The sequence below is a fragment of the Eubalaena glacialis genome, chromosome 9, assembly GCF_028564815.1.
Source record: "Eubalaena glacialis isolate mEubGla1 chromosome 9, mEubGla1.1.hap2.+ XY, whole genome shotgun sequence".
In the NCBI taxonomy this organism is placed as follows: Eukaryota; Metazoa; Chordata; class Mammalia; order Artiodactyla; family Balaenidae; genus Eubalaena; species Eubalaena glacialis.
The window spans coordinates 5,111,274-5,255,452 of record NC_083724.1 but is presented as its reverse complement, the minus strand read 5'-3'; the positions used below and the strand labels follow the sequence as shown (position 1 = coordinate 5,255,452).

At 45.4% G+C, this 144,179-nt stretch overlaps 2 protein-coding genes across 4 annotated transcripts in view; one reads left to right on the top strand and one right to left on the bottom strand.

The window, feature by feature from the left end:
* NTNG2 (netrin G2) overlaps window positions 1–46,225 on the top strand; it is a 72,408-nt gene extending 26,183 nt beyond the window's left edge. Inside the window, exons 3-8 of the mRNA XM_061200907.1 lie at window positions 5,346–5,989; window positions 33,391–33,563; window positions 36,077–36,103; window positions 43,556–43,723; window positions 45,135–45,269; window positions 45,990–46,225. Coding sequence (XP_061056890.1) covers window positions 5,346–5,989; window positions 33,391–33,563; window positions 36,077–36,103; window positions 43,556–43,723; window positions 45,135–45,269; window positions 45,990–46,225 — 1,383 coding nt within the window. The remainder of the gene's footprint in view (window positions 1–5,345; window positions 5,990–33,390; window positions 33,564–36,076; window positions 36,104–43,555; window positions 43,724–45,134; window positions 45,270–45,989) is intronic.
* Window positions 46,226–60,384: 14,159 nt separating this feature from the next.
* SETX (senataxin) lies at window positions 60,385–143,942 on the bottom strand. 3 transcript variants are annotated; one of them, XM_061199713.1, is made up of 26 exons: window positions 143,781–143,942; window positions 142,799–142,915; window positions 129,270–129,453; window positions 128,018–128,228; window positions 125,964–126,073; window positions 122,191–122,410; window positions 121,304–121,423; window positions 116,673–116,844; window positions 116,452–116,536; window positions 111,747–115,955; window positions 102,129–102,228; window positions 89,880–90,053; window positions 87,546–87,778; window positions 86,333–86,500; window positions 85,508–85,658; window positions 80,590–80,691; window positions 80,275–80,390; window positions 78,721–78,792; window positions 76,876–77,025; window positions 75,473–75,580; window positions 72,546–72,733; window positions 71,836–71,928; window positions 69,981–70,145; window positions 66,477–66,602; window positions 65,472–65,559; window positions 60,385–61,474 (listed from the first exon to the last, which is right to left on the bottom strand). In XM_061199713.1, exons 3-26 carry the CDS (start codon window positions 129,444–129,446, stop codon window positions 60,728–60,730), a joined length of 8,085 nt encoding a protein of 2,694 aa, XP_061055696.1. In that variant the 5' UTR covers window positions 129,447–129,453; window positions 142,799–142,915; window positions 143,781–143,942; the 3' UTR covers window positions 60,385–60,727. The 3 variants fall into 3 exon arrangements, with proteins under 3 accessions (XP_061055696.1, XP_061055698.1, XP_061055697.1); XM_061199715.1 differs by having other exon boundaries at window positions 66,477–66,575; XM_061199714.1 differs by having other exon boundaries at window positions 72,546–72,730.
* Between the last annotated feature and the right edge of the window lie 237 nt (window positions 143,943–144,179).

Genomic DNA, 144,179 nt, shown 5'->3' with positions numbered 1-144,179 from the left:
CAGCTGGGATGGATGTGCAGTGCCCAGCCCACCCTGGCCCATGGTTGGCATTCAGTGAATGTCATGATCGTCACACCCTTTCAAGCCAGCAGTCCCCACTGTGGTCAGTGTCGTGTGCGAAGTTCCTGGCTTCACCATGAACGGGCCAGGTGCCCTTCAGCCTTACTTCTTCCCCTGGAAGGTTGCTGGGAAAACCCTTGACCTAGTGTACGTGAAGCTGCTGTTTAATAATAATTGCTACCATTTGGGGACATTTCCTAGGCATTTCATACAGATTATCTCATATGATATTGGATGAGAAAATAAAGACTCAGAGAGGCAAAGCAACTTTCTCAAGGTCACACAGCCTCAAGGGGTTGAGCCAAGATTGAGCCTAAGGCTTTCAGACCCCAACACCAGTTTCCTTAACTGTTTGACCCCAGAACAGGGGTTCCTAACTGGGGAAATGGGACCCCATGAGTCCCCTAAGTGGAAAATGTGATGTGTTACATTTTTCCAGAGAACATCCTAAGGTTTTTAAACAGGGTATGATTTTTTGTTTTTGGTGATATTCATGAAATGTTTAAAGAAACAATGATGACTTTTGATAATATCAAAGTTTGGCTCTGCTGTCATCCTGAGAAGTTAGGGGTGTGCCCCAAACATCCCTGGCTCTTTCTCCCCGGTATTAGGCCACTTTATCTTGACGGTGATTAGTTAATCTGATCTCATAGAGATGAGTGGAAATGTGCAGACCTAGGAGGCCACCCAACGCTGGCCCCCCTGCCGGCCCCTCCCTCTCACACGCAGCGATCAGCTGTCAGATGCAGCAGTGCTCAGGGTGCGGGGCTCGGGGCGAACCGGCCTTCGCACCCCAGGCTTCCTCCTCGGAATCCTCCCTAGTGAAGAACAGGAGGAAAATGAGGGTATGAGCCAATGGTGCTTGGGAAGGACCATGGGCATGAAGCTGCCTTCAGTCGGGGGCACTCTGGCCCCTAAATGGTTAAATGGAATTCCGAGATCTTGGGGTGGGAGGGCGGTGGAAGAAAGAAGAGAAATAGGAGAGAGGGAATTGTGTTGGCGATGGCTTGGGATTTATTTATTGTGCTCGCTGTTGATTAAGCCCGCTCACTCCGCAGCAGGCACAGGGCTGGTAAATACACAGGCTGATTCATTAGTTTCTGACCATCTGCTTCCCGGGCTGAGGCCGGGGTGGGGGCGGGGGGGGGCAGTGAGCCCTGCAGGTTAGGGCAGCTTGGCTCTGGCAGCCAGGTTGGAGCCTCCCGTCCCTTGGCAGAGCCGGCTGTGTCAGTCTTCCTGATGACAGACAGGCCAGGTGCATCGGGGCGTGAGGGATCCAATGTCCCTCCATGGGGACCACAGGAGGCTGGGCAGGTGAGGGAACGTAGGCAGGGGGATGGAGAAGGACCAGGGGAGGGAATTCCCTGGAGGTCCAGTGGTTAGGACTCCGCGCTCTCACTGCGGAGAGCCCAGGTTCAATCCCTGGTCGGGGAACTAGGGCCCCACAAGCTACGCAGCATGGCCAAAAAAAAAAAAAAAAAAAGGACCAGGGGAGAGGTGAGGTGTTTCACAGCAGCTGGGGGTTGACAGGAATAATATCAACATTCCATATGAGGTCTATTACTATTAATCTAATTATCATTCTATTAATAACTAATTAATAGGATGACCGTAATAACTGTAACTTAGTGACTGGTTACTGAGGTCCAAGCCCTACAGGGAGGCTTCTCTACACTGTCCCAGATAAGCACACTAACAATCCTGTGATGAATGACGAGGGAACTGGGTTCAAAAATGAATCAGGCAAGGAGGGCTTCCTGGAGGAAGTACCTGGGGAAAGCTCTAAAAACCCAGACGAGGGAAAGCAGCTGCAGGGGCACAAGCTCAGAGGTGAGAGGGGATGAGACAGCCGGGGAAAAGGCCCAGCTTCAGTGCTGGGTGGATAGCTTTCCAGGTGGGCAGAGTAGCATGATGCCACCTGGTGCCAGCATATTGAGAAGCGAGCTGGTAGAGGAGGGCCCCAGAGAGAGCGTCTGGCCGCTCCTCCCACCCTGCCCCACGCTTTGCTCACTTGGGGTGAGGCATGTATTAGTTTGCTAGGGCCTGGCTGGCTTAAACCACAGAAATTTATTTTCTCAGGTTCTGGAGGCTGGAAGTCCAAGGTCAAGGTTTGACCCTTGAAGACCAAGGCAGGTTGGTTTCTTCTGAGGGGTCTCTCCATGACTTGCCGATGGGCCCCTCTTGCTGATTCTTCATACGGTCATCTCTGTGTGCACGTGCCCCAGGGGTCTCTCTGGGTATCCAAATTTTCCCTTCTTGTAAGGACACCAGTCAGATTGGATTTGGGCCCACCCTAAGGGCCTCATTTTAATGTAATCACCTTTAAAGGCCCCATTTTCAAATACAGTCACCTTCAGAGGTACTGGGGGTTAAGGCTTCAACATATGAATTTTTTGGGGGGGGACACAGTATACTCCATAACAAGGTGCCAGGGGCGGTAGAAGAAGGGAAGCTGTGGGAAGAGGATGATTGCTGGGTCGGGGGAGGGGAGGATGCCCACTTGGGTACAAACTGTGTCTTCCGGTCCCCAGTGTCCAGGTGTGAGCTCTGAGCCGGCTGAGGGCCTGGGGAGCGGGCTGTCCCCCACAGGCAGGCCTGCCCCCCTTTCATCACCAGGCCTGGACTCTACAAGCCATTAAGCCATCCCCATGGGGCCTTTCAGCCTCTCCCCATTCCGGGTGACATCACAAGATCACCAACTGGAGTGCAAGGAAGCTTGGACCCCCGTGGGCCGAGCCAGGCCCCTCTCCCTGCCATGTTGTGTGTGAGGTCCCGAGAGTTCCAGAACACCCCTGAGGTTGTCCAGGACAGAAGCAGGTTCATCCTCAAACCCCTCCCACCCTCAAGGAGGCCCGGGCCAGTCCTGCCCCACCCTGGGCCTCCGTTTCCCCATTTGCTCAGTGAGGGGGGTGGACTCAATGCTGTACCCCTTCCACCCCAAGTTTTCCGGGTCCTGGGAATCAGCAGGTCGGGCCAGGTGGGGTGGACAGTTGTACCACAGGGGACCCAGGACAGAGCTATTTTGGTGGAACCTGCCTCAGTAAACCCCAGAGCCAGCCTGCCCACTGAGGATCCCTGGGTGGCCTAGGAACTGGTCCTCCACTAACGGGCTTCAAAGGTGATGGCCCAAGGTCGCTGCAGTGATGCCGGCTCGGCCCCTCGGGAGACAAGGCGCCCACTGCCCCTGGGAGCCGAATGCCTCATTTTAGAATGTGAGGCTTTAACTCAGATCGAAGCCGCTTTGTTTCTGAGCAAACCAGGGACCTGAAATATTCATCAAAGGAGCTGCAATTGGTCTGGGGCACGTGCAGTTCTTAGTGACGGTGTTTCCTTTTAATTAATAGCCTTTATTTTTTAGAGCAGTCTTAGGTTTACTGAAAATGGAGCAGACAGTCCAGAGAGCTCCTAAGACCCGTTTCCCCACACAGTTGCCCCATTATTAGCAGCTTGCATTAGCGTGGTACCTTTGTTACATGGACAAAGGTGTTGTTATTAACGCAAGCCCACATTGACAGTAGGGTTCCCTCTTGGTGTTGCACAAATGTATCATGTCATTTATCCAGCATGACAGTGTCATACAAGATGGCTTCACTGCCCTAAATATTCCCTGGGCTCCCCCCTATTCATCCCTCCAACCCCCGGCAACCACCACGTTAGTGATATTTTCAGGCCTCTGGGTGAGTTCACACGGCAGACCAGACCCGGGGGATGGATTTGAACTGCGGAGGAGGGAAGCCCCGGCTGGAGCCCGCTGGGCCAGGGAGTGGGCTGCCAGCTTTCGGAGGCGGGGGTGAGGGGAGAGGAAGCACGTGGGGGCCGTGCCCTGCCTTCCGCAGCCGGTGTCCCCCACTGGGCCTGCCAGGCACGTGCCGAGGACCCGGAAAGGACTGCCACAAGACGCACCCGCTCGAGGGGAACCCGGGCTGTGCGTGAGGCAGACACGCGTGCTGTGGGGACAAAGAGCAGGCCCCAGTGACAGACAGGCCACAGTGTGGCCCCCAGCTCTTCCTAGCAGGGCCTCGGGCAAGGGCCACCACCTTCCAAAGCCCGGGTAGCTTCATCCCGAGCATGGAGCTGACACTCCCACACTGTGAGCATTGGCGGTGAGCTAGTTACTAAACAGGAGAGAAATGAGATAATGTGCTGGGCACCAGGTGGCTGTGACTTTGACTTCTTCCACCGCCCCTCCTGTTGCTACTAATTGTATTGTCTGAAGGGTCGAGAAGGTGTCTCTGTGTAGGAGATGTTTCAAGAGTCAAATGTCCATCAACAGATGAATGGATAAAGAAGATGTGGCACATATATACAATGGAACATTGCTCAGCCATAAAAAGAAACAAAATTGAGCTATTTGTAGTGAGGTGGATGGACCTAGAAACTGTCATACAGAGTGAAGTAAGTCAGAAAGAGAAAAACAAATACCGTACGCTAACACATATATATGGAATCTAAAAAATATGGTGCTGAAGAACCTAGGGGAAGGGCAGGAATAAAGACGCAGACGTAGAGAATGGACTTGAGGACACGGGGAGGGGGAAAGGTAAGCTGGGACGAAGTGAGAGAGTAGTGTTGACATATATGCACTACCAAATGTAAAACAGATAGCTAGTGGGAAGCAGCTGCATAGCACAGGGAGATCAGCTGGGTGCTTTGCAATGACCTAGAGGGGTGGGATGGGGAGGGTGGGAGGGAGGTTCAAGAGGGAGGGGATATGGGGATATATGAATGCATATGGCTGATTCACTTTGTTGTACGGCAGGGGCTGGCACAGCATTTTGAAGCAATTATCCTCCAATAAAGATGAAAAAAAAAAGTGTGAGTAGGAATTTGGAGGCAGACAGAGAGTGGAAGGGCATGTCGAGGAGAGGGAACGCCATCTGTAAAGGCTCAGAGGCACAGACAAGGGAGGCTTGGAGGACAGGAGTGCTCAGATGGGAGGCCAGGAACAGTGGCTCCAGATATGGTGGGAGGAGGTCAGAGTCAACGAGGTAAAGCGGTAGGGCTTTATCCTCCAGGCAGTGGGGAGCCATGGAGGGTCTTGGAGCAGTGACTAGCTCCCGCCCTTCCTGATTGTCTGAGCTTAGAGTAGGAACAAATCTGTTTTCCTGGGAGGCAATAGAGCTGCATGTCTTTGTGGGCTTCGGAATAGAGAGGCTTCCTGGTGCCCGGACGTCAGAGCACAGGCTCTGAGACCTCTGGGCAGACACCGGGGCTCGGCTGGGACAAGGCTCCCGGGCCCCCCCGAGCATCCAGCGTCCACCCTGGTCTTCTCCCCCCACCCGCAGGAGAACCCCTACCTGTGCAGCAACGAGTGTGACGCCTCCAACCCGGACCTGGCTCACCCGCCCCAGCTCATGTTCGACAGGGAGGATGAGGGCCTAGCCACCTACTGGCAGAGCGTCACGTGGAGCCGCTACCCCAGCCCGCTGGAGGCCAACATCACCCTCTCGTGGAACAAGAGCGTGGAGCTGACGGACGACGTGGTGGTGACCTTCGAGTACGGCCGGCCCACCGTCATGGTGCTGGAGAAGTCGCTGGACAACGGGCGCACGTGGCAGCCCTACCAGTTCTACGCAGAGGACTGCATGGAGGCCTTCGGCATGCCCGCCCGCCGGGCCCGCGACCTGTCGGCATCGGGTGCCCACCGGGTGCTGTGCACGGAGGAGTACTCGCGCTGGGCCGGCTCCAAGAAGGAGAAGCACGTGCGCTTCGAGGTGCGGGACCGCTTCGCCATCTTCGCCGGCCCCAACCTGCGCAACATGGACAACTTGTACACGCGGCTGGAGAGCGCCAAGGGCCTCAAGGAATTCTTCACCCTCACCGACCTGCGAGTGCGGCTGCTGCGCCCGGCGCTGGGCGGCACCTATGTGCAGCGGGAGAACCTCTACAAGTACTTCTACGCCATCTCCAACATCGAGGTCATGGGCAGGTAAGGCCCGGGGGCGACCTGGTACCCAGGATGTTACCTGCTTCCTGCGATATTACCAGATACCTGGAATGTTACCTGAGGCCTAGGATGTTACCTGTTTCCTGGCATGTTATCTGATACCTGGGATGTCACCTGGTACCTAGGACGTGACATGGTTCCTGGGATAGTACCTGGTTCCTGGGACGTTACCTGGTACCCAGGATGTTACCTGGTTCCTGGAATATTATCTTGTTCCCAGGATGTTACCTGTTTTCTGGGATATTACCTGATAACCTGGAATGTTACCTGGTACCTAGGATGTTACGTGATACCTGGGACATTACCTGGTACCTGGAATGTTACCTGGTGTTACATCAAAGGGGCTACCTGTGTTTTTCCATGGAGGGAGGTGAATGGTGGCTGATAAAAGTCCTCCGTAGGGCCCAGGCTACCTCTAGCCACAGGGCTGGGAGGTCTGGAGAGGATGGGCGGAGCTGAGCAGACCTGGGCAGTGTGGGTGGGGCTTGAGCTAAAGCCTGGTGCTCGGGAGGTACAATGTAACTGGCCACGGACTCAATAAATGGGCACTTGTGTCTGGGGGGTGCCCGAGACCGCCTTCAGGCTCCATGATTTGCTAGAAGGACTCACAGAGCCTAGCAAAGCTGTTATACCCACAGTTGCTGTTGTTACAATGAAAGGATACAGATTACAGTCAGCAACAGAGAAAGGCACAGAGGGCAGGCTCTGGGAGATAGCAGTGCGAACTTCCGGTCATCCTCTCCCAGTGCAGCAATGATGTGTGACAGCACGTGTGGAGTAGCGCCAGCCAGGGGAGCTTGCCCGAGCCTGGGTATCCAGGGGTTTTATTGGGAATTGGTTATGTAGGCATGGCTGACTGCCCACGTGGTTGACCTTGGTCCCCAATTCCTTGACCCACAGGTCATGCTGATACTACATGGCCCAAGGCCGCCATCATAAATCACATCATTAGCGTAGATAATCTGGAGTGGCCCAAGGCCCCAGGTAAACAAAGACACTCTTATTGGGCAGGACATTCCAAGGCTCATAAACTCCTCCCAGGAGCTAGTTAAGGGTCAGACTTTTCTTTGGACTATGTAGTGTGTGGACAACCCAACCCTGCCGAGTTAGTCCTTTACTCACAGCTTTGGAGAAGAAAATGTTTTGTGGACACTTTGCGGGGAGGCAAAAGACCATCATAGGAGGTAAAAACAGCCTTTGATTCCCAGGAACTCTTTAGATTGCAGATGATAAAATGGTCGCACGCTGTCCCAGATCATCTGTTCATTCGACAGATGACCTGCTGGTCAGTAGGGGCAAGGCCTTTATCCCAAGCCACGGGTATAACACCCTGGTCTGCACTCAAGAGCGAGGCTTGTGGGGGGCCCGTCACTGGTAACCAAGGGGTCAATCATAAGGGGCAGCAGCGTGTAACACAAGAGCTCTCTAAGTGTGGTTCCTGGGCCAGCAGCATTAGCGTCACTTGGAAACTTGTTAGAAATGCAAATTCTCGGGCCCCATGCCAGACCTGCTGTATTGTGAATTCCAGGGGTGAGGCCCAGCAATCTGTGTTTTAATAAGCTCTCCGGAGAATTCTGATACACACTCACATTTGAGAACCGCTGGTGTGACAGTTGGGAGTAGGCATTCTGGAGCCAGATGGCCTGGGTTGAATTCCCAGCTCTGCCATCGACTGGCATCGAGCCTCCGGACGAGGACCTCTCTGTGCCTCAGTTTCCCCATCCGTAGAACAGAGATGATAACAAGCATGCTTCTCTCATTGGATCGTGGTAAGCTAAATGAGTTAGAGTTAGAGTTGATGAAATACTCAGAACTAGTATGAGCTTGTGGTTATTACATCGTAGTTTAAACTACTGTGGGTTTAGCACGTCACACATGCTAAAAAAGTGTTTATTGAATAAAATAAATAGTGTTCAAAATAATGGCGTCAGAGAGCTGGGGCAGGTTGAGGAAGGACCAAGTTGAGACCCAAGGGTGTTGGGGCATAATTAGGGCCAGGAGCATGGCTTAGGCCAGTTTGGGCAGGGGCTGCACCAGAACCCAGCTGGGACAACATACCCTGGGCAGCTTTCCACAAAAGGCTCTACAGACTGCCCGAGTATATAATTACTGATGAGTGCAAAAACCAGTTTGCTGCATGGTGTGTATAGTATAATCCCATTTTTGTAAAATATATAATATGCCCGCACACATGATTTCTCTGTTGACATTGACATTGGAAAGAAGCCCGTTCGGGCCCGGGAGCATCGTGGATGTGGGGAAAGGCTAGAATCTCTTGTACTAACTTCTCACTGTGGTCACACCTGCGGAGTAGGGGTGGGCAGGGGCGGTGTGGGGTTTTGGTTTTCTGCTGTGTCTGCACTTTATTTTCCTTTGACTCTGTGTGTGGATTCCAGGTGGGCCAAGGCAAAGGCAAGCGATTCATGAGGTGGGGTCAAGTTCAAGGCCAGCAGGTGGCAGTGAGGCAGGTGCACATGCAGGGGCCTGTGGTTCTGACACCCGTGATTCCTAACCCGCCCGCACTTGGGGCAGGCTATTTTAAACCAGGAATGGCCTGGAAACCACCTGATATATGGCAGCTATTGTGGTAGCGGGGAGTCAAGCATCGAGCTCCTGCTCCTGTTTCTCGGATCTGTGTGCAGGCTTTGGGCCGTTGGTCATCTTGGTGACGTCTGCCAGCCCTGGGGATGCGATGGTCTGGTTCTTTTAAGACCCTCCCATCCACCGACCCAACAGCTTAGCAGTTCGGAGGTAGGAGCAAGATGCCCACCCCTTCTGGGGGCTGTGGCCCCTTTTCTGACCTCCTTGGGCTGCTACGGGGGTGTCCCTCATCTTCAGGAATCTAATCAAGGGCCTGCCTGCCACTTCATTAGGCGGCTCGTGCAGGGTCCTGAGGTCTGGGCCAGCTGCAGGGTCTGCGCTGGATGGTGACAGCCAGGACCTGTAGTGCCCCTTACACCTCAGCCAGGGGTGAAGGTCATTTTTCTCTTAGGAGGGACTCTGAGATGCAGAAGTGGGGCAGATCGTATTTGGGAAGGGACAGAGGGACAGAGCGGGGCAGGAAAGAGCCTCAGCTTTTCAGCCTCATCCAAATCAAGAGGGCTGTTCTGGTGCCAGGTGACCTGGGGGTCAGGTGAGCTGGGTTCCAGCCCCGCCTGCCTGCACCTCTCTCTGGACCTCAGTTTCCTGTCTGTAACCTGAGGACTGGGGCTGCCTGGAGCCCGTGCCTCCCTGGCAACGTGGCAGGGCGGTCCCTGCCCAGCAGCTCCCAGTTCCCGTTGGCACCCAGCCTCTGTGGGTGGTGCGGATTAGCTGTAGCGGTGGTGAAAGTACGCAATCAATTCACTGATAAAGTAAGTACTCTTCAGGCAGCTGGTTGGCAGGAAAGCGGCAGCTTGGCTAATCGATTAATTAGGTCTAGTTAGATGCTTCAGCAACGGGCTGTGACTTCCTCTACTTTTCCTTTTTAAATTCCAGGTGGGAAAGTCCAGCTGTGCCTGGGAGCCAGAGAGGCCAGAGAGGCAGGATGGGGTGGCAAAGGTGCCCGTGGGCCCACCCAGATGATGCCCTTGGTGTTCCTGAGTAGTGACCTGAGGATCCCGGGGCTCTCGGGTGCTGGGATTTCAGACTGAACCTGTTCTGGTATTTGCTCAGAATTTCATGACCCAGAGTTACACGGTGCCTCCCCCTGTGGCCTGCTAACAATAGTAGCTGATATTTATTGAGTGTTTGCTATGGGCTCCTTTCCTGTTGAGCAGTGAGCTAAGGGCTCACATACATCTTAGTTAATCAGTAGTCATTCACTTCCCACATGGTTATTAAATCTCTAAGACCCCACAAGCTGGAGCATTGAGCAAGCCGGACCTGATCTCCGCCCCATAGAGCCTTTCCCACAGGGACAGCATTCCCCTCCACCTCGTGTTTTTAGATAAGGAGGCCGAGGTCAGGGGACATAAGTAGATCACACAGCGAAACTGAACACCAAACAGCCAAGGTCCAACCCAAGTGTGCCCAAGCTCAAGTCCATCCCTCTATGGAATCCAAAGGTCTTTGATACCATGGATGCTTCCAGCCCTGTCACTCATGTCAGCTATTTCCAGCCAGCAAGCACCTGGCTCTGGGGGAGGAGGATGGAGCAGGTGGAGAAGCCCAGGCCCCTGGGGATGAGGACCTGGTACAAATCAGGGGGTGAGAGGAAGGAGGAGAGCGAACCGCAGCCCCACAGGGCAGCGGTGCAGGGAGCAAAGTAGCCTCCAGCACCTGGAGGTCTCGGCCCACCACCGGCCTCCCCTCCCTTCAGGACCAGGCCAAACAGCCTTGCCAGTCCTGCTTACTCTGGGTCTGAGATAAAGAGAAGAGGGGGGTCCCGCCCGTTAAGTTGCTCCCATTCCTGGAAGGCTGGGAGGGGGCGGGAGCGATTTTCTCCTTCCATACACAGGGAAACTCGGGTGTGGACTGGGAGAGCGGCTGGCTTTAACTGGGCAAGTCTGGGGTGGCACCGGATTTGAGGAGGAATGAGATGGTGCTTGGAGAAGAGACAAGGCCCCCACCTGCACCCCCGACACAGTGGTCAAGGGCAGCCAGGCCCACATCCAACCAGCTTCATACAGGAGAGTATTTTACTTTACTTATTTATTTTTTTAATATTTATTTATTTTATTTTTGGCTGCGTCGGGTCTTAGTTGCGGCACACGGGGTCCTTCGTTGCCGCATGCGGGATCTGGCATGCGGGCTCTTTCGTTGCAGCGCGTGGGCTTCTCTCTAGTTGCGGCATGCGGACTTGGTTGCCCCACGGCATGTGGGATCTTAGTTCCCCGACCAGGGATCGAACCCCCGTCCCCTGCATTGGAAGGTGGATTCTTAACCACTGGACCACCAGGGAAATCCTCAGGAGGGCATTTTAAAACAACGGGCTCCCCAGCCCCACTGCTAAGAGCTCTGGATCCCATAAGTTTGGGGCGAGGTCCAGAAGGCTTTATCTTTACAAATCTCCTCAAGGAAGTGGAGAGGTGGGAACCCCCAGGTACAAGATGGCATCATTAGACCAACCAGGGTTTGAATCCTGCCTCCATCACTGATTAGCTGGATCACCTTAACCTGTCTAAGCCTCAGTTTTCCCATCTGCAAAATGGAGATATGATAACGACCTCACCAGCTTGGGGTGAGGCTTCAGTGAAATGATGTATTTGAAGAGCTTACCCTAGTGTCCCATTCCTCCAGCTAGGTGGCCAGAGAGGTCAGGGAGAGAGGCAGACCAGATGTTGCCACATCTTCTGATGTAGTGAGAGAAGGCACATAGCAGATATATATGTGAAATCACTTGCTTTTTGAAATACTGGCACCTACTTCAAAGTTCTTTGAAAATCCTGTGCAGGTAAAACAAAACACACCTGCAGCCCAAGGCAGCTCACGAGCTGTCAGTGTGCCCCCTCTGCTCTGAGACCTGCCTGTCTTCTCACAGCTGTGACAGCATAGCCGCTACACTCAGTATTCTGCAGGCTCCTGGCAGGGCGGGCACCTGGGATCTGAAGTGTGGACAAACTCTGGGTAAACAGCCTGCTGACTCTGGGTCTGGGGCAGAGGGCAGGGGAAATGGTCATCCTATTCTCACCCACAGGCCCTGCCCCAGGGCAAAGTCCTCCACCCAGAAAACTCTTGGAGGCTCCAGGGAACCAGTCCAGCTGGGCCTTAGCCAGCCAAGGACAGGAAAGGAAGAGTGAGTTCCCCATTCTTGGAGGTATTCAAGCCAAGCAGGGTGGTGTTGGTGGGAGATGATGGAGAGAGGTCCCATGCATCAGATGAAGGTCCTGTGCACCCGATCTGTACACCATTGATTAAGTGAACAGGAACTATAGATGCCATTTTAAAATTTGGTCGGTGTGAGAATCCACCGGCTTTCACAGATGCTGCTGGGGTCTGGCTTCTCATCCAAGGCCCTGGGCCAGCCAGCACCCTCCTGGTTTTCTCCTCCCTTGACCCCCTGCCCCTTTCTTGCCTTCTTGTCTTCTTCCATAAACGTCCTGTCCGTATTGATCACCCAGTAACTGGAGATAGATGGAACTTAGGACGAGAATAGAAACCGCAGGAGGGAAGAAGGCTTTGTGCATGTGTGTGTGTGTGTGTGTGTGTGTGTGTGGAGGGCAGTGGGAGGGGGAGGGGATCAGAGAGAGCAGAGACCTTTCCACTTACTGCACGTACTTGCCCCGCCCTCCGTCTAGTCTCTTCCGTCGCTGGTCCACAGGGAACATGGGCGAGAAGGGAAGCGTGTGATTTTATTCTGCCTGCACTGACCCTCGTAGCTCTGTGACCCCCACCCGGGGTTGGGGGGTGGGGCTCCCCCCTTCAGTAACATTAGCTGTCATTGCTGAGCAGTTCTTACGGGCCGTGTGGTATTCTAAGTCCCGTATGTGTGGTATTCTAAGTCCCGTATGTGTGTTTCCTCATTGAGTCCTGCCCCTTGAGGGTCCTTGTCCCCAGTACGCGGATGAGGAAACTGAGGCTTGGAGGTTAAGAAATAGATGGAGGTGCCCCCTTAGGATGACTACTGTCAGAAAAACAGAAAACAACGAGTGTTGGCGAGGATGTGGACAAATATGAACCCTTGTGCACTATTGGTAGGAATGTAAAATGGTGCAGCTGCTGTGGAAAACAGTTTTTTGGTTCCTCAAAAAAATTAAACATAGAATTCCCATATGATCCAGCAGTTCCACTCCTGGGTATATACCCAAAAGAACTGAAAGCAGAGACTTGAATAGATATTTGTGCATCCATGTTCCTAGCAGCATTATTCGCATGGTGGAAAGGTGGAAATAACCCAAGTGTCCATCAACTGATGATGGATTAACAAAATGTGGTCTGTACATACCATGGAATATTATTCAGTCTTGAAAAGGAAGGAAATCCTGACACCTGCTACAACATGGATGATATAAACCAGACACAGAACGACAAATACCGTGTGAGTCCACATCTGTAAGGCACCAGGAATAGGCAAATTCATAGAGATGGAAAATAGGATAAGGTTGCCAGGGGCTGGAGGGAGGGGGGAATGGAGAGTTATTTAGAGGGTATAGAGTTTCTGTTTGGGATGATATAAGTGTTCTGGAAAAGGATATTTTTTAAAGGTAATTGCCTTTATTTGTTTGTATGTTAATTTTATTTTATTTTTGGCTGCGCCACACAGCTTGCAGGATCTTAGTTCCCTGACTAGGGATTGAACCCTGGCCACGGTGGTGAAAGCACTGAGTCCTAACCACTAGACCACCAGGGAAGTCCCTAGAAAAGGATATTGATGGTAGTTGCACAATAATGTGAATGTACTTAATGTCACTGAACTATACACTTTAAAACGGCAAAATATTAAGTTTTATGTTATGTATATTTTAACACACACACACACACACACACACAAGAAGAAAAATAAATAGGTGGATGGCTTCCATGTCAGACTGTCCAGGTGCAAATCCTGGCTCAGGTGTGACCCAGGGCAAGTTTCTTAACTTGTCTGTGGCTCCTTTCCCACCTCCATAAAATGGAGATAATAACCATGGAGTTTTTTTGTTTGCTTGTTTGTTTCATTTTTGGCTGCGTTGGGTCTTCGTTGCTGTGCACGGGCTTTCTCTAGTTGCGGCGAGCAGGGGCTACTCTTCGTTGTGGTGCACGGGCTTCTCATTACGGTGGCTTCTCTTGTTGCGGAGCACAGGCTCTAGGCACACAGGCTTCAGCAGTTGTGGCATGCAGGCTCAGTAGCTGTGGCTCATGGGCTTAGTTGCTCCGCGGCACGTGGGATCTTCCCGGACCAGGGCTCGAACCCGTGTCCCCTGCATTGGCAGGCGGATTCTCAACCACTGCGCCACGAGGGAAGTCCCATAACCATGGAGTTTAAATCAGACAACCCATGAAGAGGCTCAGAGCCGTGGCCAGGCCGTGGTAAACGTGCAGTAAGTGCTAGGGTCACCACTATGTCAATAAAACACCAGGTTCACAGGGCACAGCCTGGAGGTCCTTCTACGGGGCCCGTGGGCTTTCAGGAGAGTGGGCTTTAATGGTCCTGGCCTCCCAGAAATACATGCTAAGCATTGTGTGGGTGTGAGGTCGGCCCGAGTGAGGGCCTTAGTTTTTATTCCATTGCCAAAGGGGTCCATGATCCCAAAACGTTTGGAGAGTCAGTTTCGTGTTCCATTTTTTATTTTTTCAACCCAACATATATGTTCCCAGCTCATTAAGGACAGAGATTTGTTGGGTGCAGTTTACACCCTTTAACCGACTCTGCCAAGCTTCCTGAGCCACTTCCTCCCACCGAAGATGGGACATGCACAATATTGTCGTCTGCTGAGGAATGGGGCGGGGGCAGAGCTGTGCTGAGGATATGGGGGGTGTCCAGTGCCAAATGTGGCAGGGGGACCCATGGGGCATTTATCCAGGCTCCTTTGGGTACCTCTGGGCTGCTCACCTACCAGGTGTGGCCCCAGCCCTGGTGGTAGGGGGCAGGAGAGGAGTCCTGGGTTTGGCTGGGGTCTCAGAAGATATGGGGCCCCGGTGGGTGAGTTAGGGATGGAATCCCTGACAGTAATGCCTTCCAACAGTGCTGGGGAGAACGAGCGCCCCCCTTTCTCTCTCTGAGTGGGGAGGATTTCCTTCTGAGAGTTTTGTCACTGTCGTATTAATTCATTCAACGGATATTTTTAATGGGCACTTGTATTAGTTAGTTTCCTAGGGCTGCCATCACCAAGTACCACAGATCAGGTGGGCTTAAAACAACAGAAATGTATTGTCTTACAGTTCTGGGGGCTTGAAGTCTGAAATCAAGGTGGTGGCAGGGCCATGCTCTCTCCAAAACCTGTCAGGGAGAATCCGTTCTCCTAGCTGCTGGGGGAAGCCAGCATCTTTGGCATCCCCTGGCTGTAGATGCATCATCCCATCCCTTCGTCTGTCTTCTCGTGGCCGTCTTCTCTCTGTGCCTCTGTCTCGATAGAGTGTTCTCCCCATATCTCTTCTTCTTAGAAGGACAGCAGTCATACTGGACTAAGGACTCACCCTACTTCAGTATCACTTCATCTTAATTTATATCTTAATCACATCTGCAAAGACCCTGTTTCCATATCAGGTCACAATCACAGGCACCAGCATAGATAGAACTTCAATCTGTCTTTTTGGGGGACACAATTTAATCCATAACAGGTACCTACTATGTGTCCAACACAGCCAGGTGCTTCAGATCCAAGAGCCCCACGGGGTTTACAGTCTAGTAGGGAGATAGGAATAAACAAAACAAACCACCACAGGTGACTAAAGGTGCTGGGAAGGTAACAAACCGACGGGACTATAGGGAGGGTGGCTGGGAGGGCCGACCTGGCACCGGGGCCCAGGTGGTGGGGGAAGCCCCCCGAGGAGGAAGCTTTGAAGGTGGAAGGGTGAGCGAGAGCAGGTGGAGGTGCATTCCCGGCAGGGGAACAGCAGGTGCAAAGGCCCTGCCTTCAACTCACGGGTGATGCCTTCTAAGAACTTAACGTGACGTGGCTAGAGTGTGTGAGCGCCATGAGAGCAGAGGGGACAGGGCCAGGTGGTGCTAGCCCTGCAGCCTCGGGAGGGAGTTGGTTTTGTTCTAAGTTCAGGGAAAGCCATTGCAGGATCTTAGGCAGGGAGGTAACACTATCTGATTTCTGATGCTTGGCTGCTTGAGTTGGGAGGGGCATCCGGAGGGAGACCAGGCCGTTTCCGCCGAGACAAACCACAGCCTGGATCGGGTTCTGGACGTGGAGATGGGAGCCGAGGGCTGCCTGGGGATGGAGTTGACGGAGTGGTTGGTGGGAGCGGGAGGCATCCAGGGGAGCCCCGGATTCTGGCTGGAGACCCTGGGTGGATGGAGATTGTACCTAGTCAAGTGGGGACAGCCGGTGGAGGAAGAAGTTTCTGGAAGAAATTTTTAAATATGTTTACATTTTGTTTTGTATATTATCATACAGTAACATTGACCTTTGGGGGTGCAGTTCTATGAATTTTAACCCATGTAGATTCATATGACCACCAGCACAATCAAGACACAGAACAGCCCATCTCCGCAGAGAGCTCCCTCGAGCTGCCCCCTTGTTGCCTCACCCTCCTCTCCCATCCCCCAGCCCTCAGCAAACACTGAGCTCTGTCACTACAGTTTTGTCTTTTTGAAAACGTCTTGTAAATGGGGTCGCACAGCATGTAAGACGCTTCCTTCGCTCAGCACGGTGCCCTCAAGGTGCTTGGGTTGTTGCCATCAAGCGTGGTCCTTTTTATTGCTGGGGAGCATCCCGCCCAGGGGCTGGGTGCACTGCAGTTCCGTCCATTTGTTGCAGGAAGGGGGACCCCTTCCAGGGCCCAAGTGGGCCCTTGTCTAACACTTGGAAATGAATCGTCCGAGGAGACACACGTGCTGACAAAACAAGAGACTTTATTGGGAAGGGGTGCCCGGGGCGGAGAGCAGCAGGGTAAGGGAGCCCAGGAGACCTGCTCTGCCACGTGGCTCGCAGTCTCGGGGTTTATGGTAATTGGGTTAGTTTCTGGGTTGTCTCTGGCCAATCATCTTGCTTCACCCATATTTCTTCTGACTCAGGGTCCTTCCTGGTGGCGCGCGCATCTCTCAGCCAAGATGGATTCCAGCGCGAGGGTTTCTGGGAGGTTGGTAGGACATATTATGGGCTGGCGTCTCCTCCCTCTTTTTGGCCCCTCCCAAATTCTTCTGGCTAGTTTTTGGCTGCAGCACCGTGTTCCTTATCGGGACCTCCTGTTGTGAGACAACTCAGGCAAGCAGTCATCATCGTGCCTGGCCAAGGCGAGCGGTTTCAGTCGACGGTTCCCTAACACATTCACTCAGAGAAGGGAATTTCAGTTGCTTCCAGTTTGGGGCAGCCATGAATAGAGCTGCTCTGAACATTCGTGTAAAGGTTTGGGTATGAGCATAGGCTTTCATTTCTCTTGAGTGAATCCCTGGGTGTGGGATTGTAGGGTCACATGATAAATGTGTGTTTAACTTTATAAGAAACTGCAGAACGGTTTTCCCAAGTGGCTGTGCCCCCAGAGGAAGACAGAGTTCTGTTTTGACCTGTTGCTGTGAGGTGCCCTTGAGGCATGGGAGCATTTGGACGTCCAAGTCTGAAGGGCAGGCAACCCAGGAGTCCTGGGCTTAGAGATGACCCCCGACGCCATGGGAGCGTGTGAGGCTCTGAGAACGAGGAGGGAGATGAGGGCTGGCCTGGGATGGAGCCCTGGGAAGTTGGACAGTGAAGGCAGGACACGGAGAACAAGGAGCCATAGAGGGGAGAAAATTGGGAAGGATGGTGCCCCAAAGCCCAGCGGGAGGAGCATGTCCAGGGGCATGGGCGTCAGTGTCCAGTGCCACTGAGGGGTCCAGACAGAGGACAGCCAGGTGGGTCTGTGGACTTAGTAACATGGAGGTCAAAGGTGACCTTGGGAGAGTAGATTTGGGGGAGTCGGGGACAAAGCCCATCTTGGGTGGATTCCAGGGTGAATGCAGAAAATTTTAAAAGAATGAATGAGGGGTAAAAAAACCAAAAGTGGTGTTGGTAAGGCTTTCAAGAGGTTTGATCATGAAAGGGAGCAGGGAAATGGAGTACAAGCTGGTGGGGAGTTTGAGGGAAGGAAAGGGTTCTTCCTGAAAAGAGGGAGGGACCGCAGCACCCTGGGGTTCTGGTGATGATGCAGAGATAACAGAAAGGAACAGCAGGGGAAAGTGCTGGAGAAAGCCATCAGCGCAGGGTGGAGGGCCTGAGAGGATGGGGTGGGGGGGTGGGGCGGTTTTCCACGATGTACAAGGAGAAGAGAACAGGTGCGGGCTGACAGACAATATTTAGGCCAGAAACCCCGCTTCTCACACTTCTAAAGACCCCATATCGTCCCGGCAACCAAGGGCAGCCATCCTCCGGGCTCCGAGGTCTCTTTGTAATGAGTCGATAGTGGCACATCTTGGTGTCAAAGAGAAGACTGCGTTTGAATTCAGACTCTTTCATTTGTTAGTTTATGGTCCAGGGTAAGTCTCTTCAATTTTCCCGAGCCTCAGTTTCCCCATCTGTGAAATGGGATCCTACTGTTTTGAGGACTGTCTGAGAACTTGTAGGTCAGCTCAAGGCCCGACGTGCAGTAGGTGCTTGGGAAATGGGAGCCCTTGTTATTTGTAAGGAGTCAGTAGTTAGTTACCTGAACAAAACCCCATTTCCACGGGTACATCGCTCACCTGGGGGACCCTCTCCAGCCAAGCTGAATCCCTGGATCTCTGCTCCTGTCTGGCTCTCTGCCCCGCCCCCAGCTTGGCGATTGGAGGGACCTTATTAGCTGTAACTGAGGCTAATGAGGCATGGGCAGGACAGACAGGGCTGGAGAGGGGGCTCCTGCCCCGGCTGGGCCGCTTCTCTACCCCGCAACAGAGGAAGCCTGGAGTGGGTCATTTTGAAGGCTTGCTGGCACGCCACCCATATCACGCATGTTTTATTTATTTATTTTTAATTAATTAATTTATTTGGTCACGTCGGGTCTTAGTCGAGGCACGCGGGATCTTCATTGCGGCGTGCGGAATATAGTTCCCTGGCCAGGGATTGAACCCGGGCCCCCTGCATTGGAAGCGCGGAGTCTTAACCACTGGACCACCAGGGAAGTCCCTCAAGCACGTTTTAGATTTACAGGCGCTCCCTTATATGTACACACGTACCTGCCCCACCTACACGCGTGAATCCACTTCCACAAGCACCGGTCACATACACATCACACGCTCCACCGCCTTCGTGCACCCCAGCTCACAGAGGCTGACCCGTAGGACAAGCCGAGGCTTCTGCGGGAGCCCAGGGTCAACGAGGGGCCTTGTCTGGGCTTCCCTGGCCTCGGGGAGTCCGGGTGCCTCTCCCCCATTTGGAGTTGCCTCTTTCCACTCTGTGGGGAAATGCCTACCTCTGGGTTCCTATTTTTTTAATATCTTTTTTTAAATTGAAGTATAGTTGATTTGCAATGTTGTGTTAATTTCTGGTGTACAACAAAGTGACTCAGTTATACATATATATATACATTCTTTTTTATATATTCTTTTCCATTATAGTTTAATCATAGGATAACTATATCATATTGAATATAGTTCCTTGTGCTATACAGGAGGGCCTTGTTGTTTATCCATTCTGTATATACAAGCTGACATCTGCTGACCCCAACCTCCCACTACACCCCTCCCCCAACCCTCTCCCCCTTGGCAACCACAAGTCTGTTCTGTACGTCTGTGAATCTGTTTCTGTTTCATAGTTAGGTTCATTTGTGTTGTATTTTAGATTCCACATATAAGTGATATCACATAGTATTTGTCTTTCTCTTTCTGACTTCACTTAGTATGATCATCTCTAGGTCCATCCATGTTGCTGCAAATGGCATTATTTCATTCTTTTTTATGGCTGAGTAGTATTCCATTGTATGTATGTACCACATCTTCTTTAAAAATTTATCTGTCGATGGACATTTACGTTGTTCCATGTCTTGGCTGTTGTGAATAGTGCTGCTATGAACATAGGGGTGCATGTAACTTTTTGAATTAGAGTTTCGTCTGGATATATACCCAGCAGTTCGATTGCTGGATCATATGGTAATTCTGTTTTTAGTTTCTGAGGAACCACCATACTGTCCTCCATAGTAGCAGCACCAACATACATTCCCGCCAACAGTGTAGGAGGGTTCCCTTTTCTCCACACCGTCTCCAGCATTTGTTATTTGTAGACTTTTTAATGATGGCCATTCTGACCAGTGTGACCGTCTCGTCTCTGGATTCCTACCCACCTCTCCCATCCCACTCTGTCAACCTGAGCAGTTTCCTACATGGACCCCATCCCCACCCCTGCCCCACGGAGAGGGGCACACGCCGCATCAGGACTTTGTCTGGGGAGAGGACTGGCCTTGCCCCCTTCAGCCTTGCCCCTTCCACGCGGAGGTTTTTCCCCAAACCCAAACCCAAACCCAGTCACATCACTTCCCTGAACAACACCCTTCAGCGGCTTCCCGTTGACCTTAGAAACTCCGTTCCCGTGGACCACAGATCCTTTCTCTCACCTCCCTGGGCAGCCTGGGCCCTGAGTCCTCACAGATCAGCCCCCTGCCCGGAGCACAACCCACCCCATCCACCCCTCCTGTCTGGCAAACTCCTCATTCCTCAGGGCTTGGCTCGGAGAGCGCCTCTCCGGGGTCCCCGCAGGCTGGAGATCTGGGCGGCCAGCCCTTGCCTCCCCTCCTCTGGCCTTCAAAGAGCACAGCAATCCCACTGCATTGTCACAGGTGCGTTGCTGCACACACACTCCTGTACCCAGCTGCCCTCCCCCCCGCCCCCGACCGGCTCCAGGCTCCGAGCGCTGAGAGAACAGGGTCTGGGTCTGTGTTCATGACCCTGTGAGGCCAGCACTGAGAACCAGGCAGGAATGCTGTGCATTCGTTGAAATCATTCGCTCATTCATTCATGAACAAATGAACTCACTTACATGAACAAATGGGTCTTAATATCCGTAACTCTTTCGGAGGAGAAGGGGTCTGGAATCTGGGAGCCAGGAGGTGGGTACACAAAACCAACGGGCTGGCTGACCCCCACCCCATTGCTGCCCCTCCACCATCACGCCCAGCACTCCGCACATTCCCCCCCCCTCCCCCGACCGAGGCCTGGCCCTTCCCTCCAGGGTGTTGAGCCCTCCCACAGGGGAAGAGGTGATCTTGCTTTTGTCAACCAGCCTGGTCATACCCACCGTGTCTCCCCCAAACCACACGCCTGAGCCCCCCAGCACCCCTCCATCAGCCTCTCTCCTGTTGGCTGGGAAGCTGCCTCTGGCTTCATAATGGGTAATAGGATTTATCAATAGACTGGAGGAGGTGATGTACGTTAAAGCACTTAATATAAAAGGACTTCGCACAGAAGCCCAAATCTGATTTGGCAATGAACTCAATTGCCAGCCTGACTGCGTTCCAGGAGATGCAGCAGCCGGCATTTATCCACATTACCCTGAGAGAGCCAGGTCACGCCAGGTGGCCGAGGCCTTGCACACCCGCTCCCTGCAGCTCGGCTTTCAGTGCCCCCTCTTCTCGGGGTCTCAGGCCTTGACTTGAAGCCTTTTGACCCAGACGGTTCAAGTTCTCCAGCATCCAGGAGCCCTCTTCCCACTAGTACGCTAGCCCTGCCCCTATTCCACTCATTAGCTATGAGTCCAATATTTTACAGGCTTCCCTTAGCAAGATCCCCAACTATGTCCTTCTCATTACTGCTCACCTCTTGATCCAGCCTCTCTAGGATTAAGAGAGGTTCTCCTGACCATTGCTTGCTTCCTTGAAGGCTGCCAATCTCTCCATGTTGCTGTGCACCAGCCAAGGACACGGTCTCTCCCTTAATCCCCCAAAGAAGATCTAACACCCCCAGGCCACAGTGATCCATCACACGTGGACTCACAGGCTGGGGCGAGCCAAGGGGAATGATCACATACAAAGAGAACACGTCAAAGGATGGCCATCAGCCAGCACTGACCTGGAGACCCAGCCATGGGCCGTGGCCACCTGCTGCCTGGGAGGGGCAGCCCCTGGACCACCTCTCTCATGAGCCCCCAGCCCCCTCTCATGGCTGCATCCTTCCTCCCTGGAGTCCAGGCCTCCAACCCCAGATGCATGAGCCCCTCCACAAGGGAAGTGCCCTTCTCGAGGTCAGCCTTCTCCCACATGTGTCCACCCTCACGTGCTAACATCTCCAGGCCAGCATAGGCTTGGGGTTTGCTTCCCTATAAACCCAACAGCCCACTGAACTGTTTTTCCCCAAACAAAAGAACAGTCTTTCCCCAGAAATAAATGCTGTCTCTGACAAGGGAAATGGGAAGACACTGCTGGCGGCTTTAAAATAGAAGTTTGTTTCAAGCGACTCTGGCCTTCAAGGTGTCAGAAATACACCCGTCCACTCCCAGAAGGCTCCATATGCAATGATGTTTGGACAAGTGGTAAAAGAAGTGGGGGAGACACCAGGAAGAGGTGATCAATTACCAAGAACCCCCCCGGGGTCCTGCGCTCTCCCAGGCGCCCCACCTGTGCTCACCAAGGGGCCCCTGTGACTGCCCTGAAATCCTGGCAGGTTTGACCATTGCGGGGAACCAGCCCCGACCCCCTCCTCCCTGCCCGGCTCCGGCACCCGGCTCTCTCGCTCGCCTAAACTTACCACTTCCCCATGTTTCCCCCAGGAGCCGATGACATCGCTCTTTCCGGCAGCCAGGAGTTGACCTACATTCCTCCACCCTGCTGTCTGGGAGGCGCTCCAAACACCCCGCTTCTCTCACCCTGAGGAGGGGAGGGCCCGGCTCACGATTTCCGATTTTCGTGGCGCACTGGTGCCAGGCCCGTGTCCAGATGGCGCTCCTGCCAGCAGCTCCCAGGCGCTGCCCGCCCCTCCCTGCGGGGCAGGGCACGCTGGCACCTGGCACGGGCTGGTGCCCCTGCCGTCCTGACGACTGCTTCGTGCTTCGTGCGGCTGTGAGGCCCCCGGCCGGGCCCGGCAGGTGGACGGGAGCGGGTGAAGTCAGCATGTCAGTCTCCTGGCAGGAGCAGGGCACATTTCCCTGAGAACTCGGGTTGTCTGGGATGGCCGTCCCATGCAGGTGAGGCTCGGTCCTGCCTCCGGACAGTCATGGTCCCCTGGGGCTCGTTAGGGACTCGTCAACTAGAGAAAAAGAAACGACTTAGCGACTTAGAGAAGAAGGCAGCCAGTGACCTCGTCTCTGGAGGGCAGGCAGCCCGGCCAGCTTCTGATGGGTGGGTGGGGACACCCACGCCAGGCCTTGAGAGGGGTCAGGGGTCGGGCCAGAGGGCCATGGCTCACCATGTGGGTGAGCAGGGGTGGCAGGGAGGGCTGCCAGATAAAATGCAGGATGCCAGCTAAATCTGAATTTCCGATGAACCACAAACAATTTTTTTAGTGTAAGCGTGTCCCAGGTATTTCATAGGACATACAGGCAAACCTTGTTTTATTGCTCTCACTTTATTGAACTTCACAGATAATGTGTTTTCTTACAAATTGAAGGTTTGTGGCAACCCTGCATCGAGCAAGTCAATCGGTGCTGTTTTCCCAACAGTGTTTGCTCACTTCAGGTCTCTGTGTCACATTTTGGTAATTCTCGCACTACTTCAAACTTTTTTTCATTATTATTACATTGGTTGTGGTGGTCAGTGATCTGTGATGTTACTCCTACAACTCACCAAAGGCTCAGGTGATGGTTAACATTTTTCGCAATATAATATTTTTTTAGTCAAGGTATGTACATTTCTTTAGACATAATACTATTGCACACTTAATAGACTACAGTATAGTTTAAACATAACTTTTATATGCACTGGAAAACCAAAAAAATTCATGTGACTCGCTTTATTGCGATATTTGCTTTATTGGTCTGGAACTGAACCCTCAATATCTCCGAGACACGCCTGTACTTATACTAAAAAACTTTTCAGTGTTTACCTGAAATTCAAAGTTAACCAGGCATGCTATATTTTTATTTGCTAAATCTGGCAATTGTAGTGACAGGAGGCCCTTCATGGAAACGACTCTTAAGAGGACAGTGGGCGTGTCCCAAGGGGCCTGGAGAACAGGCCAGCTGATCTCAGCGGGGGGGCTCTGGGGTAGGGTGTTGGCAGGACAGCGTGGATAAGGGGACCTGTCCCTTGTTGCTGGGCACCTGGGGGCTGCCGAATAAGGACGATCTTTGTTCCTGGGGATCCCCCCAGATTCCCACCGATGTCACTTGTTGGCCATTAGCAATGGCAAAGCAGCTGGTATTTATGGAGGGCTCCCTATGTGCCCAACCCTGTGCTGAGCACGCCCCATGAGCCAGCCCGTCCTCATCCTCTCAATAGCCCTGTCTCGTGGAAACCGTCAAGTCCCCAGTTTTATGGACCCGGAGACTAAGACCCTGCGGTCACCTGCCACCACACTGCTCCAGCTGTGATACTGCCTGGCTTTCACTGAGCCATTAGGGCTCATCCGTGCCAGATGCTATGCAAAGAGCTTCTGTGCATTGTCTCCTCCCTCCCTTCCTTTCCTCCTTCATTCATTCAGCCGCTATCGATTGAGAGCCCACTGCATGCCAAACAGTATATTAGGCACCCGTGAACAACTAAATAGAAAAGTTGAAAAGCTAAGATGTAATTCAACCCTTCCAAATTGCAAACGAAAGGTCTGAGATCCGGAGAAGTGACTCGCTCAAGGTCACCCAGGCAAATCAGGAGCAGGGAATCTGCTCTGACTCTGGCTGCTGACTCAGTGTCTCTGTTCCTCCCTTACCCCCCATTCTTACGGAGCCACTCCTGCTGCCATCCAAAGGGTCAAAGCCCCGGGATTCTGTGATGGGGCAGGCAGCAGATCCTGATGGGCTGGGAGTGGACTGCTGGCCAGTGGCAGGCCCCGTGGGCTGGCCGGCCTTGCCCTGTCCCTCTTTCATTATTAAATAATGTTCCCTGATGGATGAGCCGAAAAGTGCTGTGTAGCGGGGTCAGGTGGCTCAGGTGATGGCTTTCTGGTGAGATGGATGGTTCTCAAAGGTCAAATTCAGAAAGTAATTCCCTAGGAAAATTGATCACATGGATGCAGGAGAAATACTCGGGCCAGCGGTAGAGCCAGGAGTCTGGACCACCCGCCTACGTCTAGACGCAGGCTGCAGTTGGTGTTAGAAAGAAAGTTAGGAAAGGGAGCTTCTTTCTCCTGCATTTCCTTGGCTGAGGCTGGGCCTCGGAATTGGTAGTGGGCTTGGGAGTATCTGTCCGGTGGCCCTCCCCACTGGCCTTCATTATCCAAGTGGAATCAACATAAGGCAAGTGCCGGGAGAGACAGGCCAATAGAATGGTGATGAAGTCCAAGTCTGGCACCGACAGTTCTGGGTTCAAATCCAGCCTCTTCCACCCAGAGACCTGGGGTGAGTTCGTGACACTTGACCTACTACAATCTTATATCCTTACCTATAAAATGGGAAGAGTGATGCCTTCTGGGTTTTCACAAGGATTCAGTTAATAACGCACGTCACCTATGAGTGCTCTATAGAGTATTTATATATGCTTGCTTATTTATTTTAATTTCATCTCCCGAGGGCCTTCTGGAATAGGGAAGAGAAACCTCAGGACGGCAGCCTGAGGGAGGGGGGAAGGACATGACTGTGTCCTTTGGGGGAATTGTGGGCAGGTTGGATTTCTCTGAGCCTATATCTGTCTGAGAACCAGCACTGGAGACCCTCCAGGCCGCCACCCCCTTCTTAAAGTGGGGCTCACCAGCTGTGTGGCCTTGGGCAACTTGCTGAACTTCTCTGTGCCTCATTTCCTTGTCTGTAAAATAGAAATAATAGCAATAAACCTTTCATGAGGTTCTTGTGAAGAACTGACACATTCATTCAAGGAAAGCTCTCAGGACCCTGTCTCTAGACACTCATAAATATAAGAAATGAGAAAACCAACAAGACACTAGCATTTGCCAAGCACTTATATGCATGTCTTCAGGGCCATGTCTCAGTTACTCCTTATGACAACCATATGAGGTAGGTGCCACTGCCATCCCTATTTTACAGATGAGAAAACAGAGGCCGAGGAACTTCAGCAACTCTCCTAAGGTCACACAGGAAGTGGCAGAACGTCCCAGGCTAGGGCGACCAGGGGCCAGGGCTACCATCTTACAATCAGCAGGAAAGGCAAGAGGAGAAGTATTAACCCCAAATGAACACCTGTGTGCGAGGCTGGGTGACATGGCAGGTGCATTACTTATGTCCATTCGCTCATCCCCTATTCAGGAATGACCGAGGTCACCGATCCTCACGACAGCCCGTGGTGTGACCAGGGTTGTTGCTCCCCATTCTCCAGGTGAGAAAACTAGGACTCAGATTAGTGAAGAATTTGTGCAGGGCCACCCAGCATGTGCACTGGGAGCGGGTCGAAGCCCTGCCCGCTGATCCCAGGATCCCAGTGCCCGCCACACTGGGCCACCACGGCATATGGACATTCAGTGTGGGCTCTGGCGTCAGGCTGCCCGGATTCAAGTCGTGAGTCTGCCCCTTACCAGCTGGGGGGCCTCAGGCAGCTCACTTCACCGCTCCAGGCCTCAGTTTCCCCGTCTGCATAATGCAGATAATAATAGTATGTCATTCATAGGATGGTTGGTAAAGGCTGAGGTGTTTATCCGTGAGGAGTTCTCAGAATGATGCCTTGTATCAGCTATGTTCACCCAGCAAGACTTTCTTTAAGGTGCAATGGTGCTAGGTTGATACAAATAGTAAAACAAACCTTTGAAGTTTTGCAGGAGAGAGATTGCACTAAAACCCTGGTTCCCAGGCTTTAGTCACTCAGGTAATGACTTCACTATTTCCCATATATTCCAATTAGTTATTCATTTGTTTGTTTAGCAACAGCTTTACTGAAATGTAATTTACACACCATAACATATCCATTTAAAGTGTACAATTCAGTGGCTTTTGGTATATTCACAGAGTTGTGCAACCATCCCTATAGTCAACTTTAGAACATTTTCGTTTCCCCAAAAAGAAACCCTGTACCATCTAGCGGTCACTCCCATTCTCCCCTCTCCCCAGCCCCTGGCAACCACGAGTCTACTTTCTGTCTGTTCTGGACATTTCATATAAGTGGAATCATACAATATGTGGCCTTTTGTGTCTGGCTCCTTCGTGTAGCATGATGTCTTCCAGGTTCACCCACACTGTAGCAGGTGTCGTGCTTTGTTCCTTTTTACGGGTGAACAATATTCCATGGTGTATATACACCACATTTGGTTTTTCTGTTGATGGACATATGAGTTGTTTCTATCTTGTGACTATTATGAATAACACTTCAGTGAACATTCATGTACATGTTTTTGTGCAGATGTGTTTTCGTTTCTCTTGGGTATAAACTTAGGAGGGGAATTGCTGGGTCATATGGTGAGTCAGTTTCACTTTTGAGGCAAGTTTTCCAAAGTCACTCACAACACTTTACATCCCCACCGGCAGTGTACGCGGCTTCCATTTCCTCCAGATTCTCACAATCATTTTCTTGTTATTATCTGCAGTTTTGACACTAGCCATTCTAAGGATGTGAGGTGGTAACCCTTGTAATTTGCTTGCATTTCTGTGATGGTTAGTGATGTGAGCATGTGCTTGTTGGCCATTTGTGTATCTTCTTGGAAGAAATACCTATTCAAATCCTTTCCTCATTTGAAAAATTGAGTTGTCTTTTTATTATTGAGTTGTAAGGGTTCATTATATATTCTTAGATATAAGTCTCTTACCAGAGATAAGATTTTTCTCCCATTCTGTGGGTTATCTGTTCACTTTCCTGATGGCGTCCTCTGAAACACAAAAGTATTTAATTTTGATGAAGTCCAATGTATCTATTTTTTCTTCTGTTACTTGTACTTTTGGTGTCATGTGTAAGAAATCACTGTTTAATCCAAAGTCGTGAAGATTTACCCCAGTGTTTCCTTTTCAGAGTTATCTAGTTTTAGCTCTTACATATAGGTTTTTGATCCATTTTGAGTTAACTTTTGTTTATGGCGTGAGGTTGAGTTCTAATGTCAGTCTTTTGCGTAAGGATATTGCACATGATTTATTTATTTACTTAATAATTTCTTTAAATGAATATGCTTTTAAACTTTGACCTCACCTAGGCCAAATAATATTTTTGAGATTCCCAGGCTTGGTGAGTTTGTCACTTAAAAAAAAAATACTGTGTAATCAAAAACAAACAAAAACGATTAAACTCTTTTATAGTTGAGCCCGCATCTCCCCCAGTCATGTCGTAGGCTCCACTTTGGGAGATGATGCTTATTACAAAGAGCATTGGACGAGGGAAGGTATAGCAGGGGCTGATGGGAGGCCCTCCCTGCAGAAGTGACATTTGGCCTTGAACCTGCCACGCCCACTAGGTGTTAGCTTTAGGAGAAAGGGGCGGAGCCTGGCAGCTCGATCCAAGCGGAGGGAACTGCATTGCGCAGAGGTCTAGAGGAAAGCAGGATCAGAACACATGCTGGACAGAGATGGGAAGAGACACAGAGACATGGAGAGACATAGAGGGACACAAAGAGAGAGCCAGAAAGGTGAAGCCCCATGCATGGGCGTGCGCACACACACACACACACACACGCACACACACGCACACACACGCACACAGCGCATTACTCCCTGCAATGCGCTCCCTGCAAAAGTCAGGAAGTCTGAGAAGCAGCTCCATTGACTGGGTTCTGTTTCTGTGCCAGCCCTGGCGAGGCTTCCCCCACACTGTGTGGGCTCCTCCTGGCAGCCCTGCCCAGCAGGGAACTTCTTCTCTCCCCGATAGAGGAGGCACTGTGCTCATTCCAGGGCTCAACCAGGGAGGGCAGGGAAGCCAAGACACCCTCTGGGAGATGAAGATGGTGGGAGGGGTTGGCCAGCATGGGGCAGGGCAGAGCCAGGGTCAGGGAAGGACGTCTGGATTTGGATCCAGAGTAACCTTTAAACTGCACGACCTTGGGCAGGCTTCTCCCCAGCTCTACCCCGAGCCCCCGCCAGGCCTGTCGAGCTCTCACATTCCGTGACTCCCTACTATCATCATTATAACACGCTACTCAGATTCAGCTGCCCTTTTACAAATTTTTAACAAGCCAAGGTCAGTGTTAACACCCAAAGTTGAGATGGCAATCTTTGTTTTCTGTAGCTGATATCTGAAAATATCTGATCCTCGGGCCAGAGGCATGGGGTACATTCCTGGTTCCACCCAGCTGGGGTGTTCCTCTCCAGCTAGCTCAGTGGTACGTTAAATAGGAATTCAGATGAAAAAAATTAAAACCTTCTGAGGTCAAATACCAGAAGGTTGGTTTTGCAAACAAACTTTTGTTAGACAAAGTCAGCAGGTTTCTTTCCTGCAGGACTTGTCAGAGCCTTTAATATGCTAATGTGCACTGGGACCCTGGGTGGAGGGTGGCAGTCAGGGAGCAGGATGTGAGGGCATTAGGAGAGCATCATATGTGTTGACCAATAAGGTTTAAACACAGAACCTTTCTTTGCCATGGACCATCCTTGGGGTCTAGTGTTCCCAGGAAGAAGGGTCCCCAGTGCCAGCGGGTGCCTGCCCATCCCTCTCTGTGCCTTTCCCAGAGCTGAGCACATAGTAGGCCCACAGTACATATGTGGTAATAGATTGGAACTCCAGGGAAAGAGTGAACAGGCTTTCTCATGCTCTGTTTCTTTCAGCTCTGTGCTACAGTAAAACCTTGGCAGGGCTAAGTGTCCAGGGAAGATGGAGTTAAAATAGCACAGACTTTAGCACTGGCTAATTCCCTTGGACAGGGCCTTCACTCTACATCAGAATTCTATTCCAGAGAGTTCAAAAAACATCCTTGAACCTGGGACTTGAGAGTCACAAACAGTGCGTGGTGTGTAACATGGAGCGATGGTTTCCCAAACAGGACCCTGACGGACCTGCTTCTCCTCCTGAGAGGAAAGGCCTGTGTGAGCTCAAGAACCAGCCTCCTTCCCCGCCTGGCCTGACTTCCAGTTTTCAAAAACCATTTGTTATCTACTTATAAAAGTAACACCTGTTCACTATAGAGAATGTAGGAAACGTGCAAAGTGACAAAGAAGGAAATAGAAATAATAACTATAATCATTTATAATCCCACCCCTCCCTCAGGACAAGTACAGGAATACCTAGAAGTATTGTCTACTGGTGTTTCGGGTATGGATATATGTACTTAAACATAATCAGAAGCTGCATGTACTAGTCTGCTTGGGCTGCCATAATGGAGTGCCACGGACTGGGGGGCTTTAACAACAGACATTTCTTTATTTTCTCACAATTTTGGAAGTTAGAAGTCCAAGATCAAGATGCTGCCAGGGTTGGTTTCTGGTGAGACCCCTCTTTCTGGCTTGCAGATGGCCAATTTCTCACTGTGTCCTCACATGGTGGAGAGAGAACTCTGGGGGGTCTCTTCCTCCTCTTGTAAGGGCACCAACCCTATGGGATTAGGGCCCCACCCTTCCGACCTCCTTGAACTTTAATTACCTCTCTAAGGGGTCTCTCTCCAAATACAGTTGCATTGGGGCATTAGGGCTTCAACATATGAATTTGAGGGGGGACACAATTCAGTCCATAACACTATAATACCTACAGTTTGGTATCTTACATTTTTACAATCCATATTCTAACCCATGTTAGCCTCTTGGACTCCGGAGTTGGATATCTCTGCGTTCCGGTTTCAGTCACAGTTCTGGACAGCCCTGTGACCCTGGGCAAGATACTTAACCTCTCTGAGCCTCCATTTCCTCATCTGTAAAATGAAGGTGACAATAGTACCAGCGTTTGTGGTCATTCAAGGGTCGGATGAGATACCCATCGGCACACAGTAAACACTTGCTGAGTATGGTCTTTTCATTTCCATTTGGAACATTCCCCAAGGCTTGAAGTAGCCTTTGACAACATAATATTTAATGGCTTTATAATACTCCATAGCGTGGATGTGCCCAATTTCCCGTAACCATTCCTCAAGATGATATGAAGGCAGAGAGAAGCTATGAGAAGGAAGGCAGCCCCGGCACTTCTGAAGCCAGCAGGCAGCAGGGTAACTCCTAGCTGCAGGGCTGCTAGGAACCTGGCAACCAGTTTTCCCCATTTGGGATCCTTGCCCTGGAAGGCCGGCCTCACAGCAGTGCTCCAGTCAGATGGAGACAAAGAGGGCAGGAGGGGAGGCAGGACTGATGTATGAAGCGGGAAGATGCAGGGAGTTAAATATTCATCGTGTGGATAAGCAGAGGCTAAGGGGAGACGCTCTGTCCCAGAGGAGCGTCACTCAGTGGAAGGTGGGGTATGAAGAGAAGGGGGAAATTACGAGCTGGAGAAGAAATGCTGGTTTAGCATTCGGGCAACAATCTTTGAGATGATGAGATCCAGCGAGGGGGAATGTTGCACACGCCGGGTGCCACTGGTGGGACGTAGGCGCCTCCACCCTAGTCCATGCCACTGTCCTCTGTTGCCAGCCGGGCACAGCTTCCTCCCCGCTCTCCATACCCTGGCTCTGGTCCCCCTGACAAAGCATCCTCCATGGAGCGACCACGGTGATATATAAAATAGGAGCCAGAGCAGGACACCTCCAACCTTCCAATGGCTTCCAGAACACAATCCAGCCTCCGAATCACGGTCTGGCCTCCTCCTCCCCTTTACCTCATCTTAGACCTTACAGATTGAGCTCTTCTCGGCCCTAGGGTCTTCCCCGATGCTCTTGTCTCCTTCCAGAAGGTTCTCCCCTCCTTGCCTGAGTAACTCTTGATGTTCCTTCAGGTCTCAGATTTAAATTGTTCTTCCTGGAAGCCTATCCTGCTCCCCCCAGACTAAGTTAAGACCCACCCATGATCCCCTCTCCTTTGTAGAACACGTGGGCACCTATAACAATTGACATTAATGAAAGATTTGCATGATTATTACTTTAAAATTAAGTCTATATTAAATTTTAGGTTTTAGGTTTACAGAAAATTGAGCAGATCATGCAAAGAGTTCCTAATACCTGGGCTCCCCACCCAGTTCCACCTGTTATTAACATCTTGCATTAGTGTGACACATTTGTTATAGTTGATGAACCAACATTGATACAGTATTGTCAACTCAAGTCCACAGTTGACATTAGGGCTCTGTCTTGCTGCTGTGTGCTTCTATGGGTTTTGACAAATGTGTAATGTCGTGTGTCCACCATGACAGTGTCATACAGAATCGCTTTCCTGCCCTAAAAATCCCCTGGGCTCCACCTATTCATCCTCCCCACCCCTCCCCCAATCACTGATCTTTTCATTGTCTCCCCGCTGGACCCTATCCTCCATCAGAGTAGGGACCCCATCTGCTTTTTCGACCATTATACTCACCATTCCCAGCTCAGAGCCTGGCACATAACAGGTGCCCTATAAATATTTTTCTTTGTGTATTTTCATAAAAAGAAAATCCTACCAAACACATTATTCTGCAAGTTGCTTTTTACAAATATTGACAATATATCTTGGAAATCTTCCCATATGAGAATATAGAGCACTCTCTCTCTCTAACTTTTTATTATGGAGGATTTCCAACATGCGTACAAAAATAGAATCTACTATAATGAACTGCCGTATACCTGTCACCCAACTTCAGCAATTAACTCATAGCCTTTCTTGTTTCATCTGTATCTCTACCCATGTTTTCCCTTTCTGTGTTATTCTGAAGCAGATCCCAGACATCCGATACTTTCGTCTGTAAATACTTGTGTGTGTCCCTAAAGCCAAGGACTTGTAAAGATGTAACCACAATACCATCATTGCATTTAATAAACATTAATTTAATATCACCAAATGTAGTCAGTGTTCAAATTTCCAGTTGTCTCACAAATGTACATTGTTTATCTGAGTTTAGAGGTTGTTTGACCAAGATCCAGATGAGGTCCACGATCTGCACTTGGTTGCTTTGCCTTTGAGGTTTCTCTTGATCTGGGTCCCTCCTCCCTCCATTTCAAGTTTTGCCCCTTGCAATTCATCTGTCCTATAAACTATATCATCACTTCTGGATTTTGCTGATTGCGTCCCCCTGGTGTTGTTTAGTATGTTTCTCTGTCCTCTGTATTTCCTATCAATTCGTAGCTGGATCCGGAGTGTTGATCAGATTCAAGTTCAATTTGTCTTGACGAGACTTCTTCTTTGGTTGTCTCTCTCTATTGATGCTCTGTGCCTACAGCTATCCATTCGGTAGGGGATGCTACACGGTGACTTTCAAATTCTGTCCTTCCTTCTTCAATTACCAGCTGGAATGCTTCTATAAAAAGAAACATCCCCTCATCAACTATTGGTTACCTGGAGGTACCCTTTTTATAGGACAGGCGAGACAAATGCTTGATTCTTTCCCTTTATTTACTGGTTTCAGAATGATGAGTTGCCTATAAATATTTGAATGAATGAATGAATAATACATGTGTGGATGAATTGACAGGCTTTTTGGAGGTGGGGCTTCTTTCTGCCCTCAAGGGCATGGGTGTGGGCCGCGGCTGAGAGCAGAGGTGCAGCCTGGGGCCAGGTCCACGTCTCCACAACCAGGGACAGGTAACTCTTGCGACCTGTCAACCCTCCATGGTTGAGAGCAAAGGTGATCAGAAGCTGCGTTACTAAAAATTCAGCACCTGGGACAAGGGCATCTCATCACCCCACCCTCACCGAGAGGTAGGAGCCAGGGGCACCTCATGCTGGGGAAGGACTCAAAATGGTGAGTCGGGGAGTATTTGTCCCGAAGGAGAGTCGTGGCAGGTTGGACAGACGGCCTCAGGAGTCCCTTCCAGGCCACCCTCCAAGCCCCTCCAGAGAGCTGGACACGCTCACCGACGCCTTGCCCCCTCCGTGTCCCCCCAGGTGCAAGTGCAACCTGCACGCCAACCTGTGCTCCGTGCGCGAGGGCAGCCTGCAGTGCGAGTGCGAGCACAACACCACCGGCCCCGACTGCGGCAGGTGCAAGAGGAGCTTCCGCACACGGTCCTGGCGGGCGGGCTCCTACCTGCCGCTGCCCCACGGCTCTCCCAACGCGTGTGCGTACGCAGAGCGCCCGCTGCGCCCGGGCCCCCCAGCCCCCTCCCCCCTCGCACCAGTGAGGCCACGGTCTCCCCCCAGCCTTCAACCTCAGGAGCTGTGGATCTCATCACGCACACACATGCACACACACGTCCTCCCTACAGAGGTGTGCACACAGAAGCATGCACGCATGCACACCTGGACACACGTGCGCACACACACACATATGCACACACAGGCACACCCCTTGTTGCCAAGCTCCTAAGCGCCAGGCCTTGTCGTCAAGAACCTCTAGCACACCTGCATCCTGCTGGAAACCTGAGACGAGCTTCCTCAGCAACCTTCCGCTGACCTTCCCCTTCTTGCCCCCTGGGCAGGAGAGAAGGCCCAGAGGGTGTCAGGGAGGAGGGGGTGGGGACCCCTCACTCCGGGTTAACCGTGAGGAGCAGCGCCATCCCTCGTAACCAGTGTTTATGGGGCATTTACATAGCCAAGTGCTATGGGGTCCCCACTCCCTCAACCCTTCGGGTGGCCCCAGGAAGCGGGTCTCCTATTATCCCATTTTACAGAGGGGTCCTCCGAGGCCCTGACCCGTGCCCTCTGCATGATCCTCTCCTCTCCCGGCTCAGCCTTCCTGTGCCAGAGGTCACCCTCGGGGTGCGCCCACACATGCCTGCACTATGAACACCCTTTGGGGGCCCCCATCACTGGCCCCCAACATAGTCCCTGGGTATCTCCATGAAACCAAGAGTCCCAGGGAGCCCCCAGCTGCCATGGGTAAGGGGGCCTGGGCTGGTCCCAGAGTGGGATCTCCCCAGCTGCCCCCGCCCCAGTGATTTGCTGACGCTGGTCAAGTGCTTTGACAAGGAGGCTGCACCGGGCACGTTCTGTACACAGCTTCTCAGCCCTCACAGTAACCCCTCGGGTGCTATTTTTATTATTATCCCACTCTCCAGATGAACGAACGGAGCCCCAGTGACCCTCAGTGCCCTCCTAGTTTAGCAGCAAGTTAGATGCCACCACTGGACCCAGCTCCAAAGCCAGGCTGGGCTGCCGGCAGCGCTCAGCTCGCCCCTCCTGGGCACGCTCCCAGGAGCCCCTCCATCGGCACCCCCGCGACCAAGCGGTGAAAGATTTATGCAACTTCAGGCTGACAAAGCCGGGAGCCTCGCAACGAGGCTGTGACAGTCATGTTGGGCATGTGCGGGCGCCGCTCAAGAAGCCTTTGAAGGGTGACCTCCCAGAGTCACGGCACCTGCTGGCCTGCCAAGGCACGGAGAGCGCTCTGGGCGACAGCCCAGCCCCACCTGCTCCCTCCTCGCCGCGTGCCCAGCCCACCTCTTTGTTGCCAGGACCGTTTCTTGAACACTTTCCTTAGTCGCTGTCACCTCCCTCTGGCTCGCAGGCTCATCCCTTCATCTGTCCTGCTGGCCCCCCCACCTCCCCGCTTCCTCTCTGGACCCTGTTCTCCTCCTGGGAGGATCCCCCCAAGGTCCCCCGGCACCCACAGACTAAGACCCTTACCTGCAGGTCATGCACTGTGGGCCCCCAGGTGCATCCTCCCAGGCCTCCCTCACTGTCCCGCCACCAGGGTCACCAGGGGAGGTCCTCACGCCACAAGTCCCCCTGCCCACACCCCGGCGTCCACCCCAGGGCTCCCGGGGCACGGAGGGGTGTCCTCACGCTCCGTCCTTTGTCAGGACCGCCTGGAGGGGAAGCTGTGGCCCCGGCTCCTTCCTTCTGAGACTGACGATTCCCGCCCTGGTACCCAAAGTCCCAGGTCAGACCGTGGCCTTGGGCCCCTCTCATCCCCAGGGCACAGACAGAAAGGCCCGGGTCGGAGTCAGGCCTCTGCCGCTCGCAGCTGTGTGGCCTTGGACAAGCCATTTCTCCGCCTGAGCCCTGTTTTCTCAGCTGTAGAATCAGGACCCTAATAAACCCCCCTGCGGGGCTGTTGTGAGGACTGAATGGCCCAGGTGGAGACAGCGCTCAGCCCGTGCCCACGTGCAGAAAGCTCTCAACACGTGGCAGGCGCTGCGATCATCTTCCAATCAGTCGTTCAGCCGTCCCTGCGTTTCCTCAGATGGGAGCATGCACCATGGTTTCCCTCTGGTGGTAACTTCCATCAGTAAACCAGTCTGTCCCCGTGGCTGGGGACCCTCATGTTCTCTGAAATCCCATCACTCCTGAGAGAACGGCCACCCGCCTCCTTGTCCTGCACTGGAGGACCCGAGAGTCTAAAATCAAATGAGAAGGGTACATGTGAAGCCCCCAGCGGAGGCTTATCAGCAGGTCCCCTGATAGGGTAAGTCACAGCTCTGAGACTCAGTTTCTCCTTCTGCAAAATGGGCTAATAGGGGCTCCTCCCTCTCAGGGCACCGGTGAGGATGGAATGGATGATCTGACCCAATCCCTGCACGGTGAGGTGCCCAGGCCCCCTGATTTCCTTTCCCCAGCCCTGCCACCCCCTCCTCTGCAGGGAGGAGGTGGCCGGGCCCCTTACTCTGCTGTGACCCTTCTCTTTCCGCAGGTGCCGCCGCAGGCTCCGCCGTTGGCAGTAAGTACACACCTGGGTCACCACCACCCTGGGAAGGCGACTGGGGCCCTCAGTGCACGAGCCTTTTTGCATGTCCAGGGAAGAGCAGGAGGGGAAAGACAGGGCTTTCCTGTCGCCCTGGATCCACAGGCCTCACCACCCGCTCCTCTAATCCATTTGCTTCTTCCCCCTCCTCACCCCCTCCTTCGTGTCTCACAGTTCCTCCCCTCTAGCTTCTCAGCTGGTGCTGCTTTGGAAAGGTCCCCGGGGGAACTCTCTGCTCCTCCCTCTCCTGCCAGGCAAGAGTGGGGGTCACCTTCCCCGACCAGAACCCCCCCAAGTCTGACCATGGGGTTTGGCCTCCCTCCGGGCAGCCCGCAGCTGTCACCTCTGCAGCCGCTCGCCCGCGGGGAGGCTGAGGGAAGTGAGCCCGGATCCCGACGCATCCAGGTCAGCTCAGGCCCCAGAGCAGCCAGACCATCTGAAGGAGGGTCAGGGGAGTCCCGAGAACTCAACAGGGAAGGTGAGGGAGGGCGGTAGGGGGTGACCAACTATCACGAAGTCCTCATCAAGCACGCGCAGTGCCAGGCATCGGCTAAGCAGGATACTCGTACTATCTCATTTCATCCTTGAAGCCACCGCCCCCCCTAGGTGGGTATTGCCATCTGCTCTCAGATTCAGCAGGAGAGAACTTGTCAAACGGCCAGCCAGTGCAGACCCCAAGTCTCAGAAAGGCTTCCAGGGGCGCCGCCTCCCTCCGCCAGGGCTCTTTGGGGCCACACTCAGCCCCGGGGCTGCTCCCTGTGGGACACCAGTGGGCGGAGAGGGGGCCAGAGGAAGCTGGACCTGGAGGGGACGCTGGTCCACTCAGGGGGGTCTTAAGTTGCTCCTCTGCGTTGCTCCACACCCACCAACTCCCCCACCCTCTCTTGCTTTTCTCATCTCTTGCCAGGCATCAGCAGGTCTCGGAAAGACCCCGTCCCCAAAGCCCCTGTGGCCGCTGTGGCCGTGAGGGGGGACCCCACCACTCCTGCCCCTTCCACATCCACTGCTTGGGCCCCCATGGCCCCCAGCACCCCACAGCCCACAGGTGGGTGCCCAGCTACAGCCCCAGCTGCCCTGCCCTTTCCCACTTCTGGCCCGAGTCCCTGCCTCTCTCTGTGATGTGCGATGATGTGGGAGCATCAGCCCTGGGGAGGGCAGGGGCTTGGCTTTTAGAGTAGAGAATGCTAGATCCCAGAGCCGCAAGAGCATGGCGCCAAGAAGCCTCCGGGCTGTCTGGACCCACCTGTCACTGGGCCCAGCCAGGGCATCCAGGACTCGCGTGAAAGTCCTGCATCCTCTTCCTCCTGCCCACCCCCACCAGGGCACTGCTTGGTGACCAAAAGGCGGGGTGACCTAGCAGGGGCGGCCCAGGGGAGCCGGCCCAGGCCCCGCCCCCACCAGCCATCCTAGCCCCGGCTCTGCCCCCTGCCCACGAGCAGCTGACCCCCCGGGAACGGACAGTGCAGGGTTAGCCAAGAAGGTAGTCTCCTCGGATCAGCAAGGCGGAAGGGAGCCTCTGAGCTGGCGTTTTCACACTCTGGACGGCTGGGCCCTTCGGGGCAGGGCCAGGCCAGGGGTGTGTTCAAGGCTTGGGGTGCTGGGGTGGCCCCCTGGTCTCACCCGGTCTCACTTGGGGCATCCCACCAGCTCCTGCCTACTGCGAGTGCCAGGAGTCTGAGAGGACTCATCCTTCCCAGAGGATGCCAGGAAGATGTGGCCAAGGTCCCTGGTCCCCAGCAGTGTGCCCCGCCTCTGCCCCACCCCCTCTGCAGGGAGGAGGTGGCAGGGTAGGGGGCTCCTTACTCCTTGGGCAGTGCCGTGCCCCTTCCTCTCTCTGACGCTCATGGACCCTTGGAAGGGTGGCATTTCCAATGGGCAGAGAGCCCTCCGTCAGCTGGGGAGGGATCCCCGACACTGCGGCTTCGGCCTGTTGGGGGTTGGTGCTCAGCACGCCCCCAGCCAGTGAATGCCGTGGAAAAGTCCCCCTCGCCCAGCTCCTCCGCTGGACCAGAGGGCGACACATCACACTTCCTTTCTTTCTACCTCCTTCCCTTCTCCACGGGAGACATTTGCAGGGCGCAGGGGGCTAGCCGGGAGATTCGAGGATTTCAGGATGGCCTCTTGGCCCAGGAATCCTCTTTGGGGTGGAGGACATGCGTCACTCTGGAAATCCGGGCTCCGGACACAAGTTGGTCCAGCCGCCTGAGACTTGCGCTTTTTTTGCTGAGCTTGTGATGGGCAGACGGGACCAAAAATAGTCGTGGTAGGTCCCGTGTCTGCCTGCAAACGGTGATCTGTCTGGGTGGGAGGCCAGACGCTCACTCACACACATTGAGGAAGCCAGACCCCGTTTTTGGAGCTGCTTCTGACGTGGTACGAAGGGTGCAAACTGCAAAGCTAGGAGTTAAGGAAAGCATCAGAGTCAGGGCGGTGAGCCTGGATGAGAGAAGGTTTGAATCGTGAGGGTCCCCAGGACTCAGGTGGTGAGAAGGACGTACCGCTCCCTCCAGGGAGGACTATCATTCAGCGGGGTCATGGTCCACTTTGCATCCTGAGTCCAGTGCCGGGCTGCAGGCATTGAGAGAAAAAGGCGGCTGCGGTGTGACAGCCGGTGACCTGAGTGTCCCAAGTCTTAGGGGTCATCAGTCCTCTTTAGCAACTGAAGCCTATGCCTGGGCCCCCATGATGCCCATTTCCCCCACCCCACGAATCATGACTCTCAGTGCAGCTAGTGGAGCTCGGACGTCTTCTGGGCCAGGAGCTTGTACTCTATTCCTTGCTCACAGCCCCACGAGATGGGGCTCTTATCTTCCTAGTCCCATAGGTGAGGATATGAAGGCTTAGGAAGAGCAGCTGGATTTTTATGGTATGTAAATTATACTTAATAAAGCTGTTTAAAAAAAAGAAAAAAGAAGCAGTTGCTCAAGGTAACAGGCAGGACCTGAACTCGGGGCTCACTGACTCCTGATGTTTCCTGCCCACTCAGCCACCCCGTGCCACGGCCCCGAGGCCTCTGGGGTCTGTGAGGTGGTGCCGCCTTTAAGACCTGGCTTGCACAGCTCCCCAGTTCCAAAGGAACAGACGGGGCCTCCATCTGGCCTTGGCAAGTGACACGGGCCATTGAGAGAAGGCTCCTCCTGCATACCTGAGCGTGTCCCTGGAGAGCCCAGTCTTTTCCACCCCCAGGCCCCCATGAAGATCCTGATTCTCTCCAGGTACCTCCCAAGAAGTGCTTCAGGCTCTCTGGCCCAAGTCCACCTGGGCCCTTGAACCCCTGGCCCAGATGTTTCTCCCTTCTGCCAGTGTCAAGCTGTCCAGAGGGCAGGGGCTGCCGGCAGAAAGGCTGTTCAAGACCACTAACCCTCTCCCCAGCTTGGCCGCTGAGGGTGGTGGGAGAGAGGCTGCAAAGCACAATGCCTTCAGGGCGGGTTTATCGCGGCCCTAATTAAGCCCTTGCCAATTTGAGCACCCGCATTCTCTTCCCATTGAACATCCCATAAATGTCAATTTCATGTCCAGAGGCTCTTGGCTCCCAGCTGGAAAGTCTCCCACACTTCTTAGCTGGTAGATTTTCTTTTTCTTTCCCCACCAACCGGCATCGTGCGTAATCCCTTTAAGAAGCGGAAAAAATCCGATTTCTCCCTTGTCCCTCTGGGTTTGTCCTTTGAAATTCGGCACAGAACGATTCCTTGCTTTGCCAGCCCTACCTGCGTCCCCTGCTGTGTGTCCAGTTAGTCTTGGAGATGGGCACGGTGGCATTTGGGGGCTGACTCACGTTGGGGTCCCTGGTGAAAATGGGCCCAATCTGGGGGTCAGGGAGGATGCTCCAGTCCCCAGATTGGGGTTGGACAGGAAGAGGACCCTCTGGACACGTTTGATGTCTTGGCCAGAACACACGCCCGCTTTACAGCCATTAGCCAGAGACTGTAGCGCAGAGAGGTCTGGGCCCAGATACATGGGACTTGATCTAACTCTAGCCTTCAGTGTGAACGGGGGCCACACAGGGAGGGAGATTCAAGAATCAGGTGTCCTGCTGAAGAAAGGACTGCCCAAAGTACGCAGATTCTCGGGCATGGGGCCCCCTTCCATCCGGCGTCCGTGTGCCCTTCATAGGCTGCCGTAGTGTAGACGCTGCCTCTCCTGTAGATTTGAACCCAGTTATATTTGGCCAGTGTAGGCAGAGCCGCTTCTTATAGTACTGCTTCTTGTAAGGGGCCTGTATGCGGTGATGCCTCAGTAGGTCCCCAGGATACGCCCAGCCCGAGCCCCTTGCATAACTTGGTTTCTCCTCTTCTTTCCCCTAAGAGTGGATCAGGCCATCTACCGCTGCCCCTCTCTGGGCGAGTGCCCCCTGGCCCCAGGTGTCCTCCAGAGCAGAAGGTATGGGGAGCGGGGATCTCCTTCTGAGACTCTGTAGTGGAGGGAGCAGGGGCACGGGGTGGGCACGCAGGGTGGCAAGGGGCCCAAGGGCGCCGAGGGGAGGGGCCTTGGAGCTCTGCCTGCCCCTACCCCCGACTCTCACCTACTTAGCCAGAGTGATACCACCACACCCGACCCCTTTCAATCCTACACTCTAACCCTAACCCTAAGCCCCAAAGGCTTCCGAGGCAAGTGGAGACCCTGTCCTGATAACAGTAACCCTCTCTCTCCCACCATCGTGCTCACAGGACACCCTGGGCCGAGGTGGAGCTCAGAGTCAGAGAGGGCTTCCTGCAGGGGGTTGGCTGTGAGTAGATGAAGGGGGAAGGTAGCCTTCCAGGCGGCAGGACCAGCTGGGCAGAGGCTTGGCGGTGGGATGGCAGGGAGCAGCGGCCTGACCAAGCGAGATGCGGGGAGGGGTCGTGGAAGGCACTGAGACCAAGCCCAGAGCCTCATTCTCCCACCGCAGTGGGAAGAAACACGTGGGGGCCCACGGGCTCCTTTGTAGCTATCGTGGACACACCCAGGAGGCACACAGGGCCTGCCTGAGTCTCCAAGATGGGACGCTGTCCCCGGTCCCGGGTCACGGTTCCCTGGACGTTAAGCCCTAATGCCTGGCTTAGGCAGCAACCCAGCCCACACCTCCAGTTCCCCTCCCACACCAGCTGTGAGTGGTGAGCAGGGCTTTGTGCGCCCCCTGCTGGCAGGCAGTTCCGGAGCCGGACCCACAATGGGGAGGGTCTGCAGTTCCCAGCAACCTGGCCGGCCTCTGAGTCAGGGCGTCCTCCCCAGTGATGGAGAGCAGGCTGGAGCAACCACTTCCCGGCCCTGGACCCACTGGGGCACGACAGCCTCCCAGGCAGAAGCCGAGGAGACCGCGGCATGCTCCCCCGCAAATACGGGGCTGGGATTCTGGGCAGTGGAAGGCAGGGCAGTCTGTGCTCATGGCTGGACGGCACCTGCCCGAGGGGAGTCCATGGACAGTAAAGGACTCACTCTGGCTGGAGCAGGGAGCTTGCTTCAGAAAGGAAGGGAGATGGCCAAATCTTGAATACCAGCTACAGACGCTGGACTAGATGCTCACGGGAGTTTGGAGAGGGGAGGGGAGAGCGAAAGTACAAGGGTGTGCAAAGCAGTGTTTTCAACCAGTCAAAAAACTGTCCAGCTTCAGCAAAGTATTTAGCACAATATGAGGGATGTTGGAGATAGAGAATACTTTGGAAGGATGAATCCAGCTGGATGTGTAGATGGTGTCCAAGGAGGGACCAAAGGCAGGCCTGGGTCTGCGTGCTCCTGCTTGTGCTGTGTCGTCTCTGAGCAGGTGACAAAGCTGCTCAGAGCTTGCCCAGGGCACCTTGGGAGCCTGTGTTGAGCTTTACCTCGACCAGGACAGCCCACCCTGGGCAGCTGGACCACAGCTGATGAAAGAGCTTCTTTCTCATCTCTCCAAGCTGCGGGCACCTCCGCTGCTGCCCCCGCCCCTGCCAAGGCCTCCAGACTTTTCCAGCTCAGGCCCAAATCTCCTCAAGTGATGCCTATTGAAGAATTCGAAGGTAAGAGGAAGGCCCCGGGGCTGATCAGCCCCTCCTCCGGCCCCTCTCCCCCCGACCTCCACTGGAAAAAACAAAACAAAACAATGCAGTACATGGACCGATGCCCCCTCCCCGAGTAGCTGGGTCAAGGTGAAACGGAGCCTCTCTCGCCTCCAGTCCTCCCTCCCCAAGGGAGCTGGGAGCAGGTATGAGTCAGAAGTACAGTGGGCAAGCACGGGGCAGGCAGAGGAGCTACCAGGAATAGCCTGTCCTGGCTTCCCTGGGAGGTGTGGCCCAGGGGCTCGTCTTGGCTGAAGCAAGATCTGGGACACAGGGGTCACTGACAGTACTCCTTGGGACATCTGGAGGATGCCTCACCTTCTCACTGTCCCTAGAGGGACAAGGTGAAGGGGACGGGTCCAAGAGGCCATGGTGTGGGAATGCTCACCATCTCCTCCTGGGCACATCTCAGAGGCCCATTTCTCCAAGGTCTCCCATGCCCTTGACCCTGACACCTGGTCAGTGCCTCCTTCTCACATCACAAAATGGGGGTTGGGTCCTCTAGAGATACACAGATGGTGTCTCACAGAGGGGAGCTGGCATCCTTTCTTGTTCAAGGGGGTGTTGAGCCTCTTAGGAGGGACACCAAGGGATGCCCCCCTCTGTGGCAGGGAAGGTGACCCTCCTCACCAAACCCCGCCCCTTGGTGATGTCATGGGAGCCACCTCCAAACCCCGGGGGCCTTGCCCCAGGTGGCCACAGGTGCCTCCAGTGAGAGTCAGAAGCTGGGCCAGGGCTAGGAGGAGTCAAGGTGAGATGCTCAGGGCACAAACCTTAAGGCAGCACTCACTCTCAGGGTCGTGCCAGAGCAGGCCCTCTGATGCCAATGAGATTTGCAGAACAGCTCCGGCTAATAAGAAAGGGTCCTGCAGGTGGGTGTTTTCCTTCCAACCATCTTCCAAAGCAGCATGGGAAGGAAGCTCCTGGCCCTTTCCATCCTCTCCAGCGTTCATGCATGCGTCTACCCTTCATTGAATCACTGGGGAACCGTGGTGAACGCCATGAACCCAGGCACCGCCCTCCCTGAGCTCACGGTCTGGCGGCATGACCCATCTTTCCTGCATGAATCGTATCTAACCACCCCCAGCATCACGAGGGCCTCCCTCCAGAAAGCACTTCGCCCTGGTACCTGACCAGGCTTTTAGCGGATGCTGCCCACTGGCCCTCCCTGGTGCCCTGCCCATGGGGCCAGGTGGTAATCTGTGAGCTGGGCCTACATGGGTTCTCGTTCGGGCTCGAGCTAGCAGGCCCATCTCTCCCCACATGGTACAGAAGTGTTGGAGACCCAGGGCACCTTCCTGTGCCAGGTCCTACCCCTGGCCTCAGTTTTCGGGAATGCACCAGGGAGGGGCAGCCAGAAGGCACACTCTCCATTTGTTCTCTGACCCTTGGTGTTTCTCACGTTTGGCCGGCCCAGACTGCGAGTGCTATGGCCACTCAAATCGCTGCAGCTACATCGACTTCCTGAACGTGGTGACCTGCGTCAGCTGCAAGCACAACACACGAGGCCAGCACTGCCAGCACTGCCGTCTGGGCTACTACCGCAACGGCTCCGCGGAGCTGGACGACGAGAACGTGTGCATTGGTGAGCCCTCGGCTGGGAGGCGGGGGCCCCGCACGCGAGTGTGTGGACCAGGGTGCACGGCGGAAGAGCAGCGACACCCCTGCATCGGAATCCCCGGGGGAGGCTGGGGAAATGCCAATTCCAGGGCCCACTCTAGAGACAGAAGCCTCCAGAATCCGCTCTATTAATAACCTCCCCATGTGGTTCTCCCTGCAGGCACTGGCATTTCAGAGCCACTAGTTCCAGTCAAAGACAGGTTCTAGGGCTTACCTGGCTGTGTGCCTTTGGGCAATTGTCTTCCCCTCTCTGGGGCTGTTTCCCTGTTTGTAAAATAGGGAGGTGGATCAGATCAAGGGTTTTAACCGTTTTGGGGGGACTGAAGCTTTTCTTCAAATGAATTTTTTTCTCACGCTTTATATGCCCTCCATCCCCAGTGGGCAGACGGTTGGCTTTCTTTAAACTCTGCTCCAGGACTGGCTTTTGGGGTAAAGAAGGAAATCTACAGGGGCCCTGGGCCCAGGCAGAGGCAGGCCCTCCCAAAAGACCGAACATGTGGCCCACAACCAACACCCACTAGTCTGGAAGACGGTCTCCAGTAGAGGCCAGTTCTCAGCCCTCCGACGCCCAGCGCCCTTGGGAACCCATTGCCCATCCCCCGCCCAGCAGGCCAGCCCCGGCTGCGCACAGGAGGGGCTGCCCGCAAAGCTGCAGCTGTCAGTCTGAATTATGGCAGCGGCCTTCAGATAATTTCATCACAACTCTAAAGTGATCCCAACGGAACTGTGCTGCCCATGTCACACCAGCCAGCAGCAGGGACAGGGCAGGGCCTCTGGATCCGATTAGAGGCGTGCCTCCTCCCCCAGCGCCTCCTTTTGCCTTGCCTGTCTGCCTCCGCCCCCCACCCCCGGGCCGGCACTAGGCGACAAGGACCCCCAGAGTGGGGGCATTTGGCTCCTCCCACGGAGCAGGGCGAGCTGGAGGCCTCTGGGGCTGCTCCACCCGCCCTGGAGAGGAGCTTCGAAGGCCGACTACGCCCTGCCCCCTCCGCACACACCCCCCCCCCCCCCGGCCCCCAGGACAGATGCCCGGTGGCCTCTGCTGAGGCTCCTCCCACCTGTCAGTCACAGCTCTTCGGAGCCAGGAGGGATCAGCGCCCGTCCCGGTTACAGAAGCGGAGACGCAGGCCCAGGGACGGGAAGGGGCTGGTCCGGGCCACACAGCGCCAGGGCCAGAGAGGGAAAGGGGCTTAGTGGATGTGAGAAAATGAAAACTGTCCCCTCGAGATCTGGACGCCCCAGGCGTCCCCACCCCGCCGTCCAGCGGCGGGTGCGGAGATCCAGCTGGGAGGGTTGCCGGGGCCGGGCGGGGTGGGCCCGTGCGGACGGCGCCCACACGTCGCCCCTGATCGCTCGCCGTGTGCGTGTCCGTCCAGAGTGTAACTGCAACCAGATCGGCTCCGTGCACGACCGGTGCAACGAGACCGGCTTCTGCGAGTGCCGCGAGGGCGCGGCGGGGCCCAAGTGCGACGACTGCCTCCCCACGCACTACTGGCGCCAGGGCTGCTACCGTGAGTGCGCGCCGTCCCCCTGCGCGGGGCCGCGTGCTGTGGGGCCCGGGGCGGGGCCTCGAGGCCGCCCAGGTCGGGTCCGGGTCGGTGGGTGGGTCCCAGGGGCGGGACCTGGCGCTTCCGGGGCGGGGGCCCGGTAGGTGGGCGGGGCCTGGTGTTGCCCAAGGCAGGGTCCGGGTGGTGGGCGGGGCCCGAGGCGAGCCGGTGTAGAGTCAGTAGCGGGAAGGGGCTTGGAGGCCAAAGTGGAGCCAGGGGTTGGCTGCAGTTGGCTGGAGGCGGGCGGATTTGCGGGGAGGGAGGGGGGGAGGGAGGGAGGAGGGAGGGGGGGAGGCGGTCTGAGGAAGTGAGGGGCTGGCGGAGACCCGACGTTAGCCACGGGAGGAGGGTGGAAGGGCGCCCCAGGCACGTGGAGCAGCACGTGCTAAGCTCTGGACGGGAGAGCAGGTGCGTCTGAAGAACCGCACCAAGGCCAGTGCCGGGCCGGGGCGGGGAGAGCCGGGCAGCGGCGGGAGGGAGGCAAGGGCCCGGTCTCGCCCGGCCCTTGGTACCATCCCCGCCGGGACGCTTCGGGCCAAGTGCGCCCTGAGCCTCCAACACCCCCTGGTCCAGGCCGCGCCCCCAGTGTTCGCAGGTCCCAGGGGCTGAAGCTCCAGCGAGGGGCGGGGGGAGGGAGGGCTGGACCGGGCCGCCATCCGAGTTAACCGCCCCTCCGCCCCGCAGCCAACGTGTGCGATGAGGACCAGCTGCTGTGCCAGAACGGCGGCACCTGCGTGCAGAACCAGCGCTGCGCCTGCCCGCGCGGCTACACCGGCGTGCGCTGCGAGCGGCCCCGCTGCGACCCCGCCGCCGCCGACGGCGGCCTGGACTGCGACCGCGCGCCCGGGGCCGCCCCGTGCCCCGCCACGCTGCTCGGCTGCCTGCTGCTGCTGCGGCTGGCCACCTGCCTGGACTGCTGAGCCCCGCGGAGGACCCCCGGCCGGGGGTGGGGGGGGGCCGGACCGTGCGCCCCGCCGAGCCCTGCGCCCCGCGCCCGGAGAGCCGGGAGCCCGGGGGCCGGCGTCGGAGGCCCGGCGGCCAGAAGGGTGCGGCCCGAGCTGCTCCCAGGTGCTACTCAGCAGAGTCCTCCCGCCCCGTCCCCCCCCGAAGTGGCACCTGCCCCGCCCCGGCGCCGCAGCAGGGGATGCTGTGTGGTCGCGGCCCCAGCGGCCCGCGATTTCGGTCTTAGTTTTTCTTTTATATTACCCACCGCCCCTTTCCTGTTTTTTGTTTTTGTTTTTGTTTTTTTGCGGGCGGTGAGACAGGGGGGTGGGAGAAGCGCTGCTCATCCCAACAGCCCCAGGTCCTGCCTCCTGCCCCCCTCTCCCCCCACCACACACACGACTGTTGCAGACACCCCCTGCGCCTGTCCCTGGCTCACCATCAGCCAGCGGACCCGAAAATCCAGTTGCCTCCACCTCTAGTCGCTGACTTGATTCTCTTTTCTATTCTTTGTTTTCCCTTACAACCCACCAGACCCCAGGCTTTTCCAGAGGCCTGGTGACCAAGGAGCTCGCTGTCTGGGGGAAGGGAGTTAGGAAGGAGGGTTGGGAGGGCTGGAAACTTCCTTTTGTAGAGAACTATTTTTGTTTGTATTAACCGCCCCTATAAGGAGGGACAAGAGCGGGGACGCTGGACACCCCGGGGGTGGTTGATGGTGTGTAATCTGACAGTAAAGAATCTGCTCACTGCTGCCTCCAGGGCCTGTTTTCTTTCTGTTCTTTTTTACCCAGCAAGTGTGGGAGTTAAAGGGGAGCCCACAAAACAGCCTTAAAGAAGCAATTTCACACTCAAGGCCGTCCCTTCCCCAGGTCCTTCTGTGAATGACAGGCAGGGGTAGCCAGCGCAGCTCTCTCACCATGTGGCCAGGCCTGGCCCTGCAGTGACCTACGATGTTCCCCAAACTTGGGAGGTTATCTCCCTCCTTCCCCACCCCCCCCACAAAAAAAATCCAGAGCTTATTGGCACTTTGCCTTGGTTGTCCTCAAATTTAAAAGCATGTGGTAGACATTGATACCCTTGCTGAAAAGTGCAAGGCAAGTGACTGGCAGAGCCGTCTACCAGGGCTCGACTCTGATGCTCCTGTTTATAAACCAGGATGGGAGTGTCCTATCAGGCCTGCTGGACCCCAGCCTCAGGCCCAGCGTCTGCTGCTGCCACCACCTTCCAGAGCCCCCTGATGGTCACATGCCAAGGTGGGCACAGGCTGGTGGAGGCGGCAACGCAAAGACCCACAGCCGACCACCCTCTCCTCTCTCCTTCCTCTTTCCCTCCAGAGCATCAGGAAGGGGATGGCCGAGGGGACCAGCGGCAGTGTGGGAATTGTGAAAGGGAGCTCCAAAGAAAGGGGTGCATCAGCTTAGCCTTGTGCTTCTGGGGTGCCCGTGGGTCTCTCTGGCCCTTGGGAGTTGGATTTCCCTGCTGTCTCTCAAGAAGATCCAGATTTCCCTGCCCATCTGCTTATTTCCCAGCAGCCCCGGAAGATTCCCAGCCCATGGATCAGGTTCTGGTCCCTTGTTGCTCCTACAGCCGTCCCCTCCCCTCCCCCTCCCGCCCCCTCCCCCCCCGCCCCCTCCCCACCCTCCCCACCCCCTGAAGTTACCCTCTGGCTGCAGCTGCTCTTCCCAGGCTAGGAAGTTTAAAACTGCGTTCCTCCTGCAAGTCCCCAAAGCAAGGCTCAGACGGAGTTTAACAAAAGTTGAGGATGACGAGAGATTACAGCATGGCTACAGGTGGATATAAAATAGGCTTAGAGCCTCGCCGGGTCAAACACTGACCCCTCCTGGCCTCCAGATCTCCCTCTGCTCCTAACCCCAAGAAAGTGCCTTCTTTTAGCTCCGCCCCTGCCCCTGCCCCGTGGCCTCAGTGGCTAAAAGAAAACATCCCTGGGGTCCTCGTGGATGGGAGGGGCCATGTGACACAGCTCTGGCCAATGGGCTATAAGCAGGAGTGATGGGCGGGGCCTCCAGAAAGCTCCTTAGAAGCCTCTCCTCCCCTCACTCCCCACCCAGCCTCAGCTGGCCAAGTTTGGGGCCCTGGCGTTTCTCTCTTACCCCCTCTCCCCATGCTCTGGCGGCATGGGGTGGGAGAGCCACCCCCTCAGGATGGTGGAGCTGAGAGGGTGGAAGTTGGTTTTCTGAGGACCTAGCAGAGCAGGGGATGCCAGCCCTAGTTGCTGACCTCCACACTTCTTAATGTGTGAGAAAAAATGAACCTTGATGTGATTAAAACACTGGTCTTTGGGTTTTCTGTTACACGCAGACTTACCAATTCCTAAGTTATTGGCCCTCCCCACCCAGCATCTTGGTCTCTGGGTCCACTGATGCAGAGACACTAAAATGTTACCCCCGCTTAGCCACAGCCCCTGTGTCATAACACTGCCCACAACGAAGACAACAGATGGCAGTGGCTTTAGGCCCAGGAGTTCAGGGCCTGTCAAGCCGCCTCTTTCCAGAACAGGACCTGCCTCCACCTTCAAAGGAGCACAGGGCAGGCTGACCAAAATCCATCTCTAGATAAAACACCAACTGCAGGCTGCAATTTGTAAGCAGTGGTCACCTTCCTCCTAATCATCGTGATATTAACATATAAAGGAACCATGATCATTCACTCCCAAATACACACACACACACACACACACACACACACACACACACACAGTCTTAGGTCTGGGTCCCTTATTAGCAGAGCCTGAGACGGGTTCAGTGCGTGGATTTGCGGAGGGTGTGCTGTCAGGACACATGTGAAAGGGAGTGAGAGAATTAGGATGGGGCAGGGAAGCCCAGTGAGGATGCCCAGCTTCAGCCTGGTCCACCCACCGGGGCTCTGAGCATAAATCACGTCTTGAGGCAAGGGAGCAGTCTCATGCCGTTGGCTTCATGCTGGATTTGGGCCCCCCCCAGTACAGAAGATGGGTGGCTATGAGCTGTAACAGGCATCACAGCAGTGGAGGGGGGGTTCCCATAGACGGGCTCTGGGTCGGGCACCAGCAGCTTCCACTGCACATACACACACACATACCCCTTGGTGTCACCCTGGGTGTGTCCCTGGAAGGCCCTGAGGGGTCTGGGAGGAGGGGTCCTCAGTCGGCAGCACTCTGTCCGCCCTGACCTCTCTCGCCAGACCAGCAGCGCTCTGTCAGCTTCCCTGGGACTAGTCTCTGTGCAAGCAAGGGCCGGGGAGGTGGAGCGCATCGTAAATCAGAGTGGCAGCCCGGGTCCCTGAGGACTCGGCTCAGGCCCTGACCTCAGCCGGAGGAGAGAGGGAAAGCTGCCAGTGGCCATTTGGAAAACTCTGACATCTTTCAGGCAGTGGGGAAAAGGAGAAAACAAGGTTAGCAGAGCCCAAAGTCACAGCCTGGCCTCTTTTCAATGGTGTGCCCTGGTCCCAGACCTCATGTTTTGACATCTGGTTCTGAGAGGTAAAGAGGAGAAAGCTCCCCTTTCACAGCGTGAACGGTAACAGCCACTGTCGCAGGCACGTGCGTGCATGATTGCGCTTAACCTTCACCTTCACCCTCGGACAGGTTTCTCACCCTCAGTGCCACTGACATTTGGGGCTGGATAATTCTTTCGGGGTGGGGTGGGGAGGGGAGGGGAGTGGCCGTCCTCTGTGTGGTAGGATGTTTAGCAGCATCCCTGGCCTCGAGCCTCTAGGTGCCGGTAGCCCTCCCTCCGGGCACTGCAAAGTGGGGGCAAAATTGCCCCAGGCTGAGAATGCTCTCAGCGGAAGGGACTGTCTACCCAGTTAACAGAGAGGGAAGTCGAGGCTCAGAGATGGGAGGTAACTTGCCTGAAATCACGCTTGCCAAGAAGCAGGGGCAGGAGGTGACTCAGGAGAGCGTGTGAACCCAGGCCTTGCAGCCTCGGCAGCCCAGGCAAGAGGGTGTCCACCGGGCGGGGCCTGCAGCTCCTGCCCACACCCCTCCTCCACCCCTGCAGCGGCTCCAGGGCAGAGCGAGGGGCCCTGGGGAGCCGGGCATCATCCGAATGGCTTTGCTGTCAGGTGAAATGCCTCGTCCCCTGCCCTCACCTGCCCCCTCTAAATAAGCAGGCCTGCTGCGTCGGCGTTTTTACAGTTATGAGGCATTTATGGGCACCTGGGGAGCAGCTGTCGGCATCTCCCCACAGGCCTGGGCAGGGGGCTCCCCCCATGCCCGCACCCCTGCCCTGGCCCTGCACCTCCAGCTGGGCCAGTCTCACCGAGTCCCCGAGAGATCCCTGCACATCTCAGGCCAGGGTAAAAGCCTGAGGTTAAGGGTAGAAGCCCAGGGAAGAAAAGCTTTACTTGTTTTTATTTTCCCGTTTATAAAACACAAATCACGACTGCAGGGGAGTTAGAAAAAAACAGAAATGCAAAATAATAATAATTTTTAACTTAAGATCACCCACAATCCTCCGTCCAAAGCTAATAACTGTTAATATTTTCTGAAGTACATTTCCAGTGCTTTTCCATAAAACAAACCTATAGAGAGAGAGTTTGCCCAGCATTTGTTAAGACCGTGCTAAGCACTGTGCTGAGGTTGAACATATCTTCTTTCAAGGATCCCTGAGATGAAGCTGAGAAGTGAGCTCTGGTAATAGAGCCATTTTACAGCTGAGAACACTGAGGCTCTAAAAGTGTCCTGGTCGGAGATCTTGGGCACAGCACCAAAAGACAACTCTGGGTGATTTAAGCAGAAAAGAATATTTGAAAGATCATAGGACTCACAGACACACGCCAGAGGCACGGGGTGAGGGGTGGTGGTGTCGTGAAGCCAGGCGCACCACCCAGTATCCTGGCCAGAGAGCGATCGCTGCTGTCCCTGTGAGGCCCTGATGCTGCCATGGGCACCACCCTGGCCCAGGCCTGCCTCCTGCTGGCCTCCCCGGCAGGCCACATACAGTGTGCCCACACCCTTCTGGTCAGCTTTTCCCACTCCCTCAAGGGAGGTTGGGCTGTCTTTCCCCATCCAGAGGAGGGGCACCGAGAAACAATGACTATCCAGCACAGAGAGGGTGGGCAAGTTGCCCAGGGTCACACAGCCAGGAAGAGGCTGAGTCCAGGCTGCAAGTGCAGTCTCTCTGGTGCAGAAGCCCAAGCTTATAACACTGAGCCGCAAAGCTGCCACCTTTTCCTTCTATTTTATTTATTTTAGCAATGATAGCCTCATCTTATACACACCCTTCTTTAGCCTGCTTTACAAAATTTAGCAATACATCCTGACTATCAAAGGAGATCTTTTAATTTTAAAAGGACATGAAAAACGTCACCCTTTTCCTTTTTGCCCCCACCAGTGGCCCTCTTCCCTGCCCACTGCCCCACCCATGCACCTCTCCCACGTGACAGGGTCTGGCCAGGCCCCCAGAACCCCTGTGGCCGGGCTCCCAGAGGCACAGAAGACCTTGCAGTCCAGCAAGAGGGGGCTGAGGCCGGAGGCCAGGTGGGTGAACCTGCAGCAGCCGTGTTACAGATGGCTTCCGGCCAGAGGACGCCTACTTTACTGACCGAGCAAGTGGCCCTGGGGACCCGGCCAGGAGCAGCTGGAATGGGTCCCAGAGTCACGGGAGCTCCCGGAGCTGTGCCCTGCAGCTGACACTGAAGGCACTGGGGCCTGTCCTGCGCTGTACATCTCACAGCTGACCCAGTGCCCACATTTCTCCCCTCGAGCAGCATGGGGGGTGGGGGGTAGGGGGGCGGGGGTTAGGAAGTTTCTAAAGGCAGAAAGGATGGCATTGAGGGGCTCTCAATCCCACCACCTGGGTTCGAAGCTGTTCTCCACCACCTGGATGACCTTGGGCAAGTTACTCTGTCTCTCTGTGCCTCAGTGTCCTTATCTGTGAAATGGGGTTGTGAAAAACAGCACCTACATCATGGGGCTATTGTGAGGATTAAAGAAGTTAATACATGCAGTGCTGTCCCAAAGTAAGTGACCAGTGTCAGCTGTTGTTATCCATTTCCTCCCCCCCACCAAAACCTGCCAAGGGGGGGCCGTATCACTCGGTCTCTCCTTCCTTCCTTCCTTCCCTCCCTCCTTCCCTGCCTCACCCAGCACATACCCTAGACCTCCACGTGCCGGGTCCCAGGGCACAAGGAACCAGGCAGACACTGCTTGCTTCCCCTGATGCCCAACACCAGCCCAGGCACAGTGAGCACCTTCCCCTCCCTGGGCATCACAGCCCCTCCTCATCCTCCACCGGGAGGAAGAGATGAGGGAGGGGATCACATTCTGGGCATCTTCACTCCCATCACCCTCACCGAGACATAGGAGGCAGACCTTGGGGAGGCCCTGATCTGCTGGGCCAGTGGCGACCCTGCTCCTCCCGGGACTTCAGTTCTGGAAAGAGCTTCCAGCAGAGGAGCCAATACTGGTGGTCTGTGAAGGGTGGAAACCTGGAGCCCAGATCTTGGTTTCTAAATATGCTCCTCCCCTAAGAGGAACCAGGGTTCCTCGGAGTGAAGTCTGATTCCACGGCTGGACAGAGACAGTCTGGGTGAGCCCGGGACACCTCGTATCACAAGGTCAGGAGGTGCCCAGCTGGTGAGTTCAATCACACCCCAGCTGCAGGCGCACCTGGCACTGTGGGGACCTCGGGTCCACAGGGCCAGGACCGGAGGGCCCAGGTGGGTGTCCTGGGCACAGCGTCCAAGTGGATGGACCCTTGATAGGGAAAGTGGCTGGAGGTCTCCTCCCAGAGCAGCTGTCCCTCTAGCCATTCATTCAATAACCCCTTTCCTAAGCCCCCACTGTGTCCCCTGGCTCTGGGGGTACAGGATGGGAAGGCCAGGAGGCCGTGTGAGGGCAGGGGACCCTCCATGAGGAAGAGGAGGTTACACTGAGCCCCAGAGATGGTGAGCACCTGTGGAAGGCTCGTGGAGATACCACACTGCTGGACATCCCACGGCCCACCTCGGAAACCGGAGCATCACAGGACATGATGAAGGCTTGTTAACACGGCTTTTTCCACAGACTCTGGGGCAACACCTTTTAAAAAAGAGAAAATGGTGGGAATTCCCTGGCAGTCCAGTGGTTAGGATTCTGTGCCTCCACTGCTGGGGGCCGGGGTTCAATCTCTGGTCGGGGAACTAAGATCCCACAAGCTGCACGGTGGCCAGAAAACCAAAAAAAAAAAAAAAAGAACAAAAAGAGAGAGAGAGAGAAAATGACTGAAGAACTGGTGTGTCTTCTTTAAAATAAAGTTATTGTAAAAGTAACTCATGCACTGTACAACAAATAGAAAAATGAAAAAATGTATGCAGAATATAATACTTACATTTACCCCCTAGAATAGGCGGAACACAGGGGATTTTCAGGGCACTGAAAATACTCTGTATGATACTCTGATGGTGGGTACAAGTCATTACACGTTTGTCAAAAGCCACGGAATGTACAGCCCCAAGAGTGAGCCCTAATGTAAGCTGTGGACTCTGGGTGAGCATGATGTGTCGGTGTAGCTTCATCGATTGTAACAAATGTACCATCTGGTGGGGATGTTGCTGGTGGGGACGGGGGTATATGGGAAATTTCTGTACCTTCTGCTCAATATTGCTAGAAACCTAAAGCTGCTCTAAACAAATAGTCTACTGAAAAAAAAAAAAAACTACCTAACCTCTATCAGCATTTTGGTGAATGTCCTGTCTTTTTCCTATAGAAACATCTATTTTGTGTTTGCCTGTCTATATACAGACACATATACAAACATACGCACACACATACACACATATATACACGTATATAGAACAAAACTATAACCCCCACCTAACCATAACATTGTGGACATTTTCCAGCTACCGGGATCTATTTACATCTGGCGCTGTCACTCTGCCCCAGAGAGGTGGATGTAAGTCCAACATCGCTAGTACCACAGGATGTGTCTGTAGACCCCATAACTACCTGAGAGTAGATTGCTAGGTAAGGGGTATTCCAATCAAGGTATTTATGTTGCAAAGAATGGAACCCACAAAGTCTGGCTCCTGTGATCAAGGGGGTTACTGGTGGGATAAGGGGATTATGATGCAAAGGGCAGGGCTCCAATCAGGCACCACCTGGCATGCTGTCCTCATGGCTTGGTTCCTGGGGAAGGGAGCACCTGACCGTGCTGTCGTCTGGAGCTCTGATGTCACAGCCTCAAGCCCAGAAGCATCCACGTCCAGGTGCTCTGGAGTGCCTTCCTGTCCTGTGTCCCTACGTGACAAAGGTCTGAGCACTGCCTGGGAAAACTCTTCTACATGGGTACCAGAGGAATGCGACAGGAAAAGAAGTAACAACCTCAAAGTCCATCAGAGTAGAATGGGCAGACTGGGGCGTGTTCCTAAAATGGAATACTACCCTCCACCCAAAAAGAGTGGATAGCGGCTAGTCATCTCAGAAATGTAAGGATGAGGGGGAGAAAAGTCAGCCCCAGAATACCCATTGTATATATCACATAAACTTCAAAATTAAGTAAATATAATTTGGGGGTGTGCAGTGAAACTTTATACAAACTACAGAATTCAGAATTCGGGTTACAACTAGGTGGAAGGGGGTGGTGGGGAGGAGTGCCTGGAAGAAACATGGAGTGACCTTTCCAGGCGTCAGCAGTGCCGTTTCTTATGATGGGGTGGGGGGTACACGGGTGTCTATTTTATTATGTCTTTCCTTTTACGTCGGTCTTATATACACTGATGTATATGATTTATTTCACAAAAGTTTTAAGAGCCAGGTCTGTGCCAATCAGTGGTCTGAGAATCACTGTGGACATACACCATCCCCAGGTCACATATTTGTTTTTTAACTTGCTTGGGATGCCAACCTTAATTCACACAGGAAGATGAAAACTTCCCTTAGTGGCTGCTTTCTAACTTCGTGAAGACTGAAAATTAAACCTGAGATGATGTAGTAAATTAAAACGATAGTGATGTTTTTATATCAAATTATATTTGTTACTTAAAGTGTATTTGATGGCTCAAGTGTTTTTAACATTTAAGAGAATTTGGCATATTCATGTCAGATTAGTTTTGTTATTTCAATTAGAAACCTACTAAATAAGTCAGTTTAGGATTAAATGGAAAAGTTTAAGAACATTGTATTAAATGGTATTTGTTTTATTATTATTATTTTTTGATATGAGGAAAAGAAACCTCAGGTTTTCTGGTTTCTTTTTTTTATATTTTGAATTTTATTTTATTTTTTTATACAGCAGGTTCTTATTAGTTATCCATTTTATACATATTAGTGTATGTATGTAAATGGTATTTTTTAAAAGAACTGGAGACTCACCGTGTTTGTGAGTTTATTAGATTCACTAGATCAGTTTAAATACTAGAAGAGGTGGCAATTAAAGGGCTTAAAAAGAAAATTAGGGAACAGTTCTCAGAGCTTTCTGAGATGTTCTTCCTGGGTTATAATCCTCAAATTTGGCTCAAATAAAATTTTCCAATTTTTTCTTTAAAAAAGTTTAATTTAAAAAAATAAAAAAAATAAATAGATTTAATTTATAAATGCACTTTATAAAAAGAAGAGTGATGCCCTTATGCCTTCCTTTTTATGGCAGTAGACTATAAAAAAAGATCAGAATTAACTATTTCAGATACTTGCAATGACCAGGGCGGGTATCTGGTAAAGGAAGCAGCAGCAATGTTTTGTAGTTTTCTGGAGGACCAGGAAAAGAGGCCCCTGTGAGCGGGGACTGTGGGAAAATCCTCATAGAAAACCCATCCCTCTGACCAGAGGAACCAAGATAAGATGTCCCTGTGACCTGAATGGTGGCAGCGTGGTTTTTGTTTTGTGTTTTTTAAAATGTTTATGGGAGTATAGTTGATTTAAAATGTTGTGTTAGTTTCTGCTGTACAGCAAAACAAATCAGTTATACATATACATATATCCATTCTTTTTTAGATTCTTTTCCCATATAGGCCATTACAGACTAATGAGAAGAGTTCCCTGTGCTATACAGTAGGTCCTTATTAGTTATCTATTTTATACATAGTAGTGTGTACATGTCAATCCCAATCTCCCAATTTACTCCTCCCCCTCCCCTTCCCCCTGGTAACCATAAGTTTGTTTTCTACATCTGTGACTCTATTTCTGTTCTGTAAATAAGTTCATTTGTATCATTTTTTAAGATTCTGCACATAAGCGACATCATATGATATTTGTCTCTGACTTACTTCACTCAGTATGACCATCTCTAAGTCCATGCATGTTGCTGCAAATGGCATTATTTCGTTCTTTTTTATGGCCGAGTAATATTCCACTGTATGTATGTACCACATCTTCTTTATCCATTCCTCTGTGGATGGACATTTAGGTTGCTTCCACGTCTTGGCTATCGTAAATAGCACTGCAATGAACATCAGGGTACACGTATCTTTTCGAATTATGGTTTTCTCTGGATATATTCCCAGATCTCCTTCCCCAGCCCCACTGTGCAGCCCTTGGGAATCTCCTTCTGAACAAAAGCAGAGATGGCCAGATGGCTTTTGGTGGTGGGCCTCGCCCCACTCAGGGCCCCTGCGGGGGACCATTACTGAGGAAGGCAGACGTGACCCCGATGGGCCCCAAGGCTGATCCCTTTTCCTCCTGAACCCTTAGGAGCCAGGCCGCAAGGCTGGCCACTCGACGGAAACACCTGAGAGTGAGTTTAAGCTTAGGTTTAAAAAAAAAAAAAAAGGCGACAAGTACTTGCCCCCAGACCCATGAAATCAGGAATTCTAGAGTAGGGCCCGGGGGTGGGAATTTTTCAGAAGTTCCCCCAGGTGACTCCAAAGTGCACCTCCCAGGCTGAAAACTACTAACAATTTGATTTGCAGCAATGCTGCTTAGAGCAAAGGCAACAGTGCCCACCAGCACGGCTGGGCCCGAGCTCTAACGAAGAGAGCACAGAGGCAGCTCCCGTGGCTCCGAGCACCGTCCAACTGCAGACACCATTTACGCCATCTGACTTGGCAAATGCCTTCTGTACAGCAGGACGGGGTGACGATAACTCAGGTCCTTTAAGAGTTATGGAGGGATCCCCTGTGTACAGAACCCGCCTTCACGGTGCTGGCACAACATTGGAAATTCTACTTAAGCTGAAGTTACATTTTAGTTTCCTCCCTGAATTATTTATTCCTCAAACAATAAATGGCGAAACCCAGGAGATGGTGGTGACAGCGCGTGTGCTGGTCAGGAGGGACTTTAAGAATCACTGCTACAGCTGCTGCAGTAATGAACTCCACAAGTAAAATAGCCATCGCAGAGCACTCACCTCCCATCAGGTCACTGGCAAGTTCATCTTGTCCCAGAACACGTACGTCACTTCACCTTCGTGGGTGGTTGGTGCCTCCATCCGGAATGAGCGGGAGGCCCAGCGAAGCTGGCGGTGCCCACGTCCTGGCGGAGCACAGCACATCGGACTGCGCCCCCTGAAGCCACTGCTTTTATAAAACGAGTTGTACTTTCGTAGCCATCAGTGGTGACCCCCAACTTGGCCGTCTATTCCCTGCGCCCCCATCGGTGCCCCGGGAGCTGCTTTCGTGGGTCACCGTTCATCCGTCCCTCCTCTCTCACCTGCTCCCCAATCTTAGCCTGGAGGTGAGCGTGCATTTCTGGACCAAACGTCAACATGTAACCGACACCACAACTAGCCACAGTGCACCCTGCAACCTTACGGGTAAGATTCCAAGGAGAGCTGAGAAGCAAGGAGAGCTGGGGGTGCGGACTGGATGAGAAACCTGAATAAAACAAATCCCCACCAGATAATTTCGGCATAAAATAAATCTAATGGCAGACTAAATGGAATATCTGGGAAGTGCCTTGAACCTTCATCCAAAAACACATAACTCCTAACCCACGTCAGTTTTCTTGTTTCCACTTTTAATTCTGCCATTTTCTCTTAATATTCAGGTTTTAACAAAGACAACAGGGCTATTGCTCGCCAAATCCCAGCTAGGAATTCAGAGCACAGAAAGAATCAAAACTACAGCAAAAAAATTATCAATCTGCACAACTAACTTTAGAAAATAGTTTAGTACAATTTTGTTATAAAACTCATTTACAGGTTATTCACATGTACTTATCAAATTTGCTCCTGATAATACATGAAAACACAGAACTAAATAAACTGTGCACAGTAAGTCCAAGGCAAATTATATACAAAGAAGCAAAACAAATTTTTAAGTAGAATATATTCATGTTGAAAGAACTAAGATTGAAAGAAGACAAGGCCACTTTCTTGTAACGCCATGGCAAGGACGAAAACTAACAGCCGTATTTTTCACCTGCAATAAGGTTGACCACCAATCAACAACACTGCTATGACAGCCACATCAAGAAAGGCCACACTGTACATATGAAATGCTTAATGCAAATACATACACCAACTGGAACCACAAATCGATTCCAATGCAATGTCAGGTATGACCGTTTCCTGCTGGGAGAGGCTGTCAGGACACAGGCTTGCTCATTACAAGGGATGATGCACTAATTCTCGCGTTACCAGACTAGGTGGAAGGTGAACCAAAAGTGAACACGTGTGAGAACAGGCACCAAACTTAACAGGAAATAACATCGTTCGGGTGGGGCAGCAAAGTACGTACGGTGGGGAGCACTTACTTACTTCACGTGTTGTGTGAGCGGAGTGGGAGAAGTTCCTGACCCCAGCTCTTTCCAGCATGCCTCTTCTATAAGCTTACAGGTTTTAGATTCTCTAAATTGTCACTACAAGTGTCTGCTAAATGAAGCATTTTACCAAGATAGCAGGAAAGTAAACTTAAAGAAACAATGAGCTTTCTTGCCAAAGGCCAGGCAGGAAGCTCACGAAGCCCCTGACCCAGAGTGGGGCTCAGCCCGCCTCCGTGAACGGGGAGCAGCGGTTGACTGTGGGGACAGAGCACATGCTCCCCGAGTGACAGGAGTGTTCAATCCCATCAGCAGAGGTCTGGACACCAGTGGGAGGGACAAGGGTAACAAAGAAGTAGCATGTTTAAACCTTTGGCAACCAAACATTTTTTTTAAAGCTCTTAATAACCTGCTTCAGTAGAATTCCTGATGAACACAAAGCCCTTTTTGCTTAAAAAGCAGAGGACCGAAAAAGTTTCAAATGGTGCACATTCATCTTCAGGAATGCCTGCTTTCTCCCCCAAATTAGCTAGGGCTGCATAGCATTCACTACAAACGGCTAGTTCAAACAATGGTCAACTGTTACTAACACAGATTCTCAGTCTGTGATACCGCAACATCAGCGTGTGTGCGCTTGGAAAACTGGACTTTGAAATTAGGCAGCCCTGCCCTCATCCAAGTCTCTCAAATCTCCACCCACCGTGGCCACTTCCTTTCACAGAAGCACAACCCCTCTAACCAGATCTTCCACCACAGCGGTGCATCTGCGTCACTTACGATGGTTTCCAAAGATCACAGGAAATCTGTCAACTCTCTTCCTGTTCTCAACTCCAAGTATTTGCACTCCTCTCCCGTCCTTCTCTTTTTAGAGGATGTTTCTCTCCTGCCTAAAATATTGTATCTGGTCTGCCCTATCTGGCTCCCAAGCTGCCCGGTGACCAGAATCCCTTGGGAAGATGCTAAACATCCAGCTTTTCATGAGTTGGATTCTCTTGGCGATCTACAGGCTTCCACAAGCCACCCCAGCACTGATCTAATACTTGGCAACCACTGGATTTGTAACCCACCAGTTGCAGGAAATTCACAATATGCTGGGGGCATCTGAATGACATTTCAAGAATTATTCTTTCATTTCACATTCTTCTACCTCACGATGAGAATTTTAGCTAGAGAACTATGTGCTCACTACAATAGGCAGACGAACTCGTCACAGAAATGTAACATCCTGTGCCAAGGTGCCTCGTCTAAAAAGGTGCATGAGTGGAACTTCACCTAACAAAGCTCTGCTTCCCAGGGTCTTGCCCAGGACACTCCAGTTGGTTTAACAGGACGAGAGGCATCTGACCCAATGCACTGACTCAATTCTCTCAGGCCGCCTTGGCTGTTAAAGACGTCTGTTTGCTACAACAATCTTTGAAAGGACCTGCCCTCCTCCCACCTTTTGTTTTTTTTAAATATAAGGTTTGTTCCGTTGAAAATGATTAACATTTTAAGCAGGGGAAAGAAAAGCTGTCTACCAGATTAAATTTTAAAAGGATTCTGTTATTTGCTATACAAATATACATTCCAACTTTTACAGCATCCTCTCCAGTCTGACCTTTTCTACAGAAGAACAAGAGATCAACATTTTAAGTCTTCGACTTCGAGGACATTATTACTGATACACAAATGCCTTCTGAAAGCTTTTGCAACTGACAAAAAGTACTGAAGATGACCAAGAGGCCCATGTGTTAGGATACATTTTCTGTTTTCCAACAGCACACAAACTCCTTCAAGGAAAAAAGTAATCTTATCTGGACAGTCCTACTAGCTGGTCATCTGAAGTTTGCAGTAATGCTGTGGCTGACAGTCTCATTTGGCTCCACTATAAAAGCCTCCTCTTCTTTAAGCTACTGTCCTCCTTCTCCAGTCCCCTCTCGTCCCAGCCTGAGTTCCTCTTTGTGTGGTGGCTCAGAGAGCCACGCCTCTCCTGATCCCCCTCAGTGAAGGCCCTGGTCTCCCTCCTGTCGCTGAGTGCCCCCCCTTCCTGGGCACATTTACTCGTGGAAGCATCGGTACTAGCAGCTGGAGGGTCGCACTGCGCGTGAGGACTGTGGTTGTTCACAGCAGCTCCCTTGGCGGGGGGCTGCTGCCCAATACTGGTCGGATCCTGGTGACTTCCGGGGAAGCCTGGCTCTCCCAAGAGAGGCGTTGCTCCCGGATACTGGGGGCTCGAGGGCTGCAGCTCACTGAGGCATTTCCCTTTGGCTTCAAAGCCCAAGCTCATCCTCCTAAGCAGTCGTGGGTCCCGAAGCCAGTCCTGAATGGGTGGCCTTTCAGGGTCCTTTGCAGTAACAGTGACAGTGGCTTCTTTGGAGTCAGAGGGTGAGGGGTACAGGGAAGAAGCAAAGGACGCCTTGGCAAATTCACTGTCTAGCTTGCTGCTGGGCACTCCGCCCTGGGGTGTGGACACCTCTGGGGCGATAGCAGGAGGGTGAGTCAGACTTCTCTGCAGTACGGGCTTGAGTTTCAGAATCTTCACTGCATCGTGTCTATAGTTTTTGTCCCAAGTCTTAATAATGGCACCACGCTTCTGTGCATCCTGAATCAGGTGATTCCAATGCTGGTTTTCCTTGAAACAAAGAGAAGGAAGAAAATTACATCCCAAAGAAACACTCATATGCTTGGGAAGCAGAGGTTCCAGTTTTCACTTCTGAACAAATAGTAAGTATACTTTCGTGAACAGATTCTCAAGAATCCACTACTTGTTAGACAAGGCTGAAAGGAAAAATAAGGTGGAATATAGAACGATAAAGCCACGCTGCTAGAAAAGAACACTGGGCACCACCTCTAAGAAAGAACTTCCACCATTTTACCACTGTTACTCAGGCCACGTGGTGAATTAGCTGTCATGCAAATCTGTACCAACTGCCGGTAGCCTCATGTAGCTATCTAAACTTCAATTAAGCAAAATTAAACATTCATTTCCTCAGTTGCACCGGCCACATTGCAAGTGCTCAGCAGCCGCATGTGACCAGGGCTAGGATCCCGGACAACACGGACACAGAAGGGCTGCGTCATCCCACCGAGTTCCCTTGACACTGCTGATCCTAGAGTCTTGCCTGCCTCCTGCCAAGGCTAACATTCTGGAAGAGGAAGGCTTGGTTTCAGAAAGCTCTAACTTTTGAGTGCATGCTGACTGTTCTAGAAAGAGGTCCATAGCTTTCATCAAATTCCCAAAGGCTTCCCAAACTCCAAAGGGCTAAACCATCTTAATCCGCTGAGATAACTATTCCAAAGATATTGTCCCACTTTTGTCTCTTTTCTAGAAGAGCTTAAGTTATGAAAAGCACATCTAAAGGGAAAAACAAAACAAAACAAAACAAAAACCCAACTCACGCATCTCTCCTCTCTTCCTTTTAGAGTTTCCTCAGCAATAAATTGCTTCTTTACAACCATCAGAACTTGGGCCTCTTCAGACAGAAGAAAGAGAGAGTATGAGGGAGGAAAAAAGACGGAGACTGAAGGAAAGAGAAGAAAAGGATAGCTTCCCTCATGGGGGCTCCTGCACTACTCATGAAGGTGGGTAAGGGTATAGCAGTGAAGCTGCATACATAGTACTGACCTGCTGTGTGACCTTGGTCAAGTCATTTGACCTCTCTGAGCCTGTTTCCTCACTGTAAAGTATGAATAGTATTTTGTTTAGATGACTCTAAAATGCGCTTTGAAAAAAAATAAAATAAATAAAATGCGCTTTATTTTCACATTTTACTATTTCTGACTTTGGGGTGCCTCTTGGCCAGGTAGCAGTTTCCATGTATGTAATCCTGGAGGAATTCATGGCTGGGCGACTACAACCTCTTGACTTTTAGTCAACAAACCGCTTTTAAAAAGAATGAGTCCTGGCTCTTGCCTGAAAAATCTTTCCACAGACATCCTCTGATAAGACAAGAAAGTACCAGCACTACAACTTGGAGAATGGAGATCAGAAGTTGGAAAAAACCCCGGGGACCACAGTGGGGCCGTCTCATGAGACGCCTCTGACTGCACAGGGAACGGTTCGAGCGTGAGCAAGGGTACGTGGGATGGTGAATGGGGACGACCAGAGTGTTAGTCTGAAAGTGAGACGCTTTCAGGGGTACCTTAGTCTATCTATTTTGCTGTATTTCCTATGTATGAACAAGAGTGGTATGACACTAGGTTGGCCAAAAAGTTCATTCAGATGTTACAGAAAAACCCAAATGAACCTTCTGGCCAACCCAATAAAAATCTGTCTGAAGTCTAAAAGAGTTCTTTCAGTAACTATAAAACAAAAATTCTAAGTGAAAATAAAGTGTCACAGTTCAATAGTAGAACATAAAATAATGATGCACATTATATAACTAATGGCTTCTTGGATTTGATAAACTATGCTGGCAATGCAGACCTCACAGGGTCTTTTAAAGTAAGTCATGTAAATCAAGTGCACGGTACGGTGACCGCATGCACCAGGAAGGTGCATATAAGCAGTACCAGGCTCAGATCTCCCTGACTCAGGAGAGCTCTTGAGAGTCCTACCCTGTGGCTGGAACGCAGATGTAAAGCAGATGGCCTTGCTGCTATTTCTGCCAATTCTACTGCACCTAAACTTGCTGTTTAATCCAATCCCTAGATCACAAAAACAGTTCTGAGAAGGGGCTATTAGTCTTGATTTCTCAGAGGAAACCAAGTGCCTTAATCACTGATTCCATCTCCGTAAGGGAAATTGGGCTAAAGAACCAAAAAAAAAAAAAGAGGCTGGGGTGGGGGGAAGCCCAAGGACAAATACGTAAGTTGGATTGCAAAGTCCAAATGATAAACTGGAAGTTTTTCTATTCTGTTCTGTCGGTCTCTTTTTGTCACACTGGCTTCCCAGAGTGAAGATAATAACGTCTATACCGCAGCTAGACATCAGTGGTCTTCAAATCTGCGTGACGGTGACTCTGGGGCTCACAGAGACTTCCTCGGGGGGATGTGAGAACGTTTTCTGGGAATCAATTGCCAAACCTCAGCTTCCAAACCCCAGTTCCCTATGTCCTCCTGGGGCTTTTCTGCCCTTCCACTCCATCCTTCACAACCACCACAACTCTCACCTGTCCCAAATCTGACCACAGGGCGCACGGCTAGGGGAGGTAAACACGCCTGGGTGTCAAATAGAGAGGGTGGTAAACAGAGGGGTGCCCATGAAGGCTCCCGCTATCAGGGCATCTAAGAGACACAGCTCTATAAACATTTTACTTTTCGGGTTTGAACATTATCAAAATTCAACTGTGTGAAAATAATAACTGTTAATACGTTACTCAACTGACAAGATATCGTTCGTTAATACTCAGATCCTTATGGTCACAGGAAAAATAATTTTTTAAAAAACTCTTTGAGTAACTATAGATTCACAGGAAGTTACCAAAACAGTACAGAGGTTCCACGCACCCTTCACACAGTTTCCCCAAATAGTTATGAAAACCAATTCTTTAAACTTTCAAATTTACATGTAAATTTTTTGTGGCAGAAAAGCCTAATAGTCATATTAACAGAAAGGCTTTTAATTATGAAAATATATAAACTACCCCCACTGAATTTTATCCTAAACAGTATAAATGGCAATTCAATTTTAAAGAGCAGAAAGAATAACACTGCTCTCTATTCCACTGGATATATTTAAGAGTGGCATAATAGATTTATTTTTAATAGCTTTATTTTTAAATGTCAAATTTTACAATACATTAGAAACAACATCTTTATCAACACTTACGATGAAAAATTTTCAATATAAACTTAAAAACGGAGGATACACAGCTTTTAAACATTCTTTCAAGGGGGTACACAAACAACAAAGGTTGAAGACCACAGATACAGGTAAGAGTTGAATGAGAAAGACTGTATTTGTGCGCCCTCTGGTGGAACTAACCAAAACAGGGGAAAAACCTACTGAGTTGGCACCCCTCCTGAGATAAACCAATGACTCTGTTAAATACAGAAATTAGAGAAACTGAGTTATTACACCTAATGAGACAGGCAGCAAATATATGCTTTATCTAGCTGTGATTCACCAAATTAAGCTGTACTATTTGTCGGCTACAGATGTAAACTCGTCCCTCCTTCTAGAGGAGTATCTGTACTGATGGAGGAGCTCTGATGCCACTCACCCCTCAAGGGAAACAGCAAGCAGTGCTGCTCTAAGTGCCAAGACAGAAATGAAGATCCAAGCACTTCCCTGCACATTCCCCCCCTCTCTGGCATTAAGCTAGGCTAATAGCCACATTTACTGAGTGTTTACTAAGTGCTAACCAATCTTCTAGCACTTTACATATATGGGTTTACATGTCTTCGTAACAATTCTACGATGTAGATACAATTTTTTTTAAAGGTCATCTTGAGAGTGAACTACGGATACCTGGGTCTTGGGCTAAGAAAGGGTGAGCGGTTTAGGCATTACAAAAGCTCCCAGGAAGAAGCTGCTGGAGGACATACCAACCAGGGGGAAGAGGCTCATTATTGTTTGTAGCCTCGAAATCATTCCACTTTGATGAAAAATAAAAACAAAACCTCAACCCGGTATCAGTCATGATGGGCAAACTCTGGAGTTCTCTGGTTCTCTAGAATGTACCTACCATCAGGGTCCTCAAATGTCCCAGGATGAAGAGGCTGTACTTGGCTCGTGTGATGGTGACATTCAATCTCTGCAAACTTGCCAGAAACCTAAGCAACAGAAGGAAAAAAAAAGTTACTTCTTTCTTCAGAATGACTCGGCATGTCAGTGTAGGTGAGACACAGGCTTCAGACAGCTTTTCTTGGGCTCCTGCTTTAAGGTCATGGTGCAGGACCTGGCACAGAAGCAATTCCCATTAAGGACAGCAAACAAACAAGATGCCCAGTGCTTTCCTTCAAAGTGATGCATCTGTCTGTCGATTTCCTATTTTGACTTGGATGAGATATTGGAAATTTTAATGGTATGATTTTTAAGCCTTAAAAGATCCTAAAAATGTGATAGTAGATCAATTATGACACATACCATGGAGAGGAACATGCCCCTGCAAAATATACTGGATTCAATAATCTGTTTCACTCTTATCAAGTGAAAAAACAGATTCACACTGTGACATGGGTTAATACACAAGGTACCAAGAGAAGCAGACCTAACAGTGGATCAACTTCACAACTTAAAAAAGAAACCTTCAAGATATTACTCAATTTTTTATATAAGAAAATAGAGCAAATGATGGTATTCTCTAACAGTGATTAAAAAGATCTAACTCGGGGGCTTCCCTGGTGGCGCAGTGGTTGAGAATCTGCCTGCCAATGCGGGAGACATGGGTTCGAGCCCTGGTCTGGGAAGATCCCACATGCCGCGGAGCAATTAGGCCCGTGAGCCACAACTACTGAGCCTGCGCGTCTGGAGCCTGTGCTCCGAAACAAGAGAGGCCGCAACAGTGAGAGGCCCGCGCACCGTGATGAAGAGTGGTCCCCGCTCGCCGCAACTAGAGAAAGCCCTCGCACAGAAACGAAGACCCAACACAGCCAAAAATAAATAAATAAATAAATAAAAATTAAAAAAAAAAAAAAGATCTAACTCTGGATCATAAACAAGCAAAGAATCAATAATGACAGTTACCCACCCAATTGAGCCTTGCATGGCATTTGCTCTGACACATGTAACAATAACACAATCTTTCTGACGACCCTGGAAGGCATCCACGGTATCTACTTCTGCTGGCCTATTTACGAAGAGAGAAACATATTTACTGAAAAAAGATAATTATTAAATATACATATTTATACAGTAGTATTTCTTAGATACTTTTTTAATGCTATCTTTTTAAATTGGAATAGAATTCACATAACACAAAATTCACCATTTTAAAGTACACCATTTGGTGGTGTTGAGTCATTCACTACGGTGTACAGCCATCACCGCTATCTAATTTCATAGCATGTCCATCACCCAGGAGAGAAGCCCTGTGCCTATCAGCCATCAGTCTCTATCTCCCCCTCCCCAGGCCCTGGCAACCACTAATCTACTGTCTGTCTCTATGGACTTTTCTATATGGCAAATTTCATATAAATGGAATCATAAAATATGGGACCTTCTGTGTTGGGCTTCCTTCACCTAGCATAATGTTTTCAAGGTTCATCCGTGTCGTAAACTGTAACAGTACTTCATTCCTTCTACGACTGACTATTCGCTTGTACAGATACACAATTTATTTTTTACCTATGTACAAATTTTGGACATTTGGGTTGTTTCCACTTTTTGACTATCATGAATAATGTTGCTACGAACATTCATGTACAAGCTTTTGTGTGAACCCTTTCTCAATTCTTTCAGGTATGTATCTAGGAGTGGAATTGCTGGGTCACGTGGTAATTCTATGTTCAACTTTAGGAGGAACTGCCAAACTGTTTTCTACAGTTTCTCACCAGCAATGTATAAGTATTCCAATTTCTCCACATCCTTGCCAAAACTTACTGTTTTTTTTTTTTTTGTAATGATAGTCATCTTGGTGGGTGTGAAATGATATCTCCTCATTGTGGTTTTGATTTGCATTTCCCTAATGACAAATGATGTGGAACAGCTTTTCATGTGCCTGTTGGATTTTTATCTTCTTTTGAGAAATGTTATTCACATCGTTTGCCCACTTAAAAAGTTAGATTATCATTTTATTAAGTTGTATGAGTTCTTTATATATTCTGGATATGACTTATCAGATAAATATTTTGCAAGTATTTTCTCCCACTCTGTGTGTTGCCTTTTCACTCTTTTGATAGTGTGTCCTTTGAAACACGTAAGTTTTTAATTTTTAAGAAGGCCAATTTACTTCTCCTTTGGTTACTTGTGCTTGGGTATCATATCTAAGAATCTGTTGCCTAATCTGAGGTCATATAAATTTACCTTTGTTTCCTTATAAGTTTTATAATTTTGTCTCTTAGACTCAGGGCTCTAATTCATTTTGAGTTAATTATTGTATACAGTGTGAGACAGGGGTCTAAATTCATTCTTTTGCATGTGGATATCCAGTTATTCCAGCACCATTTGTTGAAAAACTATTCTTTCCCCAATGAATAGGCTTGGCACCCTTGTTGAAAATCAACTGGCCATAAATGTATGGATTTATTTCTGGAATCTCACTTCTATTCTATTGGTCTGTATGTCTACCCTTATGACAGTACCAGTGTTGATAGCTTTGTAGTAAATTTTGAAAGAGGGAAGTGTGAGCCCTCCAACATTGTTCTCTGTCAAACTACTTAGGGTCTCTTGCACTTCCATGTGAATTTTAGAATAAGCTTGTCCATTTCTGTAAAAAAAAGGTAGATGGAATTTTGACAGAGATAACAATGAATCTGTAGATCAACCTGGGGAATGGTGCCATCTTAACAATATTAAGTCTTCCGATCCATGAACATGAAATGGCTTTACATTTATCTAGTTCTTTAAATTCTTTCAACAACGTTTTGTCCTTCTGTGTATGAGCTCACACTTCTTTGGTTACATTTACTCCTAAGTATTTTGTTCTTTATGATGCTATTATAAATGGAATTTAAAAAAATTTTCCTTTTCAGATTTCTCTACAGTGTACAGAAATACAACTGATTTTTGTATACTGATCTTGTACCCTACAACTCTGCTGAACTTGTTTATAAGGACCAGTAGTTTGCATAGATTTTTTTTTAGGGTTTTCTATATGTAAGAGTATGCCATTTGTTTTTTTTGTTGGTTTTGTTTTTTTGGTTTTTGGTGTTTTTTTTGGCCACGCAGCGTGCAGGATCTTAGTTCCCTGACCACGGATCAAACCCATGCCCCCTGCGGTGGAAGCATGGTGTCTTAACCACTGGACCACCAGGCAAGTCCCAGATTATGCCATTTGTAAAGAGACACTTTTACTTCTTCTTGTCAAATATGGATGCCATTTATTTCCTTTTCTTGCTTAATTGCTCTGCACAGAACTTCTAATACAGTGCTGCACAGAAGTAGTGAGAGTAGGCATCCTTCCTGATCATAGGGGGAAAGCTTTTAATCTTAGCATCAAGTATGATGTTTTAGCTGTGGGTTTTTCATAGATGCTCTTTATTAGGTTGAGGAAGTTCCCTTCTATTCCTAGTTTGTTGACTATCTTTATCATGAAAGGTTGCTGCATTCAGTCAAATGTCTTTTCCACATTTATTCAGATGATCACCATCATGTGGGGTTTCCCCCTTTAATATGGTATATCACACTGACTGATTTTCATATGTTGAACCAACCTTGCATTCCTGAGATAAATTCCACTTGATTGTGGTAAATAATCTTTTTAATATGCTGTTGAGTTCAGTTGCCATTATTTTGTTGAGAATTTCTGCATCCATATTCATAACGGATATTGGTCCATAGTTTTCTTTTCTGGTGATGTCTCCATGGCTTTGGTATCAGGGTAATATTGGCCCCATAAAATGAGTTAGAAAGTATTCCCTTCTATTTTTTGGAAGCATTTGCAAAGGACTGGTGTTAATTCTTAATGTTTGACAGAATTCACCAGTGAAGCCTGGTCCTGTGTTTTTCTCTGTTGGAAAGTGATTACTAACTCAATCTCTTTACATTTAATAGGTCTATCCAAAGTTTCTGTTTATTTCTAGAGTCAATTTGGTAGTTTGTGTGTTTCTAGGTGCAGAAACTTTTGAGTTAATGGATTTCCAATATTTAATTTTTAATTTTACTGTCGAGGTATAAAGGAGACAAACACATGATCTTCACCCTATACATGAAGGCACTAAAAGGGTTAAATACTTTATTCTAAGTGAAAATGTGAATACATGATTCTCAGTAGAGTTAGAATTCAGACAACAAGTCATCCAACTAAAGAAAAAGGCCTGAAGAATTTCTCAGTCACTTCCATTGTCAAGTGTAATGGTGATGACATCTGAACTGGCGGGAGGCACTCCATCTACAGGGGCTACAAGTGTAACCACACTCCCTCCCACCACAAGTCTATGGAGCCAGGGTCCTAGTCTCCTTGTTCTATACTACCAGGGTCTAAAGACCACTCCCTAGAGTTAAGTTTCCTTTTCTTCTTTCCTTCTATCCCCTCTTTCTTCTTTTTAATTCAACAGAAAAGCTGGAAATATCTCTAAAAATAGAGATGCCTCACCCTTTTCCATCAAACTCTTTGTCCAAATCCTTCTGAATCATCATCTTCTGAGCCTTGTAATGGGTTATTATGCCAATGTTTCGGAAAGTAATATCCTTTCTTTTGTCTTTCATAAGTTTAATTATTTCCATTACCAGTTTTATTTCTTGAACATTTACATATGAGCTAAATAAGACGAAAACAAAAAATACAACACATCAAAACTAATAGCAGTCCAATTGCTAAGTTAAGTTCCACTTTGTTTTCCACTACAGTAAAGGGTACATAGGTAGGTTTCATCTTTATTCAGTCAGCAGTGATTCAAAGAGGCTGTTATAATGACCATTAATATTGTACATATGAATAAATATAAAAATAACTGCCCAGTGAAACACGAAGTTGTATGACAGAAAAGAGGTTGGAGTCAAGTGATGTTTAGGCACCAGTTTCTTCATTTATTAAAACAGGGATAGCCGCAGTGAGAACGAAAGTATTCATAATAATAATGAAGATATGACTAATGAATAGCTAACATTAAGGATTTACTATCTTCCCAACACTGAGAGAAGTGCTTCAGATGTACTACCTTCCTGCATTCCCCACCACAGGCCATGCAGATCATGCACCACATGACCGAGAGGATGGCAGCCACACAGACTAAATGTGACCCAGCCCCCAGAGATGAACAAACACGGGGCCCTACAGCAGGATCACGTCCTCTGTCCTTGTTGGCCTCATCCTGCACTCCCAACTCATCTCCCGAACTACAATGCATTCCCTCATTACCATACCAAATGCAACATGTGTGCACGCTGGGGGATGCCCTGCACTCGCACCTTTATTCCCGAGGCTACCTTATCTGTCTCACTTTAAAGCCTTAAATACTCACTATTCTAATTTCAAGACTTACTGTACAGACAACCCAGTCAGCTAGCTTTCTTTTCCATACCTGAAATCTTTATTTGGTCACCTCTCAGGCCAACACTCTTCTCGTGACCGTCCATCTCCATAATACTTATGTGGTAAACTCTCAATCCTCTGCTCCATTCCAACAGACCCCACTACAACCTTCACAATCCCTCTGGAATAGCAACCCCCCAGCCAACTGCTCCGTATTTCTAACTTCTTCACTGAGAGGCCCCTCCCTCCACCGCTATTAACTAATATCTTATTCTCACGGAGGACACCACTTGCTCTGCAGCTCTCTCCTGACGCAGAGGTGGAATTTCTATTTCTTCATACGTCGTGATACGGGGTGGCATTTCTATCTGTGCTAACAGATGCAGCCTCCGGGCTCCTCCTCCTTTATTCTCTCACAAGAAGCCCTGGCTCCTCTGAGGTGCTTCCTAATTAGCAACCACTGCTCCTTTTCGCTGCCATTCACGAACCACCTGATTCACAATCCAACATGCTGAAAGTACGGTCCACTCTCTGCCTCACACCTTGACTCAACTGTGTCTGTACTTATCCTTCACAATACTTAACCCAACCGGAACCATTAATCACCACGGTGATGGCCTGGTTAATGTCTGTCTCCCCTGTTAAGACCACAGCAGCCTTGCACTGGGGCCACGTCTGTTTTACTCACAGCTGTGATCTCAGCATGGATCTACTGAAGTGCTGACCGCATGTTAGGTAACATAACCCCCATTACCCAGTTAAGAAAAAAAAATCAGAAGAAAGACTGAAATATATAAAGACATCAGTAATTTATGATTGAAAAGGTGAAGTTATCAACCCAGCTAAAAGAAAATAATTGTGCACTGGCAGTAGGCAGAGAGATTTATATGGAAAATATTTTGAATTTAAATATGAACAGAAACAATACAAAAATTCTGGGACCATCAGAGGGGACTGAAGAAAAAGGAGAACGTACTCATTATCCCGCTTTTCTGAACCATCTCCAACATCAAACACGAGGTAGGGTTGAAATGGCCAGTCAGATGAACACCGAATGGTCTCTGTCATTCTACAAAAGAGCAGCCACCATTTAGAATGCAAGTCAAATTATAAGAGAAAACGTTTTAGAATTATTATTACCATTTGTTCTTTCTGGGGAAGAGAGCGAGGGAAAGTAAGAGGACAAGAAGGACCTTCTTTTTAAATAAAATTAAATACTTTTAAATAACATATTTTAGTGAAAGGTAGCAAGTGAATTTCATTTCTATTCTAGTACTAGGGAGAATGACCCATGTAATTAAAATATAACAATCATGACTGGAAAGTTACTCATAATACAGTAAGTGAAAAAAGCAAGCTACGGAATACTATGTAGAGCACGGTGTGCTTTTTTTTTTCCCCAAAAAAGAGAAAAAGTAAAAAAAAGATGTGCATAGTACAAGGACTGGAAGTAGATATAACAAAATGTTACCAGTGATTACCTCTGGGTAGTATAAATAGGGGTTGGGTTTTTCCCTTTCTTTTCGTTTATCTGCATTTGCTACAATCAATAGGACTTTTATAATTAAAATTATTAAACCTTTATGTTTTTAATAACAAGACCTAAAAGCACAACAAAAGAGCTATTCTTCCTAAGCAGCCAAACCTACAAATAAAACAGGTGAACATGCAATGAACAGAACTCACCTATTTGTTTTCAAGTTCCTGTTATAAACGTAATTAGAAGGGAAGAGACATATGTCTGGGTGCATCCTGTACTGAATGGTGAGCTGTAAGACAGGCAGCCTGCCAATCACGTTGTGCTCCACGTTCTCTTCCAGAAGTTTGTAGAAGCGGGCCATCATCGACTGGTCATAGCCATAATCCTGGGCCTTCTGAAAGGAGGAAAACAAAGCAATAATCTCCAAGAATTCATTTGTACTTTTCCCACTATTAAAAAAACAATCACTGAGCTCTAAAATGTACAAGGTATTACCAACAACCAAAGATTCAGAGAAAGAAGATGTTTCCGACTCCAGCCCTAGAAAAACCATGCAGCTTGACTACAAAAGTTAAGGTATTTTCTCCTTATTTAGAAAACCCACATACTGCTTATGAACGAGATGTGATCTTGTGAATGACCACAACTGTCGCTATTTTGGTGCTAACAGGGGTCACCTGAAAGAATCGATGATAAAAGCAGCAAAGAACTGTAACACAGATTTTAACAATTATTTCTGGGCTATGCTCTCACAACTAAAAATAATGAATATCATTGTAAATAAGCCTCTGAAAGACCAATTTCTTCATGCATCCATCATATACCGAGCAGCTAAAATTTGGGGTGCTGAGAGTCTACAGTGGATGAGATCAAGTGTCACAGGACTTACATTCTAGTGGAGGAGACAGGCAACTAAGTTGATTTCATAAATCCAAGAAAGGGTTACAAACCTGTGATCTGAAACACAGTGACTTAATTGACAAATGAAGAAAACTGTCTTAATGTTATCACGGTCGTGCCTTGGGATATACTTTTCAATGGTAGCATCATATCAAGATTCAAAAAGTATTATATCTTAAATAATCCAGAAGCAAAAAATGTGCTCTGGAAAACCCACTAAGATGATGCAATCTTTATGAGTGATGTTGACAATATGAGCATTGAAGATGTATGTGCAAAGTTTTAATAAACCTGTTTCACAAACTATCAGAATGGAGAAAATAGGCATTACTTCTTATTTATATTATTTATATATGTGATATTAAATAGGTTTGTATAATTAAAGAGAATATTTTTAGTAGACATTTGGCAATTTCATCTATACCCCCCAAAGTTTATCTATTCAAGTTAGCTAAAACCTCATTTACTTCACTCTGGGGAAAAAGAAAATGGTTTATATGAGGTAACACATCCACTTCCAGAAAAAAAACTGAGTCCATCCTACAAAATGATGGAGATTTTTATGTTTTGACATGAACATATATTCCTGATCTATTTACTGACTGGAAAAAAGGTAATGTGGTACAGACTGATTCTGCCACCTTTAAACAAGGTCAAAACCTACATACATATACACAAATTTATACATTCCCTATAACCATCTGACATTCTGAATTTAGTAACTTATTTACTGTCTGTTACCCACTAGAATGTCAGCTTCATGAGGGCAGGGATTTTTGTCTGTTTTCATCACTGTCTTGACGCCAGAACTTAAAAACAGTGCCTGAATTAGCCTGGCACTCAATGAACACAGACTGAAAAAAAAGTCAACACACACATGCCCACAAACTGTTCAAATACTCACTAAATTGTTCATAGTAATTATCCCTAGGGTTAGAAAGGCATGTTGAGAAAATTAACTTTGTAATTATTTTCTGAAATTTTCTCAATAAGCCTCTATTATTTTTGAAACAATAAGAAAAGCTCAAATGGATTTTTCTCATTTCTGCTGTTTTTAATCCATCACCACAGTAGACAGTAAAACTGAGGCCTGTCAACAACCCCTTTTCACTAGCTACGTGCTAAGGCCCTTCAGGAAGTTCAATCAGTAAGTTTCGGAAACACTGTATTATCCAAAGAACGCAGGACAGAGTTGGCTCCTCCTGGTTCTCCACAAGCAGAGTCCCCTGCAGCAGCTCTTCCCTACGGACAAGGTTTTCACTCAGGGACGCGGGTGCTCCTAGGCTATTCCCTTCAACAGTCACGCACGAGTGTTCAGATGTCAAAGAACTGCACTATCATTTTGATGATTCCAAAGTCAAAAAACAATAATAACAAAAACAACTTGCTTTCTTTCCATAACGTAACAGAAATGCTGTGAAAATGGTCTGTTCTCTGGGACTGTTTATGCAGCCACTACTCTACATTTGTACAAATAATCTATGTATCAGTAAAATGCTCAAATTTCATTAAATTTCAAAACCGTCATCTAGACCTATATGAAGATTACCCAAAACATCTGAATCCTGATTCTGCTGTGCATTTCTAGGAGCCATCTTTAGTGAGATTTAAGAAACAAAGTGAAGGGGACCACAACTTTGGCGCTCATCTTCCCACAAGCACAGCCCACAATCTCTTTCCTTTCACCACCTTCCCTTTCAGAGGATGTGAGGGATGCCGGCATTTTCCTGTGCTATAGGATACAGAATCCTAAAATTGAAAACGTTACTGTAAGAATAATTTCTCTTTATACTGTTTTCCTCAAGTTTGCACATATTTAAATATAAATCAGGAGGTTGGATTCTTTTCCTTGCTTTTAAAGTTTTTCTTTTATTATTGTTTTGGTGTTTATGTTACTAAAATAAATCAGATACAGCCCTTAGAACAGCTGCACACTGCCTTTCCCAAAGGAACAGCCCACTGCACATGGGACGTCCTCCTCCTAAACTGCTGGTCTGTGACACTCAACACTGCTCCTGTCACACACGCATAAGCACATTATGAACAAAGGAACATTTCCGGAGACTTTTACTATGAAGGCTCTTAACAGTGGTTCTCTTTTCTCAGCCGTTCCCTGTTTTTCCCTGCAAATAAGAGACGATGATCCAAGAAAGACCGCCCCACCCCCCAAAACAAAAAAAAACCCAAACAAGCCCCTTCCACTTTAAAGCAACACGAATGTGAAGACACGTACCACAGAGATGACCGTGGGAGGGAGCTGCTTAGGGTCCCCTACGAGGATGAGTTTGCTGCAGCGATGGATGAGCGGAGTAAGAGTTTCAACTTCACAAGACTGCCCGGCCTTGGTATAAGACGACAGAATGGGACATAATCAGAATTCTATTATTTATTTATCCATATACAGTCTATCCAATTCATAAGAGTCGTAACCATTCAGAAACATACACTTTCTCCTTCTGCACCAAAGATCAAAAATAAGAACTTTCTTTGGTTAGAAAACAAAACAACAAAAACATTCTAAACGCCGAGGGGGGAAAAAAAAACCCCACACACGTTTTGAAGTCAGCCGCCACTCAGGTGCCACTACCACTCGGGAAGCAGCCATAAGCTAGAAGGGCCATGTCATGTCCCCGGTTTGTCTTTTTTTTTTTTTTAACTTTTATTTTTTTATTTTATTTTATTTTATTTATTTATTTATTTTTGGCTGTGTTGGGTCTTTGTTTTCTATGCGAGGGCTTCCTCTAGTTGCCACGAGCGGGGGCCACTCTTCATCGCGGTGCGCGGGCCTCTCACTGTCGCGGCCTCTGTTGTGGCGGAGCACAAGCTCCAGACGCGCAGGCTCAGTAGCTGTGGCTCACGGGCCTAGTTGCTCCGCGGCATGTGGGATCTTCCCGGACCAGGGCTCGAACCCGTGTCCCCTGCATTGGCAGGCAGACTCTCAACCACTGCGTCACCAGGGAAGCCCCCCTTATTTGTCTTCTTTGTCCCTGCTGGGCACATGCCTGAGGGGACTGCGTGTCTGTGCGTCTCACCCCCATCCCACTCTCTTCGTTGTTCCTCAGTAGGCCGCCTCAGTTGCAAGACTCAAGCTTCTTTTCAATTCAATGGCATTTCCTTCAATTATTTCATCACTTCCATCTTTTCTATTCCTTCGTTTTGGTGAATACTGGATCTTGGATCTCATGGATGGGTTCTCAGTACCTCATTTTCCATCTCTTTTGTCTTCTGGCTCTACATTCTGGCAAACAGTAGGTACCCAATAAACGTTTGCTCAATGAATGAAGTAGGAATAAAGATGTTAGCTGAAAATATGGTGGCTCAGAGTGGTCCAGAGTTATATTAAAAATGCTTCAAAAGGTAAGCAGAGATACCCCAAGCAGGAGCTAGAATAATCCTTGGGAGGGATTTTATGAAGAACAATCAGGAATCCCTAAGACTGTAGTCCCAATACTGAAAAAGCAATTTTCATCGTGGTGGGTCATTAGCAGCATATTTCAACATAAGAGAATACACATGTAATGGCAGGTCAAAATCAGATGCAAAAAGACCACTTTGTCAACATCTCGGCAGCCACTCTTCATCTAAGACTTACTCCTTACTCCTTAGGCAAAGCTGTATGGCCGACTGCTTACTGACCTCATCAACAATGACGCAACTAAAGGGGACACCCCCTTGCCCACGGAAAGCAGCCTCGAGCAGCAAACCACCACTCGTGCTCAGTGTGCAGCAGATGATGTGGGACTCTAAGATGATGATGTTCTGTGTCTTTTGTGGGCGTCCTTGAACCTAAGAGAATAAAAGTTAATCAACATTCAGTGGTATATAAATTCCTAACTACACTTATTATGTGGCAGAATAATGTCTAGTAAATGTGAGGTAGGAACCTCAAACCTAGAAAACAGCAAAAACATTCAAGATAATCAGAAGCCACCAGAAAGAACACTTTGCAGTGGAGTCTAACCTCAGAACATGATTTAATAAGCACATTAAGAAAAATTTATTCAGGGTTTAATTTGGTCAAAGTGGATTACAATTCTTACAGCCTGACGTATGAGGGAAGGTATCAGAATAAGCAAAGATTAAGTAATTCTACTGAGTTGTGAAGCAATTATCTGAGTAAAACCAGGATCAGAACTAAGCCTGAACATACCCTTTTCTGTTAGTTTTTAAGTACGTAATATTGTTCTCTCTTTTATAAGGGCTAGTACCAACAAAAACGCCTGTGAAACTGACAAGCATTTTATTCCACAGTAGAATCCAACAACCTTGGTCCAGACTATAATGGAATAAACTGTGATGGAGACTGACAGTATGAATGACACCTCACAATGCATATCATTCAGTGTTCGAATTAATAAACCAGTACTCTCATCAGAGATTCAGTTAGCCTATTTCCCCTCCTGAAAAAGCTGTCGTGAATCATCCCTGAACATACGATAGATTCAACCATGGATGCCAAGGCATGTATGTGAGAAGAGGGTGGCAACTGTGGCCTTCTGGTGCTCACATGTTAACTGTCACATACCTCGCCTCTCAGCCACCTAATGAGTAAAACTGCCAAGTACAATTAATTTAATGGCCCACAGAACAACGTGATCAGTGGCAAAAACCGTAATACCGGTAAACGTGGACTTCATCCTTAAACGTGGGAAGATTAATTTTGGGCTCAGCTTAAAGTTTTAATAAAAAGCTTTCCACATAATTTTTAATTTAAATAAACAAACTGCTAGTGGAAATATGCATTAAGTTCAATTATATTTATTTAGCCACACAGAGAAGGTCAATAATACATTCAAGAGAAAAACCTCAGCTCAAAAATACAAATACCATTACCGGTTGAGTATTACCCTCTCTTTCCCTGACCCCCAATTCATTTCATTAAGGGCTGCATTCTGGTGACGGGGTACACACCTGGCTCATCCTAGCTTTGACCTATCTAAATGTTAGTTGATATTTTTATATCCAAAGAATACTGGGAAAAGTTATACATGTTATAGAAGGATTTTTGTGATCAAAAACAAGTAAAAAAGAGTATATGCTTTCAGCCAAAAACTGAGAAAAAAGGTGCTTGTATTTCTTGGGCCACATCCCAGCCACTGTCACTCTACCTGAATTCAGACATGTAATTGTTTTCCCTGTATTTTCAAATATTTATTTATTTATTTATTTGGCTGCGCTGGGTCTTAGTTGTGGCATGTGGGATCTTCCCTGCAGCGTGTGGGATCTTTAGTTGCAGCATGAGGGATTTTTTAGTTGTGGCATGCGGGCTCTTAGTTGCAGCACACAGGATCTAGTTCCCTGACCAGGGATCACACCCACACCCCCTGCAATGGAAGCACAGAGTCCTAACCACTGGACAGCCAGGGAATTCCCCCAAATTTTTAAATGTAATTGAGAAAAGACCATAGGTTGTCTGAACTATTTCATAATTTAAAAAAAGAAAAAGTAATACCAGGAAAATGCTACAGGTGAACTACTTACCTCTTTAATTTTAGAAGCAAGCTCCTGCCTTTCTTTTGAAACTTTGGCAATTTTTTCATCTAATTCTTGCCTCTGGAAAAAATCAGAATGCCATCATTAAAATTAAGCATTTTAAAATGCTTTCCAATGGACTGCCTCACATTTCAAAAGGGTGAGCCAGTACTTTACCAATGAAAAACTGATTCACCGAGTGTGTTTTCTCTATACCAGTATTCCTGTATTGCTGTGTGTCAGAGTTTAGCTAAGCTACTCCATGGTACTGCTGCCCTGGCATCCATTTTGTTTGGCCAAGCAGCCTGCAGAGACCCCAGACTAACACTAGGCCCCTTCACACACACGCACGCCCTAGACAGCAGCCCGTGGAGTCACCAGCCCACCAGCCAACATAAGCTCTTGTGATCAACAGTCTCCCCTGCCATCCAGTGCCTTCCCCTTATGTGCCCTTTAGATAAGACCCTCCAAGCAACTTACCAAAACCCTGCTCTTTCGGTTACAATTGGCCAATCCAACCCTAGCCTGGGAACCACCCATGGACTCTGATAACGACATGTGCGCCAGGGCCTGCCTCTCTCTGTCTGCACTCTCCCTTGACCTGCCTGCCATGCCCCTCAAGGCGTGCCTTATACCTTCTTCAAGACCTGTGAAAATAAACTTCTCTATTTCGATTTCTCTTGTGGTCTGTTTTTAAACATCAGCTCATTATCCAGCAACCCAATAACCAGCACCCCATGTTTCAATTAGTAGGTGTTAATTTGATAAACTCTTTTTTTGGTGGCCACACTGTGTGGCATGAGGGATCCCTAGTTCCCTGAGCAGGGATCGAACCTGAGCCCCCTTCAGTGTAAGTGCAGATTCTTAACCACTGAACCACCAGGGAAGTCCAATAAATTCTTAATACTGTGTATGATTCAGTTCTGTTCAGGGTACTGCAGGTATGCTCTTTCTGCTTAAGCAGGCCAACCCTTGGGGCATCACTTATGTGTTATCTACTCTGCCTTCATGCTATTAACAGTGGCGTTCAGTGGTTAAAACAGATTCCACATGGCCTGCAAAGTCTAAAATATTTACTATCTTGTTCTTTTAAAAAAACTTTAACCCCTAATGTAAGGCATACCATTTCTGTGTACATTTTTATACACAAATTATGCTATTCCACAATGAAAGAATGGCATCAAATACTCATCAACTAGTTTATCTACGAGCTATTAAAAAACACTGATCGGGCTTCCCTGGTGGCGCAGTGGTTAAGAATCCACCTGCCAATGCAGGGGACACGGGTTCGAGCCCTGGTCTGGGAGGATCCCACATGCCGCGGAGCAACTAGGCCCGTGGGCCACGATTACTGAGCCTGCGCGTCTGGAGCCTGTGCTCCGCAACCAGAGAGGCCGCGATAGTGAGAGGCCTGCGCACCGCGATGAAGGGTGGCCCCCGCTCGCCACAACTAGAGAAAGCCCTCGCAGAGAAACGAAGACCCAACACAGCCAAAAATAAATAAATAAATAAATAAAAAATTAAAAAAAAAAAAAAAACACTGATCAAGAAATGTTTAGTTACCTGTAGTTCCCTTCCACCTCGGCATAAAGCACGCTGGCGGGAAAGTTCATCTAGTTGATGATCTAGAAATTCCTTTCTTCTATGCATCTCCTGAATATGAGAAGGTAATTCTTTTTCTTTAAAAAAAAAAAAAAAAAAAGATATAAAACTGCTAATTCTAACAAATACACACATATGCATACACAATTGAGAAGAAAAACTAGCTTTCAAAACTAGACTACTTCTAGGGTCTCCAAATTACCTTTAATGCCGCCATTTTCTACCATACAAAAAGAAACAGAAATCAATTAATATATACCTTTACTCAGTACTTACTCATTCTGTGGTTAACTTGGCTGTCCAAACTGAATTTTAGGACCTCAGTATTAATAGACTTTTCTGGACCTAGACGTACTAAATTTATATCTCCACAGTTTCCTGTTGATAAAAGTCACACTTAGAGATTAATAAGAACACTGTCAATCTCTGTACATAATAACTATTTCTAAGCAAATATATTAACAATCAGAGAAAGGAGCTAACATGAACTATTAATCAACCAAATACCTGGAACTGCGCTAGAGGTTCCACACACATTCTTTTAGATATGCTTCACAAGTATCCTATAAGGCAAGGACTTATTTCCACCTAATAAAAGCTACTGAGGTTGCATAAACAGTACACTGCAGAGTTGAGATTCTATTACACTAATGCTTCTCAAACTATGTTCTATACATCACTCCATGGTAAAATGTATTTGGGAAATGGCGAGTGAAAATAAAACAAATTTCTTGACCATAGGATATTTCAAAGATGAAGACTTTTATCTATTAATACATGTCTGAATTCCCCAAACAGAATCTTACGCGACCATCAAATGCTTTTCTGCAGAATACTGAGAACCAAGGTTTTGAAACTCTGCTCCACATCACAGTGCCACTCCAGGATCTAAGGGACACAAGATGCTGGAAATTCTGGAATATGGTAATTCCAAGAACTGTCAGCAACATTTAACTGGTTGATTAACCACATTTTAATTTTAGGTTAGCACATTTCAGATATTATTTAATCTAAAAATCTCCCACTGCTTCACTGAACTAAACTATAGCAACCATGCAGCGTTTATTAGCACTTATCCCAATCAGACACATCACATACTTGCTTGCTATCTCCTTCCACTGAATCCAAGTCCCATAAGAACCAGGTTTTGTTTTGGTCACTGCCTAGAACAGCAGCTGGCATATAAGTACAATAAACATATGTTGAATGAATAAATGAACTCATTATACAGCTGTCTACACATATTTTTGTTCCTAGTTCAGCTCATTCTTCTAAAATTTGAAGCCATCTTCTCTAACCAACATTTACTTGAAGGTTTCAAAACTGCTAACTTGTGTTTCTACCAGAAAGGTGGATGAGATTTATACCCAATATAAGCACCTAAAAATGCTCCAGAAATTAAAACAGACATCCTTTAAATTGCAGGGTGAGCTCAGAAGGATGTAAGAGAAATTCCTAGGGGCCAAAAACAAAGAGAAAGGTGAAAACCAGAGGTAAAAGCCCCTGAGCTGCTGTGGCTTCCCTGGAGGGAACAGGGTGAGGGCTGGTCACTCTCTAGGTGCTTAGGTGTTTGTTTTTTAATTTACATACAATAAAACGCAGAGATTTAAAAATCCTTAGTTCTACAGAGTTTGACAAATATCTACATCAGCAAAACTACCATTCCAATCAACATACAGAAATTTTATAATTGGGGCTTGGATTTTAAAGCCCACTAGAAAGCAAGAGGGCATGGAAGAAGTGGAGGGATGAAAAAGACATGAATCTATCTTGGCCTGGGCTTAGCTGGGAAAAAAATAAACTCTCTTCTAGGACTTTCCAACCATAGGCCCATGCCACATGTGGACTTAGAGTCTAAATACATAATACAGAGAATGACAAAGGTGACCCAACCAAAATACAGTTGAGATTTTAAAAATGAGAATATAGTGAACAATGTTATACCAATATATTTGAAAACCTAAGGTGAAGTGGAAATTTTTCTTGAATAATATGAATTAGCAAAACTCACTCAAATGTAGAAAACTTGAATAAACCAACAATTAAAGACATTCAGCAGACAGAAACTTATCCATCTGTCAAAAAATAGACAAAAAACAAACAAGCAAGAAGTCCCCTCAAAAAACAACGCTAAAAACAAATTAACCTTCAAGTAACAGGTAATTCTCTGTCTTATACGAAACATTCCAAATAAATGTCTGAATAACTTCATTTTTAAAGTGTGTATAACTTCAATACTAAAACCAAAGATATGACAAAGAAAAATTACAGGCTGGCCTCATTTAAAAAAATCAATAGCAATCCAGCAATGTGTTAAAAAATAACAGTACACAACCAAGTTGACCTTATTCTAGGAATCAAAGATATTTTCACATTAGAAAAGCATTGTAGGGAATTCCCTGGCAGTCCAGTGGTTAGGACTCGGCACTTTCACTGCCATGGGCCTGGGTTCAAACCCTGGTCGGGGAACTAAGATGCCTTAAGCCTCGGGGTACGGCCAAAAAGAAAAAAAAGAAAGAAAGAAAGAAAGAAAAGAAAAGCGGGAATTCCCTGGTTAGGACTCTGTGCTTCCACTGCCATGCAGGGGGGGGGTGGGGGGGGAGATGAATGAAAAAAACTGCATGCAATAAAATTCAACACCCATTCACTAAAAAAACTCTCATTAGAAGGGGACTTTTTTAACCTGATAAAGGGTATATACCAAACCCCAGAAACAAACATCACACTTAATGGTGAGATGTCCAAGGTATTTCCTTAAAGGACACCCAGGACCACTGGACATAGTGAAAAGAAGCAAAAATGAAAGTACTGAAAAAGAAGAAAAAAGCTGTCTTTACTGACAAGAGATGTCATTTTCTCTCTAACAAAAAAAATTAAAAATCCAACCTAGACACGACACTTGTGCCACCTTTGTCCCAGCCTTCTCGTGTTGTCAACCCACACCTGAAAAAGTGCTTATTACCCTCCCCTCAGGGAAAGGAAAGTGAAAACCGCACGGGAACTGTTCTCGGTTGTATAATTTGATACAACCACTTTGGAGCAGAACCGGGCACTATCTAGAAGCTGCACAAATCCTTCAACCCAGCATTTTCATTTCTAGGTATATATACACTAGACCAGTGTTTTTATTAACTCTTTTGACCGTGATCTATAGTATGAGGTACACTTCACATTGAAAGCCAGTACACTCATACCTCACCAATAAAACAGGTTTCACAAAACAATACTTACCCCTCACTACCTACACTCTAATCTTTTCTGTTCTCTTCTGTTCTATCTTATCTTGTTTAAGTATGCTGGTTCTGATCTCCCTAAACTGATTTCACAATCCACTAACTGGTCACAAGCCACAGTGTGAAAGCACTGCCCTAGCAGGCTGTACGAATACTCAGGAGACGTGAGTAAGGACACAGTACTCCAGTGCGCTCCCTTCAGCTGCTGTACAGTACAACACGATACAACTCAGTCACTGCAGTAAACGTTTTCATCCTGCACTGGAGAAACAGGCACAAGTATAGGAATAAAGTTTGAAATAACAAAAAAAAAATGGAAAAGAACTTACATTTCTATCAATGGATAACGAATAAACTGTGCACTCATACGATGAAATACCCTATAGCAGTTAACATGAATGACCGTATCCATATACAGCGATACATAAAGTCATAGTTCTCGCAAACATAATGGTGAGTAGAAAAGTTGCAGTTGACAATGCATTTTAAGTTTTAAAAGCAAATGAATTCTACATGTAGCTAATACATATGCAATAAAAGGAAAAACGTGTGTGATCCCTCCGAATAAAGACGACACATCCCAGCTGCTCTTGCAGCTGGTGTGGCTACGGGACTAAGTTCCGGCCAAAAGGAAATAAGCAGAGGTGCTACTGGCAGCGTCTCAGAACTTTCCTTAAAGCACGGCTAGTACATCCGTCCCCTTTTCCTTGCACTTGCTAGATGTGACTATTGGTGCTGGAGCAGCCATTTCTGACCATGAGGTGCACTAAGGAGTGGGGGGGTCACACGTAGTGGAGCAACAAGGTAGAAAGACTCTAGGTCTCTGAAGACTCGGAAGCAGAGTCATCACGCCAGTATCATCCCTCAACTGCCCATCTCTGGGCTTCTGAGTAAGAAGGAAATAAACGTCTATCATAGTTAAGCCACTGTATTTGGAGTGTCTATTATTTGCAGCCCAATTTAATCTTAACTGATTTAAGTCACTGCCAGGTAACCTCAAGGAAAATAAAATTTGGTTAGGGAAGACAAGATACATGTGCTTAGAAGAGCAGCCTGACCCAGAGCCATAACCACGCCACTCAGGATGGCTGGTGTGAGAGTAGGTGTTAAGGTTAAGTGCACAGAAATGACTTTACACATTCGCTCAAGCATCCCGAATCCTCGGTGGCAATGCTCTTCAATCTGTCAACTGTACTGAAAAGACTTATCCCTGTGGTATACTTTACATCTCAACTCTTCAGCTTCTCCGCCTATAAAATGTAGATAGTCAGGTTAGTTATTGCGTGGCTCAGAGGATTACTCTGAGAGGACTGACACACAGTGAGCACTCGGTAACCGTAAGTGATGACTGCTCCAACTTTTGCGTCACTAAACATCTACTAAGTCCCAACTGAGTGCCAGGCACTATTCCAGGCACTGGGGTTACTACAGTGAACACATTTTTAAAAGCCCTTGCCTTGGTGGAGCTCATTATATTCTAGCTATACTGAACCATCCAAGGTTCTCTGGCTTTTGGTCCTTTTTCTTTACAGTTAAGTTCCACGAGAGTCCTCTCCCCACTTCACTTCCTCATTGTTCTTCCAAGTTTCATCTTAGATATCATTTCCTCTAAAAGTCTTCCCTAACCCTTACACAACTGAATCAAGGGCTGCTCTAAGGTGTTTCAAACTACCCACATTTTACTCCTATTGTAGAGCTTCTACCTTTACAGTGTAATTGCCCACTGATCCATCCACTTCCTGTCTCTTTGAGGGTTTCACGGTTGAAACCTCAGTACATAGCACAGGGCCTGGCACAGAATAAATGCTCCAAAATATTCACTAAACGAACCAGTAAGTACACATGGGCCACAGCCTCAAGTAGAAAAAATTACCAGAACTGGCTTGCTCTTTGTCGTTCAAAGTTACCCACACTAAACACTGAAAACAAAAACAAATTAAAAGCCCACGTAAGTATCATACCCAAAGGATTCTTCTTGTCTTTACACTTCTCTTTGAATTCAAGGATAATTTTTTTCATAAGTTCATCAACAGCTGCATTGGAAGGTGCACACACAAGGACACGGTTTTGTTTGATTTTGGCATTGGAGTTCTCATCTGAATGCCCCCTCCTCTGGTTCGACAATTTGCACCAAACAAACAAACAAAAAATACTGATGAGCTCTATTATGCAGTGTTATAGTTCTTCTCTACTGCCACATATATTTGAAAGTTCCCCTTTTAACTAAAAGTAAGTAAAAGCACCTACATCTTATATTGATGTTAAAAAATTACTCTGGCAGGGAATTCCCTGGCAAACGAGTGGTTAGGACTCGGCGCTCTCACTGCCAAGGGCCCAGGTTCCATCCCTGGTCGGGGAACTAAGATCCCGCAGGCCGCATGGCGTGCCCAAAAAAAAAAATTGCTCTGGCATAAAATTTTATAGTAACTTCTCTGAGCCTTACCTTACTATCCACTTATTTTATTCAATATTCAATTCAAAATGTAGCCCAGGAATACATTCAAGATAGTCTCCTGGAATTAGCTGTGACCTATAATAAAGCCTGAAGACCACCATTCTAGCCCTTAGCATTAGTTTCACACAAGATAACATTTTCTGTTCCCTTTATTTCTTATAACCTTCTCTACCTCTGCTACCGCTTTATCTGATATAGTTCCACACAGTATCAAAAAGATACACAAAAGTGAAGGGAAAAAACGCACTTTAGTACTTATTTACACGTTAGTTAGAGTAAAGTAAAACAACATACTCAATTAAGGGCACAGATGCCCTCATGCACACTCTACCTCTGTCAGTAGGCGGTACAGGAGGCCCACAATGGTTTTTGATTTTCCCGTCCCGGGTGGTCCATGAATCAGACAGATCTTGGCAACTGCTGGGGAGTGTTTCACCATGGCATATGCAGTTTCTATCGCTTTCTTTTGGTCTTCATTGAAATCTTTTAGGTAGGCAATCTATACAAAAGACATTAGTGAGAACGAGTGGTTCTTCCTGTGATGGCACAGGAGAGCAAGAGAGTGGAAAACATCTGTTTGAATTGCTGCTGACCTTTGTCAGACAGAAGCTTTGGTGATGATCAGGCAAGACCCCAAAATGACCCTTAATCTAAGAACCACTTTCACTACTGGAAAGAGCTACTGATGAGTGTCTACAGGCCTCAGTCCATCTACAACAACTATATTTTTATTTGTGATTCTTATATAAAGATGATCACAATAAACTGTTTTGCACTTTTCTTCTTTTTATTCTGTGGTTCTTCCCATTTTAGTCAATTCTCTCTTTAGACAGTAAAAACATTCCAAGACTTCCTTTCCTAACACAAGTGATACAGTCGAAAAAGCATGGATTTTGGGTCAGATCTGAGTCTACACCTCAGTTTCACTCAAAAGCTAGGTCTCTAAACTCCTAACCTCTCTGGGCTTCAGCCTTTGCAATCATTAAATCTGGGATTCCTTAGAGGGTGAGAACTGACTGAGAAAATGCATATGAAAGCCCTAACACAAGACAGGGGTTCAAATAACATTCCTTTCCTTCCGCCTGTCTCTGTGTTAATTTCCTGGAACTTACACACAACTCTTACAACAATGAGAAATATGTGTTCCCACAAAATCACAACTTCATCGTCACACTGGCAACAATACCAGTCAATGCTCCACTGATCATTCAAATGCAAAATTCATTCCATTAAACCTACTCTTACTCCTGCATGTAATCACCTAACAAACAGTTAAGTAGGATGTTCACCTCACATTTTAATGTTGCTCTTCAAGCATATTTTCAATTCCTTTTTGCACTCTACCTTTTTTCCTGAGGTAACACAAAGAACTACTTTGCAATATTAAAGAAAACTAAGCACTAAAAATGTCACTGGGCACACATGGTGACTATGTCTTTGTTGTAGACAAAAGGGAATGTGTGACAGATAAAAATAACATGATGCTTTAACATCTTGACATGAAATGTTCTGACTTTCCCTGTTATCAAATGACTATCACTCACAATTCTCTCAGATGCTGTAGTTAGTAAATCTTTTGTACAGAAGTCCATGGGGTTTGGATTCAGAACGGCTCTGGCCAGTTGGTTCCGACCACTCAGCAAAGACATGGCTTTCAACTTCCTTTGTGTAGTCACCAGAGAGCTGATTACAAGACATTTCACGAATTCATTTAAATTGACTGGTAAATTATGTTGAGTCTGGATGGAAAGGGAACACTCAGATTTCCCATTACGCACTATTATCAAGAAGGAGAAAAAGCAATTTCAGTTACCAGTGAATAACAGTGTCCAGGTAAAAAGGTTACTCAGAACAAGGCGTTTTGTAACATGTTTTTATGCACCATTTAAATGCTTTTCTAAGTGTCTACTGAACGCCTCCTAAGAACCAGGCAACGCTCCTGTCCTCCGGAGGCTTATTTTTTAGAAGAAGGGGGCAGATACGCAAATAAACATGTCAGGTGATGGGAAGTGCTAGGAAGAAAGCCGAGAAGGGGGATGAGGAAGTGATGAGGGTTGTGAGGGAGTGTTACTGTAGACAGGAGAGTCAGGGGAAGTCTTCCTGATAAGATGATATTTGAGCAGAGACATGACATTAAGTGAGTGAGCCATGCCCGTAACCGGGGAAAGTGGGTTACAGGCAATCAGCAACTGCAAAGACAATGAGGCAGCGAGGTGCCTGGATTATCTTCAGAACAGGGAGAAGGCCAGAATGGCTAGAAGGAAAAGCAGGGAGAAGCGAGCTAGAAGACCAAGACAGTAAATGCGGCTACACTTCATAGGGCTCTGCAGTTAATCACTCTGAACATGACTCTGAGTCAGGTCAAGAGCACAGGACAGCTCCGTGCAGGTAAGTGACATGCACTAACTCACACATTAAAAGAATCACTTATTGCGAATGAAGAATAAACTGCAATGGAAAAAGCACAGAAAGACAACTTAAGAGGCTAAAATCTAGGTAAAAGTGAATGGTCGTGTGGGCCAGGAGGTAGCAGGAGAGGTGGCGCTTGGATGTAGGATATATGGCAAAGGAAGATCCAATAGGATTTCCTAATGCATTAGATGGAGCGTGTGAGGGAAAGCAGGACTCAAGGATGGCTCTGAGGTTTTGGGCTGAGCAACTGGAAGAACGGGATGGAGGTCCCACATGCTGAGATGGGAAAAACCGAAGCAACAGCAGATGTCAGGCACTAAATCAAGTGTTTCTTTTTGGAGTAGGTTTGAAATGTCTAATAATCTCCAAATGGAGATGTCAGATAGTTGGATGCCTGAGGAGTTCAGGGAAGGAGACAGAAACCGTTTCTAAATCTTACAAACAGAACTTCGGCAAATGTAACCACTTGTAAGAGTTGAAAGCACAGATGAAGCTATATATCCCTGTTGCTAAACGCATCTTGCACAAAGAACTGAGCTCTGATCACACAATAGTAAACATGGCACACCAGTTATGATGCGGCACAATGTTGAACTCTAAGAGCTTTGTTGCTATTTTTAAGATATGATGCAAAAAGGTGAAGGAATAATGATCACATATTCTCTTCACATAACAGAGACTAAGAGAGCAGCAATGTCAAAAAGGCAGCTTGGCATATATCAAGCGTGTGGACTTCATAGTCAAAGAAAATTAGTTTTCAATTCTGGACCTAGGGTTTAATACTAAGGATGTCTTTGGATAAGTTACTTAACATCCCTGAGCTCTGACTTCCCAATGAGCAGGGAACAAACCATTCTGCTTTGCAGGGCTCTGGGAAAAGATGATAAATGTGCACAGTAAGGACAGGGCACACTGGCTGGCACATAGTCAGTAGTCCTTAAATTCAAGCTAACATTATTTTTGTTACGCTACCTTAGGGAGAGAAGTCCCTACAACACAATGGATGTGAGTGATGAAACAGTAAACCCCTCCAGTTGCCTTACAATCAGTTATGTGTTTGGTCTGCTCATCAATAATTAGCCACAAAACCAAGGCTGGAATGTGATTTAACAAACAGATGGTTTGCAAATTGTCTGTTTTATAACAAACACACTGACAGATGAAGGAATTTACTAGAAGGAGAAGACATTACAAAAGAAAGCTTTTAAATCCTAAGTCTAAAGCAATAAATGCTGGGCCTTTTCCAGCTGAGTCTAGAAAAACTAAAAGAGGACTCTGAATGGTAAGTAATCAACCTAGCAAATACAGTCTGGTAAACATAGAGCAAATATACATCTGGTAAATGTACAGCAAATATAGAGCTGGTAAATGTATAGCAAATACATGGCTAGTAAAGCCTAATTTAGAGGGAAATTAAACGATGAGCTGCTGACAGATTTCTCTTCAATGTCTCATTAGGTACTTACTGACTGAAGTGCGGCGGAATTTATGAACATAACCACAATAATATTCATGGGGATCTTGCATGCGATGTCTCTCTATATCCTTCTTCTCTCCATTTAGTCTTTCAGGAACCAAAAACACCAAATCATTTTCCTTTGGATGAAGCTGTTTAGCTAGTTCACATTCCTCAAGATAAACTATAAAACAATAAGAAGTCAGCATTTATTCTAACAGAATTGTTTTACATGAGATTAAAGGATATTAAACCCTTGTACTAAGTTCAAGCAAGTATACAGCACTAGTGGACTTTGTACATACTTCAAAATGATAGTCTAAGCTAGTCAGCATTGTCAAATATTGATCACACAGTATTATAAAAGTCTTCTTAAAAACTGCTACAAAGCCAAAATAGATGAAGTCATAAAAACAAAAGTAGCTAATAAATTTCTTTTCCTTGAAGTTTATCTTAGTTTTTAATAAAGAAATTTTCACTTTTGTGCCCTACTTTCAAAATCCCAAGAGAAAATCTGGAAACAGATCCATGTACACATAAGAATTTTGAGCCTACTAGTGGCATTTCAAACAAGGTGAAAAGGACAGTAGTAAAATAAATGGGGCTGGGAAAACAGAGCAAGCTCTAAAGTTAAAAAGTTCAGTACCAACTGCCAAATCCAGCAACAACATACTGAACCAAAGCACGAAGTACTAGGATTAAGTAGACTGAACTACTAAGTCAAAAAAGAATTTTTAAAATGCATCATGTAAGAAATGTCTATTTGAAGGCATCAGAGAGCAAATACAACAATGAAGAATTATTCTGTTGAGATCCAGAACAATGTGGAAATCCACAGGGGTCAGCCCAGTATTTTCCCTAGAAACATCTGAACTCTTCAGGGAGTGGCAGCCAGGAATTTGAGCAGTACCTGGGATAGCCCTGTACAAAAAAAGAGACCAAAACTGGACTCCAGGGCCTGCACAGATAGAGTAGGCATCCTGGTAGCCCTCAAGCTTCAGGTTGGGACCATGAAGGACTACACCCAAGAATGAAGGCAGCTTCAATTCACCCGAGTACTTCAGGAAAGCTCAATCCTTTAAACCAGATTAAGATGATCCCACATTGCTAGTACTCCCAGAATCCTGGCAGAAGCAAAGAAAAATCCTCTCTGGAAGAAGACATCCTATCATCCTAGGCCTCTGATTATTTTTTAAATAACTTTCCAAAGACAATGACCAACATATTAGAGATAAGCAAAGCACCAGGTGAGAATACATGAACTAGTAGACTCAACAAACAAACAAACAAAAAAGGGCTGCACAAGGCACTACACAGAGTACAGTCGTATAGTCCTTGAATTGGTTCCAGGACCCCCGCAGACACCAAAATCCTCAGATGCTCAAGTCCCTTATGTAAAATGGCGTAGTATTTGCATATAACCCACGCACATCCTCCAGTACACTTTAAATCATCTCTAGATTACTTATAATACCTAATACAATGCAAACGCTATGTACATAGTTGTAAATTCAACATAAGTGGTATGTAAATAGGTGCTGGTGCATAGCAAATATGTTTTTCTGGAATATTTTTCCCTGAATATTTTCAATCCACGGTTGAATCCGACGATGCAAATCCCGCAAATACAGAGGACCAACTGTATGTCTTACACAGTTTAAAATATAGAGTTAAAATACATAACAATAATAATATACAAAGTGGAACAGATAAACAGGGTTAAAGTTTTTAAGATTTTGCCTTATCTATGGAGACACTTAAAGTATCGATTAAAACTGTAAACTTTTAAATCAATCTTGCACGCTGTAAGTTTTCACCTGAACTACTAAATGGCAAAAGAGGTAAAAATTGAGGTATAATTTCCAAACTAAAAGAAAAGAAAAAAATGAATGGTTCAAAGGTCTCACATATATGTAAAGAGTATACTCTAGTTCTATCAGTTTTTTCTTTATATATTTTATTAGGTATTCAAAATGGTCCTATCTTCTGTTAACTGAACTTGCTATCATTGTGAAATACTCTCTTTTAATCTCAAATAATGCTTTTCTGCCGTAAAGTCTATTTAGTCTGGTATTAACAGAGCAAAACAAGTTTCTTTTAGTTGGGTTTGCATGAGTAGCTTTCTCCAATCTTTCTCTTCCAACCTTTCTGTATCCTTATGTTTACATGTATTACTTGTTAACAGCATATAACATGCCAATACTGATCTTGAAATAACTTTTTCTACCCAAAGATACTAAGGCTACTTAGAAAATCACAAGCTCACATACAGGATAAAAAATATAGATGGTATCGATTATATCAGGTAGCAAAGAAAGCTCTCAAAGACTAGTAGGGTTCTGTCTAACGGGCTTAGGAGCCAACTTGAAGAAGCCAATTACAAAGACTTGAAACAGAAGTGTATTTAAGTCCATGTGTTTATAACGAAAAAAATTTTTTTTAAAGTTCATTGGTCAACCCAGCACTTGCAGAGAATTAAGTCATTATTTTGAAAACTGGTCAGGAGTCAAGTATCAATACTTATTCTACCCTTCTTTATAAAGTATACTACTGAGTAATCAAATAATATGGAGCACTTTCTCTTTATAGAACTACAATAGCTAATAAATGAAGAAATGATCAAATAAAAATATCACCATTTTGTATCCTTTAGTAAAATAATTAATCTAGGCATTAAGGATCAACGGTTATAGAGCAACAGTCAGCTCTACCCACCACCAGAGCCTCCCATCAAGCCTCTTAGATAGTCTCAACCACCAGAGGGCAGACAGCAGAAGCAAGAAAAACTATAATCCTGCAGCCTGTGGAACAAAAACCACATTCACAGAAAGATAGACAAGATGAAAAGGCAGAGGGCTACATACCAGATGAAGGAACAAGATAAAACCCCAGAAAAACAACTAAATAAAGTGGAGATAGGCAATCTTCCAGAAAAAGAATTCAGAATAATGATAGTGAAGATGATCCAGGACCTTGGAAAAAGAATGGAGGCAAAGATTGAGAAGATGCAAGAAATGTTTAACAAAGACCTAGAAGAATTAAAGAACAAACAAACAGAGATGAACAATACAATAACTGAAATGAAAACTACACTAGAAGGAATCAATAGCAGAATAACTGAGGCAGAAGAACGGATAAGTGACCTGGAAGACAGAATGGTGGAATTCACTGCTGCGGAACAGACTAAAGAAAAAAGAATGAAAAGAAATGAAGACAGCCTAAGAGACCTCTGGGACAACATTAAATGCAACAACATTCGCATTATAGGGGTCCCAGAAGGAGAAGAGAGAGAGAAAGGACCAGAGAAAATATTTGAAGAGATTATAATCGAAAACTTCCCTAACATGGGAAAGGAAATAGCCACCCAAGTCCAGGAAGCGCAGTGAGTCCCATACAGGAGAAACGCAAGGAGAAACACGCCGAGACACATAGTAATCAAATTGGCAAAAATTAAAGACAAAGAAAAATTATTGAAAGCAGCAAGGGAAAAACGACAAATAGCATACAAGGGAACTCCCATAAGGTTAACAGCTGATTTCTCAGCAGAAACTCTACAAGCCAGAAGGGAGTGGCATGATATATTTAAAGGGATGAAAGGGAAGAACCTACAACCAAGATTACTCTACCCGGCAAGGAGCTCATTCAGATTTGATGGAGAAATCAAAAGCTTTACAGACAAGCAAAAGCTAAGAGAATTCAGCACCACCAAACCAGCTCTACAACAAATGCTAAAGGAACTTCTCTAAGTGGGAAACACAAGAGAAGAAAAGGACCTACAAAAACAAACCCAAAACAATTAAGAAAATGGTCATAGGAACATACATATCGATAATTACCTTGAACGTGAATGGATTAAATGCTCCAACCAAAAGACACAGGTTTGCTGAATGGATACAAAGACAAGACCCATATATATGCTGTCTACGAGAGACCCACTTCAGACCTAGGGACACATACAGACTGAAAATGAGGGGATGGAAAAAGATATTCCATGCAAATGGAAATCAAAAGAAAGCTGGAGTAGCTATACTCATATCAGATAAAATAGACTTTAAAATAAAGAATGTTACAAGAGACAAGGAAGGACACTACATAATGATCAAGGGATCAATCCAAGAAGAAGATATAACAATTATAAATATATATGCACCCAACATAGGAGCACTTCAATACATAAGGCAACTGCTAACAGCTATAAAAGAGGAAATGGACAGTAACAATAACAGTGGGGGACTTTAACACCTCACTTACACCAATGGACAGATCATCCAAAATGAAAATAAATAAGGAAACAGAAGCTTTAAATGACACAATAGACCAGATAGATTTAATTGATATTTATAGGACATTCCATCCAAAAACAGCAGATTACACTTTCTTCTCAAGTGCGCACGGAACATTCTCCAGGATAGATCACATCTTGGGTCACAAATCAAGCCTCAGTAAATTTAAGAAAATCGAAATCATATCAAGCATCTTTTCTGACCACAACGCTATGAGATTAGAAATCAATTACAGGGAAAAAAAACGTAAAAAACACAAACACATGGAGGCTAAACAATACGTTACTAAATAACCAAGAGATCACTGAAGAAATCAAAGAGGAAATCAAAAAATACCTAGAGACAAATGACAATGAACACACAACGATCCAAAACCTATGGGATGCAGCAAAAGCAGTTCTAAGAGGGAAGTTTGTAGCTATACAAGCCTACCTAAAGAAACAAGAGAAATCTCAAGTAAACAATCTAACCTTACACCTAAAGGAACTAGAGAAAGAAGAACAAACAAAACCCAAAGTTAGCAGAAGGAAAGAAATCATAAAGATCAGAGTGGAAATAAATGAAACAGAAACAAAGAAAACAATAGCAAAGATCAATAAAACTAAAAGCTGGTTCTTTGAGAAGATAAACAAAATTGATAAGCCATTAGCCAGACTCATCAAGAAAAAGAGAGAGAGGACTCAAATCAATAAAATTAGAAATGAAAAAGGAGAAGTTACAACAGACACCACAGAAATACAAAACATCCTAAGAGACTACTACAAGCAACTCTATGCCAATAAAATGGACAACCTGGAAGAAATGGACAAATTCTTAGAAAGGTATAACCTTCCAAGACTGAACCAGGAAGAAACAGAAAATATGAACAGACCAATCACAAGGAATGAAATTGAAACTGTGATTAAAAATCTTCCAACAAACAAAAGTCCAGGACCAGATGGCTTCACAGGTGAATTCTATCAAACATTTAGAGAAGAGCTAACACCCATCCTTCTCAAACTCTTCCAAAAAATTGCAGAGGAAGGAACACTCCCAAACTCATTCTATGAGGCCACCATCACCCTGATAACCAAAACCAGACAAAGATACTACAAAAAAAGAAAATTACAGACCAATATCACTGATGAATATAGATGCAAAAATCCTCAACAAGATACTGGCAAACAGAATCCAACAACACATTAAAAGGATCATACACCATGATCAAGTGGGATTTATCCCAGGGATGCAAGGATTCTTCAATATACGCAAATCAATCAATGTGATGCACCATATTAACAAATTGAAGAATAAAAACCATATGATCATCTCAATAGATGCAGAAAAAGCTTTTGACAAAATTCAACACCCATTTATAATAAAAACTCTCCAGAAAGTGGGCACAGAGGGAACTTTCCTCAACATAATAAAGGCCATATACGACAAACCCACAGCAAACATCATTCTCAATGGTGAAAAACTGAAAGCATTTCCTCTAAGATCAGGAGCACGACAAGGATGTCCACTCTCACCACTATTATTCAACATAGTTTTGGAAGTCCTAGCCACGGCAATCAGAGAAGAAAAAGAAATAAAAGGAATACAAATTGGAAAAGAAGAAGTAAAACTGTCACTTTGCTGATGACATGATACTATACATAGAGAATCCTAAAAATGCCACCAGAAAACTACTAGAGCTAATCAATGAATTTGGTAAAGTTGCAGGATACAAAATTAATGCACAGAAATCTCTTGCATTCCTATACACCAATGATGAAAAATCTGAAAGAGAAATTATGGAAACACTCCCATTTACCATTGCAACAAAAAGAATAAAGTATCTAGGAATAAACCTACCTAGGGAGACAAAAGACCTGTATGCAGAAAACTATAAGAGACTGATGAAAGAAATTAAAGATGATACCAACAGGTGGAGAGATATACCATGTTCTTGGACTGGAAGAATCAATATTGTGAAAATGACTATACCACCCAAAGCAATCTACAGATTCAATGCAATCCCTATCAAATTACCAATGGCATTTTTTACAGAACTAGAACAAATCATCTTAAAATTTGTATGGAGACACAAAAGACCCCGAATAGCCAAAGCAGTCTTGAGGGAAAAAAACGGAGCTGGAGGAATCAGACGCCCTGACTTCAGACTATACTACAAAGCTACAATAATCAAGACAATATGGTACTGGCACAAAAACAGAAACATAGATCAGTGGAACAGGATAGAAAGCCCAGAGATAAACCCACGCACCTATGGTCAACTAATCTATGACAAAGGAGGCAAAGATATACAATGGAGAAAAGACAGTCTCTTCAATAAGTGGTGCTGGGAAAACTGGACAGCTACATGTAAAAGAATGAAATTAGAACACTCCCTAACACCATACACAAAAATAAACTCAAAATGGATTCGAGACCTAAATGTAAGACCAGACACTATAAAACTCTTAGTGGAAAACATAGGAAAACACTCTTTGACATCAATCACAGCAAGATCTTTTTTGATCTACCTCCTAGAGTAATGGAAATAAAAACAAAAATAAACAAATGGGACCTAATGAAACTTCAAAGCTTTTGCACAGCAAAGGAAACCATAAACAAGACGAAAAGACAACCCTCAGAATGGGAGAAAATATTTGCAAATGAATCAACGGACAAAGGATTAATCTCCAAAATATATAAACAGCTCATTCAGCTCAATATTAAAGAAACAAACAACCCAATCCAAAAATGGGCAGAAGATCTAAATAGACATTTCTCCAAAGAAGACATACAGATGGCCAAGAAGCACATGAAAAGATGCTCAACATCACTAATTATTAGAGAAATGCAAATCAAAAGTACAATGAGGTATCACCTCACACCAGTTAGAATGGGCATCAACAGAAAATCTACAAACAACAAATGCTGGAGAGGGTGTGGAGAAAAGGGAACCCTCTTGCACTGTTGGTGGGAATGTAAATTGATACAGCCACTATGGAGAACAGTATGGAGGTTCCTTAAAAAACTAAAAATAGATTTACCATATGATCCAACAATCCCACTACTGGGCGTATACCCAGAGAAAACCATAATTCAAAAAGACACATGCACCTCAATGTTCATTGCAGCACTATTTACAATAGCCAAGTCATGGAAGCAACCTAAATGCCCATCGACAGACGAATGGTTAAAGAAGTTGTGGTACATATATACAATGGAATATTACTCAGCCATAAAAAGGAACGAAACTGAGTCATTTGCTGAGACGTGGATAGATCTAGAGACCGTCATACAGAGTGAAGTAAGTCAGAAAGAGAAAAACAAATATCATATATTAACGCATGTATGTGGAACCTAGAAAAACGGTACAGATGAGCCGGTTTGCAAGGCAGAAGCTGAGACACAGAAGTAGAGAACAGACATATGGACACCAAGGGGGGAAAACTGCGGTGGGGTGGAGATGGTGGTGTGCTGAATTGGGCGATTGGGATTGACATGTATACACTGATGTGTATAAAATTGATGACTAACAAGAACCTGCAGTATAAAAACAAACAAACAAACAAAACAACTAATACTAAACTTTCATTGGGTTATTTGTATGGAAATATGTTAATATAAATGTTTCAGACATTACATGAAATTTCTAAAAATCTTATATGTTCTGGTATAATGTTATAAGTCATAATTCTAGTTATTACTTTAAAATGTAAAAAAAAAAAAAAAAGGATCAACGGTTATAAATATTACAAAAAGAGAAATCAGAGATCAAGCACCTCCTGATAAAGGAACACACCAACCCCAGCTATGAAATAGTTTTGCCAAAAATATTAGGTCAAATGAATCTGATCAAGCCTCTAGATCCAACTATCAATTTACAAGAAATACACAGGACTGAAAAACATACTAAACACCACCAGGGGGATGCTATCAGTGAGACACAGACAGTAATTCTACAGGGTCAACAACACAATTTCTTCAACAAATAAATTACAAAGGGGGGGGGAATCCATGAAGGAGACAATTATAACTGAAGAAGACATATTAACAATGTCAATGAGTGGACCTAATCTGGATCTTAATTCAAACAGGCTGAAATAAATTGTTCTTTATGAGGAAACTGAAAACTTGAACACTGTCTAGCTATCTAATATTAAGAAATCATGGTTAATACTTTAGCAACAAAATAATGTTTTACTATGAATTTTTAGGTCCATATCTTTTAGAGATAGTCACTTAAATTAATTACAAATGACACCAAAAGAAAAAAATCTAATCAATGATGATCTGCAAAATCTCTCCCTAGAAAACTGTAAAACATTACTGAAAGTAAACCTAAATAACTGAAGATATGTATCTTATTCAAATCAGTATTAGAAAGATGTCAATTCTTAACAAATTTCCACATTTTTTTTTTTTCTCTAAAACTTACACAGTAATGCAAAGGGACAAGAATAGCCAACGTACTCTTAAGGCAAAACAAGGTAAGCGGACTTGCTCATTAAAAGTTTATAATAAAGCTTAATTAAGTAAAATTAAGCAACGTGATATGGGCAAAGAGGTAGGCAAATGATCCAATAAAGAAGAAAGGAGTCCAGAAAAAGGTCAGTGCATTAAATGGACACTAGATTTATGACAAATATGGCACTGCAGACCATGGAGAAAGGATAATCTTTTCAATAAACACTACTGGGGTAATTACATCTCCATTAGGGAAAAAAATGAGACATGGCCCCTACATTTTACTCGTGTACAAAACCCATTCCAGGTTGGCAAAACAGTGAAGCCTCTAGAAAAGGGATTGGCAAACTTTCTGTAAAGAGCCAGATTTTTCTTTGCAGGCCACATATGGTGTCTGTTGCATATTCATCATCTTTTTTTCAAAACCTTAAAAAAAATGTAAAAACCTTACTCTTGGGCAGTATAAAAACAGGATACAGGGTAGATCTGCAAGCTGTGGTTTGCTGACACCTGTTCTAGACGTTAAGATAATATATTTATGACCTGCAGCAGGGAAAGGTTTCTTAAATGAGGCACAGACCATTAACCATAAAAAATACATAGATGCATTTGTTATGTTAAAAAATAAATTCTAAACCAGAATAAAATAAGAATTTTAAAGACATCACTAAGAGAGTCATAATGCAAGCCAAAGTGGGATAATGGTTTATATCCAGATTATATCAAGAACTCACTACAAATCAGTAAGAAGAAGACAACTAACAGAAAATGAACAAGAGTCTTTAATACGTGCTTCCCCAAAGAGGTTACTTAAGCATCTACTAAATATATGAGAAGGTGCTCAATCTCACTGATAGCCAGGATATTACAAAATAAAACCACAAATGGCCATCAATACACACACACTGCAACGGCTAAAATGAACAGCACAATCAACACAAATGTGTTGGCACAGACACGGAGCAACGTGACTTCCATACGCTGGTGGGGGCGTGTCATTTTGCATGACTGGCTTGGCGTTATCTACTCACGTTAAGCTCTCGCATAATACCCTGAGACTCTGAGACCCACTTCAGGAGACAGACTCTACAAAAACGCCCTCGCATAACACGAAGAGACACATGAATGATCATAGCAGCATTATTCATAAAATGCTGTGTGTAGAAGCAGGCCTGAGGCTGCTATCTTTAGAAAGGCCTGCTTACAAGGTTGGCCCCCCTTGGAATCTGGGAACTTGGATTTCCGGACAGCTCTCATCATTTGCTGATGAGAATGGCTCACTGTACCTTACCTGTTTGCCAAATTTTTTCTCTACGGCTTATGTCAAACACCCACTTTACTTGTGAAAGTCATGAATTTGGGCTAGGCAGAGGGTGTTTTAGGCACTGAGTCTCTAAGCTTCCCTGGTAGATAATATGTCACATGGGTTGTCACACCTCACTATTGGGAAAATTAAGTGCGTCCTGTGTGACTTCGCTGGGAAAGGACTCTTGGAAACTTGCTCCTGGTTTGCTTTTTCCCTTTGCTAATTTTGCTTTGTATCCTTTTGCCATAGTAAGTCACAGCCATGAGCATGAATATAATTCCTGTGAGTCCTCCTAGCGAATCACTGAATGTGGGGATGGGCTTGGGGAGCCCTGACACACAGGCCTAAACTGCTGAAAAAAATGTCCATTAACGGGAGTTCCCTGGCGATCCAGTGGTTAGGACTCGGCGCTTTCACTGCTGTGGCCCGGGTTCAATCCCTGGTCGGGGAACTAAGATCCCACAAGCCGCATGGCATTGCCAAAAAAACTTCTTTAAAATAATAATAATAAAAATGTCCATCAACAGTAAAATTGCAACATAGTCACACATTGAAATACCACCACAGCAATGAAAAAAATACCAAAGATGCACACAAAATTGATGAATTATGAAGGCATGTTACATGAAAGAAGTCAGACCCAAGAGTAAATGCTATGTGATTCTATCATACCATCAAGAGAAATGGCAGATAAATCAGTGATTTAAATATTAAAAAGAAATATAAAACTACTACAAGAAAATATGCAAGTATTTATCTGATTTCTAAAACCAACTGAACGGTAAAGAAATAAATACGGTATTTTTGAACATGTGAAGATAAAAACTGTCTGCCTCAAAAACTGCATGTGAAACTGAACAGCAAATAATGAAATTGAAAAAAAATTACAACAATGCACACAAATAAGAAAACAACCTCCCTAATAGAAAAAAAAAAACGACAAAAGGCATGAACAGACAACTAACTGCCCTCCCAAGAATACAAAAGACCAATAAAGATTTGAGGACAAAAACTACAACCTCAAATGAGATACATTTTCCATATAAAACTGGGGGAAAAGTTTAAACTAGCAAATGAGAAGAGATACATTCTTACATTCTTATGTTAGAAGTGAAAATGGTATTCTTTTTGGTAGACAGAGGCAATATGAATCAAAAGTCTAAAAATGCACACACTGTTTGATCTAGCAAAGGGATTTACTCAGTGTAACAGTAAAAAACCATAAATAATGTACATGTCTAACTAGAAATTACTGGTTAAATAGAACTATGGAATATGCTTACGATGGAATAACTACAAACACTGAACATGCTATTATTATTTATCTCTGAAAAGACATTTATAATAGATTAAATGAAAATAAGTCAAATGTAAGCTTCATGAAGGTGGAATTTTATGTTTTCATCACAGCTACACACCTAGCATCTAGAATCATACACTATCAGGTAGTATAAAGTCAGTAAATATTTGCTGAATAAATACATGAAAAAAAGTCACTTAGGTAAAATAACCCTACCCACCCCCCCACCCCCTCCCACCCCCACTTCACTCAGATGAGTAGGAAGTCTAGCAGTAAGATATACACTACTATGTTCATAGGATTATCTCTGAATGATGGGAATTGTGAGTGATGTTTATTTTACTATTGGCTAATATTATCTGAATATTCTACAGTGAACATATAATACCTTTCCCCCCAAATATATGTACATGCTTTTTTCCTTAAGTGAATCTATGGAGTAGGATGGATTGCAAGGGGGAAGGAGGCAGACGGAGAATTTATACTTTTTATCTTAAAGGATTCTAAATGCTTGGTTTATTTATAACTAAGACATAACTGTGACACGTGCTCCAGACCACTCATGAAATGAAAGCAGAGACGGCAGAGAGATTTACTCAGAATCTGTACGCACGATCATGTCAACACCCCCTCTGCCCCCGCCCGTCAAACTCCCTCACTCACCTTCTCTCTCCCTTGCCCAGCATCTAGGGACACTTTGGCCTGTGGTATTCTGATTGCACAATGGTTAAAACCATGAATTTTATACTTATAACTGTGCCAGTAATTATCCTCATTAATTAAAGACTTTAAACATATTCTTAGTAAGAGGTTACAAATTCACCTTAGGAAACCTATATCCCAGAAAATTCAAACAATTATTATGTTCCCTCAAATAGCAATCTCCAATTATTATATGATATAGCCCAAGTTACATAAGAAAGAACTTACCCACAAACTCCCAGTATTTTTTATAATCAGCAGGAAATTTTCGTAAATGCAACTGATGGAATTTCTCTTTGTTTGGAGAGCTGATCCATTCCTGTGCCACCTACGTAAAGCAAAAAAATCAAATTAAGAAAGCAAAAACATCTGAAAAGCCAATGTTAAACAGCAAAATTTTCCAAAGTAAGCAACCATAAAATCCAGAACCTAGAATTCCCGTGTGACACAAACATTAAAAATTAATTTGGGGGCTTCCCTGGTGGCGCAGTGGTTGAGAATCTGCCCGCCAATGCAGGGGACACGGGTTCGAGCCCTGGTCTGGGAAGATCCCACATGCCGCGGAGCAACTAGGCCCGTGAGCCACAACTACTGAGCCTGCGCGTCTGGAGCCTGTGCTCCGCAACAAGAGAGGCCGCGATAGTGAGAAGCCCGCGCACCGCGATGAAGAGTGGCCCCCGCTTGCCGCAGCTAGAGGAAGCCCTCGCACAGAAACGAAGACCCAACACAGCCAAATAAATAAATAAATAATAATTAAAGGTGCTAATAATTAAAAAAAAAAAAAAAAATTAATTTGGGACGTCTGGTTTCCAGCTTGGCATGTAAGGAACTTAGAAGTTGCCACTCCATCCTAACAAGTAAAAAGAGACAAAAAGGTGGATACAGACAATCACAACTTACCAGAGCAGAACACTCTTAAGTAGAAACCTCCATGCCAGGAAGAAAACCTGAACTGGATGTGACAAACTGTTGGAGGCTCAGCATGAACAACTACCTTAAAAACTCTAGGGGGACCCAGTCATAAGAGGGACCCCACACTTTGGTGAGTTTTACCTCTAGGAGCTCTAACAGGCCCTCACAGTGAACACTGGAGAAAATTCCCTGTGTGCTTCCAGCGGGGGTGGGGGGTTGGTGGGGACTGGGGAAAAGGAACCATTCTGAAATACACCAGAGCATTCTTGACCTTCTTAACAAGGCCTGATCTATGAGAAGCTATTTTACCAGAGTCAAACTTGCTGGGATTTTATCAGAGCCTAACCTACTTGAGGGAAGAAAACCAGCTCCAGCCCATTCTAACCATCCTGTCTCACCCAAGGAGGTGGGGGGAAACTAAGAAGCATGTGGTGTAAAGTTCTTAGTCCAGAGGCAAAGGCTCACTAAAAGAGTGACACCTTATCATAGGACCATGGAATGATCTCCCTTCTCCCATACCTCATTTCTATATCACTAAAGGCCTATTTACTGCTGTTCCTTTTATTTAGTAGATTACGTCCACCTTGCAACAAAAAATTACAAGGCCTACTCAAAGGCAAAAAACACAGTTTGAACAGACTAAAGCAGCACTAAAACCTGTCAGATATGGCAGGAATACTGGAATTATCAGACCAAGAATTTTTTTTTTTAAACTATAGTTAATATACTAAGAGTTTAATGGAAGAAAGGAGACCATGAAATAATAGATGGATAATGTAATGAATGAGATGTAAAGTAGAAAGAATCAAAAGGTAATGCTAGAGATCAAAAACACCGTAACAGAAATGAAGGATGCCTCTGATGGGCTCATTAGTACACCGGACATTGCTGAGGAAACAATCTCTGAGCTTGAGGCTATAGCAATAGAAGCTACCAAAGCTGAAAAGCAAGGAGAAAAAAAAAAATGGGGGAAAAAAACACACCCCAGAATATCCAGGACTGTGAGACAATGACAAAAGATGCAGCATACACATAATGGGGATACGAGAAGAAGAGAGAGAGGAAAAGAAGCAGTATTTGAGGCAATAATGACTCAGAGTTTTCCAAAATTAACATCAGACACCAAACCACAGATCCAGGAAGCTCTGAGACCCAGCAGAAAAAATGTCAGAAACTACACCTAGGCATATCATATTCAAACTTCAGGAATATGAAATATCAAAGATAAAGAAAAAAATCATGAAAGAAGCCTGTGGGAAAAAACACCTTATCTATAGAGGAGGAAAGGTAAGAATTACATCTAACTTCTCCTCAGAAACCATGCAAGGAGAGAGTAGTGAAATATTTAGACTGTTGAGAGAAAAAAACCTACCAACCTAGAATTCTGAATCCTGCAAAATTATCCTTTAAAAGTGAAGGAGAAGGGCTTCCCTGGCGGCGCAGTGGTTAAGAATCCGCCTGCCAACGCAGGGGACACAGGTTCGATCACTGGTCCAGGAAGATCCCACATGCCACGGAGCAACTAAGCCCGTGAGCCACAACTACTGAGCCCGCGTGCCACAACTACTGAAGCCCGCGTGCCTAGAGCCCGTGCTCCGCAACAAGAGAAGCCACCGCAATGAGAAGCCCGTGCACCGCAATGAAGAGTAGCCCCTGTTCGCTGCAACTAGAGGAAGCCTGCACACAGCAATGAAGACCCAATGCAGCCAAAAATAAATAAAATTTATTAAAAAAAGAAAAAAAAAACTCAACAGTAAGAAAACAGACAACCTGATGAAAAAGATGTGCAAAAGACCTAGACAGACACCTCACCAAAGTAGATATACAGACTGTAAATTAGTATATGAAAAAATGCTCCATATCTTATGTCATCAAAGGAACGCAAATTAAAACAATGAGATACTATTACACACCTATTAGAATGGCCAAAATCTGGAGCACTGACAGCACCAAATGCTGACGGGGATGTGGAGCAGTAGGAAATCTCATTTATTGCTGGTGGGAATGTAAAATGGCACCATCACTTTTTTTTTTTTGCCGAGCCACATGGCTTGTGGGATCTTAGTTCCCTGACCAGGGATCGAACCTGTGCCCCCTGCAGTGGAAGTGCAGAGTCCTAACCACTGGACCGCCAGGGAATTCCCAAAATGGTACCACCACTTTGGAAGACTGTTCGGTGGTTTCTTATGAAACTAAACATATTCTTATGAAACTAAACATATTCTTACTGTAGGATCCAGCAATAGTGCTCTCAATATTTATCCAAATGAACTGAAAACTTATATTTACGTTAAAAACCTGCACATGGATGTTTATAGCAGCTTTATTCATAACTGCCTAAACTTGGAAGCAACCAAGATGCCCTTCAGTGGGTGAACGGATAAACAAACTACGGTACAACCAGACAATGAAATATTATTTAGTGCTAAAAAGAAATGAGCTATCAAGCCATGAAAAGACATGGAAGAACCTGAAATGCTCATTACTAAGTGAAAGAAGCCAATCTGGAAAGGCTACATACTGTGTGATTCCAACTACGTGACATGCTGGAAAAGGCAAACTATAGAGACAGTAAACGGATGAGTGATTGCCAGGGGTGAGACTGGGGAGGGGTGAACAGGCAGAGCACAGAGGATTTTTAGGGCAGTGAAAGTACTCTGATATTAAAGGACTGATACATGTCATTATACGTTTGTCCAAACCCTTAGAATGTACAAATCAAGAGTGAACCCTAATGAAAACTATGGACTCTGGGTGGTAATGACGTGTCAATGTAGGTTCATCAGTTGTACAAATGTACTACACTGGTAGGGGATGTTGATAATGGGGGATGCTATGCAGAGTTTCTCTAGCTCGCTGCAACTAGAGAAAGCCTGTGCGCATCAACCAAGACCCAACCCAGCCAAAAATAAATAAATAAAATAAATTTATACAAAAAAAAAAAAAAGAGATAAGTACTGAGTACTATCTCCAAAATTTACGCCCAATGAATTCACTTCTCTTTATTTCCATAGCTACCACCTAGATCAAGCTACCATCATCTTTCTCCTGGGCTACTATAATAGCCCCCGACAGGTCTAGTGCATCCATGCTTACCTTTCTACAGTTATTCTCTAATGAGCAACTAAGAATGTTTTTTTAAAAAAAAAAAGTAAACTACCACATATTGCTACTCCCCCAGCCTAAACACCAACCAACTAAAAATCCTCCAACATCTTCTCACTGTACTGAGAATAAAACCCCAACCTGCACTTAACAGGGTTGTATACCATCCAGCTCTTGACTGATTTCTCCAATCTTACTTCATTTCCCTTTACCTCTAAGTTACCTCACTCCAGCCACATCAGCCTAATCTCTTTGCTCACACATGCTCAGTTAGGCCTACCTCAAAGCATTATAGTCTTGACCCTCCCCCCTCCTCTGCACAAAACCCTCCTCTCCTGGCTCTCAGCCTGATCTCAAAAGCAGCCTCCCAATGTCGCTCATCATATCAACCTGTTTTGTTTCCTTCACAGAACAAATTATAATTGGAAATTAGCTAAAAAACGGTGCAATCTCCCTATAAGGGGTTTGGGCACTAAGAATCACAGCTGGTACTCCAGAAGAGCCCCGTTTCTGCCTGCTCCTTGTCTACACAACCTAAAAAGCGCCTGCCAATTACACTCTGCATATACGTGCATGCACACACAGGTAACAGAAGGGGACTGCAAACAGAGCCAGCAAACCGAAACTTTAAGAAAAAAGAGTATTTGCCAAAACTGACCAAAAAAATTGGTCCCTGTCAAAATAGTGCACATTTATCTAATACTTTTGTGTGTTAAACGTAAGGATTAAAAACTAATATATCCTCTATCAGTCACATCAGTACACAAAAGACTCATATTTCCTTTTTTCCCCACACAGACTGTATTTTATTTTTACAAGAGATAAATCAACTGACACCAAGCACTGTAAACGGATGACCACAACAAAAGCAACAATGATTGCAATTACCAAACACGAAACACTCATATTATGTCATAATATTGACATTCAGTCCAGTAATCCTCCACTGTAACAGCTCCTTTACTTTGCTGTGAAAATTGATTTGTATATTTTTTGCCTCTGAGTCCTTGTGGGATTTTTTTTTTTTTTTTTTTTTATTCAAGAGACTCATATTTGTAAAAGTTGAATTTGCTCGTTTGCCCTTTGGGGCAAGGGATAATTCTACGCAATGTCATTGCATTCCACCTGCAATAAGACATAATAACTGGATAACCAAACACTGCATTTCATGTCCTAAATAGGATACCAACCACATTTTTGTCAAAGGACTCTAAACACACTTCAGCATTCCATTAACAAACAATATTATGAAGTCAAATTACAGCCAAATGAGGGTAAGAAGCCTTGGCCCAAGACTTTGGTTGATGCCACAGTCTCTGGCTTATCAGAAAGAATAAAAATTAAAAGTAATCAAGGTATCTGAGAATTCTCTGGCAGTTCAGTTGTTAGCGCTTTCACTGCTGAGGGCCCAGGTTCAATCCCTGGTCAGGGAACTAAGATCCCACAAGCCACACGGTACAGTGGGGGGAAAAAAAAAAAGTAATCAAGGTATATTAATAATACCATTAATAAATGTTGGCCTATATAAACTAGAAATGCTAAAACAATGCTGTTTCACTACATGGTTAAAAAAAAAGAACAAGATAAAACTTCATGGTAAAGATGACAGATTGAACACAGGCATTTCCTTTCATTCCCCCTGAAACCCCACTAAAACACCCAAGGGATTTTTCACAACAGGATTAATTCATTAGGATGAAGAGAACAGAGGAGGAGGCAAGAGTATCAAAATCTGGGAAGCTGGTAAGCAGATGGATGAATGGTTAACTAACTCAGGAAGTCCAAGAAGCTGAACTCTAAGCAGGAAGCATCTGACATACACCTCTAGAAGGAGGAGGGCTGAAGGGAGACTGCCCCTCCCTGTTCCTAGCAAAAAGCTATAGCGGTTTCATCTCTATAAAGTGTGACAGTCTCTGGCTGTGGGGCAGCAGACAGAGAGGGGATACTGTACTTAAAAAAAAAAGGTGGGGGAGGGGGGGACGTCCCTGGTGGTGCAGTGGTTAGGAATCCGCCTGCCAATGCAGGGGACACGGGTTCGATCCCTGGTCCGGGAAGATCCCACATGCCGCCGAGCAACTAAGCCCGTGCGCCACAACTACTGAGCCTGCGCTCTAGAGCCCGCGAGCCACAAATACTGAAGCCCTTGCCACAGCTAGAGAAAAGCCCGCGTGCAGCAACGAAGACCCAACGCAGCCAAAAATAAATAAATAAATAAATTTTAAAAATAAAATAAAATAAATTTTTTTAAAAAGGGAATTAAGCAAATGTTTATATACTGAATGCCTGGACCCTTCCCTCTGCCCCCACCCTCACCCCACAGTCAGCTCCCCATCAGGCCTATGCCTTCCAGGCAATCGATCTGAAGATTCTTCTTGGGGAAATCTGACCTCACTAAGAGGGGAAAAAAAAAAAAAGACTAAAAAGAGTGACATGAGGGTGGGGATGAGGCTTCCCAATAAAATGCCAATAGTCAACAAGCCTATCCCTTTCACTCAGAGCTTCTAATCTGTTTTAAAATCTTACATGTAACAAAATATAGATTATAACTATACCTAAGCATATAATCTTAATATAAAGAATGAAACTAATTTGGATTTCACCATGTGATGGTGTCCTTCAGATCACATTTGACGTCCACAGTGCAAATAATAAAGGACCAGTTTAGTAAAAGTATGTTTTCCTAAGCATCTCTTTTGACCTGTCATTATTTAAATACATCCTCTTTTCTTATAGCATTAAAAAGTTGAGATATATTTCACAATATAAAATTCACCACTTTGAAGTGTGCACACTACAGTGTGTTTTTAGTACATTCACTATTTTGTGCAACCATCACCATTATCTAATTCCAGAACATTCCCACCATCCCAAAACAAGCCTTATACCTATTAGCAGTCAGTCCTAATTCCCGCCCCCCCCCCACCCATCCCCTGGCAACTACTAATCCACTTTCTGTCCCCACGGATTTGCCTATTCTGGAAAATTCATATAAATGGAATTACACAATATGTGGCCTTCTGTACCTGACTTCTTTCACTTAGCACAATATTTTCAAGGTTCATCAAAGAACAGGTAAAAGTACATATAACGGGTCATTCCTTTTAATAGTAGACTAATATTCCATTGTATGCATATACCATGTTTTGTTTATCCATTCATCTCCTGATGGACATCTCGGTTGTTTTCAACTTTTGGCTATTATGAACAATGCTCCAATCTGCTTTTTAGTATCCTGTTCTTAAATGTGAGTAAACCACCAAAAATCATTAGACACGTGAAGAAAGGAGTTAACATGAAAGGTCTGCAGACACTAAAATGAATAGGAAAAAAGCAACTAGGAAAACAGGGACGATGCAAAGAGAGGAAAACTTTCAACTAACTTTAAACTCATCATTAATTAACTTCAGGTAATAAAAAATACCGTGTACATGAAAAAAGCACAGAATCTATAAAAAGGAATAATCAGAGAACAAGAGTTCCGTGAAACTAAAAATATGCTCAAAAATTTTTCAATAGACTCGGACGCTGAGAAAGTCTCCAAGGAAGTAGAACGACAACAACAAAGACAGACAGAGATGGCAAAATAGAAAGAAATTTTAAGACATGCAAAGTTTCAAAATTTATCTCCTACATGTTCTTTTCTCAGGAAGCTTGAAGGATGTGCCTTACTAAAATGAGGGGATGACAAAAACAGACAACCCTGGGTACAGGAGACAGAGATCCAACACAGGAAAGAAGGAAATGCAAGCCCTAGGTTGAGGATGGTGAGCATTTCAGGTTAACCATCCTAAACCAAGAAGATGAAATTTATCAACTATCTGATGTGCCTGATCATATTGAGAGACCTAAACATCCAAGAGACAGTCTGAAGCTAATTTAGTAATAAGTACATAGAAAATTAAGTAAATAAAACAATAAATCCAGAGAAACCAAAGAGTCGGAAACGAAAAGTAGTTACAGCTACCACATGACTTAGCCACGGACACCTTTTATATAGTCAAAATAATAACAAATACTGACCTAAAAACTACAAGACCACTCCATAGTGAGGATGGGGAAACAGGAGAGGTGTGTGTGAACACAGGGTTGGGAAGAGAGGGTACTTCCTGTAGTGGGTAACTACAGAAAATGTCTAGAACTGAAAAATTAACAAGTCAAAACAGTGGCATGTTATTTAGAAATATGGAAGTAAATAACAAAAGGATCCATCAAGGATCAAAAATAATTACTTGGGGAGATCAGAGTGGCTGCTGTTTTTTTTTATAATGGGCCTTCCACAAGTATTTGACTATTTTAAACTTCGTGTATATACAAACGGAACTTGTGCTCATTCTGTTTTGAAAAGGTTTTGGCTACAGAAATGTCCTGAAGGAAGAAATCTTAAAGAGAAACATATAAATACTTCTTAACTAAGGGAAAAATAAAATCACAAATATGTGTCCTAAATTTAAGGGCTATGAATGGCTTCTAAGCGATTTAGTGCTTTCTGGAAAGGATAAAAGTTCAAGAAAAAAATAAGCTTCAAAATGAAGAAAATCTCTATTTTCCCCAGCTTATTTAACCGTATACACTGTTCACTGAACTAACAATTTTGTAAGGTAAGAAAATCATTCTTGTAATACTATTTCACATTGTTGTTAAGGAGAGAGACTGAAGACCCTTTATCAATTAGCTATTTCTAATGCTTCTGAAACACTAGTAAAATAATTAAGACAACGGCTTAAATTTAGGGCATAAATTGACACCAACTTGCCTCTCTGTGCAGTACATCTCCTTTGCCTTTAACAATTCTAAGCTGGATCTTTGCAGTCTCTCTGCCTGGGATATACTTCCTATGGCCAACTCCTTCTACTCACTCTGGTCTTGGTGTGAATACCATCGCTCACAGAGGCTGTCTCACCTTTCAGTCTAAAGTGCCCGCTCCCTTTTGTTCTAGATCATTCTAGAGCACTCTAGAGCCTTTTGTCCTGATCTGAAATGATCACTCCCAGAAGGCAGAGGCCTTGTCTGTCGTGTTCACCACTTTACCCCCCAGGTCTGTGATAGTACTTGGCAAGTATCAGGCACCCAAGTATCTGCTGACTGAATACACGGGTATTTACCTCGGTGCTCTTGATTTTGAAAAGTCTTATTGCACGCTCACGTTTTGGGGTTTTTTTTTTAAAGGAATTTGAAAAAAAGTAAAAATCTACCTGTTTTGAGAACACCAAAAACATCCTTCAAAGTGCAGGTGGATGTTTACACTAAAGAATTACTAGCTGTTTTTCTGAGGTTCAAATTTAACTGGGAATCCTATATTTTACTTGGCAATCCCAGTCGGGGAGTAAGAAAGAGAGAAGAACCAGAATGGGATGTGTTGGGGTAGGGAGGCAGCTAAAGGCTGCTATGAGGCATAAGAAGTTGGGAAGACAGATGAGAAATTTGGGATTTATTGCTTTGTGCTGATCAGTGTAACTTGCCCTTTGCTACCTCCTCAAGAAAACTTCAGTAAAGGTTTACAATACTTTTCAAAAAAATAAATGCAGATGAGAGACTACGTCCTCTGAGAAGTCTTCCTTTATTTTACACCGAAAATCGTTTCCTCCTCCTGTGCCACCTCTGGACTTGGTACATTCGCACTCTGAATTGTGTCTGTAAGCTCCAGAAGGGCAGAGTTTAAGTGTTTCCTCTGTATCACCAGCATCTAGAACAGCGTCGGGGACAATGTCTGTTCAACATGAAATCTACAAGCTACATCTAAATCAAAACACGATCAGTTATTTTAGCTGTACTCAGCATGGTAAAGGTAATTTCAAAGTCTGAACGTATATGATTAGAACATATACTTACTGTTTCAAAAGTATTCAGTATCATCAAAGGGAAAAACACATTAAAATAATCTCCACAATCTTGAAATCTCACAGGCACAGGTCTTGCAATGGACTGACAAAGAGTTGATGGGGGTCCGCAATGATCAAAGTTCACAAACATTTCGTATTTCCATTTTAAGATCTCTTTAACGAAGGTGTCAGAGATGGACTGTGCTGACAAGAGAATGTTTACTGGAGAGGTAGCCAAAAAAGATCTGTTTTCACAAAATGGAACTTTGTAGCCTTGCCTGTTGGAATTATTTGGAGTATGAGAACGGAGAACGTTGCACAAACCCTTCACTTCAGCCACTGGCTTCTGAGACACCAGAGAGGCTGGCTGTGGTACTTTCAAAACAGATTGTACCCCACTTGACTTATTTTTCAGAGTTGGTAGGAGCGCTGACGTATTTTCCAAAGACTTGGAAAGACCAGCAATTCGTGAAGTACTACTGGAGCTAAAAATCTTAGCAGTGGAAGGTCTCGAAGGTTTAGATGCAGAGAGAGGCAAGCCAGGTTTACGAAATATATCTTCATCTGCTGCTTTAGCTTCAGAGTGTTTTGAACAGTATTCACCCTGGTTTTGCAGTGTTTCAACACAATCTTTGTACTTACATTTTGTGCTACTCAAAGATTCCAACTGAGGCCGACTCACAGAATCTTCTTCTACCTGGACTGTATCTTTTCCATGAACTACTTCAATGAGTTTATCATTCTCTTTCTCCATTTGTGAACATAAATCCATATCTTCAGGATCACATTGTGTTAAAAATATATTATCTTCCTCTATGTCACTGCTGGATTCAGGCTCTCCTTCTTTCAAAGCTGCCACATCTAAATGATGTACTGTTAGGTCACCTCCACCTAAAGGGTCCCCTGAGGTAGAAACAACTATTTCATTTGTTGGTATTTCTCCACTTAACACTACAGAATTACACTGGTTCAAAAGACAAGTGTCATCAGCTACCTGAGAAACATATTTTGCTTTCGTGGGTTCTGTTTCAGAAGACACACATTTTATTAACTGTTTTTCCTTATTTTTAGCAGTTACCTCAGCTCCTCTTTTGTAACTATAATCTGATGTATCTGATTCTGGCACAAATTTGTCAGAATTCTGTGCTGCATGTGGCCCTGCTCGTGCTGTATCTGTACTTTGATAATCAAAACATCCTTGTCTGTTTTGTTGTGATTTGGGTCTCCTCTGCCTTCGCAACTGACGGTCTTGACTCGTCAGCAGTTTCTTATTATTTTTGACTGAGAGAGTCTGAGGAGAAATTAACTTAGTCTTTTTCCGGGTATCAACTACTCCAACAGTTTTGCCATGGTCACGTAACTGAGCTAAACACTCCAAAGATCGCTGGGACAACTCAAATGCCCTACGAGGAGCCTTTTTCAGACCAAGTTTCTCAACCGTTGACGTTGGTTCAGGACACTGGCGAAATTTCTTTGGTGGCACTATAGCAGGAGTTGTTCTACAACTTAGGTAATTTAAACTTTTACTCTGTCCTGTTTTGGTATCCGAATGTGTTTTTTTAGGAGTTTTAGAAAGTGAGACTCTCCTAACAGGTTTGGAATAAGCGCGAAGCTTTGGTGGAGACTTCTTCAGGGAAACAGTAGTGGTTCTCTGAACGCTTGAATTGGGAGTTGTAGTCCTTAAGTCTATACTTTTAAAATCATTTTCAGTCACATCTCTCTCATTAAGAATATCAGACTGGTCCTCACTTTTGACAGGAGATGAAGGCCTTACAGGATCTTCAGCCATAGCAGCTTTCTTGTATCGTTTTCTCTTGGGTTTTTTCACTTCAATTTCACAAAATTTCTCAACAGAAATACTACTACTGTGTGGTTCTGCGTGTTCCTCGATGCCCTCTGCTGCTTTTTTCATGACCTCTTCAGGTACATAATCTGTACCATAACCCCAATCATTTGTGGTATCACCTACATGAGTCAAGCACGAATTTTCTTCATTCTCTTGAACTGAATTCTTGTTGTCTGGTTTCTGATCTTGCCAAACTGAAAACACTTCACATGGACTTTCAAACTCAAAAAACTGAGAATCAGATTCCTCAAACTGCAAAAGGGACCTTGTATTTTCTTCCTTTATTACCTTCTGTTCCATATTTGTGTTAGCTATTGAAGTATGCTGCTCTGGACATTCTTTCTCAATGCATGTTTTATCCTGTTTAATGTGTTTCTTAAAACCCACAATTCTTTCATCATTATCATCATCTTCATCAGAATCTGAAATAATAATAACCTGTCCACAGCAGGTTTCCCTGACACTACTTTTGTTGGCTGTGAAACATCTTCTGTCATCTTTAACTTTTCTTTGTAGCTGGGATAAACTTTTTTTTTTAGTTGAATCTGATGGGAACTTAATAACACTGGCTTGAGCTATTAAAGATAATTTGTGGAGGTCTCTGTCTATCTGAGAATCTGTTAAGGTGTCAGAATTATGACTGATGCTAAGGGCCTGTTCTCTTAAATTAGAAGAAAACTGAACGGTACTCTTGCTAATTTCCATATCTCTTGATTCAAGTCCAGTCACAGGATCTTTAAAGGGAGGTGTTTTCTCCACAAAAATATTGGTCATTTCTGTAAATGAGACCAAATCTTTATTATCAACATGACATTCCACTATTTGACAACTGATTTCAGGGGTAGAGAAAATGCCTAACTCTTCTTCCTTTACTTGTTTCTTTTTCAGCAATAAACTGTTTTCAGATTTTTGTTCTCCATTTTTATCATCCAGAATACCATTAGGACCTAAAGAGGGATTGTGTATGAAGCCATATCCTTTCTGACCTCCTGTATCTTTCTTTGAATAGAAACTTTCGATGCTAGATACAGTCAGGTTTTCCTCTAAAGTGATACTCTTCCTGTGCTGCTTTTTTATTACATGTGATAACTTAGCACAGATTTCATCTTTATGTGCCTTAGTTTTTGCTTTTGAGGTTTTGCCAAGAGCATCATCCTTTAAAGAGAAATCCTCATTTGATGTGGACACCTTTTCCAGAGAGTCATTGCTAGAATCAGTCAACAAACGTGTTGATGTTATTATTCCTCTGTCAAATACCTTTTCTGGACCATTTCTTGAAGTACAATTCTGTGGGGTATATGAGGAATTCTCTTTTACAGACTTATGCTTCCCTGTACTTATTTTAACTTGGCCTCGAGCTCTTTCACTAACAAGCCTTTTACTACTCGGCTTCAAGCACAACTCAGCTGAGAAATGGTCTTCGAGTTTCAAATCTTTTATATAAGTTTGCTCATTATCCTCTTCTATGGCATTATTTGCTTTGCTGAAAATACTCTCTTGCACTTGACATGCATCAGCTTTCATTGGTTCTTTAGAGAATGTTGGGCTGGAGTTTTCCAGACAGTGCCTGTCTTTTTTAGACTTCTTCCCTGTTTGTTCACTTTCTTCTTTATTATAAGATGCAGGAGGCGCTTTACATGGAGGAGTCAGATCCACAGAAGTGCTACATTGAGGTACTTTGAATTTTATGTTTCTAATAATTTGCTTTAAACAAGTTTGTAACTCATGGGTTTCCTGACTAGTCAACTGCCAACCTAAAGATAAATTTCCTCGCAGGAATAAGTTGAGCTTATCCCAGAACCGCTTACAAAGAGTCTGCTGCCCAAGCTGATAGCCTTCTTTAAGGAGACTTCTGATCAGCTGCACACAAGCAAGTTGTACAGAGTTAGATGGCACTGAATGCAATGACAGAGACGTTATCATTGTTGTGCCTTTGGAGCAGTTTCCAGACGACTTCTCAGAACTCCGTGCAAACGCGGTGGTGGGAAGCTTGGCACATTTTACAACGGCTTCCACCCACTGCTGGGAACTAACCCACAGCAAATGCAAACACTTTTTGTTTCTATGAAGTTCAATCACTGACACCAAAATGAGAAGGAAAAACTCAGTGACTGTGTCACACACGGCATCTGTCTGGTTGAGGACGTCTTTGACTTCAGAATGCAGATGATGAATAACCTCCACTATATAAGCCACACCCAGATCCTTAAGATCCATGAGGGACTGCACAAAAGGGATGAACCACAGAAACGTGCTGTTATGAACACGCATGTCTTGACCGATATCTGACTGAAGCACATTAGCTAATGTTTCCATTTCTTCATACATGTTAGGACAATAATCTGGGCAAATGGCTGATCTCCACCCTGAATCCTAAAATGAAAGAGATACTGACATTCAGATAAACAAGCACCATTCATGACAGGTTTAACACACAAGCTGCAAACAAGAAAATACACTGCTCAACTTTCCTGTTTTGATGTACATATACGGACACCCAAGAAATTGAAAACAGTTCAATTTTGAGGTTAAGGTTTCATGAAAAGGTTAAATTTACAAAACCTCCATGTACTCTGGACCTCTTTCCTTCAGTTGGTTTTGATTTCTAGTCATGTGATTTATCTCCCTCATGCCATAAATGTTCTACCCTTCCAAAATGTACTAAAAATTAATCTCTCAAAGTGTGCACGCTCTCATTAGAGCCCATTCTTCCTCTTGAGCTACTGTTCAATCAGAAAGGTTTTATGCCAACAGTTGATTCAGAATAGCTACATATCATAAAATCAGCAATGCAACTAACCACGTAAAACACTGTCTATACAATATAAAGGCAATACAATATCATCTGAATTCTCAAAATGTTTTATACCTTTTTGGTCTTTTCAGGGTTATAATTGTATACAATCTGGCTGCAAGTCACATCATCCAAATATGACTCCGGTTCTAACTTGGTCCTTAAATATTAAGAATAAATAGAAATTACTGAAATGAAGGGTAAAAAAAAGAAGAGAAAAATCCTACTGTTAAGTCAATTATAGTAGACTTCCTCATACAGATTGTTTGAAATCCTGACACAGGAACTGAACGAACCTCACAGAGCTGTTCCGTATATTCTGGATCTCTTTATTGTAGCTCACGTTGTTGATAATGGTTTGAAATGCCTCAATAGGATCAATAAGTTGACCCCAGACCTTAGATCCAAGGCGATCCAGAATCACCATGAAACAGTGTAACGCTGGCCAGAAAGGATCCACACTATCATCTGAAATACAATGGAGTAATTTGCCAAATTACAAAACAATTAGAGAAAGGTACTAAAATATACTGAGAATTAAGCATTCTTTACCTGGGTAGCAACAAAACTGAAAGCAAAGCAGGAAGTAATTTAAAGTAAAGCATTGCCAACTACAGGTTTTAGAAAGCTGGCAAACTTTTAAATAGTGTCTGCATTTTTTTTTTAAAGCAATACACCTCTGTTAAGAAATGTTTTCGTGTGGAACAAACTGAGATAGTCTAGATAAACTCAACTTTCTCATCCTGTTTGCCACACCTGAAAGAATCTTTCCTCCTCTGCTTCTTCCAGACCTTTATACTCCCATCCTTCAATAAATAACAGAAGTAAAGTAGAAAAAAAACGTAGAGAAAGAAAAACTTGGTATTTTCAGATCTAAACAAGGTCCATGATACAAGAAATCCTGCACTGTGTGTGTCATTTGGTTGGTATAAAGGACTGAACCCCTCACCCGCTGGATAAGCAGAGACACACACTCTTCATCCACCCAGGTCTCAACATGGCTTTGCTGTTATCTCTATTCCATCCAACTGGCAGGAATTCCCATTACTCACACACTCGTATGCCCAGTCCCTTCCCTCTTCTCTACATGCACTGGCAAAACACTGCCCTACTCAAAGGCCTTCACTAGCTCCTTAATGTCTTCTAAGGAAATTAGAAGTCCTCAGTCAAGCATTTGTAAGATCTTACTCTATTCTTTCTTTCCAGATTTATTTTTTTACACTCACATAAAGATACACCACCTACAGAAAAAAACAGATAGCTGGCTTTTTCCAAGTAAGAACCAGAACGGCTTCACTATTAGCACCACCTATCAAAAAAAATCCTATCCATCCTTAAAGGCCAGCTCAAACACCTCCCGCTGCAGCAAACAATCCCAGCCATTCAATCTTCTGCAGTATTCTTAGGAGGCAAGTGCTCTAACTCACCCAATTACTGACAACCCTAGAACTTTCTGCTTTATTTCCCTCAGGGCTCTTAGACTCTACTTTTCTTTTTTTATCATAGTCGTTTGTGTAGAACTTCTCATATACTTTTTTATCCTCTACTGAAGCTATCTTATGTCTAGGAAGCTCTCAAATAAGGAAGAAAGTCATCAGTTAGGTGAAGACAATTATGGAATGTTTCTTAAAGAGGTGACTTGGGACTTCCTTAGTGGTGAAGTGGTAAAGAATCCGCCTGCCAAAACATAGGCAGAACACTCTATGACATAAAAGATCCTTTTTGACCCACCTCCTAGAGTAATGGAAATAAAAACAAAAATAAACAAATGGGACCTAATGAAACTTAAAAGCTTTTGCACAGCAAAGGAAAACATAAACAAGATGAAAAGACAACCCTCAGAATGGGAGAAAATATTTGCAAATGAAGCAACAGACAAAGGATTAATCTCCAAAATATATAAACAGCTCATTCAGCTCAATATTAAAAGAAACAAACAACCCAATCCAAAAATGGGCAGAAGACCTAAATAGACATTTCTCCAAAGAAGATATACAGATTGCCAACAAACACATGAAAGGATGCTCAACATCACTAATCATTAGAGAAGTGCAAATCAAAACTACATTGAGGTATCACCTCACACCAGTCAGAATGGCCATCATCAAAAAATCTACCAACAATAAATGCTGGAGAGGGTGTGGAGAAAAGGGAACCCTCTTGCACTGTTGGTGGAAATGTAAATTGATACAGCCACTATGGAGAACAGTATGGAGGTTCCCCAAAAAACTAAAAATAGAACTACCATACGACCCAGCAATCCCACTACTGGGCACATACCCTGAGAAAACCATAATCCAAAAACAGTCATGTACCACAATGTTCACTGCAGCTTTATTTACAATAGCCAGGACATGGAAGCAACCTAAGTGTCCATCGACAGATGAATAGATAAAGAAGATGTGGCATATACATACAATGGAATATTACTCAGCCATAAAAAGAAATGAAATCGAGTTATTTGTAGTGAGGTGGATGGACCTAGAGTCTGTCGTACAGAGTGAAGTAAGTCAGAAAGAGAAAAACAAATACTGTATGCTAACACATATAGATGGAATCTAAAAAAAAAAAAAAAAGGTTCTGAAGAACCTAGGGGCAGGACAGGAATAAAGACGCAGACGTAGAGAATGGACGTGAGGACACGGGGAGAGGGAAGGGTAAGCTGGGACGAAGTGAGAGAGTGGCATGGACATATATACACTACCACATGTAAAATAGCTAGTGGGAAGAAGCCACATAGCACAGGGAGATCAGCTTGGTGCTCTGTGACCACCTAGATGGGTGGGATAGGGAGGGTGGGAGGGAGACGCAAGAGGGAGGGGATATGGGGATATATGTATATGTATAGCTGATTCACTTTGTTATACAGCAGAAACTAACACACCACTGTAAAGCAATTATACTCCAATCAAGATGTTAAAGAAAGAATCTGCCTGCCAATGCAGGGGACACGGGTTTGAGCCCTGGTCCGGGAAGATCCCACATGCCACGGAGCAACTAAGCCCGTGCGCCACAACTACTGAGCCTGCCCTCTAGAGCCCACAAGCCACAACTACTGTGCCCGTGCGCCTAGAGCCCGTGCTCTGTAACAAGAGAAGCCACCGTAATGAAGAGTAGCCTCCGCTCGCTGTAAGTAGAGAAAGCCCATGCGAAGCAACGAAGACCCAACACAGCCCCAAAAATAAATAAATGAATTTATAAATAAAATAAATAAAAATGCCAATCTTTAAAAAAAAAAAAAAAAAAGGTGCTTAAAAAAAAAAAAGAGGTTACTCATTTTGAAGGAGGTTAGGGGAGCTGGATTAACAGAGAGGACAGAAATACATGTGCAAAGCACAGGGAAAAAAACGAACAATTTATGTAGTGAATGCTGGTAAGCAAATTAGTAGTAACCTTTTTAATAAATTTATTTATTTATTTTTGGGGCTGTGCTGGGTCTTCGTTACTGTGCACGGGCTTTCTCTAGTTGCAGAGAGCGGGGGTTGCTCTTTGTTGTGGTGCGCAGGCTTCTCACTGTGGTGGCTTCTTTTGTTGCAGAGCACAGGCTCTGGTGCACGGGCTTCAGTAGTTGTGGCTTGCAGGCTCAGTAGTTGTGGCGCATGGGCTTAGTTGCTCCGCGGCATGTGGGATCTTCCTGGACCAGGGCTCAAACCCATGTCCCCTACATTGCCAGGCAGATTCTTTACCACTGCACCACCAGGGAAGTCCCTAATTAGTAATAACCTTAATCAAAAATCATCTAGCAAGAAAACAGATGTGATCAAAAAAAAAATAACGTTTATATATTTCTTTTAGAATCCCCCATAAAAGAATATATATCCACGCTGAAGTTGCCTAAGGAGAAGTGAATGTGGGTAGAAAGTTATATTTATGTTTTCATTAAATTTGGCACGCTTGGTCTTTATTGAGTCATTCTTTCATAAAGAAGGTAAGATTAGAAACACTAGTACAGATTCTCCCTGATCAGCCCAATAAAACCATGAGCAAAACCAAGCTGGCTCTAATAACAAACATGACGATTTTAGACCCTATTTTCTAGACTATCTGGGCAGCACTGTCCATGGGAACTTTCTGGGATGACGGAAATGGTTCTATACCGTAGCCACCAGGCAGCTCTTGAAGTATAGCTAGTGGGACTGAAAAACTGAATTTTTTATTTTATTTAAGTTTCATTAATGTAAATGTAAACAGCCACACTTGGCCGGCAGGCAGCCACCATAGTGGACGGTGGAACCCTAGAGAACCAAAGTGAAATGAAAAACCAGGCAAAAGGGAGACAGTGGGATAGGGGAAGCTTTCTGCAAAATTTTAACTACGATGTCATTAGAAATTTACCTCCTTTAGGTTCTAGTCTTGATTCTACCACTAACTGGGTATTTCAACGTGAAAAAGTAAGTTAAGGGACTTTCCTGGTGGCACAGTGGTTAAGAATCCTCCTGCCAATGCAGGGGACACGGGTTCGAGCCCTGGTCCGGGAGGATCCCACATACCGTGGAGCAACTAAGCCCGTGCACCACAACTACTGAGCCTGCGTGCCACAACTACTGAAGCCTGCGCACCTAGAGCCCGTGCTCCGCAACAAGAGAAGCCACTGCAATGAGAAGCCTGCGCACTGCAACGAAGAGTAGCCCCCGCTCGCCGCAACTAGAGAAAGCCTGTGCACAGCAACAAAGACCCAACGCAGCCAAAAATAAATAAGATTAATTTTTTAAAAAGTTAACTTCCTTGGGCTTCAGTTTCTTCTTTTATGAAAGTGAGGTGCTGAGTTAAACTCTAAAGGTCCTTTCCAATTTAAAATTCTGACTCTGTGACCAAAACCATAAAATGTTCATTCTTTCCTCCACATCATACACCCAAATTCTTACAGTGACACTAGTATTTTCAAAGTGCACCATCATCGCAATATTCAGCAAATAAAGTTTATTACCATCTGATTGCCTCTCCATGGTGTGAAGTATTGATTGCATAAAATCATTCTGTTTGTTTGAGCCCAACAACAGTGAATCCATGGCTTGCTCCTCAAGAATGGTCAGCAACATGCAAATACCTGTAAGATCATGTGTAGTTTTCTTGAATTGATTAAATAAAACTGTTCTAATGCCTTCTCCAGTTTAGTTGGCAAAAGAATAACAAGGCAGTAAGATGAAACAAAAAAGTATCCAGTGCCTCAGACATTGAAGTCTGAGACATTCATATGCAACTCCTCCTAAGAACAGAACTTTAGACTGAATAAAAAGGGAAAAGGCACGAACTTGGTTAGAAAACCATTTCCAAAATGACTACCACACAATTTGTATCTCATAAAATCAAAGACCCCTTAAATTTTAAGATCACCATATTTCAAGTACCAATCACTGCCAAATATACACATGACTGTAAGACTCTGAATCAATGAAGTAGGACAGAACTATTTTAAGTCAATATACAACTTGATGAAAACCAAAGTTAGTATCTCTTTCTTCCAGGAAATATTTTACAGATGGGAAAAGAGGTATTAAACCTCTGTTTCAATAGATCAAAACCCTATTAAGGTCAGCTGCTATGCTAATATTGTAACATCTAATACTGTCTTAAATAAAAGATCTATTTGCCATACTTGAAAATGTACCTCTTACACAGATATTTCTAGGATAAAACAAGTTTAAAGGCAAGATGTTGTAATAGTCAATTTAATGACAGAACAAGAATTGGGAACTATGAAATCCTTTATTTAGCAATTTTGATCAGATTACCAAAAGAGATCCCTTCCCTTGCAGGATAATCATAAGAAATATTGGAAAATACTAATTATATTTGTGTAGGAACAATACTCACCTAACCAATAGTTTTTGTAGTTGGCAGTATCATACATGTGTGAAGGCAGAAGAATCAGTTTACCCTCCTCAAGGACAGAAGAAGTATAAATGTCTGGACTTTCTAAAAGCCCCAACTCAATAACTTTAAAAAGGCAAGTCAAAACCTCCTGTAAGTCATAATAATCATCTCTGTCCACTTTTCCCAAGTTTCTTGCAGTCAGGATAGCCCAGCGCCGAACCTAAAAGCATAACACATTCATTACTTCATTTAACACACAATTGTCTACATACAGCAATATAGTTAAAATAGGATTCTCTACAGATTATAAAAGACACGAGATACATCAACTATACTTTAATTTAAAAAAAAATCATTACACTGTATATCTTAAACTTATACAGTGCTGTATGTCAATTATACCTCAATAAAACTGGAAGAAAAAAACTATCATATAGAATAAAGTACTTTAGGAAAAATACATGATTTTCAGACATTTAAAGGAAATAAACCAAAAGGTCCATGATGACAGAAAAAAAAAAAAAAGACACAAGATACTAATTACAATTGACCTTTGAACAACACAGAAGGGTTAGGGGCACCTACCCTCTCCGTAGTTGAATACACTAATATAATTCGAATATAACATAGTTGGCAGCCCTCCATATCCCGGTTCTGCATCATGGATTCAACTAACCTCGAACTATGTAGTACTATACTACATGCTATTAAAAAGAATCTGTGTATAAGAGGACCCATGCAGTTCAAACCCATGTTGCTCAAGGGTCAACTGGAATGCGATGTGTGAACCTTACTTGATCCTGATTTGAACTAACCCTAATAAAGCATTTGCGAGATAATAATTTCCACTCACTTAAACACTGACTAGAAATATGATATTATTATTATTATTATAAGTGTGTTGATGTAATTTTTTTTTTTAAGAGCACTTACCTTTTTGATACACGTACTAAAGTATTTTATGAATGAAATGCTCTGATGTCTAAGATTTGCGGTAACTAAACTTAACAAGAGTAGAATATTGACCACATATTGATAACAGATGAAGCACAGTGATGGATATATGGCTGTTCACTACACCAATCTACTTTTGTATGTTTGTAATGTTCCATAATAGAAAGTTAAAAAAAGGAAAGAAAAATGAAAAGAGAAACCTCAAAAGAAATCAAAGGTCACCTCTACATGGCAATATAGCATAGGGAAGTGATTTTAAATTTATTCTGCACTACAAATTGAATTTAGTGATCACAACCAACCTTAAAAACTAAATAAAATTTAAAAAAATCAGTGGGCATCCTTCACAGTAACAATAAGTATTGTTTTGTGAAATGTTTAGGTCACATACGTATATATATGTGTGTGAACTCAATGAAGAACATTTTTACTTAGGTTATGGGCAGAAAAGTTTGAAAAACTTAGATATAGTGGACAAAAGAATGGGCTCTATGCCAATATAATTAAGTAATGAATTTTAAGCTATCGAAAAAAATACAAAGGAATCAATGAGTCTATAACTTACAATAAATAGATGAATAAATGAAGAGCAGGGAAAATGGCTCTTGATTATAGTATAATCAATGTCAAGTGCTGACTGGTAAATGTGTAAAGTGCTGGGGTTGAAATTATTTTGCAATCTTAGAAAAACTGGCTCAGGGAAGAACCATCAGGTAATGCTAAATTTAGGAGAAAATTTTGGTGAGGAGTAAGGTATTTATGTGATCTTAGAGTACTTAAGAAATAGAAACTGTACAGTGAAGAAACTGGACAACACCTCAACCAGATGATCAAAATTAACATCACCATGAGAGGCCGAATGAGATGGCATGCCTGTATATCTGACACCCTGAGGAGGACATAACATCCATCACTTATGTAGTACTCCCGTTGGAACGTATAACCGAAGCCTAACCATGCGCAAGCATCAGACAAACCCAACATGAAAAGCATTCTATTTTTTGTAAATGGGAGGGAGGCAGAAATGACTATTCTTCAGAAATGTAATTGTCATAAAAGACAAAGAAAGGCTGCGGAAATGTTACAGATTAAGGGAGACTAATGTAACACAACTACATGTAAATCCTGATCCTGGTCTGGATACTGGAGTACAGGGGGAAAATGCTACAAAGTACACTGGATCACATGACACAACTGCAAAATAGACCTTACTGCATCAATGTTAAATTCACTGAAGTTTATAATATTGTGAGAATATACTTATTCTTAGGAAATATACACTGAAGTATTTAGGGGTAAAAGGCTATGATATATGCAACCTACTCTCAAATGGTTCAGAAAACAAACAGCTTTGTAGTTAACTGAAAACAAATGATAGAACAAGTGGAGTGAAACATTAATAATTGGTGAATACGGCTAAAGAGTATACAAGTGTTTTCCACTTTTTTTATTTTTGAGAATTTTCTGAAAATTTTAAAGTATTTTCAAATAAAAACTTAAAAAAAAAAGCATTAGGGCTCTGGAGTCAGGCTGCCTATATAATACAAATCCCAGTCACCATACTAGCCTGTGTAACTGTGGTTAAGTCTCCTGACTCAGTTTCCTCACCTATAAGAACACATATATAATGAAGAATACAGTCATTCCTGGCCCTGCAGACCCAGTCACCAAGCCTGCAAGTGCTTGGCCCAGGTCCTGGTTGCTCAGCTGGACCAGCTTCCTCTACTGGTTTGCAGTGTTAAGAAAGCCAGTCCCAGAGAGCAGCTGGCTGTACTTTCTGTCAATCTTCTTTCACAGGCAGGAAAGCCCCACCCTTATTTTAAGCACAGGCCTTGACTCTGGTTCTACCCTTGCCTGGAGTATACTTGTAATTCTTATTATCATGCACAAACTCAGTCCCCTGCTACCTATAGCCACCCAGGCCTACATACAGGTTTCCACCATTTATCACTTTGTATTTCTGTTCCATTACTGGTCCAAAGAAACATTTACCTTTTGAAAAGTGTGATTATAGGCCTTTTAGAATTCCGCTTTTTGAATTTTTTTCTATCATTGTTTGGGTTTGGCACAAACCAGGAGGAGACTGAAATTCACCACCATTCTGACTGGAAACCCCATTGCCATGTTCTTTCTTTGCCACTTAAAAAAAAGCCTCTTCACTATCTTTCTATTGGCAGAGCAACCCTTCATGGCTATTGTCTTAATGTTGTAACTCAGTTCTAGAGGCCGACGTGCACAGGTCCTACTGCACACGCTGCCTCGCCACATGACGATAAGTCCTCAAACTCCAGCAATCAGCTCAAAGTCAGGTTCCAAGCCTCTGGTGTTGCTCTCTGCTTCTGTCTACCTACTGTTCTGATTCTCATGTTCCTCTTCCTGTCTGGCACCTAGGAACTGAATTTCCTTGTCCTCCCCTCTACCCCACCACCTGTTAAAAATGTCATCTATTAGCAAAATAGTTATTTCAAGTGTTTTAAGTGGTATTTCCATGTGCTTAGAGTGGGGCAGGCAAGCAAGAAAAGCAAGAGAAAACAGTCCTTCTTCATTAGTTCAGGTCAACACACTGCAAGTTCAGATTATTCCCTCATTTGTCTTTTAAACTGAAGCATCACCTGTCAGAAGTGTTTCCCTACTCTCTTAACTCTCTTCTTTGAGCCCCCCCAGCACCCTCTCCTTAACTGCAGTAATGTTACAACAAGAGAATAATTTTGGCAAATATTTTAAACAAAGTACACACCAAAAACCTCTATTATAGTTATCTATACTATAGGTGCAAAAATAAAATATTCCCTCTTCCACTGCCTAACACTCACACTCACCATTTCATTGGGATGGACCAAAAACAAATAGATCCCTGGATGTTTGTCAAAAACCTGAAAGGAGCAATTAGCTTGTTCCATCCGGCAAAGGGCTTCAACGCATAATTCATCTAAATAGAAAAAATAAGGCAGTAAACATAAGACATAAATCTTATCAACTTATCAAGATTCCCTAAATTTGGCTCCTTCGGTTGCTCTGTAAGTGAATGAAAAGTTGTTCCTTTTTTTTTTTTTTTAAACTGAGGCATAAAAATGCTGTAAACGTAGGAATGGTATTTAGCTGCTGAAAGACCGGTAGGTTGACCATAGTGTGTGCCTATGAATTGCTCTGACTTTCCTAGTACAAACATCTTTTTTCACACTGGGCATAATTATCTCCAGAGGGCATCTTCTTAGAAGTATGGCTATAGGTCCAATTCCATTAGCATTTTACATTTTGATCCATGCGGACTTTATCTTGTACCGCAGTGATAAAATCAGCTTTGCTTTGCCCCCCAAATGGCTATTTTGTCCTACTCTCAGTTACTGAGTAATCCATTTTCTCCACTGGTTTGAAATGCTATCATCACCAAAGAGTAAATTCCCCAAATATATTTGGTTTACTTCTGGACTCTCTACACTGCTCCATTAGTCTATCTGTACCAGCACTATCCTAATCCCTGTTGCTTTATGGAAATTTCTTCATCACTCTTTCAGAAGTATACTGAATAGACTCATACATTTACTGTATCAGATGAATCAACTTTATTTTGTCAAGCTTCAAAGAATATTGTAGTGACAGTGGTTAGCTTTGGGAAGGAGGAACAATGACTGGAAAAGCAAGAGAGCTCTTGGTGTGTTGATGATGTTTTGTTTCTTGACCTGGGTGCCAGCTACATAAGTGTGTTCAGTTTATGAAAAATCAAGCTTATATACTTTTCTGGATATGGTACTCTTTAATAAATGTTTGAAAAATGACTTGTTAGAATTTTAAAATCTAGTTATTTTGAATTTATTTAGAAAGAACTGATTTATCTAATAAATCTTTAGATATACTTTTCCATTTACTGAAAATACAGAGGATAGAGAAACAAGTCAAATAACATGACAAGGAAGAAATCAGAAAAATCCAGGAAGCACATTATTCTTTAGGGCAACCATTTGATCTCAGCAAGTCAAAGTTATGACAAAAAAAAAAAAAATCTATATCTATCTATCTATATCTGTGCACACATGTATGAGTAAACTATTCTGGATTAAAAGAGATATAAGAAATATGGAACCAAATGCACAGTCCCTGATTAGACTCTAAATAAATCATCTAAAAAACACATTTTGCAACTACTGGGAAAATCTGAATGTGGACTAGATATAGTAGTGGGTGCCTTAAAGATACTGTTATTTCGTTAGATTTGATAGATCAGGAAAATGTCTTCAAGAGATTCATATTAAAAAATGCAAATATAAATGACCAAAATCTAGGCAGCCATAATATGCTATGCCATAGTGATTACTGAAAATTACTACAGACCAGTGCTTCTCAACCTGGCGATTTTGTTCCTCACTGGCCCTGACCCCCAACTCCCAAGGGACATTTGGCAATATCTGGAGATATTTTTGGTTGTCACAACTAGGGTAGTGAGGAGAGCAAGTCACTACCGGCATCTAGTGGAGAGAGGCCAGGGATGCTGCTAAACATCCTACAATAAACAGCACGTCCCTCACCCACCAAGAATTATCCAGTCCAAAATGTCAACAGTGCCAAGTCTGAAAAACCCTGCTACAGACAAATTCCAAGAATGAAAATTAATTGAATGGATAGATGAATAAATATGTGATAAAGCAAATACAGCAAGATGTTAGCAACTGTAGAATCTATGTGGTGTGTACATGGTATTCACTGTGTAATTCACTTTTCTAGGTTTGGAAACGTTCAAAATAAAACGTTTGTAAAAAAATACTAAGTATCCTAATTATATGTTTAAGAAACAGATTTTCAATATAGATAAACCCCAATTCTTACAATTCTTAAAATAAAAAAAATGATACAACTGTGAAACACCCAAGATACTCACTAACACGCTCATGTAAAAGCAAATAAGGATATTTCAGTATTTCAAGAAGAGGAACTCGAAGCTTATTTTCAAAGTCTTGGCCAGTAAAGTCAAACGGCTGTGCCTCTCCATTGTTGTCTACTATATATAACTCGTCATCATCTCCAATTTCTGCCTTCATGGCCTTTTCAAAGTGATTTATGAGACGTGAGGTTTCTAATTCCCATAAAACCTACAGGAAAAGAAAAACAGGCAGTGTGCTTTATATCTTATTATCAACAAAATATACTGGATGCGACGATCCTTCTAGAAAGCCTTTTCCTAAGTATAAAAATTCAAAAGTTTAAAGAAGTACTAAACATCATATATTAGATTTAAAGGAAACAGTCACTAAACATAAAAGTGGCTTTTATGATACATGAACATGAGTACATAGAGCATGAGATGTTTAAAACATTGCTCTTGCAGAGTTTTGCTATATCAACAGCGCTGTCAACTATACTCTATTGAAAAGGAAATGAGAAGTTGGAGCTTCTTTATCAAGGCACAAGCTGGGCCTTCTCTGACTTCCCTTCTATGTTCCAGCCACAGGTAACTACCTTGAAACATCAGCTTTAGCATAAAGACACTGGTTAGCTTCATAGCTAGGAAACTTTGTAAACGTAAAAGTTTTCTCAAAAGGTTCAAAACTCATCATCCCCCTCCTCTTTTCTATATTATTATATATCTCTCTATGGTCTGTATTCCATTTTTCATCAGATAAATATAATAAACCAATATTCAAAGCCACATATTTAAAATTATATGTTTCACTTTGGTTACTGTGAATGAAAAAATGCTTGTCTTTATTGATTTATACCACTTACCCATTAAAAAATGAAGAGAGGGGGAAAAAAAGAACTATTAGCCAATAAAAAAATAACCCAAGCCATTCAGATACCTGGTTGTTAACAATGTCAAACACAATGACATTAAAACATAAACCCAAAAAAACCCCATACGTCACTTCATTTCATGAAACTGTTTCACATCAAAATGACTAAAAGTGGAGGATTATAAAATTCTGCTTTAGATTTCAATTCAATTCCATCAATCAATAAGCATTTACTCAGCACCTACTATCTACCAGGCAATGAGTTAGATACTAGAAGTATATTAGCATTCACAGTTTAAATCACATTGTCAGTTCCCTGAATGCTTTCAACAGAGTTCAAATTTACTCTCTTCCTAGTTATCAAGCTCTGAAAAATACTGCCCAATTAACGTAAAGTACCTTATGTAAGAATGGCAATTCATCCCTTGCTTTGTGGTATTCAGCCACACACTCTAAGCAGTAGCAGAGGTCTTCATCAGCTGTTTGAAATTCACTGGAGTGGGTCTCGGATGCATAGCGTTGCAGGAAGTCAATGGTGGAAAGACCACCTGGCGTACACCAACAACATGTGCTCATTCTGTACCTGTATCCAGAAAAGAAGACATGGAAAGACTAAAGAAACAAAACACACACTTCAGGCCTACTCTGGTGGAGAATGGGTACATTTCCTACTAATGATCATGTTTTCAACTTACAATGTGCCTCAACCACATCCAGAACATTCTGCTGGCCAGCTTATCAATCACTGGCTAAACTCAATCTGAGCCTACTCGTAAAAACTTTACCTGTGACACATGAAAAATAATGAAATGAAAGCAGTTAGTAATAAACATCATAAGGCAATATACAGCTGTGTTATAAAGAAGGCTCAAAACTATACAGTACTGATGGGAAATTATATACAGAGACATAGAATTATCAATGTTTTCAAAGTACAGATTTTGGAGTGTTCTAATAATGTACTGGAGTCAAGTGAAAAGCTCAGGAAACCTTTCACATTCCCTGAGGCCATGTTCCAGAAATCCCTGGAAACCTAAAAAATCCACAAATATTAGTCCATAACAATAACAAAAACTCATATAGAGAAGAATTTTCTCTTGGTTAGAAAGTATATATACACATGAATTTGCACACGTGTGTATGAATTGCTGCCCATAACTCACTGCTCATCAACGCAGTATAAACTGTAATGGATGCAAATATAATAGCTACAAACCTATTACTACTAAGTTTGACACTTACAGTTTTTGACTGTCTCCAATTTGGGGTTTTATACTACCATCAGAGCCTCCACCATCCAAACTCAAGTAAAAAGGGTTAAATGAAATTAATTTCAGAGATTGGTTCAAGATGGCGGAGTAGAGGACCTGCGCTCACTCCCTCTGGCGAGAGCACCGGAATCACAACTAACTGCTGAACAGTCATCGACAGGAAGACACTGGGACTCACCAAAACAGATCCCCCACATCCAAAGACAAAGGAGAAGCCGCAATGAGACGGTAGGAGGGGCGCAATCACAATAAAATCAAATCCCATAACTGCTGGGCGGGTGACTCACAAACTGGAGAACACTTATACCACAGAAGTCCACCCACCGGAGTGAAGGTTCTGAGCCCCGTGTCAGGCTTCCCAACCTGGAGGTCTGGCAACAGGAGGAGGAACTCCTAGAGAATCAGACTTTGAAGGCTAGCGGGATTTGATTGCAGGACTTCAACAGGACTGGGGGAAACAGAGACTCCACTCTTGGAGGGCACACACAAAGTAGTGTGCGCACTGGGACCCAGGGGAAGGAGCAGTGACCCCATAGGAGACTGAACCAGACCAACCTGCTAGTGTTGGAAGGTCTCCTGCAGAGGCAGGGGGGGTGGCTGTGGCTCACTGTGGGGACAAGGACACTGGCGGCAGAAGTTCTGGGAAGTACTCCTTGGTATGAGCCCTCCCAGAGCCCGACATTAGCCCCACCAAAGAGCCGGGTAGGCTCCAGTGCTGGGTCACCTCAGGCCAAACAACCAATAGGGAGGGAATTTAGCCCCACCCATCAGCAGACAAGCAGATTAAAGTTTTACTGAGCTCTGCCCACCAGAGCAACAGTCAGCTCTAGCCACCACCAGTCCCTCCCATCAGGAAGCTTGCACAAGCCTCTTAGACGGCCTCATCCACCACAGGGCAGACAGCAGAAGCAAGAAGAACTACAATTCTGCAGCCTGTGGAAGGAAAACCACATTCACAGAAAGATAGACAAAATGAAAAGGCAGAGGACTTTGTACCAGATGAAGGAACAAAATAAAACCCCAGTAAAACAACTAAATGAAGTGGAGAAAGGCAACCTTCCAGAAAAAGAATTCAGAAAAATGATAGTGAAGATGATCCAGGACCTTGGAAAAAGAATGGAGGCAAAGATCAAGAAGATGCAAGAAATGTTTAACAAAGACCTACAAGAATTAAAGAAAAAACACCTAGAAGAATTAAAGAACAAACAGAGATGAACAATACAATAACTGAAATGAAAAATACACTAGAAGGAATCAATAGCAGAGTAATTGAGTCAGAAGAACAGATAAGTGATCTGGAAGACAGAATGGTAGAATTCACTGCCGTGGAACAGAATAAAGAAAAAAGAACGAAAAGAAGTGACGATAGCCTAAGAGACCTCTGGGACAACATTAAACGCAACAACATTTGCATTATAGGGTCCCAGAAGGAGGAGAGAGAGAAAGGACCCAAGAAAATATTTGAAGAGATTATAGTCGAAAACTTCCCTAACATGGGAAAGGAAATAGCCACCCAAGTCCAGGAAGCGCAGAGAGTCCCAGGCAGGATAAACCCAAGGAGAAACACGTGGAGACACATAGTAATCAAATTGACAAAAATTAAAGACAAAGAAACATTACTGAAAGCAACAAGGGAAAAATGACAAATAACATACAAGGTAACTCCCATAAGGTTACCAGCTGATTTCTCAGCAGAAACTCTACAAGCCAGAAGGGAGTGGCACGATATATTTAAAGTGATGAAAGGGAAGAACCTACAACCAAGATTACTCTACCCGGCAAGGAGCTCATTCAGATTCAACAGAGAAATCAAAAGCTTTACAGACAAGCAAAAGCTAAGAGAACTCAGCACCACCAAACCAGCCCTACAACAAACGCTAAAGAAACTTCTCTAAGTGGGAAACACGAAAGAAAACGACCTACAAAAACAAACCCATAACAATTAAGAAAATGGTAATAGGAACATACATATCGATAATTACCTTGAACGTGAATGGATTAAATCCAACCAAAAGACACAGGCTCGCTGAATGGATACAAAAACAAGACCCATATATATGCTGTCTACAAGAGACCCACTTCAGACCTAGGGACACATACAGACTGAAAGTGAGGGGATGGAAAAAGATATTCCATGGAAATGGAAATCAAAAGAAAGCTGGAATAGCAATACTCATATCAGATAAAATAGACTTTAAAATGAAGACTGTTACAAGAGACAAGGAAGGATGCTACACAATGATCAAGGGATCAATCCAAAAAGAAGATATAACAATTATAAATATATAGGAACCCAAAATAGGAGCACTTCAATACATAAGGCAACTGCTAACAGCTATAAAAGAGGAAATCAACAGTAACACAATAATAGTGGGGGACTTTTTTTTTTTTTTTTTTTTTTAAGAGATATGCTCCCTGCACATTCACAGTAATTATTTTGGAATCTAGTCTTTGTTTTCAGATTCCTGAGGGATATTTTTCTTTCTTTTTTTTTTTTTAATTTTTATTTATTTTTTTATTTATGGCTGCATTGGGTCTTCATTTCTGTGCGAGGGCTCTCTCTTGTTGCGGCAAGTGGGGGCCACTCTTCATCGCGGTGCGTGGGCCTCTCACTATCGTGGCCTCTCTTGTTGTGGAGCACAGGCTCCAGACGCGCAGGCTCAGTAATTGTGGCTCACAGGCCTAGTTGCTCCACGGCATGTGGGATCCCCCCAGACCAGGGCTCGAACCCGTGTCCCCTGCATTGGCAGGCAGATTCTCAACCACTGCGCCACCAGGGAAGCCCTAGTGGGGAACTTTTAACACCTCACTTACACCAATGGACAGATCATCCAGACAGAAAATGAATAAGGAAACACAAGCTTTAAATGACACAACAGGTGTTTCCTGGTGGCACAGTGGTTGAGAATCCACCTGCCAATGCAGGGGACACGGGTTCAAGCCCTGGTCCGGGAAGATCCCACATGCCACGGAGCAACGAAGCCCATGCGCCACAACTACTGAGCCTGTGCTCTAGAGCCCACAAGCCACAACTACTGAGCCTGTGCTCTAGAGCCTGTGAGCCACAACTACTGAGCCCACGTGCCGCAACTACTGAAGCCCGCGCGCCTAGAGCCCGTGCGTGCTCTGCAATGAGAAGCCCGCACACTGCAACAAAGAGTAGCCCCCGCTCGCCGCAACTAGAGAAAGCCCATGCGCAGCAGCAAAGACCCAACACAGCCAAAAATAAAAAAATAAAATAAATAAATTAAAAAAAAAAAAATGACACAACAGACCAGACAGATTTAATTGATATTTATAGGACATTCCACCCGAAAACAGCAGATTACACTTTCTTCTCCAGTACACACAGAACATTCTCCAGGATAGATCATATCTTGGGTCACAAATCAAGCCTCAGTAAATTTAAGAAAACTGAAATCATATCAAGCATCTTTTCTGACCACAACGCTATGAGATTAGAAATCAATTACAGCGAAAAAAACATAAAAAACACCAACACATGGGGGCTAAACAATACGTTACTAAATAACCAAGAGATCAGTGAAGAAATCAAAGAGGAAATCAAAAAATACCTAAAGACAAATGACAACGAAAACACGATGATCCAAAACCTACGGGAGGACTTCCCTGGTGGCGCAGTGGTTAAGTATCCGCCTGCCAATGCAGAGGACACGGGTTAGAGCTCTGGTCCGGGAAGACCCCACATGCCGTGGAGCAACTAAGCCCGTGCACCACAACTACTGAGCCTGAGCTCTAGAGCCTGCGAGCCACAACTACTGAGCCCACATGCCACAACTACTGAAGCCCACGTGCCTAGAGCCTGTGCTCCGCAACAAGAGAAGCCACCGCAATGAGAAGCTCGCGCGCCGCAACTAGAGAAAGCCCTCACGCAGCAACAAAGACCCAACGCAGCCAAAAATAAATAAATAAATTAAATTAATTTTAAAAAACCCCAAAAACCTATGGGATGCAGCAAAAGCAGTTCTAAGAGGGACGTTTAGAGCAATACAAGCCTACCCCAAGAAACAAGAAAAATCTCAAATAAACAATCTAACCTTACACCTAAAGGAACTGGAGAAAGAACAAACAAAACCCAAAGTTAGTAGAGGGAAAGAAATCATAAAGATCAGAGCAGAAATAAATGAAATAGAAACAAAGAAAACAATAGCAAAGATCAATAAAACTAAAAGCTGGTTCTTTGAGAAGATAAACAAAATTGATAAACCTTTAGCCAGACTCATCAAGAAAAAGAGGGAGAGGACTCAAATCAATAAAATTAAAAGTGAAAAAAGAGAAGTTACAATGGACACCACAGAAATACAAAGCATCCTAAGAGACTACTACAAGCAACTCTATGCCATAAAATGGACAACCTGGAAGAAATGGACAAATTCTTAGAAAGGTATAACCTTCCAAGACTGAACCAGGAAGAAATAGAAAATATGAACAGACCAATCACAAGTAATGAAATTGAAAGTGTGATTAAAAATCTTCCAACAAACGAAGTCCAGGACCTGGGCTTCCCTGGTGGTGCAGTGGTTGAGAATCTGCCTGCCAATGCAGGGGACACGGGTTCGAGCCCTGGTCTGGGAAGATCCCATGTGCCGCGGAGCAGGTGGGCCTGTGAGCCACAATTACTTGAGCCTGCGCGTCTGGAGCCTGTGCTTCGCAACGAGAGGCCGCGATAGTGAGAGGCCCGCGCACCGTGATGAAGAGTGGCCCCCGCTTGCCACAACTAGAGAAAGCCCTCGCACAGAAACTAAGACCCAACACAGCCATAAGTAAATAAATAAACAAATACTTAAAAAAAAAAAAAAAGTCCAGGACCAGATGGCTTCACAGGTGAATTCAATCAAACATTTAGAGAAGAGCTAACACCTACCCTTCTCAAAATCTTCCAAAAAATTGCAGAGGAAGGAACACTCCCAAACTCATTCTATGAGGCCACCATCACCCTGATACCAAAACCAAACAAAGATACTAGAAAAAAAGAAAATTACAGACCAATATCACTGATGAATATACATGCAAAAATCCTCATCAAAACACTAGCAAACAGAATCCAACAACACATTAAAAGGATCATACACCATAATCAAGTGGGATTTATCCCAGGGATGCAAGGATTCTTCAATATACGCAAATCAATCAATCTGATACACCATATTAACAAACAAAGAATAAAAACCATATGATCATCTCAATAGATGCAGAAAAAGCTTTTGACAAAATTCAACACCCATTTATGATAAAAACTCTCCAGAAAGGGGGCATAGAGGGAACCTACCTCAACACAATAAAGGCCATATATGCCAAACCCACAGCAAACATCATTCTCAATGGTGAAAAACTGAAAGCATTTCCTCTAAGATCAGGAACGAGACAAGGATGTGCACTCTCGCCACTATTATTCAACATAGTTTTGGAAGTTCTAGCCACGACAATCAGAGAAGAAAAAGAAATAAAAGGAATACAAATTGGAAAAGAAGAAGTAAAACTGTCACTGTTTGCAGATGACATGATACTATACATAGAGAATCCTAAAGATGCCACCAGAAAACTACTAGAGCTAATCAATGAATTTGGTAAAGCTGCAGGATACAAAATTAAAGCACAGAAATCTCTTGCATTCCTATACACTAACAACAAAAGATCAGAAAGAGAAATTACGGAAACAATCCCATTCACCACTGAAACAAAAAGAATAAAATACCTAGGAATAAACCTACCTAAGGAGGTAGAAGATCTGTACTCAGAAATCTAAAAGACACTGATGAAAGAAATCAAAGATGACACAACCAGATGGAGAGATATACCATGTTCTTGCATTGGAGGAATCAATATTGTGAAAATGACTATACCACCCAAAGCAATCTACAGATTCAATGCAATCCCTATCAAATTACCAGTGGCATTTTTTACAGAACTAGAACAAAAAATCTTAAAATCTGTATGGAGACACAAAAGACCCCGAATAGCCAAAGCAGTCTTGAGGGAAAACAACGGAGCTGGAGGAATCAGCCTCCCTGACTTCAGACTATACTACAAAGCTACAGTTATCAAGACAATATGGTACTGGCACAAAAACAGAAATATAGATCAATGGAACAGAATAGAAAGCCCAGAGATAAACCCACGCACCTATGGTCAACTAATCTATGACAAAGGAGGCAAGGATACACAATGGAGAAAAGACAGTCTCTTCAATAAGTGGTGCTGGGAAAACTAGACAGCTACACGTAAAAGGATGAAATTAGAACACTCCCTAACACCTTACACAAAAATAAACTCAAAATGGATCAGAGACCTAAATGTAAGACCAGACACTATAAAACTCTTAGAGGAAAACATAGGAAGAACACTCTTTGACATAAATCACAGCAAGATCTTTTTTGATCCACCTCCTAGAGTAATGGAAATAAAAACAAAAATAAACAAATGGGACCTATGAAAAGCTTTTGCAAAGCAAAGGAAACTACAATACGAAAAGACAACCCTCAGAATGGGAGAAAATATTTGCAAACGAATCAATGGACAAAGGATTAGTCTCCAAAATATATAAACAGCTCAAGCAGCTCAATATTAAAAAAAACAAACAACCCAATCAAAAAATGGGCAGAAGACTTAAACAGACGTTTCTCCAAAGAAGACATACAGCCGGCCAAGAAGTGCATGAAAAGCTGCTCAACATCATTAATTATTAGAGAAATGCAAATCAAAACTAAATGAGGTATCACCTCACAGCAGTTAGAATGGGCATCAACAGAAAATCTACAAACAACAAATGCTGGAGAGGGTGTGGAGAAAAGGGAACCCTCTTGCACTGTTGGTGGGAATGTAAATTGATACAGCCACTATGGAGAACAGTACAGAGGTTCCTTAAAAAACTAAAAATAGAATTACCATATGACCCAGCAATCCCACTACTGCGCATATATCCACAGAAAACCATAATTCAAAAAGACACATACACCCCAATGTTCACTGCAGCACTATTTACAATAGCTAGGTCATGGAAGCAACCTAAATGCCCATTGACAGACAAATGGATAAAGATGTGGTACATATATACAGTGGAATATTACTCAGCCATATAAAGGAACAAAATTGGGTCATTTGCAGAAACGTGGATGGATCTAGAGACTGTCATACAGAGTGAAGTAAGTCAGAAAAAGAAAGACAAATATCGTATATTAACGCATATATGTGGAACCTAGAAAAATGGTACAGATGAACCAGTTTGCAGGGCAGAAACAGAGACACAGATGTAGAGAACAAACGTATGGACACCAAGGGGGGAAAGTGGTGGGGGTTGGTGGTGGTGGTGGTGGAATGAATTGGGAGATTGGGATTGACATATATACACTAATACGTACAAAACAGATAACTAATAAGAACCTGCTGTATAAAAAATAAATAAAATTTAAAAATTTTTTAAAAAGAAATTAATTTCCCACATCCTAGCAGTCTCAAAGAGAGCAAAGTAGCAAGTTGGTACCAGGAAACGAGAGGAAATCCCAAGAATCAAATGTGTCAAAGGTTTGAAGGAAAATACACGAGTCAAGTTTATCAGAACTGCAGATGGCATGAAACAGAGGATTAGCAAAATAGGGTGGAAGCCAAAATCCAAAGAGATCTCCAATTCTAATGAGGTGTAATAAAAGCAAGCTAAGATGCCACTAACTGCATATAAAAGCAAATAGAAAGCTCACTGTCAGTAAGCAGTGTATTGTGGCTAAAGAAAAAGCAAATGTTTTGCAATGAAATAAACAAGAGGCTGGAGCAGGAAAAATACAAGTGAGCCTGGAGCATCTTAACAGGAACAGAAACAAAGTGCTCAAAATACAAAAGGATGGGGGCATGTCAAAGGGACATATTAGCCACCAACCTGAAAGAGCTCCCAGTGGCCAAAGCTGAAACAATCTGAGTAACAAAATAATGTAATATTGGATTATAACCCACAGTATAAATATACATGAATCCATACTGATACAAATGAATGAATGAATAAACAAATGTGGGGGAAGGAACAAACTTTCCTTGTAGAAGAACTGCAAATAATATATACAGATACTCCCCATTCCAGGAAGTGGAGCTTAATCCCACCCTATCTTGAGTGAGGGCTGGACTTGGTGAAACACTTCCAAATAATAAAGTATGCAAAGTGAAAATCACACTTACAGTGGAGACACCTGGCAAACACAACCTCAAACCAAGTGATCAAGGTTAACATCACCAGTGGTTAAGTCGTGTTGGTAACCCCTGACACAATGCGATGAGGCAGGAACTTCAACTCTGCAGTATGCTTCCCCAAACCCACAACCCCAGTCTATTCATGCGAAAAACATCAGACAAACTCAAGGTATTATCCAAACAGTTATTAGCCAGTCTTTGACAAAAAAGAAGAAAAACCACACCCAAGGGAAATCGAACCAAGTGTTCTATCATATGAAAACATTTTATTGGGAATTGGGCCAGGAAATTACCCAACAAAACCGATCTTGAAAACTTGACCTTCATTATCTAATGAATGTATATCAGCCTAATGGGAAAAAAGTTACAAACCCAACTGTAAACCCAATGAAGTTCATTTCCTAACTGGATGAACCTAATCCATGCATTCTCATCAGGAGTGACAACATCCTCAAGGAGATGAAAACCGGTTAGTGGAACACATCCTACTCTTTTCTACGTATAAAGCACAGGTATATGTACATTACGTAAAGAAGTATATAATATATTGGTGGTATTAAAATTCATGGGAAATTCACAGGAAAGAAATGTCTTAAACGTTTCCTTTCAGAGAGGGAGAAGGGACAATAAAAGGTTAAGAAACATGACCCAAATCATTGAATACTTGGGTACAGAAACTTGACAATGTTAAGTTTTTGAATGCATTATCACCCAAAAATTCAGAGTGCATACTAAGCTCTGCTAATGGGAAATTGATCACATCTTGACAGAATTTATAATTTCTGTATAATCAAAAACATGTATTTGTCTTGTGAACTGATTTTTTTAATTCATTAAATATTAACTGTATACTTTCTTCATGCTTCTGAAAAGAATTTAGGGCAGCTTTCAACATTAAAGTATAAAGAAAAAGACATTTTAGAAGGCAATTTAAAAAGACAGAGAAATCAAAACTTATTTAGAAAAAATTTAATTTCACTAAGTCCTAATTTAGGAGCTTCCTGAAAAGTAGAGCAGAAAGATAACATGAGTTACACAGTCCTCGTGTGAAAAATAAAAAAAGTAATATGCTAGTTCAGCTGGAGAGTCCAGACCTTTCCTAACACTAATTCTAGTTCAATTACATTTTTTAAGGGTGCTGCAAACTAGGGAATAGGAAGTAACAGAATGGACACTATGTTTCTGCAGAATATAAATTTCACTCAAAGAACTTCTTATACTTGAAAAACCAGTAATATAATACCAGGAAGTTAAAAGTCTGCAGAAGCTGTGTTTTTCCAGTGATGTAATCTAATTCAATAAACTTCACCCTTCTAGAGATCCAAGAACAGAAAATGAAACTTATGGGAGACTTCTCAAACATCCAATTGTTTCAAGCTTGACTTGAGCAGGAAACAAGACTGCAGTCAATTGAAACTTTGAAAAAATTAAGGTACTGAAGTACAAATAAAATGTTGTATACTTTAAAATAATTATTAACAGAGAAGTTAGCAAAATAAACCTTCTAGTAAAAAAATTATGGAGTCTGCTTTTTATTTCACTCACTCAGAGAGTGAGCCTACTTCCACATTCCAGAAAGCAAAACTAAATTTTCTCAAAGTAGATAGGAGTTACTGCCATATAACAGATAAGTGCCATGGAATTTAGAATACAGAGAGCACAGTGCTATAGCACATCAACAATAGAAACATGTTTCCATAGTTCCTCTCAAAAGGCCATAAATGGGTGTGGTTATGTTCCTAAAACTAAAATCATCATTGGCCTGATAGCTAAGCCCAAAAAATCTGAACAGGGTATACTGAAATTTTTCTTTTAAGGGAAAACTGCTGGTAGATGACTATGAATCCTGCACATTTTTGCACAATTCAGTTCTTCTGGAGGACAGTTTTGTTAATTTCATCAGTGGTTTTACTGCTTGGAATCATTACTGAACCACAAATGGGGGAGTCCAGGGAATCCTCAAGCTGCATGACAGAAATAAGAGCGGCTCCTGTGCATCAAAGAGACAGTTGATTTGCCAATAACACAGGATGCTTCACCAGAGGTATAACTGTAACTTTCTATTGACTTATCCAGGGGATATCATTTCTCAATAATAGCTGGCCAGAAACTTCAAATAACAATCACTTTCTTCTACCCTTCCTAGCTAAACTTTTTGAAAATTTATTTATTTATTTATTTTAAACTTCTTCGCAATTGCTTTTATTTTTTTCCTCGGCCACGCTGAGCGGCTCGAGGGATCTTAGTTTAGATCCCCGACGAGGGATTGAACCCAGGCCATGGCTGTGAAAGCGCCTAGTCCTAACCACTGGACCAGCAGGGAACTCCCCTTGAAAAAATAATTTAGATTCACTTCTTTAGCTCCTTTGCACTCTGGCTTCTACCTTATGTTTCACTGAATGTTTTCACAGAAGTCCCTAATAATCTCTTTAATAACAAATCCAATAGATTCTTTACTGGACTCCTCTAAAGCATATGAAACTGCTAACCATGTATTCCTTAGCTACGACGACACACCATTCTTCTCTCACTTCCTCTACCCAACCCCCGTAATCATCTGTTCCTTTTCCCCCTGCTTCATATTGAAATTTCCAAAGGTTTGTCCTCAGGACTCTATCCCATCATTCAATATCCTCTTTGTGGGTGACAATTCAACCTATTTCTTCAACTACTATTTATAATGAAGCTTCCCAAAGACTGAGAATGTAGGTAAAACTCAATGCAATGTTTAATTGTGTTTCAGCTACTCAATAAATGATAGCCTAGCCTAGAATTCCAAAAAGATATACAGCTGCCCTTCAGTATCTGCAGGGGATTGGTTCCAGGAGTCCCCCCCATGCATACCAAAATCTGCAGATGCTCAAGTCCCTTCCATAAAATAGTGCAGTACAGGGAACACAGTTGGCCCTCTATGTCCACAGACGGGAAACCCAAAGATATGGAAGGCTGACTGTACTCAATATCCAACTGTATAGTGAATCTATACTCACTTGACAGTTGCCTCAAAGTAAACAGGACCAGAACAGAACAAAGTCCTTCCCGTAAATCTGTTATCTGTCCTGTATTCTCTATATCCATGGTATTACCATGACTTCACTTTTCAAACCAGTAACCTGTGAATTCTCCTATACTCTCCCCCCTTAGCCCCCATCTCTACAAGTTCCACAGAGTCTACCACCTTGATTACATCTGTACTTTACTCTGAGTGAGACTGCCATTGCCTTAGTTCAATACGTTTTCATTATTTGTCTGGATTACAGAAGAAATCTAAATGATCTGCCTCTTGTTTGATCCACCATCAATTCTTCCTCCAAAATGCTGCCAAAGGCCAAAGCAAAAACCAGACTCTAAAAGCACAAATGACTCCTCTACCTTTGGCCGATAAAATTAAAATGTTTGACCTCACCACACAAGGCTCTCCACGACCTGGCTTCAGCATCATCTCTTGCCATTCCCCCTCACTTGCTCTTCCTAAAATGCTTCCTGGTGTTTGGCATTACCTGCCTTTATGGAAGCTCTTCCATCTGCCTTGATCACCTACCCTTCATACCTTTGCCTGGTTCTTAACCCTGAATGCGCATCAGACTCACCAAAGGAACTTGGGGGAAAAAAAAAAAAGCAAAGCAAATGGTGAGATACCATTGATAAAATTCAGATTCGTTCTAAAAAACACTCCACCAGTTAAGTCTGATAAAAAGCCAGATTTGGGGGACTTCCCTGGTGGTCCAGGGGGTAAGACTCTGCACTCCCAATGCAGGGGGCCGGGGTTCGATCCCTGGTCGGGGAACTGGATCCCACATGCATGCCGCCACTGAGAGTTCGCAGGCCACAACTATGACCCAGCGCAGCCCAAATAAATAAATAAGTAAATATTTTGGGGGCGTGGTGGGGGAGCCAGATTTGAGAATTACCTCTGAGCATCATCATGCCTAGGGGCTTGTCTGACTCATTCCCTCCCTTCCAGTCTGTCTTTGATGACTTTTTTCTCGATCCCCTCAGGACTTTGTCCATGGTTTCTATCACTGCATTTACCTTGTTACGCTGAGCTGCTTACTTATCTGTCTCCCACCTACAAGCTCCATCCTCAGCAATTCTGAGTCTGTTAGGAGGCAAGGATCCGTTCTGTATTTTGTTTGTTTTTTTTTTACTTTTCAGTGCTTGGCACATATTAAGTGCCTGAAAAAAAAGTCTTAAATGTTTATTTAACACATAACTACCGACACTTCCCTGGTGGCACACTGGTTAAGACCCTGCGCTGCCAATGCAGGGGGCCCGGGTTCGATTCCTGGTCTGGGAACTAGATCCCACATGCATGCCGCAACTAAGAGTTCGCATGCCACAACTAAGACTTCGCATGCCACAACTAAGGAGCCCGCTGCTGCAACTAAGACCCAATGCAACCAAATAAATAATTAAAAAATTAAAAAATTTACAATTAAAAAAACAGCAACAAATAATTACCTGGGGTAATGGCCTACAGAGAAGTGATCCTCTCAGTCGAGATTCCTGGGTTTATTTGAGAATAGGTGAGGATCTGCATTTATATATACCCAGACTCTGGCCCCCAGAAGAACATCTCTGAAAAAGCAAAGCAAAACAAAACAAAACTGAGGAAGTGGTTTTTAGACTCGCTCTCTCACCTGGGTTTCACATCGATCCTTATAAAGTAGAACCAAATATAACCATTTGATGACAGAGCTCAAGCTCCCAGAGGTTAGACAACGTGCCTGTGGGTCTACAAGAAACGAAGAAACAGAGCAACTGCCATTCTGACTCCACAGGGGCAGTGGCTCCACGGGAGACCTCGTCCCCACGCTGGGGACAGCGAGGCACTTTGTCAGAAAGTCCAATTAGCAGGTGAGTTCAGCCCTAGGATCGTCAGTAGCTAACATCTCTGCCGCTTTAACTGACCAGCCGTGGGTTCTTCTCCCTTCGAGCCTCGTGCCCGGTTCCTTCTGGGCCACACGTATCTCGGCACATCGTCGCTCCTGGAAGGCGGGGAGGTCGGCAAAGGCCCCTCTGGCTGGCTGTCAGCGCTCCATCGCCTTCAGGCGGGGCAGGGAGGGCTCGGGTGGCCACTCGGGAGGGGCACACTCTCCAAAGGCACGAACCCCAGCAGGAGGAAGCAGAGGGCGCCGAGCGGACAGAGACTTCCTGTAGCGAGACACCCCACTCACTCCCACCGAAACTACGCAGCGCCCAGACTCGGAAGAGCTCACACGGGACGGCAGTGCAGACGACGCGAAGGGAGAGGACCGGAGGGCGGCCCACCGGACGCCGCGGGGAGGCTCCCGCCTCGGGCGCCGCCAACTCTCCTGAGGGACGCGGCCGAGCGCGCGCCGCCCCTCCCCCACCCGCCCGGGCCTCACGCGCTGCGACGATTACGCCGCGCGCGCTCCCACGTTCACCGGTCCTGCAGCCGCGAGTCCGCCGCTCTCCTCACCCGTCTCGGCCTCCCGCCGGCCGCTAGCCAGCCTCCGCCTCCATGCCTCGACTCTACAGTCGGCCAAGAACGGAAGTGCGGGCGCGCGCCCGGGCGCCTCCGTCCGCAACCGACCACCCAACCCCAGGAAGCCGCGAGCGCAAGCCCCGCCCCCTGCGCGGCGTCGGCCGTCTGCAGGCCCCACCCCGGCCGCCGCTTTCTTGTTTTGGTGCCCCCGGGGGGCGGGGCGTGGGAAGAGACACGCCCGGGCTCCGCCGGGAGGCCGGGAAGCCCGGCGTGGCGTCACTTCCGGGCTCCCGGGGCCAGCCAATCAGGAGCGTCCGTGAGGGGCGGGGGCGGGGGGGAAGCTTGAGGCCGAGCTTCGACCGCGGCCTTGCCCAGGATTTCCGCGAGTAGTGG

What these genes read in the sequence shown, in the direction of transcription:
- SETX (XM_061199713.1), bottom strand. Translation starts at nt 129,446, where the DNA reads ATGAGCACATGTTGTTGGTGTACGCCAGGTGGTCTTTCCACCATTGAC. An exon ending in GCTTTTACATGAGCGTGTTA is followed by an intron (nt 126,074 to 128,017) that starts GTGAGTATCTTG and finishes TTTTCTATTTAG; the next exon opens with ATGAATTATGCGTTGAAGCC. An exon ending in ACCCTGAAAAGACCAAAAAG is followed by an intron (nt 115,956 to 116,451) that starts GTATAAAACATT and finishes CTTTCATTTTAG; the next exon opens with GATTCAGGGTGGAGATCAGC.